At 42.5% G+C, this 144,179-nt stretch overlaps 1 protein-coding gene across 2 annotated transcripts; it reads left to right on the forward strand.

The window, feature by feature from the left end:
- The first annotated feature begins 1,325 nt into the window (after positions 1–1,325).
- Positions 1,326–63,830, forward strand: RNMT (RNA guanine-7 methyltransferase). Of its 2 annotated transcripts, XM_089671064.1 has the most exons (13): positions 1,347–1,476; positions 7,868–8,006; positions 17,884–18,002; positions 23,648–23,776; positions 25,995–26,130; positions 31,765–31,890; positions 36,778–36,890; positions 40,705–40,886; positions 42,575–42,739; positions 47,194–47,311; positions 52,692–52,793; positions 56,394–56,427; positions 63,358–63,830. In XM_089671064.1, exons 3-13 carry the CDS (start codon positions 17,973–17,975, stop codon positions 63,393–63,395), a joined length of 1,173 nt encoding a protein of 390 aa, XP_089527190.1. In that variant the 5' UTR covers positions 1,347–1,476; positions 7,868–8,006; positions 17,884–17,972; the 3' UTR covers positions 63,396–63,830. The 2 variants fall into 2 exon arrangements, with proteins under 2 accessions (XP_089527188.1, XP_089527190.1); XM_089671062.1 differs by lacking the exon at positions 7,868–8,006 and having other exon boundaries at positions 1,326–1,476.
- The last annotated feature ends 80,349 nt before the right edge of the window (positions 63,831–144,179 follow it).

Below are 144,179 nucleotides of genomic sequence, written 5' to 3' on the forward strand. Positions count from 1 at the left end.
ACCTTATAGCACATATACATATATGATTTTGCTTTTGCGGGTAGGGGGCGTGCGCAACCACCGGGTCCCAGCCGGTAATTACCCGCCGGCGCCCAAAGATTACCGAGCATCTCAAGATGGGGAGGATGATTGTTTTGTTTACAAATGACGCCCTCCCAGAACGTGCCCTCCTGCGTGCCCCCGGGGGCGTGCACCTGGCAATCTTCATGATCACGTGATGTGGTAAAGGGCCAATCACAGCGGCCTTTTACCATGTGATCAGCCGTGTCAAATGACACAACAGATCACCGGTAAATGCAATTGCCGGTTATTGGCTGCACTTTCCTCACATAGTCACAGCGTGAGGAAAGTACTGCCGATAACCGGCAATTGACAGAGGAGGGATCAGCATCGATCATCAGGGCACTGATGATCAGTGCCCTGATGATCAGTGCCCAATAGTGCCACCCACCAGTGCTGCCCATCTGTGCCCAGCAGTGCCGGCCACCTGTTGCCATCAGTGCCACCCACCTGTGCCCATCAGTGCCACCCATAATTGCCCATCAGTACCGACACTGTCACCCAGCAGTGCTGCCTATCAGTGCCTATCATTGTTGCATATCAATTCCAGCTCATCAGTGCCACCTATCAGTGCCGCCTATCAGTGCCCATCATTGTTGCATATCAGTACCAGCTCATAAGTGCTGCCCATCAGTGCTGCCTATAAGTGCCCATCAGTCCTGCCTATAAGTGTTCATCAGTGCTGTCTATCAGTGCAGCCTTATCGACGCACATCAGTGAAGGAGAAAAATTACCTGTTTGCAAAATTTTATAATAGAAACAAAGAAAAAACTTTTTTTTTTCAATATGTTTGCTCTTTTTTTGTTTATAGCACAAAAAATAAAACACCCAGCGGTGAGTTCATACCACCAAAAGAAAGCTCTATTTGTGTGAAAAAAATGATAAAAATTTCATATGGGTACAGTGTTGCATGACCGCGCAATTGTCATTCAAAGTGTGACAGCACTGAAAGCTGAAAATTGGCCTAGCCATGAAGGGGGTATATGTGCCTGGTAGGCAAGTGGTTAAAGAGATGGCGCAGAGCAGCAAATACACAGAGTATCCATTAACCCAAGCCATGTATTCTATTACTAGGGAGGTTTACTAATATATAAAAGACACCACATTAATGTAGTGTATAGGTTTTATAACAAAAGCACCGGGTTCATACTAGATGCCACTATTTACTCTAGTTTTGTATTTTTCAATACAATGACAATTGAAACTGTGCTAACCGCAATATCAATGCTGTGCAGTTCCTCCTCCACACCGATGGGGACGCCCGGTGACTGACTGAGGCAGGAGTTTCCAGTCTCGTTGGTGTCTGTTCCGGATACTGGAGAAGCGCAGGAAACAGAAGAGTCGCAGGCTGCTTTGTTATTGGCGTGAGCGGAGTGATCCGGCCGGCTTGTGTGGTGTGACCGGCCTGTGTACAGGGTAAGGGGGATTATTGGTGGAGGGTAACCTGGAGGGGAGTGTAGGGAGCAGCAGCCGGGGCTTCATGAATCCTAGCAGTCAGGCTTCCTGGGAACGCGTTCGCTTTTTTTCATTGCACTGAATTTCGGGATTTCTCTGTAATGAGGCAGAGTTCTGGCAGGTTTTATCTCCTCGTCTGGGCCTGTGCTGCGCTCTTGTAGGTTGCATCCCCAGTTTAGGGCCCATTCACAGCAGGGGCAGTAGGACTGTGTCAGGCGGCTATTCCATTAGAAGACATGGCAGAATGTGTTATCTCCTACCTGTCTGTGTTGTGGGGGTGTGTGCTGCAAGAACGTGCACCAGGCTTAATTATAGTGCAGTGCAACGCAGTCCGCTACCTCGCACCATGCTGCAGCCTAGAGAACTAGGGTTGCTTCCTCATCCCTTTAAAACCAAACACACGTTACCCACTTTTCCTCCTAAGGATTTACCCCCTTTCCTGACCAGGCCATTTTTTTGCCTTATGGCGCTGCGTTCCTTTAACTGATGACCATTGCGCAGTCATGCATCGCTGCACCCAAATGAAATTGATGTCCTTTTTTTTTTCTCCCACGAATTGAGCTTTCTTTTGGTGGAATTTGATCGCCTATGTTTTTATTTTTTGCGCTATTAATAAAAAAATTTAAATTTTTTATGGGAAAAAACAATGTTTGACTTTTTGCTATTAACCTCTTCACGCCAGCCGAATGCAAATGTGTGGCCTCCTGGCGTCTGGGCCTAGATGCCGAGCATTTGCGTTCTATTAAAAAAGAACATGTACTGAGAGCGCGCGCTCTCCCGGGGCACACGTACGGTACTCACGGAAAGGTCCGATCTCCTCTTTCGATCGGGTCTTTTCTCACTGTCACGGCGGTCACATGACCCTAACCCCCGCCTCCTGGCTTCTGAAACCCCTAAGGGACCAGAAGGTGCCAGCGCGAAGGGGTTAAACCTGTTCAGTATAAAAATCTAATTTACTCATTCTGCTATGTGTCTTTGCTAAAAAAAAAAATCCCAATACATGTAAATTAAATGGTTTACATGAAAGTTATAGCGCTTACAATTGGCAGTATAGGTACTGGAATTTTTATTTTTACTAGTAATGGCGTCGATCAGCGACTTATGACGCTGGAAGGAACTGACTTGGTGTCACTTACATCCCTATTGACCAATACAGTGATCAGTGCTAAAAAAAAAAGCACTGACACTGTACTAATGGCACTGCGCAGGAAAGGGTTAATGTGAGGGGCGATCAAAGGGTTAACTGTGTGCTGGAAGTGTTTTACATAGGGGGCTGTGTCAGTTTGCTTCACTCTAAGCACACTGCTTTGGATGGCTGTGCTGTGCACAGCCAACCAAAGTAGTGTGCCCGAGCTGACACAGAAGAGGACTTCTAGTAAACAAAACAGCTCTCCTCCCCATTGGATATACTGGGCACTAGCGAGTAATTACCGGCTGGGACCCGGTGATTGGCAGCACAGTTAGGTCACGCACGCAGCTCGCTTGTGCCTCCTACCCAGAAATGCTATATGGTGGATGGGAAGTGGTTAATTACACAGGTTCTGGAGCTGATTAAGGTGGTCATTAAATTCACAGGCGTGTGGAAAGTTTTGAAACTACTTGTCCAGGGACTAAATCGGTGTCCCAATCTACTTGTCCCTCATGACAATCTATTTTCCAGATAAAAAAAAAGGAAATTTTTAACCAAAACCGTATTTAAATTGGAGGGTTTTTTTTCTTTCTTTCAGCAATTATTTAAAAACAAAAGGCTTTATAGCGACTTAAACGTGTAATATTTTTTAACATTCCGCTGTTTCTCCTTCTCCCCTCCCTGTTTGTCTCCAGCACCGCACTCGGGGCCTAGCAGGGAGAAGAGATACCTTGCAGTGTAATGAGCACTGATTGACTGCTCCTCAGGAAAGGGGAGTGAATGAATTCTCCTTTTATCCCTTTTTCTGCCAGAGCCGTTTTTGTGTTTTGCACAAGATTAAAAATAATAATTTTAGGCCTGAAGATTACATAAACCCCACAAACATTATATATTTTCTGAGATCGGAGACCCTAGAGAATAAAATAGTGGTGGTTCAAATTTTTTATGTTGCTAAATATTACTGCAACTTTTCAGTAAAAAATATAAGTATGTTTTAGGGCACAATAAAAACAAATTACCCTATTTTTTTGTAAAAGATGAGGTTGCACAGAGTATATAGATATCCAACTTGTCAAACCTTAAATTTGCGTGTACCCGTGAAATGGCGAGGAACTTCAGTACCCTATATTTTAGGCAACACTTTTAAAGCACCTTATAGGTCATCAGTTTAGCATTACGAAGGAGATCTGGTGCTAAAATTATTGCTCTCATCCTAGCATGCGTGGAGATATGTAACATGTGTTTTGCAATTGACATCATGCGTAGGCGCCCAAGCATGTGCTTTTATGTTTGTGCATATATGTGGGGCTCAATTTTTTATTTTTTTGTCATGGGGGGGGGGGGGGGGATGTTATGTACTTGGGTGTCAGATTCTCTTTGAGACATCCAGGGTCTAAAACACCCTGAATGTCTCCCCTGTACTACACTGAATATAATGCAGTGCACATCGCACTGCATTACATTCTTTCATGGCCTCGATGGCCGGGAATCTCTCAACGGGGACTCGGGAGTGACATCATAACGTCACTTTTGGGTCAGGACAAGTAGGGGAGTGGACGTGTCTGCTCTCTTCCCTCTCCTCTAGCCGACGGCGGTGAGCTGGTCCCGGGCCCGCAGATGGGCAAGCGAAGCCTGGGAGACGGGGCAGGGGGCGGTTCACACGTGGGGGCGCGGCGGAGAGGCTGGCACTTTGTGGAAGCAATTGGCGGAAGTGCTGCCGTCCGAATGCTTGCACCTGACAGGTGAGCCCTGCTTCTTGCCTGCAGCAGGGCTAAAGGTAAACAAACAAAAACTGCATTTCCGAAATCCTGAACTACATGCGTTGGGCGATATGAATGCAACATCCCTGCACTTAGTGCCTTGTGTGCATTAACTTGCCCACAGATCCTGTGTAATTTAACCCCTTGACGCCGACCGTACGCTGATATGTACCCTCTCGGTGGCTGGGCCTTGACTTATTTGAGTACCATTGGAAAACACATATGCGCTGAGCGCACGCCCTCTGTGCTCCCAGCGCATATGTTGGGGTATCATTATTATACAGGATTTATATAGAGCCAACAGTTTGCTCAGAGCTTTACAATATAATGGGAAACAATACAGCAACAATACAGTTCAATACAAGAGGGTTAGGAGGGCCCTGCTCCTTGGAGTTTACAATCTAAGATGGAAAGGTTCCGTTCTCCCCTTGCAATCGGGACCTTTTTCGATCATGTGTACGCCGTGACTGTGAATCACGGCGGTCACATGACCCTTAAACCCTGCCCTGTCTCCCAGCATCTGAAACCCCTTAAAGGGCTGGGAGGCACCGACGTGAAGAGGTGTTTGGTTTTAAAGGGATGAGGTGGCAACCCTATAAAGAACGTAAATGGAAACTTGATGATAAAAAAAAAAAACTGGCAGGATTGTTGATGCAGAAGAGACTAGCTTTGTATTTTCTGCATTAAAGTTACCAGCCCCAGTCAATGATTCATGGCTGGAACCTGCTGATTGGCTGCATCCAGTCACAGCCCAGAGCCCTGTGTTGACAGTCAACAAAGGGTTCTGTACAGACGGATCGATCTCACAAGCATGGATGAGAAACAAAGATCTTAGCAATAGCAGAACATAATACACACACACACACACTTAACCCTCTGATCAGTCTAGATATTGACCCCTTCCCAGCCAGTGTAATTAATACAGTCAGTGGCAGTGTATATTATCACTGATCATTGTATTAGTGGCAATTAGTCAGCTCCCCCCAGCATCAGTTGGTGTCAGATTGCACGCTGCACTATCACAGTCCCGTTATTAGTTGCTGATCAACTGACTAGTAGTATATAATAAAAAAAAAAAATTCCAGTGTATATACCATCGTTTGTAGATGCTAAAACTTTCATGCAAACCAATTAATATAAACTTATTAGGATTTTTTTTTTTTTTTCAAAGACGTAGCAGAATACATTTTGGCCAAAATTTATGAAGGAATTTGATTTAAAAATTTTTACTGGGTATGTTTTAAAGCAGAAATGTAAAAAATACTGTTTTTATTTATTTTTTTAATTTTTAGTCTCTTTTCCTTTTTATAATCCAAAAAAATAAAAACCTCAGCGGTGATCAAATGCCACCAAAAGTAAGCTCTATTTGTGTGAAAAAATGTCACATGGATGCAGCAAGACATTCAGCTAAAAAACAGCTCAACAAGGTACTGTCCTATGCATATGGCGGAAAAACCGCAGCTCAATTTTTCATGCGTTTACAAAATGCAAGATGTGGATGTAGCCTAAGAGTACATATTCACCTCGGTTCCCCTGTTAAACTACATTACTACTGTGATTTTATATTCAAAGCGGAAGAAAAAAACAACACAGCGGCATAACTGTTAAGGTGGAAGTTCAGTCAAGCTCTAAGTGCAAGCTATAGATGATGTGATTTTCTCCCCATCACCACAGTCGGTGTTGTCGGGGGAATCCCTCCCACAATGGTATTGTGTTCTGCTGGCACCCTTCCCTGCTCGCCAAACACAATAATCAGTGCTTGCAGCTTTAGCTTCTGGCATTGATTTCATGTAAAAAATCTGACAGGCTGGTTGTACTGAAGTCAACTGGTGAATCAAATTCCAGATAACAAACCTGCTCATACATGGATCGCATCTCAGCTGATGCTTGCTCAACCGTCTGAGATTAAATCCATATACGGCCGGCTTAAGACTAAACCTACTCCCACTCTCATTCTAAGCTTCTTCTATCTAACCCTGTACAGAAAAGATCTGTATGCTTACCCAGGGCTTGACAAATGTGCTTTGAATCTAGGAGCCAGCTAAAAAAGTTAGGCAGATTTTTATTTATTTATTTTTTTTACTAACTGCTTTATTTTAGATGACAGATGGCAGATCTTGAATTTGCGCATGGAGAGGACTGGAGGTGGGCATGCTATGGGATGGCTTGTTGGGTTTGAGATTCTGTCTCTGCTCACCTCCAGAGCCACGTGTGGGGACTAGCGATGAGGAAGAGGGGTGGGCCACAGTATGCATGGATTGGCTGGTGTCGAAGGAGAGGGCAGTATGGGGGAGCCTTTCTGCACAGCGGAGGTGGGTTTTCTGGGAGAGGGAGCGAAAGGTGCACGTGGGTGCCAGTGTGTGGAGGAAGAAAGAAACTTTGGCTTTGCTGTGGGTAAGCAGCAGAGCTGGATTTTTTTTGTTTTGCTTTTGGATGTTTGAGCTGGATCGGCTGTTTGGCGCCTGGAGCTGCATGTCTGGGGTGTCTGGCAATGGGAATTGCTCGCGCCTGGTTCTGGCGTTGAGTGGGCTGGTGGAAGTCTCAACTCCCGCCAACCCCCTTTGCCTCCTGCTCAATGTGTGCTCCAGGTGAGCTGTGGGGGGAAGAAGGCCAGCTTGGCGGCAATGTGAATTGGGCACGGTGGGCAGCAGAAGAACAAACAGAGCTCCCCTAGAGAGAAGCAGTTCCTCCTTAGACCCTGCTCAGGCATTGGGGGAGCGTATAGCGGCCACCGGTAGCGACCAGCCTGGCCACCCCCTGCGATGTCACTCACACCAGCCTTGACAGCCGGACATTGGACTCCAGCCCAGCCTACTGCCTGCTTCCAGGGAAACTATGGAGACCAGCAGACTGGAGAGAGAGAGAAGGATCAGTTGCCTGGCTCCTGGAGCTGCATTTCTGGGGTGTAGGGCAGTGGGAGTTGCTGGCAGTGAATGTGCTGACCAGTGCCCAGGCGCTAGGCCATGATTTCTGGTTACCATGGTGACCTGGCACCTGGGATTTGTCGAGACCAGTGCTTACGTATTCTGAACTTCCACTTTAAATGATCCTTCTCCACTGCTTGGTTACTCCCCAAAGATTCTTTCTACTACATTGCCATCTAAATTAATTTCTTCTATGTAGTCACTTGACCGCACAGCTCTAGCCCCTTTCTATGATATTGTTGCGGCTGCTGGGAGTGAACTTGCTGCCAGCCAGCAGTGTCAGTCATGGACGTCTCTGTGCTATGAGATTCAGCAATGTTGTCCACACACATAGGATGTGGATAAGCTGGTGCATTGAGGTTGTGTGACACAAATGTATTTAGATGGGGATTTAGTTGAAAATGTTTGGAAAGTATCTCGTCAATGGGGAAGTAGCATTTATTGGGTATGTTGTTCTGCAGCATTTCTATTTTATAGCAGAACGAAAATCTGCAAACGTTCCCTCATCAGTGCTGATATTCTTGCTTGGTCTTCTTCAGGGTTCAGCATATTCTTCCTCCTTCATTGGCTGGCTCGGGATGATGTAACTCTCATATAGGCACAGCACCGAGGCATGTGAAATGTGTACAATGAGCTGTGCATGTGCAGTTCAGTGTAGACTCTAAAGAAGTTTGCAAGGTAAGAAGCTTTTGTTGCAGAAGAGACATTGGGGCATTGTGATTTTCGCTAAACATTTACTGTTGGTGAAACAAACACTAATTTAACACTTGCATCTGGAAGATTTTTGTGGTGAAGGGTAGGTTTACAGCTTTTAAAAATTGACTCCTATAGTATGTCTCTTCTGCAATTTAAGAAAAAAAATACTGGCTGTAGTATTATACAGGATTTATATAGCGCCAACAGTTTGCTCTGCGCTTTACAATACACCCTGTTCCAAGTTATTATGCAAACTCTATTTAAGTGTCACAAAGATTAAATATTTTGTTTTTCAGTTTAACTCATGGATGACATTGTGTCTCAGGGCTCTTTTGATCACTGAAAAAAATCTCGGACACCTGTGATAATTAGATTGGCAGGTGAGCCCAATTTAAGGAAAAACTACTAAAGGAGGGTGTTCCACATTATTAAGCAGAGCACCATTTTCAAGCAATGTGGGGAAGAAAGAGGATCTCTCTGCTGCCGAAAAGAGTGAAATAGTTCAATGCCTTGGACGAGGTATGAAAACATTAGATATTTCACGAAAACGTAAGCGTGATCATCGCACTATTAAGAGATTTATGGCTGATTCAGAGCACAGACGGGTTCGTGCAGATAAAGGCACATTGAGGAAGATTTCTGCCAGATCCATGCATCGGATCAAGAGAGCAGCTGCTAAAATACCATTACATAGCAGCAAACAGATATTTGAAGCTGCTGGTGCCTCTGGAATCCCACGGACATCAAGGTGTAGAGTCCTCCAGAGTCTTGCAACTGTGCATAAACCTTCTATTCAGCCACCACTAACCAATGCTCACAAGCAGAAATGGCTGCATTGGGAAGAAAAATACATGAAGACTAATTTTCAAACAGTCCTGTTCACTGAGGAGTGCTGTGCAACCCTAGATGGTCCAGATGGATGGAGTAGTGGATGGTTGGTGGATGGCCACCCTGTTCCAACAAGGCTGCGACGTCAGCAAGGCGGTGGTGGAGTCATGTTTTGGGCCAGAATCATGGGAACAGAGCTGGTCGGCCCCTTTAGGGGCCCCGAAGGTGTAAAGATGACCTCTGCAAAGTATGTGGGGTTTGACCACTTTCTTCCCTGGTACAGAAGGAAGAACTATGCTTTTCGTAATAAAATCATCTTCATGCATGACAATGCACCATCTCATGCTGCAAAGAATACCTCTGCATCAATGGCTGTTATGGTGATAAAAGGAGAGAGTCATGGTGTGGCCTCCATCCTACCCTGACCTCAATCCTATTGAGAACCTTTGGAGCATCCTCAAGCAAAAGATCTGAGGGTGGGAGGCAGTTTACATCCAAAGAGCAGCTCTGGGAGACTATTATGATATCTTGCAAACAAATTCAAGCAGAGACTGTCCAAAAACTCACAAGTTCAATGGATGCAAGACTTGTGAAGCTGCTATCAAATAAGGGGTCCTATGTTAAAATGTAACGTGACCTGTTAAAATGTTTAAAAAGTTAAAATGTTAAAAGTTTGAAATAGCTTTTGATTTCAGTAAATATGCTGCAAACACAACAAATGACAATTTTCAGTTCTTTACAACCTATAAAGTGTTTTGAAACTTACTGTGCGTAATAATTTGGAACAGGGCATTGGAAGTGTTTTTGTTTAAAAAAAAAATACTGTTAGAAGGTTTGTTCAATAAAATTTGAATTGTACTCTTAATAGTTAACATGAGAATTATGCTGACTGTTATTTACATCAACTATTTAGGTAAATGAGAAAAATATCATTTGCATAATAATTTGGAACAGGGTGTATAACGGGAGACAATACAGCAACAATACAGTTCAATACAAGAGGGAAAAGGAGGGTTCTGCTCCTTGGAGCTTACAATCTAGGAGGGAGGGGCTAGTGGTACAAAAGGTACTAACTGTGGGGGATGGACTGGTTGGCAGAGTAGAAGATTCATTTATTAGCTGAGGGCAGGATTGGCTTCCCTGAAGAGACAGGTTTTCAGAGATTGCCTAAAAGTGAGCAGAGTAGGCGATAGTCTGATAAATTGGGGTAGAGCGTTCCAGAGGATGGGGGAAGCTCTGGAAAAGTCCTGGAGACAAGCATGGGATGAGGAGACAAGGGAGCTAGAAAGCAGGAGGTGTTGCGAGGAGCGGAGAGTACAGTTTGGGTGATATTTAGAGACAAGATCATTGATGTAATTTGGGGCAGAGTTATAAATGGCTTTATACGTTATTGTTAATGTTTTGGTGGTTTCCGAGGTTAGGAAGGGGCGTATCTTGGAGATGTTGCGGAGGTGAAGTCTACAAGATTTGGACAGTGATTGGATTTGGGGGTGAAAAGACAGATGGGAGTCTAGGATTACACCTAGTACCCTGGCATGAGGGGGTGGGACTGATGATTGTGTTATTGATCTTGATGGAGAAGTCAGGGGAGGAGGCACGGGTGGAGGGAATACTAAGAGCTCAGTTTTGGAAAGATTGAGTTTGAGGAAGTGGTGTGAGATCCATGCCGATATGTCACTTAGTAGGTTAGTAATGTAAGAGGAGACTGAAGGGGTGAGGTGAGGGGTAGAAAGATAGATTTTTGTGTCATCAGCATAGAGATGGTACTTAAAACCATGGGAGTTTATCAAGTGACCAAGGGAGGAGGTGTAGAAGAGTAGCGGTCCAAGGACAGAACCTTGAGGGACCCCTACAGAAAGAGGGAGTCAAGAGGAGGAGGCAGTGTTATAGGTAACGCTGAAGGAGTGCTGCGATAGGTAGGAGAACCAAGAGAGCAGAGTCTCTGAGGCCAAGAGTGGAGTTTGAGGAGGAAGGGATGGTCAACCGTATCAAAAGCTGCAGAGAGGTCGAGTAGTAAGAGTACAGAGTAGTGGCCATTGGTTTTAGCTGTTAGTAGATCATTAGTGGGTTTTTTTAGGGCAGTTTCAGTGGAGTGTAGAGAGCAATAGCCAGACTGTAAAGGGTCAAGAAGGTTGTTGTTGGTGAGGTAGGAGCTCAGGCGATTGTAGACTAAGCGTTCTAGGAGTTTAGAGGTAAATGGCAGCAGGGAGATGAGTCTTAACTTGTTCATGTTGGTGGGGTCCAGGGAGGACTTTTTAAGTATAGGAGTGATGTGCGCATGCTTTAGAGGGGAAGGCACCAGTAGAGAGGGAAAGATTGAAGATGTGAGTGAGGGAGCATAGGATGGAAGAGGGTGTAGTAGTTGTGGGGACAGGATCCAGAGGGCAGGTGGTGAGATGGGCTTCTGAGAAAACCTTAGTGACCTCTTCAGTAGTAGCAAGGTCAAAAGAGTAAAGTGTTGAGGTTTAGTATAAGATATGCTAAGTGGGATGGATGTCTGTGCAGCGGCGATGCCCCTACGAATTGCGTCAATCTTGTTTTTGAAATGATTTGCAATCTCGTTAGCAGTGAGTGAGGTACTGGGTAGAGGTGAAGGTGGAGAAAGTAGAGCGTTAAAAGTAGAGAGGAGACGATGAGGACTGGATGACAAGGTATTAATAAGAGTAACAAAGTAGGCTTGTTTGGCAGCATGAAGAGAGGAATTGTATGTTACGAAAGCAGATTTATATAGGGTGAATGCTTGCTGGGATTTGGTTTTATGCCAAAATTGCTCCAGCGCACGACTGTCGTTTAAGCTTTTTGGTGTGGTCAGTCTGCCAAGGTTGTAACGGTCGGGGCCTGATGCTTGGTGTTAGAGGAGCAAGTGAGTCTAATGTGGATGAAAGCGAACTGTTGTAGTCAGCAGTGGCCAGGGCAGGACAGGGGAGAGATTCTGTCATAGAGTTGATCAGTTGCAAAGTGGAAAGGAACAGGATTCAAGTTGTGAAGGTTTCTGCGAGTAATTGTTCGTCGCTTGGAGGGATAGGTGTTTGAAGATGAGGACACTGTGAAGGTGATGAGATTGTGATCAGAGAGAGGAAAGGGGGTGTTTGTGAGGTTGTAGGGAGTGTAATGATGGGAGAAAACAAGGTCTAATGTATTCCCATCAGAGTGAGTGGAGAACTGTATACATTGTGCTAATGCAAAAGATGAGGTTAGGTTGAAGAATTGGGATGTAGCCGGGTTGTTGACATTAATAGGGATGTTAAAATCTTCGAGAATGATAGGTAGTTCAGAGGAGAGAAAGTAGGGTTGCCAGGTGGAGAAATCATCAAGAAAGCGGGACACTGGTCCAGGAGGCCGATAGATCACTGCAATCCCCAGAGAAATGGGAGAAAACAGCCGGATGCAGTGAGTCTCAAAAGAGAAGGATAGAGAGGGAGGGTTAGGGAGGACTTGAAAGATGCTCAGTGGCGATAGAAGCAAACCAACTCCACCACCTTTCTGACCACTGGGTCTGTCAGGGATCGCACGTCTCGCCGCGGCGCACAGGTCTGATCGTGCACAGATTGCCTAGGCGCACCAATGTGCAGGCACTAGGACCTGGGCGCCCACGGCGGCAATTGCGGCCGCGCACTCGGCGCGCATGCCTGGCACCAATGACTGTGCAGGGCGCGCTATTTAAACTAGCCAGGCGGTGATCAGATTGCCGCAAGGTCTAGTTTCTGTCATCTGTTTTCTGAAGTGAGTTCCTAGTTGCCAAACCTGCATGTCCTGATTCCTGTTGTCTATCTCCTGCTCTGATCCCAGGCTCATCCCTGACTACTCCTCTGCCTACCCCTATGTTATTGGACCTCCTGTTGCTGAACCTTGGCTCGTGACCTGTTTACTCTTCGCCTACTGCTCTGTACCAATCTGCCTCCACAGTTACCGACCCGGCTTGTCTGACCACGCTTTACCCCTGACTGTCATCCATCCATCCTGCACGGGTCCTGGACCTGTCAGCCCTTCACATCAGGCTCACCCCTGGCACATACCCTCAGCGGGACCCCTCTACCACAGTTGGGTGCATTCAGGGACCGCGACCTGGTCTCAGTCTTGCACCAAGTCTATCCCCACCATCAGGGGCTCTGGTGAAAAGGCAGACTGGGACTTAGACTCCGAGTCCTGGGGAATCTCGTTCTGTGGGTCCCTAGAGATCCCCCTGGGCGGTGCATGACTGGGTCTGGGTGAGTGGGTCCAAATGAGGCCTCCATAGGAAAGTACTGTGGAAGAAGCAGAATCTGTTGCTTGGAGCCAGGTTTCTGTAATTGCTAGTAGGTTAAAGGAGCGGGAGACAAAAGGTCATGGACAGAGGTGAGCTTATTACAGACAGAGCGGGCATTCCAGAGCGCACATGAAAAAGGGAGGGTGGTTTTTAGGAGCACTATGACTGATGTTAAATTGAGGGGATTGCGGCTATTCCCGGAAGAAAGAGGATGCCTGGTGTGGGGGTGAAATACTGGAGGACCAGGGTTTGGGGGGAGATCCCCAGAGGTTAGGAGAAGAAGGGTAAGGAAAGTATCATGGGAGCGAGATGTCCACTAGTGCACATGCTTTCCAGTCCTGGTGTTTGGGTCAGCAGGAGAGTGAAGTATCAGCAGGAGGTGATTAGAGCAGTAGTAGGGAGATGGTAGCAGTGAGGTTGAGATGTACAAGTTTTGGGGGTGGAGCAGAGGGGGTAAAGATGTGAGATTTTGGGAACGCAGGATAGTAATATGAAAAGGAGTAGAGGGGACATATTAAAAGGTACACTGAGTGGAACTCAGACTTGTAAGAGATGTTTCCCAGGGTTTTTGCTTGCAGTTTGTCCAGCATGCAGTAGAGTTTCTTGTTGTATCTTCCTGCTGCTTGTTATCTTGCTTTAGTTAAACGGCTGTTTAACTGTGTCTTAGCACTCCTTCAACGCAGCACTCACGCAAAAGCAGCACCCCATCTGTGACTGTGCCCCCCATCCGTGATTCCCCCCATGAGCTGGTCTAATGCAGGCCATAGATGGGTCGTAAATCGGCCGATTTTTCGTCCGAAAATAAAATCGGCCGATTTTCAGATTGTTAGTGGGCTAATTGTTCGGCCGTTTTTCGGTATTTTGTCAGATTTTTTTATCGGTAAAGTTGGAAAAAAATCGGCCGATTTTCACGGCAATGATGGGCAAATCGGCCGATCTTTTTACCGATAAAAAAAATTTGCGCATGAGGAGGAGGAGGAGGATTGCAACAATGTATCTATTGTTTCCGAATAAAAAATCTGTATCCTAAATGGATACAAATACATTGTTGCAACCGCTAAAAATGTCAAGGAACTGTCAAAGAAATAGCGGAGCTCTCTGCAGGGTCACTTTTTGCCGCCTGTAGACGGGATGAAAATCGTCCGTGTTTTTTTTTCTTCACCGTTGCTGGTAACGTCGGCCCCTTGAACGACCGATTTTTTGTTTTTTTAAAGAAAAATGGTCAGATTTTCGACCCATCTATGGCCTGCATAAATTTATAGGGAGATGGTCAAATGAGCACTCTTCTCCGCCCCAATCAGGAACTGATAAGGATCGCATGAATAGGGGGGGATGTTTCTCAAACAGACCAGACACAGACTACAGTCATAAAAAAAAGAGTGCAACTGGAGGTGAGAACTAATCGGCATAGACAAAAATATATATACACTATTCTGAAATTAACAGACGTCTATGCGTTGTAGTTAAGAGTGGAGAGGAGATGGCAGCATTTACCTGTGAAAAGCAGAGAAGGCATGAATTAGACTGCTGTGTTTAACTGCGTCTTAGCACTCCATCGCCGCACTCACGCAAAAGTAGTAGGGATGAGTTTAAACCCCTGTCCGATTTTTGTCTGTGTCCCTGCTGAGAAAATTCACCCTCTGTTCTGGTGATTTGGTAAAATTTCCTGATTTCACCAGGTGTTTTTGTCTTGAGGATGGAGAAGAAAAAATATCTTGCTAATAGGACACAGTAAAGAACATAAAAAAACTTGACAGGGACAAAAGACAAGTTGATGCATCACTGTATTAAAGCAGAACTCCATGAAAAATTTATTTTTGTCCCATGCAGTGGGGCTGTGCCCACACTGCATGGCTTAACTGCTCGTTTTGTCTAGGGGCACACTGAGACTATATTTACCCAATCCTTCAATGCTCCGAAAAACCACACTCCTCACGTCCACCGATGAACAGTTCTGCCGTCCTCACGTCCAAAGCTGGTCTACGGGTGTGATGACATCAGGAATTTAATATGTGATGTAGCACTTCTGACAGATAAGAACATGTATAAATGTGTAGATAAATTAAACCATAAAAAGCATCAATCCATCAAATTATACCATGCTCTAATACTGACAAATCACTGAACAAAGGGAGGAGTTGAGCGTCCCTAGTGGTTGGAGGAGATAAACCAAAAGTGGAGATATTTTATTTACACGTAGCATAATAAACTGGAGGTTAGAGTTCTGAGATCACTAAGATGTCATAGTCTGCGACACAAATGTGAATCACTGATATGTTATATGATAGTTCACACACTTTCTTGAATTGAATGAACTTTTTGAATTTATATTTTTTATCACTATTTAGTGTGTACTTATGAGTTTTATTCACCATATATGGATTGTCAGCATTATATCATGGTACAATTTGATCGATTGATGCTTTTTATGGTTTAATTCATCTACACATTTATACATGTTTTTTTTTTTTTATCTGTCAGCAACGCTACATCACATATTATTGGTCATATTTTTTGTGGGAACGCAGATTGGTGGTAGCAGCAGCAATGTAAAGTGACAGTCACCATTTTTGAATATTAATTTTATAGATTTTCTAACAACATCATTCATTTAGTTAAACATTACAATTTGAGTGTAGTTGGTGCAGGAGTACTCTCACTATATTTTATGACATCAGGAATAGTTTATTCACAAGACCGCTAGCTTGCGGAGGGGCAGGAGCTGCAGGGAACAGTCTTGTGCTCAGAAGATCTGCAGATTAGGAAAGTATATCTCTGCTCTGAATTCCCCTAGACAAAATGAGCCATTAACCCATGCAGTGCAGCCACAGCCCCACTGCATGGGAGAAAAAATTATTTGCCCATAATTGCGTTTTTTTTTTTTTTTTAAATTTGAGAGCACTACCTAAATTTGAAGTGTACGCTTTGCACAGCCCCTGCAAAGAGCCATAAAGAGCAATTGTGCTGCAGTGCTCATGTACTGATAGGGAGAGAACAGAGTGACAGATGCTCATCATTCTGTTGCTTTTCCTTTGACTGTCCAGTCACTAACTAGGGCAGAGACAAGACCTCTAAGTTTTACCCAGCTGTAGCCAAGAAAAGTTTGTGTGTGTGTTTTTTTTTATTTTGCCCTATAATGCAGGACTGTACTTTCTGGGAAGGCTGTGTAAGTCTCAGAATACAAATCACTTGATTACTGAAACGGTTACCATTTCACGTGTGTAGTTTCAGTGTTTAGTGGTTTGCCAGGAGTTCAGCTTTAACCATTCCTTAATTTATCAAAAACTTTATAGATTTTCAAAAGCAAAAAATATATATATTTTTTTAAAGGTTCATGCAAACCAAAGGAACAGGTGTGCTTTAAGCCCTCTTTCAGCTTTTGTTTGTCAAAAGAAAAACCATTACTATGGCTTCTAGGTATGGAGAAGCATATGACAGCGCTAGGTCAGTTACCTGCACTGTCACATGGGGAAAGTCCATAGCCTTGCATGAGCTACAACTAGAGCAATTCACAGCTTACACAGGATGGTTTATCTTGCTTTCAGAGTCTAAATAAAACAGTAAAAGGATGAATAAAAGATAAATATTTGCTTTTGAAAATGAAGAAGAGATTTAAGTTGCCTAAACAAATCTGGTTTATTTACTTCTACTAAGCAATCTACTATATGAAAGTAGCCATACTTTAGAAATCTGTTAAAAAGTACTTAAAGGAGAAGTACAACCAAAGCTCTTTTGGCAGTACTTCTCCTGTGGATCACAGGAGTGCAGTTCGTTCTGCACTCCTGTGACCCATTTTCAGCCGACAGTGGGCTGAAGTCCACTGTTGGTTGACATCACTTAGCCGATTCAGACTGGGGAAAGATGCCAACTTCAAAGTTTGGATCCAGCCCAGAGTCTGGAGTGGCAGCGAGCTGCTGAGAGCTTTAGCCAATGGCTCCCTCCCCCTCCACAGCCCAGCGCTTCAGTGAGTGCTGGGGGGAGCAGAGTAGAGATCGGTGACTGACAGTCACCGCTCTCTGCTCAGAGCAGTTGAGAGAACTCGGTGATCAGCTTTCATATGAGTTCTCGCCCTTAGAGCTGGCAGGGGACCGATGCAGCATTGGACCAATGCAGCATCCAAATAGGTAGGCATAATTGGGGGGGAAATATGTCCACACTTTTTTTTTTTTTTTTTTCTAACTGTGACCTTATCCCATTTTATTAAAATTCACATCAGCATGCATCTTTGCATGCTGATGTGAAATCACTGTACAATGATTTTTGTTTTAAAAAACTAAGGCATTAGAGCGTAAGCCCAGCTACACCAATGGCCCCTGGGAAGACAACTTCTCTAGCATTGTCAGGGGGATCCTATATCTAAGGTGTGAGATCTTGCAGTATTTTCATACTGTGCATGCATGTTCTGGGTCATAATGTAGTGCGTACGGCACTAATCTAATTTGCTGAATTAAAAAAAAAAAAGTTTTCTCCCCAAACTCTCAGAAGGATTTTTTTTTTTTTTTCTTGTATAACAGGTATCTTGTGCATGCAGACATGCATTTTCAAAGTGGCGGTGTGGGAGAAGGGACTCCCAGCTGTAATACATAGTATTAGATTTTATTGCCCTCTTCTGGTTGGTGGGGCAGTGTCTCTTTAATTGTGTTGTAGATCATGTTAAAGGGCTTAATAAACTAAGTATTGTTAACTGCCTCAGGATGCCATTTATATTGCTAATTTTGAAACATTCAGTCCATTGACCCAATGGTTTGTCTAATTTAATTTTTTTTTTTTTTCTTTCAATTGCAGAAAGAAGTGGAATATTTCTGGGGTGATAGTTCATACAGAGTATGTGAATCCTTATGGAATAAAAGACAAAGACGACCTTATCCGTTACAATGGACAGAACAAATCAAAACTCTGAAATTGTATGTCATTTATATATATTTAATTTGTATAATTTGCAAGCATGGGAGAGGTACAAACGTTGAACCCCACCTTTTTCTTACCTGTCGAATATGTTCATCTCTAAAATCACATCTCCAGGATTCTACATTCCTGCGTGAAGACCCTCTACATTTATGTTTGTTCTTTTTAAGGCATTGTACACTTTCAAATGTTTTAACTAGGCATTAGCGTAGCTTTATTCCCTGTGTTTGTATGCCTTACCTTGTAATGATGGGCTTAAATGTTGTGGCTGCAATTTGTGATGTCATGGCTGTTCAATCCCCCCCATGTCCATGTATTCATTCACCTACAGTGAAGGAAATAAGTATTTGATCCCCTGCTGATTTTGAATGTTTGCCGACTCACAAAGAAATTATCAGTCTAAAAATCGAATGGTAGGTGTATTGTAACAGACAGAATAGCAACAAAAAAATTGAAAAGAAATGCATGTCTATGTCTATAAATTATGCACGGATTTGCATGTTCATGAGGGAAATAAGTATTGTCTTTCATACTGGTAACAAGCTGAGATTAGTAGCAGTCTCTTAAAGGGAGTGCTGCTAATCTTTTTTTGTTGTATAAAAACACCTATCCACAGGAGCAATCAATCAGATTCCAAACTCCACCATGGCAGAGAGCTGTCAAAGGATGTCAGGGACAAGATTGTAGACCTGCACAAGGCTAGACTGGGCTATCAAAATATTGCCAAGCAGCTTGGTGAGATGGTGACAAGTTGGTGCAATCATTTTGCAAATGAAAGAAACCCAAAACTGTCAGTCTCTCTAGGTCTGGTGCACCATGCAAGATCTCACCTTGTGGAGTGTCAGTGATCATGAGAACAGTGAGGAATCATCCCAGAAGTACACGTGAGGATCTTGTCAATGATCTCCAGGCAGCTGGGACCAGTCACCAAAAAAACAATTGGTAACACACTACGCCGACAAGGATTGAAATCCTGCAGTGCCCGCAAGGTCCCTCTGCTCAAGAAAGCACATGTCCAGGCTCGTCTGAAGTTTGCCACTGAACATCTGAATGATGCAGAGGAGGACTGGTTGAAAGTTTTTTGTGGTCAGATGAGTCGAAAATTGAGCTCTTTGGCCTCAACTCACCATGTTTGGAGGAGGAATGCTGCCTATGACCCCAAGAACACCATCTCAACTGTCAAACATGGTGGTGGAAACATTCTGCTTTTGGGGGTGTTTTTCTGCCAAGGAGACAGGACAACTGCACCGCATCAAAGGGACGATGGATGGGGCAATGTACTGACAAATCTTGGGTGAGAGAACCTTCTTCCCTCAGCCAGAGCATTGAAAATGGGTCGTGGATGGGTGTTCCAGCATGACAATGACCCAAAACACACAGCCAAGGTAACAAAGAAGTGGCTCAAGAAGAAGCACATTAAGGTCCTGGAGTGGCCTAGCCAGTCTCCAGACCTTAATCCAATAGAAAATCTGTGAAGGGAGCTGAAATTTGGAATTGCCAAACGTCAGCCACCAAATCGTAATGACTTGGAGAGGATCTGCCAAGAGGTGTGGGCCAAAATCCCTCCTGAGATGTGTGCAAACCTGGTGGCCAACTACAGGAAACGTCTGACCTCTGTGTGATTGCCAACCAAGGATTTGCCACCAAGTACTAAGTCATGTTTTGTGAAGGGGATCAAATCCTTATTTCCCTCATGAACATGCAAATCAGTGCATAATTTTAGTCATGCATTTATTTTGAATTTTTTTTTTTTTTTGCTATTCTGTCTGTTACATAACACCTACCATTCGATTTTTAGACTGATCATTTCTTTGTGAGTGGGCAAACATTCAAAATCAGCAGGAGATCAAATACTTATTTCCTTCACTGTAGCTTGTCCATATTTGCCAAAGGGACAAAACAACTTCCTGTTTTGGGTCACAGAGTGTTCAACACATGCGTTGTCATCTACTCTGCATCCCGTCACAGATGTGGGAGTGCTAATGTGATGAAAACACATCTTTTTGTAGCATATTGAAAATGCTCTGTTTGTCTGTGTCAGATCTAATTACTATTTAGCGCTCACCTGCGTCATTGCTAGACCCAGGGTTTGTGGTATATGTAGTTTCTTCAGTTCAGTGTCAGTTAGACTACAGAGGCCATGCATTAACCTGCTTTTTTTTAATTGAACTGAACAAAAACTGATTAGCATGAAGGCAGCCTTACTGTACATTGGTGACCAGTTTGCTATAGAGGTCCAAACGTATATAATATTTTGAAATGCATAATCACCCAGTTCATAAAGGTGTTTATCTAACAAGAAATAAATGGCAGTACCTTCCATTTTGCTTTTATTTAACCAAATACTTTGAAGGCCAGAGGAGAGGTCTGGGGTCTCATAGACCCCAGATCTATCCATAAAGAGGACTTGTCACAACCCATGATATCACAAGTGATGCCACTTCACTACCTCGCTATAGCTGAGTGATGGCTACAGTGCTGTAGTCCAGTTTTGGGAGGGCATCATATGATGTCCTCCCAGAACGTGTCCCCCAGCCATGCACACCCGGTGTGGTTTGTGATCGCTGTGTCACAGCTGACCACTATGTAAATACACTTGCTGGTACTGCCGGCAATCTGCAACTGTCAAAGCAAACATCTTCACAGATAATCAGGGCACTGATTATCATTGCAGCCCCAACAGTGCTGCCCATCAGTGCTACATATCAGTGCAACCTCATCAATGCACATCGGTGAAGGTAAAAAATTACCTGTTTTTATAATCGAAATAAAGAAACCAAAATGTGTTTTTGTTTTGTTTTTCCATTTATAGTGCAAAAAATAAAATTCCCAATGGTGATTAAATACCACCAAAAGAGAGCTCTGTTTGTATTTTATAATACCCAATTTTTTTTTTTTTAAATGTTTGTGTTCAAATTAATTAAAGTGGAGCCTTCGTCAGAATGGACCCAAGCCCACTGTCGGGTGACGTCACGGGGCCGGTCCAGGCTCTGAAAAGCTGCAACCGTATGAACACTGGAGGGGCAGAGCAGAGAGCTGGAGACTGAGAGTCAGGGCCTTTTGTTCTGCTAAGAGCGGAGGGTGAGAACTGAGTGATTGCAGTGTTTTATTGCTCAGTTCTCTGCGCAGAGCCGGCATCGGATAACTTCAGGCTGGCTCCTTTTGCAGATAAAGGGAAATATAGGTATATATGTAAATCATTAAAAAGGTGCTTATACGGGTTACAATCCAGTAATACTGCCTCACTCTGCCTTGCACATGCTCAGTTGCTCTTTATTTTTTAGCACTGTGCTGAAAATTAGAGGCTGATCTGCTGACAGCCTAAAGATTTACTGCTGCTCAGGGGCTCTGGGCTGTTCATGAAAATAGCAGCCTCCAACAAGAAGAAATAGGAACAATGCTGGAGGCAATTTACAGCATATACTAATTTTGACAGCATAATTGTTAATGCTAACAAACTTTTTTTATTAGGTTGTTCTGGGTGAAGTTCCTCTATTAAATGTATTCCAACAATTTTATGTTTGAAAAACCGCTGCGCAAATACCATGTGACGTAAAAAATTATTGCAACACCCACCATTTTACTCTCTAGGGCCCCTGTTTGAAAGAAACTATATATTGTTTAGCAGTTCTGAGTAGTTTTCTAGCCAAAATGTATTTGTTTTCTGTTTGTTTTTTTCCACACATATGACAGGAATGTCAGAATTGACCTTTTTTCAAGGTCAGAATTAACCTTTTTAAATAAATCTTCATTGCACTCATGGGCTTTTTTTTTTTTCCTATGGTCAATTGTTTTAACAAAAGGTATTTGATGCAATGGTAGTTCCAACAGCTGATACAGAGACACTTGTTGCAGGTCTATAACTCAGGAAGCATTAAAGCCACAGCATTGGCATGAGAGCCAGGCAACTAACTTTTGATGATCATCTTTACCAATCCTCCTTTTTCTGCTATCTCAATTTCCTCTGAAAGGTCATCTTTATTTATTCGCAGGGCTGTAAAAAACATACAGCATTGTTGACGAATTTCAGCCTATTTCAATTCTTGTTACATTTGACCTTTTTAAATGTGGTTTTGCTGATCTTTGAGCTAAGAGCTGTTTACACTTGTCTGAAGGACATTTATCTAATGCTATGAATACAGAAATGTGCATTATATTGGTATAGGACTGGAGCTGTCATTCTTTTAATGCTCTTAATTACCTGGTGTGCTGGAAGCAGAATTTAGAAAACCTCGCAAACATTCTTTGTGTTCTGTGCAATACTTGTCTAAAAACTGCATAGACGACCCATCCCTGAAGTGTGTGTGTGTGTGTGTGTGTGTGTGTGTGTGTGTCTTTTTGTCTTTCATTCTCCACCAATTTACCTCTGAGTGACTGATTGCAGGCTGGTTCCTGACCATATAATCTCTTGGAAAATACAGGAGCCATGGGCTTCATAATAGCCTGGAATGCTCTGATACTCATGGACATATGCAGGAGAAGCTTCTTAAAGTGCATCTCCAGGCAAAAATATTTTCTACTTAATGTACATTCCTAAAACATCTACAGTTTGTGTCCAATTCAGTTCCTTTACTTTCCAACAGTTCTTACCTATTGATCCTGACAGTATTACAGCTTTGACCTAACTTTCTGCAAAGGGCTGACAACACTGCATTGCCACTGGTCAAGCACCAGTGTTGTCACCCTCTTCCCCAGTGTCACTTCTAAGGACTGCAGTATTGCACAGGGACACAAGCCCTTCCTTTGATGAGCAGGCATTGGCACTGTGACCAAGTGCTGACAATGCCTTACACCTGCTGAGCACATCCAGCTTTCTTTTTTTTTTTTTTCCCTCTGGTAAATGGGAGTGAGTTGTAACACACCCATTCCTGCAAGGGCTTTTGGGTAATGTATTCCAAAATTGGAGGAGGATGTTCACTAGAAATGCGTGCTCACAGGCTTTGTTGCATGAGAAACAAATTACTGTACAAGGTGAATTTTGAGGAAATGCATGTAAATCCATACACTACACTGACTTTTTATATACAGTGTGCTACTTTGACTTACTTTAAAGTAGAATTCCAGTCAAATGCTAACTACTTACACCTGCTTCCACTCCCATTCTATGCCTACTCGAACTACCCTGTAAAAGAAAGATGTCCATGCTTGCTTATTCTGCAGGCACTTGGGTCCAGCCACATAATCTCTCCATTGGTCGGCTTCAGTGAAGAGGAAAAATTGCCAACAATGGCTGCAGAGCTTGGGCAATGACATCAAGCCTTCTATGGGGCATCTGTTGTTGGCTGTTCCTCCTCTACACTGAAGCTGGTGCTAGAAGCCGATAATGTGACTGGACTGGAGTGCCCTCAGAATAGGCAAGTATACAGCTCTTTCCTTTACAGAGTTGTTGGAGTAGGCTTAGAATGGGGATGGGAGTAGGTTTAAGTATAGTTAGTATTGACTAGAATTCTACTTTAATGTCACCATGATTTTTAGTGAAAAGTTATAATGTGTAATGTGTGTATATATTGAACCATTGTAAAAATGATTTAAATTTTGCTATAATTTCTGCTTTCCCAGTATCTAACTTTTCATATAGAATATCAATAGGGGCAATTAAAATGACCCTAGTGCATCAAAATTTAAGCTTGTTTTCTTTTGGCAGCTGCCCTCAGGTCATCCATCTGATGATTCGGTTGGAAACCAATTGGCTTCAAGTACGTTTAGCTCTTCACTCAAGAGGAAGTCTGATGCATTGCAATCTGATGCTTTGGAATCGCCAGCTAAAAAAGTGGTATGCAGTCTCACTGTTTGTGTGTTTGTTTTTTTTCCCCCAAAACGTTAACATTTTAGACCATTGCGAAAAGGTTTTAAACTTTAGTGTCAAAAAGAAGGTAATATGTGTATGAAATGGCTCTAGCACATTTTAGTGAGTAGGCCAAAGTGAAAGGATTACCACTGCCTATAGGGAACTTCAAGGCAAGCCTTTTGCATTATGTCTACAAACCAGTAGCAAGTCGATATCCTTTCCTTTCCTGTGGTTATGAAACATTTTTGAACTTTTTGAGGAAATCTGGAGATTATCCTATAAAGCTGAAATCCAGGCACAATTACATTAATTTTAAGTATATTCTTCAATAGCCACAAAGGATATAATTCTACTTTTTTTGTTTGCACCAAATGCCTTTGCAAGTCACTTATTGCCTTGTAAAAGTAGCAGTGACATAATCACTTTTCTGTACAGAGAGCACAGCTATTGGTGGGACCCCGTGGCTCCACCCATCACAGGATGCCTGCAGAAAACCCTGCATAAAGAGAGCCTTATCCACTGGTCTTTATTACAGAAGGCTTCTGCACAAAGGCCAAGTCTTGCACTTGATTACCACACAGAATACACATGACTCTTTAAATATTGATTAATACAGAACTCTTTTGCAGACCTCTGTGCCATTTTAAAAGTCTTCTAATTATTCATTATTATACAGGATTTACGCAGCGCTTTACAACATAAGGGGAGACAATACAATTACAATACAAATGAATATAGGAGGATTCAGAGGGCCCTGCTTGTTAGAGTTTATAATCTAATCTACAATTCTAATTTGCAAGTAGAGATTTTAAAGCTCGCTCCCATGAAATGTCTTACCTTTTTAGTAATGTGTTTTATTACAGGTATTTTATAATGTGCGGAAAATTTAAACAGCATTTTACATATTATACATTCACATCAGTTACTGCCCTTTAATAAGCCTACAATCTAAATCTCCCTCCATGCAGATAGTGTCCTGGCTGAGATTTGAGGACTCAAGTGCTGCAAGAAACCAATAGGTCATAGTGCACCCCCTACCCCCCCATGAGTGACTTGGACACTGTGTGTGTGTGTGTGTATCTCCTGACTGTTTCTGTGTATTTGCAACCCCTGTGCATGTGATCCTAATGCATATAATACAGAATTATGAGCATTACTGACCAATACATGGAGATATTTTCTTTATAACTGTGAATCTGGACAGTGCCCATTAGGTCTAGTTCACATGACCTTTAGCTTGTATAAGAGCAGTGTCAACACTAAGCTTTCTCTAAGCTTTTGCAAAGCATTTGTGAATCTTTCTGCAAACATAGAGCAGCCTTCGTAAAGTCGCTAAACCACCCTATATCTCCAGTTTGGTAATGTAAAATATAGATCCCCTTTTTATTCTTTAAAAAAAAAAAAACTAATTCATAGTTCGCTCAACATACAAACAATAAAGGGGTTCTCAAAAAGTTTAAGTTCTAAAGGCAGAACATACTATACTTTACTGAGCCCCATCTCGATCCAGCGACGTGCATAAGTGCAGCAGCTCTCTTGGGTCTCACTCCTTATAGGCTCACACAGCAGTGAGAGCCATTGGCTCCTGCTGCTGTCAATCGCAGCCAGTAAGCCATTGAGAGTGGGGGATGGGGCCAAGCTGTGTGTGTATGGACAATGTTGGGAGCAAGTCTTCTGGAATGCCCCGACAGCAAGAGAATTGCTATTGGGGGCACTTGGCAGGGGGGAGGAGCCAGGACCACTGGTGGGGGGACCCAAAAAAGAGGTTCAGGGCTGCTCTGTGCAAAACGGGTTATATTTATCTGCTCTGTGAAATGCTGTTTGATTTTAAAAGGTTGTAATAAAAATAAATAAAAACAAACAAAGTCTTCCCAGTAGCAGTATGCATTTCTATACATTTGCAAGTGCATAATGACATAATCCTGTTGAAAATTTACATGTTAGTTTGGCAGACGCCATTTTTTTGTTTTCTGTTATTTTGAAAATGTAAATGATGGAAATAAAATCTAACTTTTGTTGACATGTTATAAGAATGTCTAATCTGCAATTTGATACCTTTTTGGAGATTTTTCCATCTTTCCTTGGCTTCTTTATGCACATTAATACAAATTTTTAGCTGGGGTGCCCAAACTTTCGATCCCCACTGTATGTATGTGTAATATATATAAAATAACTTTTTTTTTCTTTAATTTTTGGCACATAGTGCACAGAAGAAGGACATTCCTCAGCTGTTGCTGCACATTACAATGAACTCCAGGAGTGTGGATTACAGCAGAGAAGTCTGTCTCGCATCTTCTACCTGAGAAACTTCAATAACTGGATGAAGAGTGCACTCATAAGTGAGTTATACATAATTGCGTGGTGGTGTGTTGTTGTTTTTTTTTTTTTTTGTTTTTGTTTTTTGTTTTTTGTTTTTTTTTTTGCAATTACAATTGAGTTTACTCAGCTATAATAGATTTTAAAAATGTTGAACTCAAGGATTTGAGTATTATAGTGTATGTGGAGCCAAAACATATTTTTTAGATAGAGGCAGGTAGAAGTAAAACATTTTTTGTGTGTTTTTATTATTTATTTATTTTTTCTGTGTCCCATTTGGAAATTTTTTTGTTCCAGAGATAAAATAGTGAGTGAAAATCTCAACAAAGTAAGAATATTAGACAGTTGTCACTGCAAAAGGTGTCTCTATTGTCAATTTATCCTCAGGTCTTGTTCTGTTGGTACTCTTCTACGAAAAAAGAACTACAATTTAAGTCCACCATTCACACTGTTTAGTCTGTGCTTAAATTTCCTCTTTTAGCCACATCCAGGGAGGTTGGCAACTCTCCCATGGACCTTAAGGTGATTTGTAAAGTTTCATTTATTTGATATATTCTTTTAAAATAACAGGTTTATACTTACCTGCACTGTGCAATGAAACTCAAACATCCACTTCTCGGGTTCCCTCCCTCCTCGGTGTGCCACCATAAGAAGCCTGCTCAATCCTGAGCTCTGCTGCCTGTGTCCATTGACAGACAGTGAGGTTTGGCCTTACTCTCTCTCGTCGCAGGGTTTGACAGAGCAGCTGGCACCAATGGTTCTCACTGCTCTCGGCAAACCTGAGAAAGTGGGAAGAGGAGAGACCTGCTGCAGATGTACACAGCACTGGATTGAGTGAGAGCCTAAACCTTTTTTACCTCAAAAGGAATGCATTTTGTAAAAAATGTTTAGGCTTTACAACCATTTTCAGCTTCCAATAAACTTTTCAACTGATCACAGTAACATCAAGCTGCTTGGAGATGGTCTTCTAGCCTTTATCTTTTGATGTGCCAGTCTGTCATTTTTTTTTTCATCTTCTACTCGGAAAACTCTCTCCTTTTGCTGTCTCTGGTCCATGCTCAGTTTGGTGCATGCAATGATACAAAACGGCATATTGTATCTATTTAAATACACTGACTGGTTACAATTGAAGCAGGGGTGATTTTAATTGCAGAAAACAGTCCAAAATGCCCCTATAATCGATAGATAAAATATATATTTTAAAAAAACTGTCAGTTTCGGTTTTTGCATCTTCCATTTTAATTTTCGGTACATAATTTTTCATTTTGGTGCAACACTAATAAAATTTAATATATATATTTACACAGGTCCATATATATTTGGACACAGGCACAATTTTTCATACTTTTGGCTCTGTATGCCAGGAGAATAAATTAAAACAAAACAATCCAAATGAATCAAGTGCAGACTTTCAGCTTTAATTCAAGGGGTTGACCATAAATATCAAGTACAGTACATATTTTAGGAACTGCAACCATTTTTATACACGGTCCCTCCATTTTTCAGAGGCTCAAATTTAATTGGTAAAATTAATATAATTATAAATAATGTTCATTTGTAATATTGTGATGAGAATCCTTTACTAGCAATGACTTCCTGAAGTCTGGAACTCATGGACATTACCAAAGACTGGGTTTCCTCCTTTCTTATGCTTTGCCAGGCTCTAACTGCAGCTGTCTTCAGTTCTTTGTTTGTGGGTCTTTGTGCCTTTTTTAGTTTTGCCTTTAAGTGAAATGCATGCTCAATTGGGTTGAGATCAGGTGATTGACTTGGCCATTGCAGAATACTCCAGTTATTTTCCTTCAAAAGCTCCTGGGTTGCTTTTGCAGTGTGTTTTGGATCATTGTCCATCTTTACTGTGAAGTGCCGTCCAATCAACTTTGCTACATTTGGCTGAATCTCAGCTGACAGTATATCTCTAACCACTGCAGAATTCATGCGGCTGCTTCTGTCACCTCAATAAACACCAATGACCCAGAGCCACTGGAAGCCATGCATTCACATGCCATCACACTGCCTCCACCATGTTTTACAGATGACGTGTGCTTTGGATCATGAGTTGTTCCAAGTCTTCTCCACACTTTTTTTTTTTTTTCCTGTCATATTGGTCTAAATTAATCTTAGTTTCATCCATCCAAAGAATGCTTTTCCTGAACTGGTCTGGCTTTTTTAGATGTTTTTTGGCAAATTCTAATCTGGCTTTTCTATTCTTCAGGCTTATGAATGGTTTGCACCTTGTGGTGAACCCCCTGTATTTGCTCTCATGAAGTCTTCTCTTGATTGTAGACTTTGACGATGATACGCCCACTTCCTGGAGAGTTTCCTTCACTTGTCTGTATGTTGTGAGTGGGTTTTTCTTTACCATAGAGAGGATCCTGCGATCATCCACCAATGTTGTCTTCTGTGGACGTCCAATCCTTTTTATGTTGAGCTCGCCAGTGGGTTCTTCTTTCCTTAGAATGTACCAAACGATTGATTTGGCCACTCTTAATGTTGCTGCTATCTCTCTGATGGATTTGCTTTTGTGTTTGAAGCCTCACAATGGCCTGTTTCACTTGCATGGACAGCTCCTTTTTGAACGCATGATGTAGGTTCACAGCAATGGATTCCAAATGCAAATACAACACTTAGAATCAACTCCAGACCTTGTACCTGCTTAATTGATGAAGAAATAACTAAGGAGTAGCCCACACCTGGCTGTGAAACCGCTTTTGATTCAGTTGTCCAATTACTTTTTGTCCCTTGAAAAAGGGGGGGTGGCTACTCTTAAGAGCTGTAATTCATAAAACTTTCCTCCAATTTGGATGTACATACCCTCAAATTAAACCTGAGAGGGTGCACGTTCAGCTCATATCTATTATATAACTATTGCACTTGAATATGTTTTGGTAAATACCTGAGAAAACTTAAATTGTGCCTGTGTCCAAATATATAGACCTAAGTGTGTGTGTATATATCCTGACGCCTGCCTTTACACGCGCATGAAATTTAATGGCATCCCAGTCTTCAGTATTGACTTCACGCACCCTATAACAGCTTCAACTCTTCTGAGAAGGCTGTCCACAAGGTTTAGGAGTGTATCTATAGGAATGTTGGACCATTCTTCCAGAAGCGCATTTGTGAGGTCAGGCACTGATGTTGGACGAGAAGGCCTGGCTCGCAGTCTCTGCTCTAATTCATCTCAAAGGTGTTCTATCTGGTTAAGGTCAGGACTCTGTGCAGGCCAGTCACGTTCCTCCACCCCAAACACACTTGTCTGTCTTTATGGACCTTGCTTTGTGCATGGGTGCCCAGTCATGTTGAAACAGGAAGGGGCGTTGTCCAATATGTCTTGGTATGCTGACGCCTTGAGTTCCCTTCACTGGAACTAATGAGCCAAGCCCAACCCTTGAAAAACAACTCCACACCATATCCCCCCCCTCCACCAAACCTTTACACTTGGCATAATGCAGTCAGACAAGTACCGTTTTTCCCTGGCAACCGCCAAACCCGGACATGTCCATCAGATTGCCAGACAGAGGAGCATGATTTATCACTCCAGAGAACACATCTCCACTGCTCTTGAGTCCAGTGGTGGCGTGTCTTACACCACTTCATCAAACGCTTTGCATTGCATTTGGTGATGTAAGGCTTGGCTACCTTGAAGCTCTCTACGCACTGTTGTGCTAATCTGAAGGCCAGAAGAAGTTTGGAGGTTTTTAGCTATTGACTGCAGACAGTTGGCGAATTCTGCGCACTGTGCACTTCAGCATCTGCTGACCCTTCTGGGGCCTACCACTTTGTGATTGAGTTGCTGTTGTTCCCAGTTGCTTCTACGTTGTTATAATACCACTGACAGTTGACCGTGGAATATTTGGTAGCAAGGAAATTTCACGAGTAGACTTATTGCACAGGTGGTAACCTATCACAGTACCATGCTTGAGTTCACTGAGCTCCTGAGAGCAGCCCATTCTTTTTCACAAATATTTGTAGAAGCAGTCTGCATGCCTAGGTGCTTGATTTTATACACTTTTGTGGCCATGAAGGTGACTGGAACACCTGAATCCAATGATGGGGAGGGGGGGTGTGATGGGGGGAGAGATTTTTTTTTTTAATTTCCAACCCCCCCACTTCCTCACATTTCATGTTTGTAGCACAAGGGGTTGGGATAAATCTGTCGCAGTGCACAAGAATTGCATCACTAAATTTTAACAAAAGCAATTACATGAGGATTCCCCATCTAGGCATCCCCTATCATTCGCCTAGCTGTTAGACAGCACTTTAAGAACACATCAGATCTCAATTGGGAAAAATATCATGCTGGATATCTATTATGATATGGACTGGGTAATGTGTTATGAACGTAAGGATACCCCATCGTTTGGTGGAAATGAAGATTATCACCCTACAGAGGACTGAATTCAAAGACACCCCAAAAATCAAATTGAAAAATTGCAGCAGGCTAGTCCATTTTTTATTTTTTTTTGCTGAAATTTCAGTACAGCAACACAAAATGGTACTCAGTAGTTTGTATGGCCCCCACATTCTTGTATGCATGCCTGACAACATTGGGGCTTACTCCTAATGCAACAACGGATGGTGTCCTGGGGTATTTCCTCCAAGATCTGGACCAAGGCATCACTGAGCTCCTGGACAGTCTGAGGTGCAACCTGGTAGCGTCGGGTGGATCGAAACATGATATCCATCCCAGAGGTGTTCTGTTGGATTTAGTTCAGGCGAGTGTGGGGGTGCCATTCAATGGTATCAATTCCTTCATCCTCCAGGAACTGCCTGCATACACTCGCCACATGAGGTAATTTTGTACGGCTCTGGCAGTGCTTATCCTGTTCCTCCTTGCACAAAGGAGAAGCTACCGGTCCAGCTGATGGGTTAAGGATCTTCTATGGCCCTGTCCAGCTCTTCTAGAGTAACTGCCTGTCTCCTGGAATCTCCTCCATGCTCTTGAGACTGTGCTGGGAGACGCAGCAAACCTGGCAATGGCACGTATTGATGTGCTGTCCTGGAGGCTTTGGACTGCCTGAGCAACCTCTGTAGGGTCCAGGTATCTCCTTTATGCTACCAGTAGTGACACTGACCCTAGCCAAATGCAAAACTAGTGAAAAAACAGTCAAAGATGAGTAGTGGAAAAATGTGAGTGGCCTCCACCTATGAAATTATTCCTGTTTTTGGGGGTTGTCTCATTGTAGTCGTGTGTTACTGGACAACCTTATTTATAATTTTTTATATATTTTTAATTATGAAAATGCAGTTCAGAGTGACCTCCAACATTTGGTCAATGGAATAGTACAAAGAGAAGTCAGTTGGCTTGCATGGGTTAAAATGAGGATGACACCAGTAATGTTCCTTCTGACTTTGCATAACAAAAGGCTAAGCTTGTGGCTTTGTGAGAACATGAGAAATGTATTCTGTAATGTGCATGTGTGCAATATTAGGAAGTTCCTTACTGTATTTTTAGTACAGTGAGCAGCCTGCGGTACCAGATTTGTGATGGTGATTTACCAGTGTCATGCTCCTTGGCAAGTGACTGAGAAGGATTACATGTAAAATGGTACTTTGTTATTCACCTGTGTCTGTAATTGGCTGGAATTCCTCATCAGGATTTGCATTTCCGTATATTATATTATACTATAATTTTTTTTTTTTGTAACATTTGACAGATGAGTTTTTAGGAAGAGTGCGGGAGAAAAAAACCAGGAACATTGCAGTGTTGGATCTCGGCTGTGGGAAAGGAGGAGATTTGTTAAAGTGGAGGAAAGGCAAAATAGATAAACTTGTCTGTACAGGTAAGTTTTTTTTTTTTTTTCCCCAACCATTTTAAATGTGTTTAAGTTTTTTTTGATTTAGGTTTCTTTTTTACGTTTGGTACAGCGAGTTATCTGATGAGGTGTTCTTGGCTTATTCCTTTTTAATTAAATTTGAACTCCAGCCTTGCCTTCATTTTTTCACAGTTGTACAGACTCCTCTCCTGTACCAAAATTGCTTAGTTTAAATTTCACTGCATTAAAGTCAGACCCTGCCTTGTATGTTGGATGATGGACATCCAGCATCGCTTATCCCTTTTTCCTTCCTAGCTTTACTGTTCTTGGCCCACCTTTTTTCATTCATTGAATTTCCGTTTTGTAAGATGAGCATGAAGACACTACCTAGGGTGTTTTGCTTGCCAATACTATCTATGAAAGCACACTTCTCCAGATTAACACTCACCCATCAAGGCGTTTTGATATATGTATAAGCCTTTTCAAGAGCCCCAGCCTACTGCTTGCTTCAGAGTTTGGAGCTCTAAATTGAAGTGCCGAAGTAGGGTACTGTGATGTTTTCAAGCTATTTACAGCACTCTTCCAGCTTCTCCCACAAGCCTGCATTGCATAGAGAAGCACGGAGACATAGTTATCACGTCACTGGTTCTAAAGTAAGGTACATTTCCTTTAAATAAAACCTATTTATTTTTATTAAGTTCATCAAGTTTGTAAAATAATTGTACATCTTTTTGCAGGTATAAAAAGTGCATTTGTTTTTTTTGTTTTACATTTCAGCCTGTAAGGCATTGCACCCATGAACAACAGATCAGGGTTGCAATGCTTGGATCCTGCAGACTCTCAGTACCCTGTCTTGCCCATACATTGTACGAGCAGGCAGTTACTAAATGTCCGTAAGGATCAATGAACTACCTAGAGCTTTCACCAGTGCCCTGGTAGTTCATTGAGAACTACAAGCTGTCAGTCGCTAACGCTGAAGGCAGTTTTTAGTTCTTCCATTCATAGAATTAATGACAGTGAGTTCTGGGATAATCTCCCTAGTGACAGGGAGGTAGTGGATCGGGAAGAGACTGCAGGAGTGGAAACATGTAACATGTTTTCCAAAGGTGAACTTCTCCTTTTAAAGTAGTGGGGGGAGAGGAGGAACCAGGAAAGAGATGTTAGCTTAAACCTCTTCGTTAAAGTGGATCTGAATTTAAAAAGTGAGCATCTGTTATAATATGGGAATATCTAGAAATGTCAAAGCGGAGTGCCACCCAAAAGTGATCACTGTATTGGTGTCACTGGGTATGTCAGTGACACCTAGTCGGCTCCCCCCATTGTCAGAATGCCCTCCTCAGTCCCTCTATAACTCGCTGATCACCACCATTACTAGTATTAAAAATCCAGTATATATACCGCCATTTGTAGACACTATAACTTTAACGTAAACCAATTAATTTACACGTATTGGGATATAGCACAAATAATAAACTGCACAGGCAATCAAATAGCACCAAAAGAAAGCTCTATTTGTGGGGAAAAAGGACATAAAATGTCATTGTGGTGCAGTGTTGCATGACCGCACAATTGTAAAAGTAATGCAGTGCCGTATTGCAAAAAAAATGGCCTGCTCAGGAAGGGGGGGGTAAATCCTCTGGAGGGCAAGTGGTTAATTGGATATGTTTTATAGCAGAAAGTTAAAAAATGTGTGGGTTGTTGGGGTTTTTGTTTTTTTTTTTTCCCTTCTCTGCCTTTTCATTTTATATAATAAACCCAGTGGTGATCAAATGCCACCAAAAGAAAGCTCTATTTGTTTGAAAAATATGATATACATTTTATTTTGGTACAGCATTGCATGAGTGGACAATTGCCAGTTAACGTAGTGCTGTGCTAAATAGCAAAAAATGGCCTGATCACGAAGGGGATAAAACCTTTCAGAGCTCAAGTGGTTTAAAGTTTTACCAAGTGTATCTTCAGGCCCCTGCTGAATTGGGGCGCTTCAAATCTTTCTGGTCCGTCGACCTGTTTATCTATGGAGGATCAATGGAGGCACCCTTGGATAGCAGTATTGACATAATGTGGAGAGGGTAGTGCACTAGCAATTTTACATGGGCTTGACTAACAAATTAAGTGACTGATAGTCGCAGCGTACTTTTCATTTGATGTAATAGCAATACCAATGATAGGTATTTTGACAATCCAACATAAACTTGAAAAATGTATATTCCCTGTTGTGATTACTGCTTATGTGCAGGCCATCTCTTTTAACAGCTGCCTCCTGTGGTTTTTGAATTTCTAAGGACGAATCAATCCTATGATACCTTGCTGTCTGCAAGCAGCGATTCATGTACTGATTCAGCAACTTTTTTTGTTTAGAAGTCAGGCTCTGTGTAATGTTTGACACCACATCCCTACTTACAGGGTATAGTTAATGTGTCTCAGATTTTGAGGAAGTAAATGTATGGGATTCTTCAAAACCTAATTATTCAGATTAAGTTGAGAAATGAAATGCAATGTGGAAATTTAATATATTATTTAAAAAGTTCAATATAGATCCTTTTAAGGCTGAGCTCCAGCTAACACTTTAATGGACCAAGTTGTCCATTAAGAGATGGCAGAGGGTTAAGATAACTCATTTAACATTGATGCATAAAATGGTCACCTTTTAGGCCTTGTTCACATGGGCTGGGCGTACTATAGCGTACACCCTTTCAAGGGCTGTTTACACCCACACAGGGATGCACAGGCATTCCATGCATTACTGTCCAGGCAGGCCCATTCATGTAATTTGGGACCACGTGGCTGCATGGTCACAGCCGCTGTTCTCAACCTGACAGCCATGCTAGTGCATGGCCCCAGACAGTGTGCAGTTGGAGCCATGCACCCCTCGTGGCTGTCAGATGGAAGTAGCATCTGTGTCTGTGCAGCTGCTGCATCCCAATTGACATGAATAGGACTGGCTGGACATTGATGCACGGAACACCTGATTGATTATAGTTAACGTTCGGCTTTAAATTGCTGTAAACCATGGCTGTCTGCTGATTTCAGCAGAGGGTTTGTGTAAGCTAGTTTAGGATTTATTGCCTTAACCTTGAGGATGGAAAGCAACTTTATTTCAGCACATCTGTAAGCACCGCTGGAGAAAGTGCTGTCACTATTCTTAGTTTATACAGCTGTGCTATAATTTGTAAATTTAGTAGAACCTTTTTCTCTAGGTTTTGCATACGCATTTGTAACTACAGTATGCTGTAAGTTGTGCTGGTAGACTTAGTGCTTTCTTGGCATTTTCACTTCTTTTCCAATTCTTTTGTGACATGAATAACGTAAAAGCTAAACCTAGTCATTATAGCATGCAATACACAGTAAATGTTTTACTACTCCTTTTTTTTAACCACTTGCCTACCGGGCACTTATACCCCCTTATTTACCAGGCCAATTTTCAGCTTTCAGCGCTGCCGCACTTTGATTGACAATTGCGCGGTCATGCAACATTGTACCCATATGAAATTTTGATAATTTTTTTCTCACAAATAGAGCTTTCTTTTGGTGGTATTTAATCGCCACTGGGCGCTTTACTTTTTGCGCTATAAATAAAAAATTGCAAAAAAATTTGAAAAAAAAACAAACTTTTCTTTGTTTCTATTATAACATTTTTTCAAACGGGTAATTTTTCTCCTTCACTGATGTGCGTTGATGAGGCGGCACTGATGGGCACTGATAGGCAGCACTAAAGGGCACTGATAGGCAGTACTAATGAGGTGGCACGGATAGGCGGCACTAATATGCAGCACTGATAGGCGGCACTGATAGGTGACACTGATGATGGGTACTGATAGACGGCACTGACTGGCATCACTGCTGGGCACTGACTGGCGGCACTGACTGGCACAACCGCTGGGCACTGACTGGTGGCACTGACTGGCAGCACTGCTGGGCAGCACTGGTGGGTGGCACTGGTGGGCAGCACTGGTGGGTGGGCACAGGTGGGTGGCACTTCTGGGCACAGGTGGGTGGCACTTCTGGGCACAGGTGGGTGGCACTTCTGGGCACAGGTGGGTGGCACTTCTGGGCACAGGTGGGTGGCACTTCTGGGCACAGGCGTGTGACACTGCAGAGTGGCACAGGTGGGTGCACCGCTGGGCAAAGGTGGGTGATCTGCTGGGCACAGGTGGGCGGAGCTAGTGGGCGCACTGCTGGGCACAGGTGGGCGCAACTTGCGGGTGGCTGCTGGGCACCGATCATCAGGGCACCGATCATCAGGGCACTGATGATCGGTGCCGATCCCCGCTCTGACAACTGCCGGTTCTCGGCAGTGCTTTCCTCATGCTCTGACAGCGTGAGGAAAGTGCAGCCGAGAACCGGCACTTGCATTTCTCTGTGATCAGCGTGTCATTGGACACCGCTGATCAGGTGGTAAAAGGCCGCTGTGATTGGCCTTTTACCACATCACGTGATCAGCTGTGTCCGTAGGACACAGCGATCACGGAGATCGCCGGGTGCGCGCCCCCTGGGGCGCGCAGGAGAGCGCGTTCTGGGAGGACATCATATGACGTCCACTCAGAACTGGCCGGCCGCAGTGCAGCCGTCATTCGGCTATCTGCGGTCGGCAACAAGTTAATTTTCTTGGTTTAATTTGTTTTTTTGTTTTTTTTCTTGCTTGCCTTTTGTCAATTTTTAGAAGTTGTTATAGTGATTAAAATTTGCAGATAAAATACAGCACTTTCTTTATGAAAAGCCCCTGTTATTTTCAGTGACCCCCAGGAATTATTTAATTATGTATAGACCTGCAATAAGTGGCAGTCATTGTTGTGAGGCCTAATGTTCTTCTAGTACTAATTAACTAGAGCAATAGAGCTGTTCTAGCTTATAATTAGCCTGGGACGTTTGTTGCTTTTGCCAGGGTTCATTATATTTTCTTGCTACTTTTTACAGATATAGCAGACGTTTCTGTCCAGCAGTGTGAACAGCGGTATGTTGAAATGAAAGAACGAGCCCGCCATGAGCATATTTTTGAAGCTGAGTTTGTGACTGCAGATTCTACAAAGGTCCGTTTTTTTTCTTTTTTTTTTTTCCTGTGATTGCTGATAAGTCAGAGGTTATAGCAGTGGAAACTAACAAATTATTTAAGAGATTTATAAATGGGCTTTAAACGTATTAAAAACAAATATTCCCCAAATTGTAATGAATTTGATCTTTAACCCATAAACTAGTTTTTCCCCAAATGCATATGTACAGTCACCTGAAATTAAACTGTAGTGTCTAATCCAGGGGTGGGCAAATTTTTTGACTTGAGGGCCGCAATGGGTTCATATATTGGACCCGGGGGCCGGACCAAGAGTAGATGAATGATGTGTATGTGTCATCCATAGTAAGTATAGTAATATTCCCCCATAGTAAGCATAGTAATTAATCCCCCATATAGTAATTCATCCCCCCATATAGTAATTCATCCCCCCATATAGTAATTCATCCCCCCATATAGTAATTCATCCCCCCTATAGTAATTCATCCCCCCATATAGTAATTCATCCCCCCATATAGTAATTCATCCCCCATATAGTAATTCATCCCCCATATTAATTCATCCCCCATATTAAGTCCCCAAGTCCCCCCTGTGTCAATTCACTTACCTTTGCGTTCCTTTCGCCGTATTCCCGCTTCGTTCCGGTGTAGCATGAAAATCTGTCTCCTATGATGATCTGTCCCCCTCGACGTATCTGCGCATGTGCCAGTTTCAGGCATTAGCAGCCGATCGGCGATCTCCGGCACATGCGCAGATACGTCGAGGGGGACAGATCCTCACAGGAGACAGATTTTCATGCTGCACCGGTCTTCAGGGCGGACTGTGAGAGGAGCCTAGCTCCGCGGGCCAGATTAAAAGGTCCGCCGGGCCGTAGTTTGCCCATTGCTGGTCTAATCAATGCATACAAAGTGTTTTTAATTACACTTTTACTATCATGTCAGTAGTCTCATTCCAACTCTGGCTATACATATATTAAACAAAACCTGGAATACCATGTGGCTGCCAGGAATAGGGCAAAGCATGTTTAATCAGGACAGGTTGGCTGCAGGGGATTCCAGCGGGTCACTTATCCCTGGCATTATACTGTACTGTAACAATAGGTCTATATGTACGTGTATGGAAAGGTATATTGAATTTTCTGACTAAAGTTTCACTTTAAGCAGAAAAAAAAAAAAACTTGATGTGTCTAACCTTTCCTTTATCCAAAATTAAAGTCCTGCTATATCACTTCAGTCTGGTCCCTTTTGCAGGTACAGCTATGTTACACATTACAAATAAGTGTCTATACCACAGGTGTCAAACTGGCAACTCTCCAGCTGTTGCTGCACTACAGGTCCCATGTGGTATTGCAAGGCTGATAGTTACAAGCATGACTCCCACAGGTGGGGGCATGAAGGGATTTGTAGTTCCTTAACAGCTGGAGAACCATCAGTTTGACGCCCCTGCTCTATACTGTTTACAATCCAGTAATACAGTCTCACCCTGCTCTGCACATGCTCAGTTACTGTGCCAAAAATGTAGAGGCTTATCTGCTGTCAGCCTAACTACTTTGTGGGCTCTGGGCTTCAGCAAAATGACAGCCTCTGTCAAGAAGAACAGGAACAATGCTGGAAGCAATGTACAGCACACACAAATTTTGGTAGCATAATTAATCATGTAGAATGAATTTTCCCTGCTAAAGAACATATCAAGTTGTTATGGGTAAAGTTCTGCTTTTTAAGCCAGCTATCAATTGTCTCCTTTTTTGTAAATTACTTGGTTTTCTCCTTTTTACCATGGAAAATCTGAAATAATCCATTTTTGGGTAACCCTGGCTAAAAAAGGTATACAGCCTCAACTCAACAAATTGTCCACACCACATTGGTTTTCAGTAGAAGGGCTCCCTGATGCTTGGCGATCAGTGAATGCATCAAAGAATGCCATTACATTAGTGGTGGTTTTAGTGCTCCCTTACATTTGGGTACAGAAAGAATTCCAAATACATTAGTGGTCAGTGAAAACAATACTGTCCTTGCAGACAGCTAACATGAATATTGCTGTCAGTGGTTACTTACCTGAAAAAATTAAAAGAAGCTTCACTGGCCCCATGCCGCTGGCTGTGCGGTCGTGCTAGAGCTATGCAGGCACTGTTAGGCAAGACCTCAGTCTGCCACTACGCACTGCTCACAAAACCCTAGCAACCTCTTTATGAAACACAAGTTACAGCTGCTGTAAGGTATAAGTGTAAGGGCTGGTTCACACCAGATGCAGTCCAGTGTTTTATTCTGTATCAAAAACACATGGACAGTGTTTTAACATGAATTCCAGTGTCCCTAGTTCACACAGTGCAGTCAACAGAAGTAGAATGTTGCTTTTTTTTTCTTTCTGTATGGAATGCATCTGGAAAGTGGCAAAAGGCAACAAAATGCATCAGAACGCAGATGTCCTTTTTAGATGAAGGGGAAAAAAAGGAGAAAAGAAAAAAAATGCACCGCATACGTCAAAAACTGCATGCATAAACTTGTCTGGAACGCAGAAGTGGTAGTGTGAACTGGCCCTTAGCATTTGGGTGTGTAATGTCTAAAGTCATGGAAATGCAAGTAACCAGTTGACATAGGGCCTGCATAGACTTGCCTCTTACGAATTTAATATGTAGTATTAAGTCTTCAAACTAAACATTTTATAGTTTTTAGTTAGAGTGGGAAAGATACAATGTCTACAAGGTTTTTATAGCTGTTTTTGATACCATTGGTGAGTTTTTCCCTTTTCTGTCCCTGTGATGCCTATACAAAAATTAGGTGTAAAATTGTCACAAGGACAGAAAAGCACTAACCACAATAAAAAACCTGATTAGCAGGTTTCCTATCCCTTGATGGGCTAACAGTAGGTGTGGGGGGTTCCAAAAAGGGACACAAAGATAGCAATAAAATGCCAGCAGATAATTTAACCCTCCCTGCTCTCTCCAAAACCTAAAAGTTGGGCTTTCAGTAGACTACAAACCCTTTATCTGCTACCCCAAAATAGATTTTTTTGACAGAAAAAATATATGGCACAAAACACTGTGCCCTACACCTGAGTAACATTAAGACCTGTTTTTGGAGCCCCACTCTGTGTCCTGTACAGTTTTTAGAGTATTCAAAGTTGTATGAGTAAGGCAAAGCGGAGACTGGAGCAATCTTGGTTTGGGCTGTACTAATAGGTCAAAAGACCGAATCATAGTCCGGAGCTGGTGGTTATGTTCTCAGAAGAAACATTTTCCAGTTCCTGTCATCTCCCGCACCCCATTTATTATGCTTATTCGCTTTAGTTAATCTATTAGTTGATTTGAAAATGTTATACTTTTTAGGGACATGTCACAGTGAATCTTACCTTTCCAGCAAAAGCAGCCTTAGCTGTAATTGCTTTCTTTAATTAAACTCCTGCCTGTGGAATAAAGCTTATTTGTACTCCATGCTATCTCTGAAGCAAATAAGAATCTACCTAGTAGAAAATATTCATTGCTTGGCCTCATGTCTCAAGCATATTTAAAGTTCTGCATATTGTCTGTAAAAAGCAACATAGTTTTGTTCCCTGAGACTTATGTCAGAACCCTGGAAGTTCCATGTACAAAACCCAAGAAGTAGAATGGTGATCCAGTACAATGCTCTTACTCCTTGGCTTTTGTGAGTATGTTCTCACTTGTTTTTATACTCCAATAAAGTTACTGTAATGCAAAGAAAAAAAAAAGCCATATAGTTTGTATTTCTTAAGATTTGTGTAGAACCCTACAAGAAGTGGGGTTTAGGGATAGTGGGTAGACCTGACAAACGGGGAGAATTCTGAAAGTTAATGTACTGTAACTCTTTTTTTAATTTTAGGAGCTATTGTCTACAAAGTTGAAAGATCCAAATATGACTTTTGACATCTGCAGCTGTCAATTTGTTTACCATTACTCATTTGAGACATATGAGCAGGCTGACATGATGCTCAGAAATGCTTGCGAACAACTTTGCCCTGGAGGCTATTTCATCGGCACAACTCCAGATGGCTTTGAGCTGGTGTAAGTGTTTTAAGATCCCTTTTTATTGCTATGTAAAATGCTCAGAAAAATGAGCCGTCTATCCCATCATGCTGCCAAACACTGGTAAACAGCCAGCCTCTTGTGATATGTTTGACAGAAATGTTTTTAGAACATTTTGTAGCTGAATTATTAACACGTACTACTACACCAATTCCAAAAAAGTTAGGACACTGTAAAATCTACATAAAAACAGAATGCAATGGATTTGGAAATCTCATAAACCCATATTTTATTCATAATAGAAAACATATCTAATGTTTTAACTGAGAAAATGCACCATTTTAAGAAAAAATAAGGCAATTTTAAATTTGATTGCAACATCACATCTCAAAGTTGAAACAGGACAACAAAAAGCTGATAAAGTGGTACTAACATGAAAGAGCTGGAAGAACATTTTGCAATTTAGTTGCAGAAGTAAAGAGGGGCAGAGCTTCACCAATCTGAAAAGCTACGTCTAAACATTGTCAAACAATTTCAGAATAATGTACCTTAATGTAAAATTGCAAAGACCACGAAAAACTTCTGTAGTCTGACAAATCAAAATTTGACCTTTTTGGTAATCATGGGTGCCGGATCCTCCATACTAAAAAAGGAGACTGACCTTCCAGTTATCAGTGCTCAATTCAAAGGCCTGCATCTCTGATGGTATGGGAGTGCTTTAGTGATTATGCAATGGGCAACTTGCACATCTGGAAAGGCACCATCAATGCTGAAAAATATATCCCGGTTTTAGAACAGCATATGCTCCCTTCCAGATGACCTTTTTACCATTTGAAAATATTTGGCGCATCTTGTGCAAGAATGGGACAATTTCTCTCCCAGAATTCCAGCAACTGGTCTCTTCAGTTTCCAGATGTTAAGAGTGGTGTTAGAAGTAGAGGAGATACTACATATGGCCCTGTCCCATCTTTTCTGAGACATCTTGCTGCCATCAATTTCAAAATTGCTTTATTTTTCTTAAAATGGTACATTTTCTCAGTTTAAATATTTGATATGTTTTCTAGTGTAAATATATTATGGGTTTATGAGATTTGCAAATCATTCTGTTTTTACATAAATTAACACCACTTCCCCACTTTTTCTAAATTGAGTTTTAGGTGTAACACTTAAGATCACAATTGATTTGGGAACTTTGGAAAGATTACAGATACTGTACATTTTAGTCAATGCATTTACAAGTGTCATTTTGCATTTTTAATTCGTGGCCCCACTTTTATATTGCCCTACTAACACTGTCCAGAGTAGGCCCTGTTTATATTTTTATGGTGGGCGCCAAACCCCAGAGATCTTTCATGTTGTTTCAGGTAGATCTTTGCCTCTCATAGGTTGCCTATCGCTGCTCTAGAAGGCCTGCTGTGAATCTGTTTATTTTTAGATCTTCGCAATGCAGCGATACTTTCTATATATTGTATTTTACCATGTTGTTCCTGGTGTTGGAACAGACCAGTCATCTAAAGGTTCTATGGTTTTAAACTGCAGTAAACACATTGAGGGGAGAAAGTGTTTATACCGTGCTTTGCCCCACCCAAAGCTAAAAAAAATAAATAAATTAGAATTATTCTCTTAATCCATTCAAATAAACCTCTTTTTCTGATTCTGTCTGTGTTATATTGTCTGTGGTGTGTGTCTTTTGGTTGCTAATTTTTTTTTCTATCAACTCTTTACAGTAAACGTCTTGAAGCTTCTGAAACAAATTCTTTTGGAAATGATGTGTATGGTGTCACATTTCAGGAAAAGGGAAGCTATCCTCTCTTTGGGTGCAAATATGACTTTAGACTGGAAGGTGTGGTTAATGTGCCAGAATTTTTGGTGTATTTTCCAATTCTTGTAGAGTAAGTGTTTTGTTTTTGTTTGTGTTTTTTTTCCCCCAGTAATTTGGTAAAATTGTTTCATATGTCCTGTATATAACTTGCCTACTTTTATCCATACTAAGTGAAATTTTCCGCTTTTATCTTGTGTTCTTGCTTACCCTTGCATCCATTAAAACAAAAAAGTTTGTTTTGAGGGGTACCAGTTTTTCTGATAAATCGGAATTTCAACAGTGGGTACCTTCAGTTTGGAAACATTCTGTTCACAGCTTCTCATTTTGCAACACCTGCTCAAGCTCATCACTAGAGTGAGCTGAAGGAAAGCTTGCTTGACTTTGATCTAGGATAAATGAGCAGACCATTTCTGTTCCTTCCCTTTTGAGCTCCATCTAGTTAATTAAAAAAAATGCAAATGAAGAGCTTTGCCTAGCAGTTTTGTGTAGATCTTGAAGTTAAGATGAAAATATTACCTACTTCTGTCTTGCTCACTTGTGCATGCCAGTATCTTCTATTAATTGATTTGAACAAATATTTATTTTAATGTTTCACTTCTCTGCATAAGTGGAATGGACAGGAAGTTGGAAGTGCTTTGTGCTGGAATTGTTGGGCAGAGGTAAATCTCGTTAAGTTAAATACAAAAGCAAACCTTTTATCATATTGCAGCTTACCAATTCTTAATTGTGATGAGAGAGAGAGAGATCAGTCCCTAACTCGCATTCATAAATACTATGGTCAATTTAGACAGGATCCAATTAACCTACCAGCATGTCTTTGGAGTGTGGGAGGAAACCGGAGAACCCGAAGGAAACCCGCACAGGGAGAACATGCAAACGCCAGGCAGGAGGTGCCGTGGCTGGGATTCAAACCAACGACCCTAGTACTGCCAGGCGGAAGTGCTAACCATTTAGCCACTGTGCTGCCCATATGGTGATCTGGCCAGTTCAACAAAACAAGCTCTCATGCAAATGTAGTAGTTAGGAATGTTGAGACAAACTATTTACTGCTGATGTGGTTTCTTTAAAATGATTGTTTTTTAATTTAATGTTGTAAATCCTTTTGTCTCAAAAGTGGGAAAAAAAAGTTGCTGTAACTGCTGTGTGAGCTGGTGTTTTGTTAGTGTATTTAAATCTGCTAGTACGTCTAACACTGCTATCCCAGACTTTTGATGCTGCTGTCAAAGTGTGCCCGCCTGTGCTCCTTCAACCAGAGTGGGGGCACTCTGATACAGGAGATATTACTTGCCAGATCACTAGGTGAACACAGAGGGAGAAGGCCTAAAAAAATTAAAAAAAATAAAGCATCCACCACATAACATTTGGTTAGCTGAAATAAATTACATTTTTGAGTTTAATACCACTTTAAGGCAAACATTAGTGTACAGTTTGCATCCTGGGTATGGGGACTTTGGGGAAACCTGGGTTGGAGATGGTTTGTACCAGCACCTGTTATTACTAATTGTAATTTTATCGAAGTATTTGTGGAAATAGTTTCACTTTTTCCAATATGCTGACTAGCCTTATTAGAAATTTTTTTTTTTCCCCCTCAATCTATTTTTTTCTCAACCAGTATTTATAACAATGCAACCCTAGGCTAGAGACATAATTTTAAAAAAATACTGTAGGTTCAACTAGTCTTTTGATCTGGATGTTGGATGAGTGGTTAAACACCTTTTTAACATTCGAGAAAAAGTCCATTTAAATGTGACTACTGCTAACCACCTCTGACATAAATCTAAATGCAGCAGCCTTCCAGACCCTTTCTGTACAGCTAAAGCCTGGGCCGTTAAGTCAATTAAAGCTCCGACACCTTTGGGTAGTGATTTGAGATTTGCAGTAACTCGGGTTACATTTTAAGTTGCACTTGAAGCTAAACAGAGTAAACTGTCTGATTTCAACACAGTTCAGAGTACAGTTACTACTTAGTTTCTAATCGGCATTAGTAACGGACTCGTTGCTGTCATCTGTTGTTTGGAATTGTTTAACCAGTTGCTTATCTTGACTGTGAGGTACAGCCAAATGTCATTCAGGAACATTGAAAGCTCAGAACTTTCTGCCCTGTCACAGCCAATGTAGTTTGTGTATTTGGTACCAGCAGACTGCAAGGTGGATAGAGGAACCTCCCCAGGTTGGCCATTGTCTTCTGACAGAGGGGGTTCCTCTGCTGTCAGAATATCCTGATCAGGGCTGCAAATACGTTTTCAAGGCGTATTCATGATTTTGCATTTCTGGGTAAGGCATGCGCGCAGCCTTACCCGGACAGTCAGATGCCGGACTGTCGAAGATGTGAATCACCGGGTCCCAGCCAGCGATTCATGGCCAGGACTCGGTGATCGGCGGAGCAGCTGACAGGGGAGAGATCTGTGAGTGTAAACACAGATCTCTCCTGTCAGCAGGGATGTCCTGCTTTTTATCAGGCTTCCCCTAGTGAAACAACATAAGGAATATGATTAATGTGCTCTATTACAGTTAAACCTTTGCCCCAGTTGTTAACCCCTTCCTACCCAGTGTCATTAGTACACTTGGTGTCACTGGAAATAACAGCGGCAGTTATACAGTGACCAGTGCTAATAAAAAGCACTAAGTCAGTTTCCACCCAGTGTCAGCATCAAAATGCCCAATGCAGGCTTGCTATGAAAGGATTGCTGACATTACTAGTACAAGTAAATAAAATTTGTGTGTGTGTATGTAAATGTGTGTGTGTGTGTGTGTGTGTGTGTGTGTATGTATATGTGTGTGTATATGTATGTGTGTATATATATATATATATATATACCATTTATAGACGCTATAACGTTCATGCAAACCAGCTAATATATACTTACTGGGGTTTTGTTTTGTTTTTTCCCTGCCTGTCACGCAGCAGAATACATTTTGGGCGTAATTTATGAAGACATTTCATTTTTTTTTCTTGGATGTGTTTTATAGCAAAAAGTAAATATTGGTGTGTGTGTGTGTGTGTGTGCAAAAAAAATGAAAAACCCAGTGATGATCAAATACCACCAGAAAAGCTTTCTGTGAAAAAAAAATTAATTTTGTGGTGTTGCATGACTGCGCAGTTGTTAAAAGTAGTGCAGCACCGTATAGCAAAAATGGCCTGGTCATGAAGGGGGGGGGGGAGGTTAAATCTTCCTGAGAGAAAGTGGTTAAAGATATAAAAAATGCTTTGTTTCATAAGTTTTACAGTTTGTTTTTTTTTCTTATGATTTGGTAAGGGGATTACAGCCCCATCAGACTTGACTCTTAACTCCATCTGTCACCCTAGGGAGATTCACTCTTTTGTGTGTGTGTGTGTGTGTGTGTGTGTGTGTGTGTGTGTGTGTGTGTGTGGTGTTTTTTTTTTTTTCTTTTATCTGGTGGCATCTGTCACCGGGACTGAATTTGAGAGAAAATGCAACATTGGGTTGTCTCAAAACAAATCTATTAATCTAAGGAACTGAAATTATTCTCTCTTGAAGAGGAGATTAAGGGGGGACATGAATAATATATGTAGAAATACATCAGTTGCTCATATAGTGAACTCTGTGTAGAGTTATTCACCTTGAGGTCATCACAGAGGACAAGGGGGCACTCTTTACATCTGGTGGAAAATAAATTTAATCTCCAAACACGGAAAGGTTTCTTCACAGTGAGCTGTGAAAATGTGGAATCGACTCCCTCAAGATTTGGGTCTGACCAGCTCAGTGGATTTCTTTAAAAAAGGCCTGGATTCTTTCTTAGATACACAGAATATAACTGGATATAACATTTAGAGGTAAAGTTGATCCAGGGAATATCCGATTGCCTCTTGGGATCAGGAAGGAATTTTTCTCCCTGCATGAGAAATTTGGTTCATGCTTTGCTGGGTTTTTTGTCTTTCTCTGGATCAACTGTGGGTATAGGGTTATAGCTTTTTTTTTTTTTTTCAGTTGAACTTTTGTCTTTTTTCAGTCAGGCTAACTAGGTAACTTTTCAAAGCCAATTCTGATCTCAGTTGTGATATCAAGCACTGTTTGTTCTTTTGAGAATTGGAAGCCTTTTTACAATGAGACTTGTACTGGGAGAAATGAGCTAAAGCTGCCAGTTTTCTTAAAATACTAGTTACCTGGCTGTCAGACTAATTAAAAGGTGTCAAGTCCTAGATCAAATGTGCAGATTGGAATGTCAGTCAAATCAAAGCTTTTGATGTGTAAAGTACTGAAGTAGTTAAGCCAGGCAACACGTATTTTTTCAGGAGTTTCGGCAATGGTATCCAATATTTCTCAGTATGGGTTTTCTAAAAGCATCTTTGCATTGCGAATGGTAAAGAATGCAATGAAAATGACCAAGAAATAACTTTTTAAATTGTAATTCCAGTACTGGCCATGAGGTGCCACTGTGTCTTTTCTAAGTGCTTTATTTGGAAAAATAAATTAAAATAGATGGAGAAAAGGAGAATAAGCAAGCGGCAGTGGATCTGATGTGAGAGTGTGGGTGGAATTAACACATCTATTTGTTTTGCAGAATGGCCAGGAAGTATAAAATGAAACTAATTTACAAGAGCACCTTTAAGGAATTTTTTGAAGAGAAGGTTAAAAATGACGAACAGAAAACTCTGCTGAAAAAAATGCAGGCTTTGGAGGTAATTTTGTTAAGCCTTGTTAATGACATAGAAGACTGTCGCCCAACTTTGTATGCTATTATATTAAGGCACTATAATGAAAACTGATTGTGCCTTTAAATGAAAGCCACGGGAAGCTGTGTTTGGAGCAAATGAGGCTTCTTTTATTTTTGCTAGTCTAGGAAATCTTATTTTTTTTCATTGGGACATGGCTGACACTTTAGGTGTTTTTTGAGTTCTAGATGCTTTGTTTTTGTTATTTTTGTTTTTTTAACATATCCCTGTTCTAAAGTTTCAATGCTGATTGTATTAAAGGATATGTAAACACAGTGCATTTTAGGAAAAAACATTTACTAACCATAATCAAGTGTAGCTGCGTGAAAGATAAAACGTTCTGTACTTTTTTTTTTTTTTGTTTAGGTTTTATCCTGTGATCACACACCTGCATAGTCCTCCCTCAGTTCTCTTCCCCTCTAGAGGAGGAATGTTCCACTAGTAAATAGACAGGCAGCGTCTGCTGTCACATTCAGCAGGGAGGTACATTCCCTGTCTGTGTGCATAGCAATCCCATATCTCTGTTCCTGATTTGCACAGCCTGCAGCTCTCCCACAGCTACAATCACTGCTGGCCAGCTCCTCTCCTGCTCTGCATCTCCTAGGAGGTATAGAAGGGATGAAAACTAACCATGCTAGGACACATCTGCCTCCATGCCTGGATTTGGTCAGTTTGAAACGGGCATTCTGGGAACTTGCAGGATGATTAGGTATTTTGCAGCAACCTGCTCAATGAAGAGAAAAAAAAAAAATTACAGGCAACACTAACTAGTCAGTAGGTATAGTTGAATAGCATATATAGATTTTTCATTTTAGGGTTTACAAACCCTTTTACATGTTGGGCTGGCAGTGGATGGATGGTGTCAATGTTCCAGTTGTAGGATTAAACCTTTTTGAGTGCTTTTGATCCTAGCCAGAATATAAAGTGGAGCTAAAGCAAATAATACTTTCCTCTGCTCCAACAGTCTGATGCCTGTGAGGTCCTTCTTTAGCACTAGCATAGTCTCACCGGCTTTTTCCAGGAATCCGGTTTCAGCTTCCTTGATTGGCCAGCGCAGAATTACATCATTCCTGCACATGTGCAGGAGTCGGTCAACCCAGGACACTGACACTGTCAGGGTGCACAGCTCTATTTTACATTCTGGGGAGGATTGCGAACAAGCAGATAAGTGTATTTTATTGCAGAAGTGACATTGGGTGTTCAAATTTTCTATATTTTTTTTATTTTTATTTTCAAAATTTTCTCAACATATTCAAGCTATAGTTATGAAATGGATATGGGCTGAAGGTGCACACTCTCAGGTTTAATTTGAGGGCATGTACATCCAAATTGGAGGAAAAGTTTAGGAATTACAGCTTTTAAGAGTAGCCACCCCCCTTTTTTCCAGGAACCAAAAGTGATTGGACACTTGAATCAAAAGGTTTCATGGCCAGATGTGGACTACTTCATTGTTTCTTCATCAATTAAGCAGGTTAAAGGTCTGGAGTTGATTCTAAGTGTTGCATTTGCAATCTATTGCTGTCAACCTACATTATGCGTTCAAAGGAACTGTCAATGTAAGTGAAACGGGCCATTGTAAGGATTCAAAAACAAAACAAATCCATCAGAGAGCAGCAACATTAGGAACAGACACATAAAGAACTGAAGACAGCTGCAGTTAACCTCCCTGGCGGTATGATTATTTCAGATTTTTGGTGCTGAAAGCGGTACCATTATTTTGCATGGAAATATGTAGTTTTTTTATTGTAGGCTGTAATTTTTAGGAATAACTCACTGAAATCTGTCCGAACAAGAGTCTATTAAACATCCCGGGGATGATAAAATTTGAAACCCGAAATCATAAATTATAATTTAATAAATAATCATAAAAAATAATAATATAATAATAATACATTTAATTCAATAATATAATCAAACCGAAAACACTGAAATTTGAAATAGAGCGCCAAGTTCGTACATTGCTGAGCAAAGTCGCAAAATCGTTTTCAGTGTCTGATGACGAATTTCCCCCACGAATCATTATCACTCAATTCTGCAAGTGGTTCTGATTTACTATCGCTGTTCTCTAGCTGGTCTAAAACCGCTTTTGACCTAAAGGGACATTTTTTGGACGCCATGGATTTTTCTAAGTTTCCAGGCAGAAAGACAGACAAAATGTAGGCAGGGCACAGGACAAAGCACTAGGGACAATATGTATGTGAAATGGGTTGAAACAGCAATGTTTTACTGTGAAAAATGTGTTTTGAAAAAAATGACATTTTTTAAAATTTTCAAATTTCCCGCCGCCGCCCGTACGTCCCGACGTCACGGGGACCGGAACACAGAAGCCGGATGCCGGCATCAGCCGGAGGAGATGGCCGGGGACGCTTCAGGGGACACATCGTGGGAGCGAAGGACAAGGTAAGTGCTGCAGGGACTCCCTATGCAGGGCCGCATGGTAAGCCCGAGTGTAGCTCGGGGTTACCGCTTTTGGTACTAAAACTCTACCCCGAGCTACACTCGGGAATACCGCCAGGGAGGCTAATGCCTGGCAAAGCATCAGAAAGGAGGAAACCCAGTCTTTGGTAATGTCCATGGGTTCCAGACTTCAGGCAGTCATTGTTAGTTAAGGATTCTCAGCAAAATATTAAAAATGAGCATTTTATTTATGATATTAATTTGTCCAATTGCTTTTGGTCCTTTGGAAAAAGGGGGGGATGGCTACTCCTAAGATTTGTAATTCCTAAACCCTTCCTCCAAGTTGGACATAAATACCCTCAAATTAAACCTGAGAGTGTGCACTTTCAGCCCATAACCTTTTCATAACTATAGCTTGAACATGTTTTGGTAAATACCTACAAATCTAAAATTGTGCCTGTGTCAAATACATATGGACATAACTGTGTGTGTATATGTAATATAGGGAACATTCTCAATATATTTCCTCGTGATACATAAAATCAGATCCAAATTTGCTACTGTGTTATAAACCTGTGTATGAAATACACTAAAATATGATAAAAAAAATATTTTGAATGTGAACCAGCTGCATTGCACTCAATGATCTCTCATATAAGTCCTCAAACCTCCAAAAAATCGAAAATAGGGCTGTGCTAGTCACACAAATGTCATCCTCAATCCCAAAAATAGTGAGTTTCATAAAACCACACTGGTTATGAAAAATATTCCTAATATGCTTTTGTGCATATACACCAACACATATAAATAAATCTTAGTATATGTGGATGAGTGTCTAAATCATTAACATAAAAGTGAAATGTCCAAACATTTTAACAAAATAGCAGCAGTACTCCAGAATAGGACTACCACTCAATATTACACCTCCGTGTAACGTATGCAGCATCAGCTCCGGTACTCCACCCCCACCAGGTGAACTCTCATCTTTTTACCCTCCCTGAGCTACACTCGGGCTTACCATGCGGCGTTGCTCAGGGATTCCCTGCAGTGCTTACCTTGTCCTTCGCTCCCGCGATGTGTCCCCTGCAGCATCCTCGGCCATCTCCTCTGGCTGATGCCGGCTTCCATGTTCCTGTCCCTGTGACGTACGGGCGCCAGAACCGACGGCGAATTTGAAAGTTTTAAATGTCATTTTTTAAACGATTATTACATTGCTGTTTCAAAGCATTTCACATACATTTTGTCCCTACTGCTTTGTACTGTGCCCTGCCTGCGTTTTGACTGTTTCTGCCTGGAAACTGGGAAAAGTCCATGGCGTCCAAAAAGCGTCCCTTTATGTCAAAATTGGTTTTAGACCAGCTAGAGAACAGCGATCGTAAATCAGAACCACTTGCAGAATTGAGTGATAATGATTTGTGGGGAAATTCGTCATCAGACACTGAAAACGATTCTGCAACTTTGCTCAGCAATGTGCGAACTTGGCGCTATATTTCAAATTTCAGTGTTTTTGGTTTGATTATATTATTGAATTAAATTTATTATATTTTTTATGATTATTAAATTATGATTTCGTGTTTAAGTTTTATTATATCCGGAATGTTTACTAGACTCTTGTTCGGACAGATTTTCGTGAGTTATTCTTAAAAATGACAGGCCTACAATAGAAAAACTACATATTTCCATGCAAAATAATTTTTGGTACCGCTTTCAGTACCAAAAATCTGAAATAATCATACCGCCAGGGAGGTTAATGATATGCTCTCCCACGGTCTATCCCTGTTTTTGCTCCTACCAACGGAACCGAATCCTGCTCTCCATTCAGAGCTCCAGCTTCAAACCGGAATCTCCTCCAACAAGCCATAACATGTAAAGAATACTGCATATAGTGTCTTCTCCTTTAAAATACTTTGTCACAAACCACAATGTCACTACATCCAGAGCATGTGACTTCAGAGGGGGGCGGGGAGTTTAAATTATTTCATGTAAGGTATATTCCGGACAACAGAAAAAAGTACTTTTATTGAATGTCAGCTGATTAGGAAAGCCCAGCCACTGCCCACAGGGAAACCGTTTATGTAATAGGTACACATGTCTTCAGGTGAAAGTTGCCATCATAGAGAATTGTTTGGTTGTTAATACGACTTTTTTTTTTTTTTTCCTGGTGGTATCCCTCCTTCAATTAGCTCAGTGACAATGTACTGTAATGCTAAAGAACTTTAAAAAGCTAAAATGAAGGACTGTTTATTGATTATTGAAAGTGGAAGATAATGTGAAATAGTTTGCTTTAACTATAACTGGCAAAATCCTTTTGTTTTTTGAGGGTTTTTTTCCCCTAATGGACATAATTTTTTAAAATTCCCATATAAAATAAAGTAAAAGCATGGAATGCTTAAATCAGTTGTAGCTGACTTTTCCTGCTCTCATGCGTGCATTTTATTTTTTTTTGTGTAAGGCATTCACTGTGTTATAATTATACTCCTTTTGGTCACAGCCAGGAAAATTGCTTGACTTAATAGCATCTCTAGAGATTTTAAAAATATATACTCTTGAGTACACATTACAGAATAGTCTTATTTTGGTGTGGAAGAATTGATGTATGACGTGGTAAAATGAAAAGGATCAGACACAAGCTGCTGTTTTTGATTGCATGGTCTTATGAAGTAAGTGCTGGAGCGTGATAGTTATAATATAGTGCTGCATAATATTGTGGCTTTTAGGAGATACTCATTTTGCTCATGGATTATGTATTTGTCATAACAACTTGAATAAAAAAAACATTTACCTCTCATTGTCAGATTGTTGGATAAAATCTAGTTATTTTGTAATGGTTTCTACTATACAGCCCTGATGGGATATACAGTAGAAGTTTTAAATGCATTTTGTATTCTATTTTTGTAAGGTAGTCAGTTTGCTGTGTCATTAACTATACGACATTTTAAAATCCTTTTAGCAATATCCACCAGCATCAAGTGCAAGTTTAGTCTCTAACCATGAAGAAGATTATGAGCATGCCAAGAGAATTAAGGAGAGTGGGAAAGCCAAGATGCCCTTGGTAAGTGTTTTAGTCAATTTATATGTGCTGTTGCTAAAAAAAAAAAAAAAAAAAAAAAAAAAATACATGGTTGTGTTTTTATTAGCCCACAGTAGAGGTGTTATGTCCTGATGTTCCTTGAACAACCATTTATTTAGCCATGCTTTAAATATCTGGTACGATATTGTCAAAGTGTGTGTGTACACAGTGGATATAAAGTGTCTACACACCCCTGTTAAAATGTCAGTTGTCTTCTCATTTTGACTCAAAATATCACCAGTGTTTTTGGTCTAGACACATACAGTGGATATAAAAAGTATATATACCCCTGTTAAAATGTCTGGTTTCTGTGATGTAAAAAGACAGATATAAATAATTTCAGAAGTTTTTCTACCTTTTTAATGTAACCTTTAAATTGTACAACTCAGTTGAACAACAAACTGATATCTTTTAGGTAGAAGGAAGTAAAATAAAAAAAACTAAAATAATATATGGTTGCTTAAGTGTGCACACCCTTAAACTAATCCTTTTGTTGAAGCACCTTTTTGATTACAGCACTCTGTCTTTTTGGGTATGCGTCTATCAGCATGGCACATCTTGACTTGACAATATTTGCCCACTCTTCCTTACAAAAACACTCCAAATCTGTCATTGTGAGGACATCTCCTGTACACAGCCCTCTTCAGATCACCTCAGATTTTCGATTGGATTCAGGTGTGGACTCTGGCTGGGCCATTCCAAAACTTTAATCTTCTGGTGAAGCCTTTCCTTTGTTTATTTGGATGTATGCTTTGGGTCATTGTCATGCTGAAAGATTAAGTTCTTCATGTTCAGCTTTCTAGCAGAAGCCTGAAGGTTTTGTGCCAATATTGACTGGTTTTTGGAACTGTTAATAATTCCCTCTACCTTGACTAAGGCCACAGTTCCAGCTGAAGAAAAACAGCCCAAAGCATAATGCTGCCACCACCATGCTTCACTGTGGGTATGGTGTTCTTTTGGTGATGTGCAGTGTTGTTTCTGCGCAAAACATATCTTTTGGAATTATGGCCAAAAAGTTCAACCTTGGTTTCATCAGACCAGAACACATTTTCCCACATGCTTTTGGGAGATTTCAGATGTCTTTTTGCAAAATTTAGCCAGGCTTGGATGTAAGAAAAGGCTTTTGTCTTGCCACTCTACCCCATATTCCAGACATATGAAGAATATGTGATATTGTTGTCACATGTACCACACAGCTAGTACTTGCCAAATATTCCTGCAGCTCCATTGATGTCGCTGTAGGCCTCTTGGCAGCCTCCCAAACCAGTTTTCTTCTTGTATTTTCATCAATTTTGGAGGGAAGTCCTGTTCTTGGTAACAAGGTTGTTGCGCCATATTTTCTCCACTTATCGGTCTTCAGTGTTCCATGGTATATTTAATGCCTTGGAAATTCTTTTCTACCCTTCTCCTTACTGATACCTTTTAACTGTGAGATCCCTCTGATGCTTTGGAAGCTCTCTGCAGGCCATGGCTTTTGCTGTAGGATGCAACTAAAAGTGTCAGGAAAAGACTTAGAACAGCTGAATTTTATTTGGGGTTAATCAGAGTCCCTTTAAATGATGGCAAGTGTGTACCGACTCCTATTTAACATGATTTTGAATGTGATTGCTTAATTCTGCACACAGCTACATACCCAGTTATAAGAGGGTGTGCACACTTATGCAACTACCTTATTTTAGTTCACAGAAACCTGACATTTTAACAGGGGTGTGTAGACTTCTTGCCTCCCGTGTGTGTGTCTGTGTGTGTCTGTGTGTGTGTATCAATTTCAAGTCCTGAAATTTCAAGTGATTAGCCAGGTCTTAAGAGTTACTTGCCACCAGTTGCCCCACCCATACCATACCCTGGCACGCCCCCTAAACACTCCCTCTCATGAAATGACAGTTAAATGTTTTATGCAGATCCACTCCCAGGTGAGTCTGTCCCCAGTAAAATCCCCCAAGAGGGGGGCAGTGGGACAGGAGACAGGATAGGTGGCGGGCAGCATCGCAGGATATGTGGCTGGCAGTGTCACAGGAGGAAGGCAAAGGGATAAATGTGGGGGGGGGGAGGCAGTGGTACAGCTCTCACCTGTCCAGCAGTGACTCCTCCACCTGGTGCCAGGAGGGGTAGCTGAGCCTTGGGTCCACCTGGTTGTTGTGGTCAGTGGGGATCAGCGCCATGCTGTAGGGGGGGCTGTCCGCTGTCACACAGGTGGTGGGACTTGGTGACCCTGGTCTCCCAGTGGGGAGTGCCGCTGCAGTTGAAGGCGGCATCGACAGACATTGGTGTGTGGCTGGCCATCCTATGAGCACTCGTCCTCTGCTCCATGGTCTGTCGGATGTGGGGAGGGGCCTGTGTGATGGAGGACAGGCCCGTGGTGTCCTCTGTGGGGCTGTGCAAGACTCTCCTCCGCCTGGACTTTGTGCACAGGAAGGGATGGGAGAGACTCTGGAGGTCTTGGAAGACTGGGCTCCACACTGGCCCCCATGTTATTTTGAGGCCCGTGTGTGGAATATAATATATATACAATCACCTCTATGTATAAAATTAAGCACCTAAATATGTAGACTTTCTACAAACATTTGTGAAAGAACGGGCTGATTTCAGGAGCTCGGTGAAATAAAGCGTGATACCGTGATAGGCTGCCACCTGTGTAAGAAGTCCATCCATGAAATTTCCATGCTAACAAATCCGCGGTCAACTGTTAGAGGTATTAACAGTCAGGACAAGTCTGATCATTGGAGGACATCAAACTGAGTTCTCGGCTAGAGAGCTGACCATGCTGTGTTCTCCTGGGACTGGCAGGAGCACTGGGGATTTCACACAAAGATGCAATACAAAGAGAACAAGACACTCTTTAACACAAGTACATGGTACAGCTGGCACATAGCAGGAGTATGGAATGTTGGGGTTACATATTCTGTATTTGTGGTTCCTAAGTGGGAGTTGGGTGATTTTGCTGTGCTTTTTGTTTTATTCATGCTTCAATTTTCATTGTTTTTGATGGCCCAAATTCGTACATATTTTTTAACACTTCGTGTCGAAGGTGCGATTTGTGTGAATTGGCAAATAACATGTTATTTCTGAGGAAATAAATGGTTTTTTTCTTACCCAAAATAGAAAAAAATAGAAAAATTCTCTTTTACGCTGAATCGTGTCACCTACCATCTTTCTAGTTTATGGGGGGGGGGGGGGGGGGAACAAAACAAAACGTACAATCATTTATTTTACAGTTGTGCATTATGAATTATCACGTAACCCGCCAGCCTCTCCTCTGATCTAAGCTCACTGCAGCTGGGTTGAAGTAAACATTGAAGTGTCAAGCAGATATTCGCAGATATATTCACTCTTTCTAGGAGCCTTGGTCTCAATCAGATCTATCTTATCAGTGAGATGAGAGGATCAGCCAGCAGCAAATTATATAAGAATCTAAAACCAAAAATATGCATAAAATCTAAATTTTAATAACACAAGATTGCACAGATTTATTTGAACTTTCTCACATGTATATTCTTTAAAGAATTATGCCATATTTTGGGAGCTTTATATTTATCTATTTTCTCTTTTTTTTTTTTTTCTTTTTTTTTTTTTTACTTTCAGGGAACGCTAAGTAAATCTGAATGGGAAGCTACAAGTAAGTACTACTAAATACTGTACATGGCATAAACTGATCGTGATGCATGTCCTACATATGTAGGATGAACTAACTAAAGGAAAAACTAACTTCCTTTATTACACACTATGCTTATCTTGTGTTTTTCCGACCCCCTGAACCAGGACATGTTTCCTTTTTACTAGTTGCAACACACAGGTTCACATAAACACGACACAAACCTGTGCAATTTTCAAAAATAGTTACTAGCAAACGTACGAATAAACAGAGGTTGCTAAATGTACAAGACTGCAGGTACAGAGGTGTAAACCACACTGAATGTTTAGTTTGGCTTCACCTCCTCTCAGGCTTTGCTATTGGTCAGTAAACCCACCTGTCATACTTAAGTAGGAGGGCAAGAGGGGATGAGGCCAAGTTTAAGCTAGGTGCAAATCTTTTACCAAATGCCAAAGTGCCTTTTTTCTTTGAATCTAAAGTAGTTTTTCACTGCAGGTAACTAATTTTGCTATCATAGACTTAGACATGCCGTAGATGGTTTCATTTAATGGGTCCTCCGCGCTCCATGGCTCAGAACAAAACTTAAAGTGGTTATAAAACTTATTTTTTTATTTCTCCAATAGCAGACATGTTATACTTGCCTGTTCTGTGCAGTTTCATGGAGCAGCCCCGAACCTCCTCTTCTGGGGTCGTCTTCGCAGTGCGCCACCGTAGGAAGCCACTTCCTATTGGCGTGCACCAGGGGGCTTGCTCCTGAGCCTCGCCCTTCATCCCCCCCCCCCCACTATGAAACAACCAGGTATGTGCAATTCCTATCGCCCAATGCCTGGGACATGCAGTTCTGGACGTTGGGCAGGAGTTTTTTATTACGATTTTAGCCTGAGCGGACACCTGCTGACTTTAAAGTGGGCAGAGGCGAGTACACACTCGTCCTGAGCTCTGGAGGGTGGAGCACATTAGGGACACCTGGATTTAGCCTCTCCTCCATAGGATGATCCTCTGACCCAGGCCAGCTGGAGCTTCAGGAGGATTAACTGAAAGCTGCATATGTGAGCCGCTGGGAGATCAGATTAACTCCCAGAGTGGTTTGGATGCAGCCAGGGGTAGGAGGCAGGTGAGCTGGTCCAAGCTCTCTCCACAATACCCTGCAAATGCTGTGACCGGCAGTAGCAGCACTCCTGCAGTGCTGTGATACTACTAGTTGGAGCCCCAAAGCCCATATATGTCTGGGTGGAAAAGGGCTCAGACACTAGCATAGCAACAGACGCTGGATCTGGGGAAACAGTCCCATTAGCAGGAACCCTCTCTTCCTCCTTTGCCATGTATCTTATGCTACCAGGACTGGTATGGAGGAGAGACTATAGCCCCTGCTGCCCCATCTTCAAAGCAAGACTTCCGGCTATACTTAGTAGCACACAGTGCAAATACTGCACAGCCCAATGTCGCTGCTTCTACTACTCCCTCTGCACCAGAACTTTGTGGTCCTTTTTTGTTTAAAGCCTCTTTCATACTGCCTGCATTCCTCTTGCTTAGCAGGGGATCTGTCCACTGATCCCCCCTCTAAGCAGTGTGGAACAGGTGAGTGACATGTCCTGCATAAGCAGAGTGGACACAGCCCATTCTCTATGGATGGTTGGATGTAAACAGACCACTTGTATGTTTACACTCAAATGCCATCCAATCTGATCCACCCAGACGGAGGGGAACGGTTCCCCATCTGTTTTAAGCGCATCATATTGCATGTAGGCGGGTGTCACATGTTTGTTTTACACACAACTTCATAGAGGAGAATGGAGGGTTTCGATCAGGTCCACCTGAAAACACACAGGAAAACCCAATCAGATTGCTGTGTGGCAGTTGCCTAATAGTTCCTGTGTTCCTCTTGGCATTTGTAAAACTTGCTTTTTTTAATTTATTTTTAATTCCCTTTTTGTATCTCCTTTTTCCTGCTTGCTGTGTTTTTTGGAACTTTTTGCAAATGTAATGAATACAATATAGACATTGTACAAAAAAATAAAATATAGGCCCAGGCAGCACACGGAAAGCAATGGGCCAATGGGGAGAGATCTACCCTGCTCAGCCCTGCATTTTTCTTGCCCTTTTTAGATGACGGGATCAGTGGAATCAGGTATCCATCGGCTGAGGGCAGCTGTCTTTTTATGTGATACCTTTTTATTGCTGTCTGTTTTCTCTAAGCACAGATTATCAGGAAGAGTTGCCGGTCCCCATAGGACCTCCTTAGCTGGCCAGGGTTTTTATTTTTTTATTTTTTTTTCTCCTGTCAGGGTCACCGTGTTTCACCCTCTGGACAGTTAATACACGCTGTGCCTCTGTGGTTTCCCAGGACAAACTGTTAGGAGTCCAGTGCTTATTTTTCAGGGCTGTATGTGAGAAGGATGGATCTGGTGGAGGCAAGGCCATGCCCCCACAGTGCACAAGGATCCCTCAGGGAAGGGGTCATTTTGCTCTAGTAACTGCGTGAGCATCTCAAGATGGTGGCGCTGTCGCAGAAATCCTATTACACTGTGATGCACAAACTGTGGCACCGAACAAGGCCATTTATCAGCTATAGGTCATACGCAGCAAAGTGGGTGTTCCAGGGTCAAGGTGGGGGCGGGCAGGTTGTCGCAAGGGATAACGTATGGATGGGGGAGACTATGAGAAGTAATCATGGGTGATTAAAGTGTATAAAAACAAATAAAAATATAAAAGGTCTAAACAAGACCTATCAGTGATCACACAGCAAAAGTGACCCCAATCCACATGGGGATATAGTAAATTGATATGTGTCCCATCAGGGTACTTGGGGGTCACAAACACTGATGTGAATCCCTACTAAGGGATCAAAACAACACACTATGTGAAACACACATCACATATAGGGTGATTAGAAAGTCCATAAATTGGTGTAGTGATCTTCCTGTTCATGCACGGTGTGGATGTCAGAACACCCTCAATGTGATCCACAAAGGAATGGCTGCAATGGCCTCTCACCTCTACTTTATGACCCTGCAGGGCCACAAAGGAAAAAAACTCCTCTGGATCCTCAGAGTAACCACTCTATTAATCAGATGGTGCCAACAGGTAATCACTAATCACCATTCCACTGGACCGGTCTGCAGGCAGCTTAGCACTCTCATAGATGTCATAAATCATATGCCCATAGAACAGAGAGAACAAAATCTCCATAGTGTATTACTGTTTATTGACATATAAAGAAAATAAGCCAGAAGTGCACTTGCATAAATGTAGCTTGCATGAAGTGGAGCCCAGCATATATCAAGGTAGAATCCAATGAGCACATTATACAGTTTGTATCAAGGTAGAATCCAATATGCAAGGTGTACTGCATGAAGAAAAAGCGCTGATAGGTTTACAAAGATGGCGCCACACCGGAAGTGCGTCACACGTAAGTGCTGTCGACGTGTTGCGTCACGTGACCTCGTGACTTCATCAGGACATCGTGATTGGTTGACCGCACTTCCTTATAAAGGCCAGGAGCCGCACAAATCAGGATTATTGGGCGGCGCTCCAGCGGCCATTTTCCTATAGCCCATTGACTGGTATGTTCAATAGTATTATTCATACAATGTCCTCAAAGGGTCAATTGATAAGACTTAGGAGAAATTGCAGTGCTGTAAAAGAATTTTGCGAACAGGCTCAGACTATGGAAGAAAGATTTATTGTAAAAGGATATTCGAGAGAAACTATTAAGGATAAGATTAAGGAAGTGGGTAATACAGATAGGTAGAAACAACTTTCTTATGGATAGACCTAAAAAAGAGAATTTTGCTAATCAAATGGCTATTTGTTTGGATTTTACTAGTAACTATAAACAAATTGAAAAAGTGTTCAGGAAACATTGGCCTATCCTTATGGTGGATCCCATCCTCTCAAAATTGTTACCTTTGGGCTCCAAGATTTGTTTATAGGAAGGCCCCTACTTTAAGATCTAAGCTTGTTCACAATGTGCTGGACCCTCCTACTAATAAATTTAAACCTTTTTTTTGATCAGAAGGGATTCTTCCCTTGCAGGACCTGTTACGTATGCAAGGCGACCAAAAGACAGAATTTGAAAAGATGTTCGTTTACAGCCACAAGTAATGAAAGAGTCTTTAAGATTAAAGACTTTATATCATGTAGAACGGAGGGGGTTGTCTATGTACTTGAGTGTAGTTGTGGCCTGCAGTATGTAGGTAGGACTAAACAACCCCTGTGGGTTAGGCTGAAGAAACGTCCGTAATATAAAAGGCTTTCCAAAACATAGTGTTTATAGACACTTCTTACACTATCACAATAAAGATCCCTCTAGCTTGAAATTCTGGGGTGCGGTAAGATTTCAGAAACAGACTAAGATCTCACTTTGTGGCTCCCTCTCCACTGAGTCTAAATTGTTTTTTTTGATGGATACGCATACACCTATGGGGCTCAACATTGAGTTAAACTTGAAATTGTTTTATTAGTGATTGTTAATGATTTATTTGTTTATACTACTAGTGTGTAATATGGTGAGTGTTTACGCATGAATAAAAAGGTTTTTTTATTAAAGTGTGTGTATGTGTATATATGTGTGTATGTAGATAGAGATAGAGATGTATTTTTTAGCATATTTTATTTTTTTTATTTATATTCCTAATCTTGTATTTCCTTTTTTATTTTAGCATATTTTATTTTATTTTTTTTTTAAATTCCTAATCTTGTATTTCCTTTTTTTATTTTATTTCCCTTTTTTTTAATTGCTCGAATATTTATTTATATTTTTATGTTTTATATGATCTCTCTCTTTTATTACATTATCATGGGAGGTGATCTTATATCATGGGTTTTTATAGTGCCCTAGTGTTCACTCAGTTTTTTATTCTATTTTTTATGGCTATGTGCCTATATATCAGAATGTTTTTTCTTATTTAATAAAGGAGTTAATCAGTTTTGTTTTTATTATTTGTGTTTAGGGCTATGTGTGCCAGAAATATATGTTCCACTTTATATATCCATATAGATGGCTATTATGGGTATGGACATAGCTTTTCTATTGTCTTTTTTTTGCATGTGGTGCAGGAGCGCCGCTTAAATAGCTTTTTACCAGTGCGACTCCTTGTTCTAGTATTATTCACACAATGTCCTCAGTCAATGGGCTATAGGAAAATGGCCGCTGGAGCACCGCCCAATACTCCTGATTGGTGCGGCTCCCGGCCTTTATAAGGAAGTGTGGTCAACCAATCACGATGTCCTGATGAAGTCACGAGGTCACGTGCACAACGCATCAACAGCACTTACGTGTGACGCACTTCTGGCATGGCGCCATCTTTGTACACCTATCAGCACTTTTTCTTCATGCAGTACACCTTGCATATTGGATTCTACCTTGATATATGCTGGGCTCCACTTCATGCAAGCTACATTTATGTGAGTGCACTTCTGGCTTATTTTCTTTAAATGTCATTAAACAGTAATACACTATGGAGATTTTGTTCTCTCTGTTCTATGGGCATATGATTTATGACATCTATGAGAGTGCTAAGCTGCCTGCAGACCGGTCCAGTGGAATGGTGATTAGTGATTACCTGTTGGCACCATCTGATTAATAGGGTGGTTACTCTGAGGATCACAGTTTACTATATCCCCATGTGGATTGGGGTCACTTGCTGTGTGATCACTGATAGGTCTGGTTTAGACCTTTTTTATATTTGTATTTGTTTTTATACACTTTATCACCCATGATTGTTTTTATATTAGCGCTGCATCATTATATGTATATGTGATTTAGACCTTATGGTATAGGATGGGATGTTAGCTGCTTTCTAATCATCTATATATATATATATATATAATTTTTTTTTTTTTTATTCGTTTACATAAGAGCGTAGGAGGATCTTTTCTCTTTTTTAGACTGAAGTGCTGCTAGTAATGGAGTATGCTGTGCATGACAGCATGAGGGCGGAACGTAAGGTGTCAGTGTGTGGAATAGGGACAGCAGATGCGCTTAGGCTATCAATGCTCAGCAGGACAGTCCCCTTTTCTGATGAGTACTCAGTCGGTGCTTATCACACTGAGAAGTTTTTTTCCCCTCCTTGGTAATCACTCAGTGCGGTACTAGAGATGGGTAGGGAGGTGTAAAAATCTGTTCTTTTATTCAGAACAAGTACATTGTCATGAGGGTCAAGTAGTTTGGGACTCCGATTTTAGTCCCTTGGACAAGGTTTTTTTTTTTTTTTTCTCCCTCCCAACTCCTAAACATATATCGTCGTCCTGTGCAAAACAATATATATATATATATTTTTTTTAAATGTTTATTTTATGAAACCATGATGCCATGAGAGTGTTTGTTTTATTTTACTCTTGGTTAATACCTGGGAGGAGAGGAGGCATAGAAGATTGGACGGTACTAGTTATTTTAAAAGGGTCACAGCAAGCTTTTACCCTTATGAGATTTATAGGTCATTAACATTAGGTGAGAGCACTAGTGTGAGAGTGATCAGAGTTTGGTCCCTTTCAGATGGGGCGGACCTGCCAGTGGATGAGTTTGTTCAGTATGGGATCTTGCTGCTTATCCCTGTCGAGCAAATGGATGGCAGGTCTGTCTGCTCTGCTGCTGCAGAGCAGACAGACACAGCCTGCTTTTTCCTATGGGGTGGTCGGATGGAAACAGACCGGATCGTCTGTCCGTTTCCACCCAACTGTCATCTGATTCACCGGACCTCAAAAATGTAGCAGAATACATTTTGGCCTAAATTTAGTCAGAAAATGTTTTATAACCAATCCTAAGCAAAAAGGTTTTTGTTTTTTTTTCCCCAAAATTTGCATGACTGAGCAATTGTCAGTGTGATGGTGCTGGATATTGGCCTGGACTGGAAGGGGGTGAAAGTGTCCAGACTTGATGTGGTTAATACACACATTTGTTTACGGTCTTTAAAATTTGAATTGTTTTGTGATACATTTTTTTTTTTTCCCCAGGTATATATTTATTATTCGCATTTGAAAAACAGGCTTGAATGACATTGCTGGGGACAATCTGTCAACTTGTCATATTTTAGTTTCTTCAAGTGTTGTGTGCGTTCTTAGTATATATTTTTTTTTAAGTTTTTTTTTGTGCATGGAATTCATACATGCTGAAAATATTTACTTCAAATTCATGTGCCAGTTGCAAGTGCCCGTCTGTGACAGGCTTTTTGTTTGTGTAAATAAGACCAGAAAGTATTTTTTGTATAAATATTTTAATCTTTGTATGCTTTGTATGCATACTGTTGGGAGAATATTTCCAGACATAGGATTAGAAATATTTTTTAAATTTTAATTATTTGTGTTTAAAAAGGAAAATTACTTTTTCTGAGACTAAAAAGGACTTTGCCTGTCACAGCAACAACAGTTAAATTAAATTGAAGAGGAAAGATAATGCTATTGTGTATCTAAATAAACATCTGAAACAAGCCTTTTGTGTCTACCATTATTATGCTTCAAATGTATAATTTTAAATAATCAAAATCCTCTTTATACCCTACATGTTGGTGTTCTCATAATGAGCCGTAAAAATGTCTGTGCCCAACTGCTTATAGAATTGCTAGTTTATGACAGACGTGGTAAATATAGAAGCAGTTATCCAACAACATACATTTTGTTTCCAGCACTCATTAGTATGATAAGCAGAAACCAGAGAATCCATGGTTTCCATATACTCTTTGTATTCTAGAACATGAATGAACATTACAAAATGTATATGCAAAAACCTCCATGTAATCTATTAGTGATTAGCAACATTTTATATAAACAGCTATGTGCCTAGTTACATTTGAAGTGTATGTAACTTCTCTTTGCTCTGTTTTGGTCTGTTAACCTTTTTTAATGGTATATTTCTTTTTTAATGGTATAAGTGCCAAAACTACCCGTTGATCTTGCCAGAAATCTAGTAAGGTGACAAACGAGGAGTTTTTCTGTTTTTTTTTTTTTTGCTTACACCACATGTCCTAGGAACAGAACACCGCTGATGCACAGATACAGTATGGTGAGTGAGCTTTGTCTGCTTAGGACAGGAAGTGTTACTGGCAGGATGCTCAAGTGAAAATACAGCAAAAAAAAGCACCTGAAAAGTGAAAACTAATGTAGCTACCACATCTATGGATTGGTGAGTTGCAACAACTTGCACATTTGATTTGCAGTTGGGCTACAGTAAAATGCAAAGTGAAGAAAAAATTAATGTATCTAATTTAAAGAAAAAATGTAATCTATTTTGTTAGAAAACCCTATGAGACTCCTGCTTAAATGGTGACCAGTCAAATACTTTCAATAAGAAATTTAGAACCACAAATACAGTTTTTAATACAAATAATTTAGGCAGGTAAATTACAACCTAATGTTGACTGAAGCCTTGAAAGGTGAGCAGGTGAACATGAAAAAAAATAAAACAATGGTAAAGGCACATAGTACAGAAAATACAGCAAACCAGGCAATGTGTAAGCTATATGCAGTTTTATACATGGAGGAGCTATAAATAAACAATGGGCAGAATGCTGACTACTGGAGAGGTAGGAATATTAACTTCCTGTCTTAGGGCTCGTGCACACGTATGTCAATACCATGTGTATATGCAGCATTTATTCATTATTTCTAAAGCCTCATAAAAACCCTTCAATGCCTGCCATGAATATTACAGTGGTACCACACAGTAGTGTTCACACAAGATCAGTAGCGTTGTGTCTTGTGTTATAAATTAAGCATTAGGTTGCTTTCATGGGGCATCCATGCTTGTCAATTGTTTATTGATTTCAATCATGATACTCTATAACAGGGGTGCTCAGCCCTTTGAAGAGCGAGGGCCCCTTAAGTGATTTGGTTACCAGTCGCAGCCCACAATGAAATGAAATGGTCAAGAATTTCCCTTTTTTTTTTTTTTTTAATACCACAATGAACATTTTTCCTCTTACAGCCGCTAAATGCGGGTGGGAGGGAAAGGAGGAGCAGCCAGATTTCAGTGGTTGCAGGAGGAGAATAGAGAGGATCAGTTCCTGAATATGCTGCCTCTGTCACCCCTGCTGTCCATGTGATGGTCTGGGATGGTGGGTTGTCAAGCCCAGATCAAGATCAACGGGTTGACAACCCTGGGCATGCACTTACCTGGCTTTAGGTTCGGAGCCACATCAGAGTGCTCTGTGGGTAGGGTTGAGCACCCCTGCTCTACAACCACACCTTAACAGCACCTAGAACATTTATGATGTGTTGGTAAAGCATTTATGAAGTGTTAGCTGGGCATTTGGGGAGAGACTGTGAAGGCCGAAGTATCCCAGAATGCGCTGGGAAGTGGATTACTTAGGACAGAGCAGCTCCAGTCACTTCCTATTTGTACAGAGCAGCCGTGTGGTAACATTTACTTCTGTGTGCGGGCAAAAGCATCAACCAGCCAGCAATAGTGCCAGGTAGGAGCAGATGCACTGAGCCTTATTGTCATTGGCAAAACTTTGTCAGCAAAAGACCCCATCAGCAAGTTTCGGTACACAGAAGGGTCAGTGTGGGCAGGGGTCATGAAGACTGACAATGTATCAGTGTAGCAGAGAGGTGAAACAGCACCCGAAATTATAAGACTGTTTAGGCATCACAATAGATCAGAATAGTTCATACAAAAAAACAGATCTGGCAACAATTCACTCAGCAGTTAAATATCAGACTGGATAAAAAAAAAAAACCCTGTTCTCCAGGGTGCAGGAGAGCAATAGTGAGTGTGATTACATGGCTGCTGTCTTTCATTTTTTTGTTTAAATACCCTGTTTAATACCATATTGAAAAATGTAAGAACAGGTTCATAGCAATATAGTGTTTTTTTGTGTTCCACCACATTAAGCAGTAGGATCTGGTAGGTTACATATGTTTTGTCAGCCATTACACTTGAAATGTAATATAACAAGGAACCTGAGGGGGAGATTGGGAGGGGAAAAAAAGGACAGTAGGAGCGGGATGGGAAATAGAAGCAAAAACAAGTTTGAACAGTAAATAGAGTAAACTCTTTATACCAGTTAGAAAGTTAATGATATATATATACTCTGTAGTTATGGGCTATCAGAATTGTACATTTTGGGTTGCGTGACCATAGGGACCAGAAATATTTGGGTTAGGAAAGGTTGAAGGCCAATCTTTTTTTCCATTTCACATTGGAAGTTCAGATCATTAATCATCATAGTCAGATGGTGAGGTAAGAGAATTCCATACTTTGGTGATGTTGTTTTTGGCTGCAAATAATGTGGATTATTATGGTACGTGAGTCAGGAGGAAATTTTTCAACTCCAATATGTAGGAGTGCTAATGTGGGATTGGGGCAAATTATTTTCCCAGCTAGTTCAGAGATTAGGTTAAAAACACTAGTCCAATAGGATCTGAGAGATTTACAAGACCATAATGCATGGAATATGGCTCCTAGGTCACCACACTGTCGCCAACATAGTGGTGAATGAGTAGGATATATTTTTGATAATCTGACAGGAGTTGGATACCATTGGTGTAGATTTATAGTTACGATTCCCAATGTGTACTACAGTGTGAAGATTTGTAGGTGAGGGAAAAGGTGTTTTTCGCCATGTTTGGTCAGTAAAGGTGTTGGATAAAATATTCCCAATTTTTTAGGGCTTTTTGTATACTGAATTTTAAGTTAAGTAGGAGTAAAATGTGGCAATCCCTTTTATCTGGGTATTTGGGGTTATTGAGAAAAGGAAGAGCAAGATTCGGGAGAGATGTAGTTGGAGATAAATTAGTAGATACCGTATTTTTATTTTTTTTCCGCTCCATAAGACGTACCTAGGTTTTAGAGGTGAAAAACAAGAAGAAAAAATATTCTGAACCAATGGACTGCAGACATACTGTAGTACGGGGGATGACCAAGAGACTGTGGACCTTTTGGGCAGTGAGGGGGAGCGGGTACCTGAATTTGACAAGTACCCGTCCCCACTTCCGCGGAGATGTCCTCCCTTTAGTGTGGGCACTGGCTGTCAGCCGCATGCCCGAGAATCGCTGCGCTTCGGAAAATTGCCCGGCGTCTTCTGGGACCTGTCATGTGTCCCAGAAGACGCCAGGCCATTCACAAAGCGCAGTGCTTCTCACGCATGCACAGTGGGCGCCTGGCTGTCACAGCCAGGTGCCCACACTAAAGATTCCGGCACGGGAAGACTGTACAGCGGCGGAAATACCAGACTGGCCGCTCCATATTATTGCCATAAGATGCAATGACATTTCCCCCCTTTTTTGGTAGCTGAAATCAGTAGAGAAAGGGCCCCAATATTGCGGACCACCCTATCCAAAATGCCACAGCTCAGTCACAAGAGTGACCTTTGCGACCCTGGTAGTTCTGCCACTAATGTCAGATTTTTATTTAATTTTTTACAATTCTATGTTTTTTATTTTGACTTTTTTTTATGTATGTATGCGAGAAGGAAGAACAAGAATAAAAGAAGGAAAGAGAGGAATAAAAGGAAGGAGGGGAACAGGAGACAGAAAGGAGGGAGGGAAACAGGCAACAGAGAGATAAAGAATGAGAGAAACAGGAAGGAGGGAAGGAAAAGAAGCAAAGAGAAAAAGAGAAACAGGAGAAGGGAAACAGGAGGAAGAGAAAAATAAAATGAGAGAAACAGGACACAGAGGAGGGAAAAAAAAGAGAAACATGAGAAGAGAAACTGAGTAAAGAGGGAAAGGGAAACAGGAGAAAAGGAAAAAAAATGGGAGAAACAGACTGAGAGAAATAGGAAGGCGGGAAAGAAAGGGGGGAAAAAGAAACCAGAAACTGAGAAAAAAAGGAGAGAGAAAAGGAACTGGAGACAGAGAAGGGAAAAAATGAGACTGAGGGAGAGAGAAGGAAAGAAAGGAGGGAAACAGGAGATGGAGAGAGTTGAGAGAAACAGAGAGAGAAGGAAAGAAAAAGGAGAAACAGACAGAAAAAAATTTAAACAGGCGATAGAGGAGGGAAGGAAAGAAAAACAGGAGACCGACAAAGAGGGGAAGGCAAAACAGGAGATAAAGGGAGAAATAGAAAGAGAGAAAAAATAGAAACTGGAGACAGAGGAAGGAGGGAAAGAAACGGAAAGAAACAAGGAGTGAGACAGAGTAGAGAAAGGGAGGGGAAGGGAAACAGGAGACAGAGGGAGAGAGGAAAAACATGAGAGAAACAGAAGTCAGAGAAAGGAAGAAGGGAAGGAAACAAGGAAGGAGGGAGAGAAAGAAGAGAAACGATAGGGGAAAAATGAGAGAAATAGGCAATAGTGAGGAGTGAAATGAGGAAGGAAGGAGACCAGAGGGAGAGAGAAAAAGAGGAGAGAAAGGAGGAGATGGAGGGAGAGAAGATATGAGAGAGAGCGAAATAAAGAGAGAAACGGAGAAAGAAAGGAGGGAAAGAAGGAATATGAGAGAGGGACATGGGAGAAGAGAAGGGAAAGAAGGAAGGATGGTGACAGAGAAGGAAGGAGGGAAATGAGGCAGAAGGAAAGAGAAACGGGAGAAAGGGGGAAAGGAGGGAGAGAGAGAAGGAAGGAAAAGAAACAGGAAGACACCTTGTAACAGCGTATACCCAGGGATGGATGTGGTTCAACCATTTTGGTTTCAATCTCCATCTTGGCCAAGGGGTTAACTGTCCTGACATTTCTCCCTTATCCTTCCCCCACCTCTCACTGAAAGCAGACATCTGGCCTGTGTGTGTGTGTACACTGTTTATGGGTCACTGGCTGGCCAAGGCATCTCTAGTTAGGGGCCGAGCTGTCTGTGAAAGCTGTATCCTTTCTCACCTCGGAAGAGATAGGACCAGCTTTCCCAAGAGAGCTGGTCTCACTGGCCAAAGTACCTGTGTAATTTCACGCCTCATGAAGGGATAGCAGAGCCTTCCCAGGAGTTGAAAGGGGAAAAATTGATTTGAGAAGTGTTCATCTAATTCTGTCACCTATGCTGAGCTAGGTTTATTAGCTCAGAGTCCCTATGTCTCATATCTTGGAATACGAGAGACTTTCATAAAAACCGGACACCTTGTTAGATGGCCAGTGAGCAGGCGAACAGTTTGATGTGTCAACTGCTTATCTCGGACCATCAGGGAAACCGAAACATAGAACTTGTGAACCGTGCAATATATAATTTCATAATTCATATCTAATCCTCAGACTTGTCTGCATAATATACCCGCGGGTGGACTGTTGCTTGTGCAGATGGAACGTTATGGACCAGAATATGAATTATGAAAGATGTGGGCTCCAGTTTAGGGTTCCGCCTGACGATCCCTCCCTAAACAAGGGATTGGTCTTTTACTTCAGAACCACCCCCTGGTGCGAAACTTTAAAGCAGGCTGTCAAGCATGAGAGTAGTAAGTTGAAGAATTCTCCCATCTTTAGCATCGTAACATAGGGAGATCAAAAAGCATCCTTCTGCTCAGAAACGTGATCTGCTTACATCTAAGGCTTAATGGCAAGTAACGTAACCCTTTAACTTCTCCCTGTTATCTCTTTGCTGTGCTCTTTTCTATGTGTGTGTGTGTGTGTAAAATAATATATATATATATATATATATATATATATATATATATATATATATATATAATCTACCCTGTAAATATTTTTATTGCACCTGTTTGACCCTTTTAGTAATAAATCTTTCTGAAAGTGTTGAACTGTTTCTATAGCTCTTAATTGCAATTTACGAATCCCTGCGTTTAAAGAAATGCTACTGTTTGTTTTAACCCTCTGTATAACAGGCCTGTATTATGACCAGGTTATGCAGTCGATTATATCAACCATCATAGTGTTATAGCTGAACGCTGAGTTTCCTCTTTCTCTGATCAAAAAGGAAGTGGTGGCAGTGTGAAGGGGTTAATTGTGTAATTAACCTGACCCAGTAACTATCGATTCAGGCTGCTGGCACATCGATCTGTATCCATTAGCTGGAAAATCGTTGTGCAGGGTGCAGCTGGGTGTGGCATTGTTACGCACGTCACAACGCAGTTGTAGATTGGTTAGCCCTTCGGTCACGAGTTTGAGAAGGTCTGGGGTCTGACGCCGCGATCGTGACACACCCATCCAGCACCTCCTGCGCTAGAGGACTCTGATCAGAGGAGGGCAGATTAAGTATAATTTAATTGTTCATCCAACACTAATCAACGGTTATGCAGCTCTAACACGAAGCTCCGATATTGACTGTAGTAGAGAACAAAAGAAAAAAGCGCACCAACCTATGCGCATTACCTCAGTAAACAGTTCATGTATTTATTGATCAATTATACTCACAAGAGTAGCAGTAAAAAAGGCATATAACATCCAAAAGCAACACAGGGTTAGAAGACATGTACGAGTTCCAAACGGAAGGGAGATAAACTCTTGGTCAAGCTGATGCATTTCGAAGGGGGATCCCTTCTTCCTCAGAGCTTGTTACGAAGAGATTAGTTACCCCTAAGTATAGTGTTGCTCTATGGCCGGGCCTGCCCTCATGAGTAGGACGGCCTTGTAAGGGTGGGGGGGAGGTATTTTTTTGGGGGACTGAACGTCTCACAAAAATTCATGCAGTAATCAAGGCGGGATAAAACCAAGGCATGGATAAGTTGTTTTGTGGTGTCATTGGTGAGAAAGGGGTGGATTTTGGAAATGTTCCAGAGGTTGAGGTGGCAGGATTTAGCCAGTGATTGGAGGTGGGGCCCAAAGGAGAGATCAGAGTCTAGGATTATGCCGCTGGCATGAGGGGAATAACCAATTGTTGTGCTGTTGATCTTAATGGTAAAGTCATGAGTGGAGAATCGGGGGGGGGGGGAGGAAATATTACAAGCTCGGTTTTGGAAAGATTAAGATTGTGGTATAACATCCATGCTGATATGTCACTTAATAGATTTGTGATACGTAAGGAGATTGAGGGGGTGAGCTGGGGAGTGGAGAGATAGATCTGGGTGTCATCAGCATAGAGGTGGTATTGGAAGCCATGGGAGGTTATCAGTTGGCCCAGGGAGGAGGTGTAGAGAGAGAAAAGGAGAGGCCCAAGAACAGAACCTTGGGGTACCCCAACAGGAAGAAGAGCGGAGGAGGAGGAGGAGTATGTGAGAAGTGTGCTGAGAAAGGTAAGAGGAGAACCAGGCGAGAGCAGAGTCATGGAGGTCGATGGAGTGGAGTTTACTGAGGAGCGGGTGGTTGACTGTGTCAAAGGCAGCGGAAAGGTCATGGAGTATGAGTATGGAGTAATGAACATTGGTTTTAGCAGTTAGTAGGTCGTTAGTGTTGGTTTGATGTTTTTTTATTAAATGTGCACAGTATTTTATCGTGATATAAATCGCTGGTAATCACATACAGTTGTGTTCAAAATAATAGCAGTCAGACATCACTAACCTGATTAATCATTGTTTTTGGTAGAAATTATATTTCTACATGGCAAATAATTTACTAGCAGGTGTAGTAGAGTAATAGAAATCCAACAGTCATGACATACAGTTGCAAGAAAAAGTATGTGAACCCCTTGGGATTACGTGGAGTTTTGCATGTATTGGGCATAAAATGTGCTCTGAACGTCATCTAAGTCACAACAATAGAAGAACACAGTCTGCTGAACATAATACTACACAAACATTAGATGTTGCCATGGTTTAATTGCACATAACATGTAAACATTCACAGTGCAGGGAGGAAAAAGTATGTGAACCTTTGGAATTAATAACTGGTTGACCCTCCTTTGGCAGCAATAACCTCAACCAAACGTTTCCTGTAGTTGCAGATCAGACCTGCACAACGATCTGGAGTAATTTTGGACCACTCCTCTTCACAAAACTGTTTCAGTGTAGCAATATTCTTGGGATGTCTGGTGTGAATCGCTCTCTTAAGGTCATGCCACAGCATTTCTATCGGGTTGAGGTCAGGATTCTGACTGGGCCACTCCAGAAGGCGTATTCTGTGCTGTTGTAGCCATTGTTTTGTTGAATTACTTGTATGCTTTGGGTCATTGTCCTGTTGCCTCACCCATCCTCTGCGGAGCTTCAGTTGGCGGACAGATGGTCGTACGTTTTCCTGCAAAATGTCTTGATAAACTCTGGAATTCATTTTCCCATCAATGACAACAACTAGTCCAGGCCCTGAGGCAGCAAAGCAGCCCCAAACCATGATGCTCCCTCCGCCATGTTTTACAGTGGGGATGAGGTTTTGATGTTGGTGTGCTGTGCCTTTTTTTCTCCACACATAGTGTTGTGTGTTCTTCCCAAACAACTCAATCTTGGTTTCATCTGTCCACAGTATATTTTGCCAGTAGTGCTGTGGAACATCCAGGTGCTCTTTTGCAAACTTCAAACGTGCTGCAATATTTTTTTTGGACAGTAATGGCTTCCTCTGTGGTATCTTCCCATGTACTCCATTCTTGTTTAATGTTTTCCTTATTGTAGATGTGTCAACAAAAATGTTAGCATGTGCCAGAGATTTCTGTAGGTCTTTAGCTGACACTCTGGGATTCTCCTTTACCTCATGCAGCATTCTGTGCTGTGCTCTTGCAGTCATTTTTGCAGGACGACCACGCCTAGGGAGAGTAGCAACAGTGCTAAACTTTCTCCATTTGTAGACAGTCTGTCTTGCCATGGACACATGAACATCAAGGCTTTTGGAGATACTTTTGTAACCCTTTCTAGCTTCATGCAAGTCAACAATTCTTGATCGTAGGTCTTCTGAGAGCTCTTTTCTGCGAGGCATGGTTCACATCAGACAGTGCTTCTTGAAACCAGTAAACCCAAAACAGGTGTGTGTTTTTTAAGGGCAGGACAGCTGTCAGCAACACATCCAATATCATCACACTGATTGGAGTCAAGGTTGGCTCACTCCTGGCTCCAATTAGCTCTGGGAGAAGTCATTAAGCTAGGGCCTCACATACTTTTTCCTCCCTGCACTGTGAATGTTTACATGTTATGTGCAATTAAACCATGGCAACATCTAATGTTTGTGTAGTATTATGTTCAGCAGACTGTGTTCTTCTATTGTTGTGACTTAGATGACGTTCAGAGCACATTTTATGCCCAATTCATGCAAAACTCCACGTAATCCCAAGGGGTTCACATACTTTTTCTTGCAACTGTACATGCTGCTGATTCTGTGTAATTGAATCACTATTTGAAAGGGGCATGTTCAAAATAATAGCAGTGTGGAGTTCTATTAGTGAGGTCATTTATTCTTTGAAAAACAGATGGCAATTATTGCCCTTTATTTAAGGAAGGAAGGCAGCAAATGTTGTACATGCTGGTTACAGTGCATTTCTCTCCTAATTCTGAGGAAAATGGGTCGTTCCAGACACTGTTCAAATAACTTTTTAATCAAGGTACGCTTTTCTTCTGGAGAGGGGAAAACATATAAAGAAGTGCAGAAAATGATAGGCTGCTCAGCTAAAATGATCGCAAATGCTTTAAAATGGCGTGGAAGAAAGTGAAACACTACCATTCGAATGGCTGAGTCCTTGCCATTTTGGCTATTCTTCTATCCAACAATCAGCTCCAGGAAGATCAAAGAAGGTGTAAAGTTCCCTGTGAGTACTGTTACAATTAGAAGATGCCTATGTGAAGCCAAGCTATCTGCAAGAAGCCCCCGCAAAGTCCCACTGTTGAAAAAAACACGTGCTGAAGAGGTTACAATTTGCCAAAGAGCACATTGACTGGCCTAAAGAGAAATGGCGCAACATTTTGTGGACTGATGAAAGATTGTGAGCGGAGACAGTTTGTCAGACGACCCCCAAACACTGAATTCAAGCCACAGTACACTGTGAAGACAGTGAAGCATGGTTGTGCAAGCATCGTGATATGGGGATGTTTCTCATACTACGGTGTTGGGCCTATTTATCGCATACCAGGGATCATGGATCAGTTTTAATACATCCGAATATTTGAAGAGGTCATGCTGCCTTATGCTGAAGAGGAAATGCCCTTGAAATGGGTGTTTCAACAAGACGACCCCAACAACACCAGTAAACGTGCAATATCTTGGTTCCAGACCAACAAGATTGACGTTATGGAGTGGCCAGCCCAATCCCCGGATCTTAATCCAATAGAAAACTTGTGGGGTGACATCAAAAATGCAGTTCCTGAGGCAAAACCAAGAAATAGAGAAGAACTGTGGAATGTAGTCCAATAATCCTGGGCTGGAATACCTGTTCACAGGTGCCAGAAGTTGGTTGACTCCATGCAACACAGATGTACAGCAGTTCTCAGAAACAGTGCTTATACAACTAAATATTAAGTGATTCAAAGGAAAGCAAAATCTTCAAACGTTTTTCAGTTTATATAGTGAATATTTGAGTTTGTAAAGAAGAATACAAACACTGCTATTTTTTTGAACAGTCTAATATTCACTTTTCTTCAATTTGTTTAGAGGAACAACACAAATTTTGATATATTTTTTTCATGTTTTGATTTGGAATAGAATGTGTAGTGTTCCCAATGCATTTGTGTGTATGGAAATAAACGCTTTTAGAAGTATATTGAGCTTTATTCACTATTTTCAACACACTATTATTTTGAACACAACTGTATATACTATTGGGTATAGAGTTACATTTCAAGTGAGCAACAGGGCACTTATAGATATATAATTGATTTATTACTGATGTGTGGGATCACACAACAGTAACTGCTAGCAGCTCATCTAATATCAGTTTGGTTTAGTGGCAGAGCAGAAGTGCTATTTATATCTTTAGTATTTTCAAGATTTGTTAATTTGTACACACCAAAAAAGTACTTTGCCTAACAAATTAATTCAAGACCATGTTGCAAAAATGAATACACCCCATTGAAAGTCTTAGAAGCAAAGCTAAATTTTAGACCACAAAATCCAAATTAACAAGAATTCAACTACAGGTGCGTTTAATAATTCATTAAACAGGTGTCCAGTAGACAGTTGCTTATAAAAGGATATTACTTAACAAAGAAAAGCCCTTTCCATTTAATTCTGTCAGCAATGGCACCACATGGAAGAGAAATGTTACAAGGCCTGAGAAAGAAAATCATTTCTTTACATAAGAAAGGTAAAGGCTACAAGAAGATCAGCAAAGCTTTACTTATCAGTCAGAATACTGTAGCAAAAATGATGAAAACATTTAACAAAAATGGAACTGCAACCATCTCACAGAGATGTCCAGGCCATCCATGGAGGTTAACACCTCGGCAGTGTCTTCTGATGAGAGGGGTAAAAAAAAAAAATCGCCATGCAAGTTGACTGCAGTTAGCTAAAGCAGCATAAATGCCAAACTGGGGTGATTGTTTCCTGTGACACAATACGGTGTACACTGCAGAGGAAAGGCATGCATGGGTGTTGTGTGCGAAGGAAGCCTCCCCTAAAGCCCATGCACAAAAAAAGCCCTCCCAGAATTTGCCAGGGCCCATGTTGAAAAAGAAGACTACTGCGACTCTGTACTCTGGGGTGATGAGACCCAGAGAAATGTTTTGGAACTGTTGGCTTGAAAACTGTATGACGTTGCAATGGAAAGTTAAGGAACAGGAGAGAAATTCAAATTAAGCAATATTTGGTGTGAGTACCCTTTGCCCTCAAAACATCATCAATTCTCCTATGAGTGAGACAAAATATAAAGTAATCAAGTGAAAAACAATTATATATTAAAGGTGTGAACACCCAAAATAATCAGCAATGCAGAGTGGCCAGGAAACACACACACGTTGCTAATTAGTTTCAGCTGATTTGGTGTTAATGAAATTAACAACCGGTGCACTAGATGGGCAACAATGAGACTACACCCAAAACAGGAATGGTTTTACATGGTGGAGGCCACTGACATTTTTTCCCTACACATCTTTTCTGTTTTTCAATAGTTTTGCATTTGGCTAGGGTCAGTGTCGCTACTGTAGCATGAGGCGATACCTGGACCCTACAGAGGTTGCACAGGCAGTCCAACTCCTCAAGGATGGCACATCAATATGTGCCATTGCCAGAAGGTTTGCTGACCTCCAGCAGGCTACTGGTTTACAGAACTATAAATATAAAACAGAATAAGGGAGCACTAAAAACCGAAGGCAGCCAATGCACCGAAAAGGCAACCAAAACAACCTCCAAGGTAATCAAAATCAATAAAGGTGCAGTGCTAAAACCTAAAAATGGATCAATAGGATGCAATCATGTATATAACCGTATGAATGCACAAATCACATATAAGTGGTAAATAAAGTGACAAAGTGCAAATATAATACTAATAAATAATATACACATCAAGGTGCTAATAAGATGACAATCGTGAGCACTTGGTAGTGCTGAATGTCTAAATTCAAATGCATAATCATGGGAATGTCCATAAAGTGCTAATCGTGAAGATCCATCCAAAAGATCCATTTTTAGGTTTTAGCGCTGCACCTTTATTGATTTTGATTAGGCTACTGGTTTGAATGTCTCTGACCAAACAACTGGCCCTTACCTTTTAGACAAAAAAATAAATGCACATTTTTTTCCAGGTAAAAAAATGTGCATTTATTATTTTCGTCTACAGCAGCCTGGAAAGCATTGCTCCAGCGTTCAGTAGATCGCTGATGCCATGTAGGTCTCCTGCAGACCTGTCAGAACATCTGCTTGCCGTTTTGGATATCTGCTTCTTTGTGCAAGGAGGAAGAGGATGAGCACTGCCAGAGCCCTACAAAATTACCTCCAGCAGGCCACTGATGTGAATGTCTCTGACCAAACAATCAGAAACAGACTTCATGAGGGTGGCCTTGAGGGCCCAATGTCCTCTTGTGGGCCTTGTGCTCACTGCCCAGCACCATAGAGCTTGATTGCCATTTGCCATTGAACACCAGAATTGGCAGGTCTGCCACTGGTGCCCTGTGTTTTTCACAGCTGAGAGCAGGTTCACCAAGAGCACACGTGACAGATGTGAAAGGGTCTGGAGAAGCCATGGAGAACATTATGCTGCTTGTAATATCGTTCAGCATGACCGTTTTGGTGGTGGGTCAGTTATGGCCTGGGGAGGCATATCCATGAAGGGATGCACAGACCTCTACAAGCTAGACAATGGCATCCTGACTGTCATTAGGTATCGGGATGAAATCATTGGACCTATTGTCACTGCTGCAGTGGGTCCCGGGTTCCTCCTGGTGCACAACAATGCCCGGCCTCATGTGGCGAGAATATGCAGGCAGTTCCTGAAGGATGAAGGAAGTGATATCATTGAATGGCCCCCACACTCGCCTGACCTAAATCCATGTTTTGGTCCATCTGACGCTGCCAGGTTGCACTTCAGACTGTCCAGGAGCTCAGTGATGCCCTTGTCCAGATCTGGGAGGAAATACCCCAGGACACCATCCATTGTCTCATTAGGAGCATACGCTGATCTTGTCAAGCATGCATACAAGCACGTGGGGGCCATACAAACTACTGTGTACCATTTTGAGTTGCTGCAATGAAATTTCAGCAAAATGGACTAGCCTGCTGCATAATTTTTTCACTTTGATTTTTGTGGTGTCTTTGAATTCAGTCCTCTGAAGGTTGATAATTTTCATTTCCATCAAAGATGGGACATCCTCACGTTCCTAACGCATTATCCAGTCCATATCAGTATAGATATCCAGCGTGATATTTTTCCCATTGAGATCTGATGTATTTTCAAAGTGTTCCTTTAATTTTTTTGAGCAGTCAATGTGTGTGTGTGTGTGTGTGTGTATGTATGTGTATATATATATATATATGTGTGTGTGTGTGTATGTTTGTGTGTGTGTGTATATATATATATATATATATATATATATATATCTCATACAGTATCTCACAGAAATGAGTACACCCCACACATTTTCACACTTTGCTACAATGTAAAGTAGTGAGTGTACAGCTTGTATAACAGTGTAAATTAAATTTGCTTTCCCCTCAAATTAACTCAACACACCCAGAGCCATTAATGTCTAAACCGCTGACAACAAAAGTGAGTACACCCCTAAGTGAAAATGTCCACATTGGGCCCAAAGTGTCAATATTATGTGTGGCCACCATTATTTTTCAGCACTGCCTTAACCCTCTGGTGTTCACCAGAGCTTCACAGGTTGCCACTGGAGTCTTCTTCCACTCCTCCATGACGACATCACAGAGCTGGTGGATGTTAGAGACCTTGCGCTCCTCCACATTCTGTTTGAGGATGCCCCACATGTTCTCAATAGGGTTTAGGTCTGTAGACATGCTTGGCCAGTCCATCCCCTTTACCCTCAGGTTCTTATCGTGCTCTGCTTCAGTATGTCACAGTACATGTTGGCATTCATGGTTCCCTCAATGAACTGTAGCTCCCCAGTGCCGGCAGCACTCATGCAGCCCCAGAGTATGACACTCCTACCACCATGCTTGACTGTAGGCAAGATACACTTGTCTTTGTACTCCTCACCTGATTGTCACCACACACGCTTGACACCATCTGAACCAAAGAAGTTTATCTTGATCTCATCAGACCACAGTACATGGTTCCAGTAATCCATGTCCTTAGTCTACTTGTCTACAGCAAACTGTTAGCAGGCTTTCTTGGGAGACAGCCATGTAGACCAATTTGATGCAGTGTATGGTCTGAGCACTGACAGGCTGCCCCACCCCTTCAACCTCTGCAGCAATACTGGCAGCGCTCATACGTCTATTTCCCAAAGACAACCTCTGGATAGGACGCTGAGCATGTGCATGCAACCTCTTTGGTTGACCATGGTGAGGCCTGTTCTGAGTGGAACCTGTCCTGTTAAACCACTGTATGGTCTTGGCCACCGTGCTGCAGCTCAGTTTCAGGGTCTTAGCAATCTTCTTAGCAATAGTCTAGGCCATCTTTATATAGAGCAACAATTCTTTTTTTCAGATCCTCAGAGAGTTCTTTGCCATGAGGTGCCATGTTGAACTTCCAGTGACCAGTATGAGATAGTGAGAGCGTTAGCACCAAATTTAACACACCTGCTCCCCATTCACACCTGAGACCTTGTAACACTAACGAGTCACATGACCTCGGGGAGGGAAAATGGCTAATTGGGCCCAATTTGGACATTTTCACTTAGGGGTGTACTCACTTTTGTTGCCAGCTGTTTAGACATTAATGGCTGTGTGTTGAGTTCTTTTGAGGGGACAGAAAATTTACACTGTTATACAAGCTGTACACTCACTACTTTACATTGTAGCAAAGTGTTATTTCTTCAGTGTTGTCACATGAAAAGATATAATAGAATATTTACAAAAATGTGAGGGGTGGACTCACTTCTGTGTGATATTGTATCTGTATGTATATATATGTGTGTGTGTATATATATATATATATACATACACGCACACATAGATGCGCCAGTTAGAAATTGGTGCCCTGATGAGCTAGATGTAAGTTCACAGTGTGAGACAATATAAAGCCGTATGATACCATATGAAACAAATTGCCAGATAAAGCTTATGTAAGCTATATAATGTGGGTAGCCCATAGTGCTACACAACACACTGCTGGAAGTGCTGCTTCGTTCTAGCATGGGTGTGTTGTGTGGCTGTAGGAGACAAAAAGAGGGGAGGGGGAGAGAAGTGCAACAACCATAGTGTGAAATGCAAAGTGTGATCTTAATAGAAAGTGTAAAAAAGCACTCCAAAAGTTTAAAAAGGAGCTCATCATGACATTTTGGTAGCCTCTGGGACAGAGATTCCACATGCAGCCAGGATGCTTTGCCTTAGCCATCAGCAAGGGAGCACAGGTGGAATGGAAGCAAGGAAACGCTGTCGCTGCAGAGCCAAAGCCATGGATGGAACACAGGGCCCACGATATGACGCCACCTTATGTTGCTGGAGAATGCTGGAGTTAGAACAGGAATGCGATTCAAAGCAAGCTTGCTTCTTCTTCAGCCTGTCTAAAAATGGGCTACCCACCAGCATTTATATGATCATGAAGAGGCAGGTCCCAGGGAGATGACACACACCCTCTCAAATACTGAGTGCCACAGCTCTCAGCGGGGAGAGCAGCATAACACTCAGATCTGCCAGAAATGAAAACAATCAACAGAAGCTAAAAACAAAAAATAAAAAAAAACCCAATAAAATAAATTGTGTAATGTATAAAAACACTTTTACCACAACCTGGCTTTTTAGGTATGGGGGGGGGGGGGCGATGAAGAAGAGGGGTGTGCGTTGGCACAGAAGTCACCCATCACTGCCAAAAGCAAACAGAATGATAAAATCTTTTTTTTTTCACTATAGCAATGAGTGAAATCATATCACAAACTAGCCTGTGTGAACCGAAGCCCTGCAGCCAAGTGTATGTAGCCAACCTCTCACAGCTACCCTTACAAGTGACCAGTGAGAGATCCAGAACGTCCATCGCCTTTAAACAATACATCTTCTATTGAAGGCAACTCTGGGCCATCCTGCACTGACAGGTACGAAGGGGTGAATAATCTCAGAGTAGCTGGCAATTAGACCTGTCAGTGCAGGAAGGGTGAGTGCCCCATACCGACACAGATGCCAGTACCGACAGATCACGGAGGAGCGCAAACCACGTAGGGCCGACGATCGCTACCACGATGCCCCGCAGATTGAACGGCGCAACAACCACCCCCATTAGCACAAAGAGAGTAGGCCGCCATCGGCCCGACTGGGTGAGCCGCCGCAACAACCACCCCCACTAGCACAAAGAGAGTAGGCTGCCATCGGCCCGACTGGGTGAGCCGCCACTGCCACATCTGCCCCCCATCGTGCTCCACTCAACCGCGCCCTGCCACCGCACAGCCCTGTTCCATCCAACGGAGGAGCACACCGATGCCCAGCCCATCCCGGTCATCGGCCCACACCATCTTCAGACACCGGCCTACACCACCTCCTGAAGCTTGGCCCTCTGCACCTCCTGACGCCGAGCCCTCTGCACCTCCTGACGCCGAGCCCTCTGCACCTCCTGACGCCGAGCCTTCTGCACCTTCTGACGCCAAGCCCTCTGCACCTTCTTACGCCGAGCCCTCTGCACCTCCCGATGCTGGGCACTCTGCACCTCCTGACGCCAGGCCCATTGCTTCCCGTAGCAGTGCCCTTTACGCCTCCCGACGCTGGGCCTCCAACACCCCTGATGCCGAGCCTGCAACACCTCCAATCATCGCGACCCACGGCTCATCCAGCCGTCGCACCACCGTGCCCACCGACGCCGAGCCACAACACCCGCGGACGCCAGCCTTCAGAACCCACAGACTGCTATCACCCAGCTGCGGCCCCAGCCGCCCACCACTCCCACCCCCTCCTGCTATTGGACACTAATGAACTGATGAACTCTGACATGGCATAACGAACTCTCCCCATCCTCACGCCTGGACTGATACCTCCCTCCTCTCCGCCCTGAACAGCACTCTGCTCACCCTAGCATGCCACCTGCTCTCCTCCTCGTTCTCCTCTCCTCCATTTCCAAACTTGCCTCCATCTACCCCCCTACTCCCCCAAAACAGCTCTTCATCGCACCCTCACTTCTTCCTTCCCCCCTCTACGGCTCTCACCACCTCCTCCTAATACTCCACTCCCCTGCTGACCCCCTCGCCACCACTCACAGACCCACACGCTCCTGCACTTCCCGCTCCCATGCCACCTTCCTCACCCTCCTCCTTCTCCTAACCGCCGGAGACATCTCCCCGAATCCTGGCCCCCCATCCCCCCACTCCACCTCCCAGCACCCCTGTACCCCCACCAGCCACTGAAACCCCCTCAACCTCTTATCTGTCTCCCTCCTCCCCGCTCCCATCCCCCCTCTCTCGGTTGCACTCCTCAATGCCCGCTCGGTTTGCAACAAACTCACTGCCATCCACGACCTCTTTGTCTCCCACTTCCTCAACCTCCTAGCAGTCACCGAAACCTGGATCCAAACCACTGACTCCACCTCCCCTGCAGCACTCTCCTCCGGAGGCCTCGTCTGGACCCACTCACCCAGACCGAGCGGCCACAGAGGCGGTGGAGTCGGTATGCTCCTGCCGCCGCAGAGCACCTTCCAGGTCCTCCCCATTCCCCCTCTCTATCCTTCGCCTCATTCGAGGCCCATTGCATCCTGCTCTTCTCTCCCACCCCCCTAAGGATTGCGGTAATCTATCGGCCTCCTGGATCCGCTTCCCCCTTCCTAGACGACTTTGCCGCCTGGCTTCCCTTCTTCCTCTCCTCCGAACTACCGACAATCATCCTAGGTGACTTCAATATTCCCATCAACGCCAATAGCCCGGCTACATCCCAACTCCTCCTCCTGACTTCCTCCTTTGCGCTCACACAGCACACTCAGTCCTCCGCCCACACCAATGGAAACACCCTGGACCTTGTTTTCTCCCACCTCTGCTCCCCCCACGACTTCACTAACACCCCCTTTCCCCTCTCTGACCTCCACCTCACTTTCTCCTCCTCCCTTAACTCCCCCCCCTCCCGAAAGCGTCTAACCTCCACAATCTGAACCCAACCCATCTCCACCCGGCAGCCAACCGTCTGTACGACAGTATCCTCCCTCTATCCTGCCCCGACCTAGCCACTACCGCGTACAACGGCTCACTGACTGCTGCCCTTGACTCCCTGGCACCACTGACCACGCACAGCACCAGACCCGACCGCTTCAACCCTGGCAAAACGACTGTACGAAAAATCTCAAACGACGCAGTCGCGCGCTGGAGCGCTTATGGCGCAAATCCAGATCCCCTCACGCGTTCTCCCTCTACAAAGCCGCCTACCTCACCTACACCACCTCCCTCCATGCTGCCAAGCAAGCCTATTTCGTTACCCTTATCAACACCCTCTCCACCTGCCCTCGCCGGCTCTTCTCCACCTTCAAATCCCTGCTCTCCCCCCCCCCACCTCCACTCAGTACCTCACTCACCGCCCACGAGATTGCCAGTCATTTCCTTAACAAGATTGACGCAATCTGTAAGGACATATTCAACTCACAATATACCTCTCCACCCAGCCTCCCGCCCTCCTCCAACCCCGCAACCCTCCCCTCCCCTGACCTCATAGCCGCACTACCCCCCCCCATACCCAATGCCCCGCACACCATCCCCTCCCCAACACTCCGCTCCTTCAGCCCACCCACCCCTGAGGAGGTCTCTAAGGTCTTCGCTGAAGCCTCACCACCTGCCCCCTGGACCCTATCCCCTCCCAGCTCCTCCAGTCACCACCCCCCTCAATCATACGCTCCCTCACCCACATCTTCAATCTCTCCCTCTCTATTGGCACTTTCCCCTCCCCTCTAAAACACGCACACATCACCCCCATACTCAAAAAACCCTCCCTCGACCCCACTGACCTTAACAACCTTAGACCCATCTCCCTGCTGCCCTTCACTTCTAAGCTCCTTGAGCACCTGGCCTACAATCGCCTAAGCGCCCACCTCACTGACAACAATCTCCTTGACCCCCTACAGTTTGGCTTCCGTCCCCTACACTCCACCGAAACTGCCTTACTTAAAATCACCAACGACCTGCTAACTGCCAAAGCTAATGGCCACTATTCTGTCCTCCTGCTCCTTGACCTCTCCGCGGCCTTCGACACCGTTGACCACCCTCTCCTCCTTGCTAAACTGCACTCCCTTGGCATCAGGGACGCTGCTCTCTCCTGGATCTCCTCCTACCTTTCCCAACACTCCTTCAGCGTCACCTATAACAATGCCACCTCCCCCTCTCTCCCCCTCTCTGTTGGAGTCCCCCAGGGCTCTGTCTTCGGACCCCTCCTCTTCTCCATCTACACCTCCTACCTTGGCAAACTAATACACTCTCACGGTTTCAACTACCACCTCTACGCCGACGACACACAAATCTACCTCTCCACCCCCCACCTCACCCCCTCACTCTCCACCCGCATCGCCCACCTCCTAAACGACATATCAGACTGGATGTCGCTCCACTTCCTTAAACTTAACCTGTCCAAAACTGAGCTCCTGGTCTTCCTCCCACCCCGCGCCCCCCCATCCTCTCCATCACTACTAACCACGCCACCATCATTCCCACCCCACTTGCCAAGGTCCTGGGTGTCACCCTGGACTCCCACCTCTCCTTTCTACCCCACGTCCAAGTGCTCTCAAGATCATGCAGGCTCCACCTCCGCAACATCTCCAGGATACGTACATTCCTCACCCCAGACACTACCAAACTACTCATGCACTCTCTCGTCATCTCACGCCTGGACTACTGCAACTCCCTCCTCACCGGCCTACTCAAACGAACGCTAACCCCACTCCAGTCAATCATGAACTCGGCGGCGAGACTCATCCACCTCACTATCCGTTCCACATTCGCAACTCCCCTCTGCCAATCACTTCACTGGCTCCCGATTGCCGAACGCATCAAATTCAAACTACTAACCCTGACCTACAAAGCCATCCACAATGCTGCCCCAACCTACTTAACCGACCTGATACCCAAATACTACCCTACCCGTGCCCTTCGTTCCTCTCAGGTTCTCCTACTCTCTAGCTCCCTGATCTCCTCCTCCCACGCCCGACTGCAAGACTTCTCCAGGACCTCCCCCATCCTCTGGAATTCCCTACCCCAATCTATCAGACTGTCACCCACCCTCACCACCTTCAGGCGCACCCTGAAGACCCACCTCTTCAGGGAGGCCTACCCCTCCCTCACCTAACATCTGACCTCCACTCCTCCCACCACCTTATCCCCCACAGCCACTTCCTCCTGTACCACTTTCCCCTCCCTCCTAGATTGTAAGCTCGAAAGAGCAGGGACCTCGAACCCCTCGTATATCGCACTGTCTCTGTCTTGTCTCATGTCTTGTCCCCTGCCTTTGTACAGCGCTAAGCAAACCCTTTGGTGCTATATAAATACTGTATAATAATAAATGTAGAAACTGGGCAACCAGCACACTATACTACTCAGAGAGATGTCGATAACGGGCTTGTACCTGTCAATGCCCCATTTCTGACAGGGAATAGATGACTCAATAACAATGATATTAGTGGGGTGGAGTAGGTAAATGCATACAGCAAATCAAAATTACATGTAAAATAATGAAAATATAAAGGAAATAATGGAAACATAAGTGCAGTATGGGAATGGGTATTGATCAATACATATTAACAAAGTATAAATCACAAAAATGCATTGTTGTTTATACACCTTTATATAAATATATTTAAAATAATGTTAAATGAAAATAAAAATTTTAAATTATTGACTGCTAAAACTCATGAGAAATATAATCGGTAAACCTCAAATGAGGAAATACTTGGAGGGTTGACAAGTCCCACAGTTGTATAAAACAAACCTATCTCTCCATAGTACCTCTTTAATGAAGAAATAGATATTGAAAAGGAGGAAAATGTATAGGATGAAAGGACTGCAGTGAACAATAAAAACTACTGTGTAATTCAAGGGATCAACCCACTAGGGTGTGATATTAGCTTTAAACTGAAAACAGCAATGCCTATCTCATAAATGTGCACCAGATTCCAGAAGGACTTCTAGGCATATTTTGATCTTCATCATCCCCCAACCAGCTTCGTTCAAATGAATCTGGTACCGTCTTCCAATTGTTTACATGTGTCTTTCCTTCCCTTGTCAACGTGGGGTCTCCTGAAAAGGGATCACTGGTTCAGAACCCGTGGATGCTATTTCCAGGTCTGTTACTGGATCATTAACCACTTGACCTCTAGAGGATTTACCCTCCTTAATGACCAGGCCTCTTTTTGCTACTCGGCGCTGCACTAATTCAACTGATAATTGCGCGGTCATGCAATGCTACACCCAAACTAAATTTACGTCCTTTTTTTCACACAAATAGAGCTTTCTTTCAGTGGTATTTGATCACCTGTGCACTTTTTATTTTTCATGCTATAAACAAAAAAAGGCCAAAAATTTTGAAGAAAAACAGTATTTTTTACTTTCAGCTATAAAAAATATATAGTAAACTCAAAGTTGGTTATAAATTTAGGCCAAAATGTATTCTGCTACATGTTTTTGGTAAAAAAAATCCCAATAAGTGTATATTGATTGCTTTGTGTGAAAGTTATAGCGTCTACAAACTATGGTATAGATACTGCAATTTACGCCATTTTTTTGCTATACAGCGCTGCGCTAGTTTAACGGACAATTGCGCGGTCATGCAATATGGTACATAAATAATATTTACATCCTTTTTTTTCCCACAAATTGAGCTTTCTTTCGGTGGTATTTGATTGCCTGTGCAGTTTTTATTTTTTGCGCTATAAAAAAAAAGGCTGACAACTTTGAGGAAAAAAAACAATATTTTGGACTTTTTGCTATAAAACATGTCCAGTAAAAAAAAAAAATTTAAAAATCAAATTTAGTCATAAATTTCTGCCAAAATGCATTCTGCGACATGTCTTTGCTAAAAAAAAAAAACCCAATACGTGTAAACTAATTGGTTTACGTGAAAGATATAGCGTTTACAAATGGCTGGAAAGATACTGGGATTTTTAGTTTTTTTTTATACTAATAATGGCGGCGATCAGCGACTTATGGCAGCGATCAGAGACTTATGGCGGCGATCAGCGACTTATGGCGGGACTGCGGCGGACATTCTGACACTGGGGGGCTCACTGACATCCCCAGTGACACCAATACAGTGATCAGTGCAAAAAAACCCCCACTGACACTGTACTAATGGCACTGGGGAGGAAGGGGTTAAGTTTACTTTGCAGGGAAGGGTTATCTGTGTGAGGGGGAGTGTTTTACTAGGGGGCGGGGTGTGTACTGCAGGGGACACGGCTGATTGGGAGAGTGAAACTCTTCTGTCCAGATCAGCTTGTCCTCGAGCTGTCAGGGAAGTGTCAGAAAGCGCAGCTACTGCAGCTATGCTCTCTGTCACTGATTGCCGCTGATCGCCGGGAGATAGCCGGTAAGGACCGGCTGTGACCCGGCGACTGACATCCGCGGCTGTGATTGGCGGGACAGGTAGGGCGGCGACGCGCCTCACGCGCGCCCCCTACCTGTTTACAAAACACACGTTTTAAAACATGGTTTTGCCTGCCTGTGCCGCCCTGCCACCGTATTTCTACAGTGGCAGGGCGGCAAGTGGTTAATGTGCCTTGGGGTACCCGTTTCTGAGGTCATGTTTAACAATGGTCCACTTCGTTGTGTCTATCTGGGACCCCAAAGTAGATATCTTTTGCTCCATTTCCAATGAAGTGGTACCCCCGTCCATTCTGTGATGTTCCCTGCCACTTGCATCAGGTTGTTGTGGCTCCGAGGGCCCTGGCTTGTATTTTCTTCCTCTTTGTGGGTCTGATGAGTTCTGATCCATAAGAGTCTCCGTGCCTGTTTTGGAGATGGATGAAGCTGTGGAGGTGGACGGTTGTTTTTTCTGATTGTTTATTCTGACATGTTTGTGCAAAGAGTACTGATTGTGGGTGGACGATTTATGACATATGTTTGATCAATTATTTGTCAAGAGGGCAAGTGGCATCCTCCCCTAGAATGGCCATCTCTTCCTCGTACCAGATGACCCAAGGGCTCTTGCCATTTGTGCTTTGAAGCTCTGGTCCATCTCCTCTCAGGATTGCTTGGCCCCTATCTGTGCCTACCACTTCCATTGTATGCAGACTCTCATCTGCCATCTCGAGTGCTTTCGTCCTGCCGCTGCCAACCAGTTGTCAAGACGGCAAGAGAGCACACAGAGACAGATTGCACGGAACCCGGCTTTTATTGGGGAGGTTTTTGCTGCACAGACAACAGTTCCTTTAGTCCCCAGATCCACACCAGACACAGCAGCACAGTACAGTTCTCTGGAAGACAATATGGAACAACAGGGGTATGGTAATCCACAGGGTTAATTCACACAGGAGGCTCCAGGCAGGGAAGGGTTAAGTCCAGGCAGGTTCACGTTGAGCAAGGGGTTAAGTCCAGGGAGGTGATAGATCCAGCCAGGCAGATTCACGGGGACAGCAGAAGATTCCTCCACAGTGCAGGGATTCCAGGCAGCACAGACAGTCCTGGAGATGAGGAGGAGGATGGGGGATGGTCGGATGAGAGAAGCTGGCACTCAGTGCAGCCTTCTCTCACACACGCAGCCAGGAGAACACAAGGGGGGGTTTCCTGCTCACCCTTAAGTATAGAGCTGTGTGCCTTGTTGGTAACTGGATAATTCCTGTTGGGTTACCATGGCAACGGGCCCTGTCTCCCAGGTCTCCAGACCGGCCCAGGGAACCCAGGAATTTGTGCATGAGGGGGAAGGGAGGATGGGGCCTATTTGTGGATTCCTTCAGCAGGGGGTCAGACTGCAAGCAAGGGGTGTGAGGGGCTGCTGAGGGCTGCCTGTGTCAGGGACATGGAGGACTAGAAGTCCCAGCATGGATGGGACAGAAGAGTGAGGGGCTGGCAGGCAGCAAACCTGAAGGATGGGGAAGGAAGGACCAGCTCCCTGACATTATTATTTATGTTTTCTTTAACATGCTGTCACGCTAGCAGTACAGTGTCACCATAGTGACATTGTACTACTTGTGGGGGGTGATGAAGATTTTTTTTTTTTACGTTGATTGCTTTTACACCCATAAAGGCTGTAATCATTTCTCCTTCTCTCTGACTGCATTCTTGCAGCCATTGAGAAATATTGTGAGAGCTGTGATTGGTCACAGCTTGTCACATGGTATGTTCTGAATAGCCTTGTACCATGTGACCTCTGTGATCATGCACAGATTTCACAAGTAGTAATCAATGATGTCAGAAGTGACGGCAACCCGCTCCTGCACTGCTCCTGTCCAGCCGTTTATGTAAGGACGGGAAGTGGTTAAGCACTGGAGAGTACTGAACTGGCCAACAATGAGTCCAGATCTCAATCCCACAGAGCACCTGTGGAGAGATCTCAAAACTGCAGTTGGGAAAAGGTACTCTTCCAATCTGAGAGACCTGGAGCAGTTGGTGAAAGAAGAGTGGTCCAAAATTCCAGTAGAGATGTGTAATAAACTCATTGATGGTTACAGGAAGCAATTGATTTTAGTTGTTTTATCCAAGGGGTGTGCTACCAAATATTAAATTGAGAATGTGCCAATAATTTTGTCCCGCTCATTTTGGGGTTTTGCATGGAATGTGTCAGATTTGGCATTTTGTTTCTCCACTTTTATCCATCATAGCAATACAAACAAAAGAAACATGAGAATTGTGAAACATTTGTAATTGCAACAATTTTCTGGGCAAAGTGGTGCATTATCTGACAGAGATGCAGGGGTGCCAAAGTTTTTGGCCGTGACTTTATATATATATATATATATATATATATATATCTATTCATACACACACACATTATTTCATAACTTGTCTTTTATCATGTGCTGATGCTTTAAAACTATATTTAGATATACAGCTACCTCTATACAAAAATACAAGTGAGGGCAGACTGCTATGACATTTTAGAGACCCACAGTAACCATTAATATTGTTTGTTGCACAGATATAAGTCAGGGCTGGCAGAACAGAAATAGTATACGCTGACCATCAAAACTATTACATAAGACTTTAAACAACTGTGTGTCTATGTTTAGCTGGTTCTAAATAGTACATAGGGTTCTGTGATTCTGAGGCTTAATGAAAAGAGAGGTTGACGGTGTGACTGCATATTCGTTGCCTTTGAGTCAATAATGTTTTTTTCTGAAAGAGAGCTGGAGAGTTGCCATAGATACACAACAGGGACTGTCTACAATTAGACAACCGGAAGCCAAGAAAGACAAGCGACCTATGTAATGCTCTGTTTAGTTTGTTTACATATAGAATGTGCGTAGTATATTAGTAGCTATACAGTAGTTGACCTGAGAGAAGGCAATTTTTTGTCTCGCCTGCACTCAGTGTTTGTGAATAGTCATTTAAGTTCTTCTTTCTGGACTACACATACAGACAGCTGTTACAAACATGAAAGTAATGTAAATATAATGAAGTAAGCATACATCTATATTGTTGCTTCATTTCCAATAAGGGTTTAACATTTGAGAAATCCAGTGAATTAAAGTAGAACTTAAAGAGATTCTTCACCCTAGAAACAAAACATTAAAAGTCAGCAGATACAAATACTGTAGCTTCTGACTTTTAATAATTGGACCCTTACCTGTCCAGGGATCCAGTGCAGTCCTAACCCAAGCTGGTTCTTCAGGTCTCCAGTGATGGCATGTTTACTTTGGGAAGTTGGCTGTGACTTCCCAAAGGTCCCCCCTCCCTTCTGGGACCTGGGGAGGGGGGCAACCTTTGCTCAAATTGCCACACAATCACCTTTGATCAGAAGTGTTAACTGGTACCTGTCAAAATCAGGTAACTGCTACCCCCCAAAAAATAAAGTGCCAAAACTTAAAGAGGAGGGGTGGGGGGAGGAGGCAGACATGCAGAACTTCCCCTTTTAGGGGAAGTTCCCTGTTAAGAGATTTTTATTTTCATTTTGGTTAGAGTAAGGGAAGGCTATAAACCCAGTTTTTTCTTTGCCATCTGTGTCCCATCTGTTCACTTCTTGTCTGATAGCCATAATAGGAGATGAGAGGAAATCCTTCCAATGTAAAGAAATCCCTGGTTAACACTAGTGTCCCGATTGGAAGATTTCCTCTCGATTTCCTCTCTATTACCGTTCTGATGTCAACCCAGATTCTGTGATTTATTTTAATTTCACTATTGATGATAACGGTAAACAGGACAACTGGAGAGGGTGAATCTTTTCTAATCCCTCTCCACCCTATCCAAAAATAAAAAAAATGTAGCTTTTAGTTATATGCTAAAAAAAAGTTACTTCTTTAGCATTACATAACTTTTTTTTTTTGTTTAGATTATTTATTTATTTTTTGTGTGAAGCTCTCTCAGCACAGCATTTGATTGACAGCAGTGTAAGCCAATGGCAACTCCAACCCAGCATTGGAGTCAAGGAAGCCTTTTCCTCCAAAGACATGGAAAGCTCTCACAACAGATGCCAGCCTGTTGAGCTGGGATGCAGTTCATGTTGCCCTCTAAGTGCAGGAATAAATCCACCTTCCCGTCAACATTCTAGAGCTCAGAGCAATTGGGGTTTCCCTTCAAAACTGGTCCCCTCAATTGCAAGGCAACCAAGGAGAATGCAGTTCAGCAAAGCCACAGTCTTGGCCTACATCAGCCACCAAAAAAACATAATCATCTCTTGGGCAGAACTGCAAATTCTGGCACTTTCAGCTGTCCATATCCCAGATGTAGAAAATCAACAGGCGGACTTTCTCAGCCATCAGTGTCTTGAGGAGCGGGCTCTCTATCTGGGGATGCTCTAAGCCCTTTGCCACAGGTAGGGGGTACCAGACGTGGATCTTCTGGAGTCCAGATTGAAACAACAAGCAGGACTGGTTTGTTGCCAGGTTCAGGGACTCTTGCGCATTTGCAGTAGATGTTCTGGTTTACACTGGTGCAGTTAAAATGGTTATAAAGGCTCAAGGTTTCTTACCTTCATGCATTCTATGCATGAAAGTAAAAAACCTTCTGTGTGCAGCAGTGTCCCCAGCCCCTTCAATACTTATCTTGATCCATTGATGTACACAACAGCTTAGGCTCTCTCTGCCTCCTCATTGGCTGAGACAGCAAGCAGGAGCCATTGGCTCCTGCTGCTGTCAATCACAGCCAGTCAGCCAATGAGGAGAGAGGGGGTGGGGCCATGTCGCTGCTCCATGTTACATAGTTACATAGTTAGTCTGGCTGAAAAAAGACAAAAGTCCATCCAGTTCAACCATTAAAAAAACAAAAAAGTCATAATCCTACACCTACAGTTGATTCAGAGGAAGGCAAAAAAAAACAGCAAAACATGATGCAATTTGCTCCTGCAGGGGAAAACATTCCTTCCTGATCCCCCGAGAAGCAATTGGATATTCCCTGGATCAACTTTACCTATAAATGTTAGTATCCAGTTATATTCTATGTATCCAAGAAAGAATCCAGGCCTTTTTTAAAGCAATCCACTGAGCTGGCCAGAACCAACTGTTGAGGGAGTCTATTCCACATTTTCTTACTGTGAAGAAACCTTTCTATATTTGGAGATTACATTTCTTTTCCTCCAGATATAAAGAGTGCTCCCTTGTCCTATGTGATGACCTCAGGGTGAATAGCTCTACACCAAGTTCACTATATAAACCACTGATGTATTTATACATGTTGATCATATCCCCCCTTAATCTCCTCTTTTCAAGAGATAATAAATTCAGTTCCTCTAATCTTTCCTCATAGCTGAGCTCCTCCATGCCTCTTATCAGTTTGGTTGCCCTTCTCTGTACTTTCTCCAGTTCCCCAATGTTCTTTTTGTGAATTGGTGCCCAAAATTGAACTGCATATTCCAGATGAGGTCTTACTAATGATTTGTACAGGGGTAATATGATATCTCTCTCTCTGGAGTCTATACCTCTTAATACAAGAGAGGATTTTGCTCGCTTTAGAAACCACAGCTTGGCATTGCATGCCATTATTAAGCTTGTGATCTACCAGAACTCCAAGATCCTTCTCCACCATTGATTCCCCCAGTTGTACTCCCTCTAGTATGTATGATGCATGCATATTCTTAGCCCCCAAGTGCATGCTCTTACATTTATCAACATTAAACCTCATTTGCCACATAGTTGCCTAATTAAACAGTGCATTGAGGTCGGCTAGTAAATTGGAGACATCCTGTAAGGATGTTATTTCACTGCACAGCTTGGTGTCATCTGCAAAGACTGAAATGGGATTTTTAATCCCAGACCCTATATCATTTATAAATATATTAAAAAGTAAGGGTCCGAACACTGAACCTTGGGGTACACCACTAACAATCCTAGACCATTCAGAGTATGAATCATTAACCACTACTTTCTGAATACGATCTTTTAGCCAGTTTTCTATCCATTTACACACAGATTTTTCCAAGCCTGTAGACTTTACCTTACACATTAGTCATGTGTGGGGAACTGTGTCAAACACTTTTGCAAAATCCAAGTATACCACGTCCACTGCCACTCCACTGTCCAAGGTTTTGCTCACCTCCTCATAAAAAGAAATCAGATTTGTTTGACAACTTCTGTCTTTCATGAATCCATGCTATCTCTTACTTAAAATATTTTTTCCAGCAAGAACTCATCTATGTGGTCTTTTATTAAACTCTCCAATATCTTCCCAACCATAAAAGTTAAACAAACAGGTCTATAATTACTCGGTAAAGATTTTGACCCCTTTTTAAATATTGGCACGACATTGGCCTTACGCCAATCCAGCGGTAATATGCCAGTCATTAAACAGTCCCTAAAAATTAGAAACAATGGCTTTGAAATGACAGAGCTCAATTTTTTAAGGACCCGTGGGTGTATGCCATCCAGTCCAGGTGCTTTATTCACCTTTATTCTGTCTAAATATTTTTGGATCATATCAATTGTGAGCCAATGTGGATCATCTGGAGCTGTGTCAATACCATGCCCATTATGGACAAGAGCTCCCCCATGCTCCTTTGTATAAACAGAGCTGAAGAAGGTATTTAATAAATGTGCCTTCTCTTTGTACCCAGTCACGCACTCTAGATTATTTTGTAAAGGGCCTACATGCTTGGTCCGGACCTTTTTAGTATTAATATATTTGAAGAATTTTTGTGGGGTTGGTCCTGCTATCTTTTGCAATCTGTTGTTCATTTTCAATTTTTGTGGCCTTTATTTCCTTTTTACATATTCTGTTATATTCTTTGTAATGTTTAAACGATGATTGCGTTCCTTCATTTTTATATTTAATAAAAGCTCATTTTTCATTATTTATAGCTGTTTTAACTTTGGCTGTAAGCCACATACATTTGATTTTTAGCCTTTTAAACTTGTTGCCCATGGGAATATATTTTGCAGTGTGTTCACATACAGTCTTTTTTGAAGAACTCCCATTTCTGTGTTGTGTTCATTGATACCAATATTCCCTCCCAGTCTAAGTCTTGGAGAGCAGCTCTCAGGCTTGGAAAATTAGCTCTCTTAAAATCGAGCGGTTTTATTTTTCCCGTATGTGCTCACTGTTTACAGCTAACAATAAATGAAATCATGTTATGGTCACTGCTACCCAGATGTTCTTTTATATGGCCATTCATAATAAGCTCTGCATGGTTTGAGATTACTGGGCCCAGCAGAGCATCATTCCTAGTTGGGGCCTCTATGAACTGTACCATAAAATTGTCCTGTAGTAGGTTTAAAAATGTTTGTCCTTTAACTGCTCCTGCAGTACCATTACTCCAGTCAATATCCGGGTAGTTAAAATCCCCCATTATTATCACTGTCCCAGCTCTTGCACCCCTTTCGATCTGTGCAAGGAGTCTCCACCTCCTCATTAACATTGGGAGGCCTATAACAAACTCCAATGATTACCATTTTAGTACGCACCCCCAATGTGGGAATAGACACATGGAGCAGCGGGTGCCCCCATATCAAGCTGCACCCAACAGAAAGGAGGAGCTAGGAGAGCCTGCCGGGGACCCAAGAAGAGGAGGATCCAGGCTGCTCTGTGCAACACCACTGCACACAGCTGGTAAGTATAGATATGTTTGTTATTTAAAAAAAAAATGAACCTTTAGTATTGCTTTAAGCTTGTTATGCCTTTCTGCTCCAGATTCTCCCTTGTCTCCTCTGCAAGATTGAGATGTAGTGCACTCTGGGTATTCTTATCACACCAAAGTGGCCCAGGAGTATATGGTACTCAGACATAGACTTCTGCAGACTCCCATGGACTCATGCAGATCTTTTGTCTTGCAAAGTCCATTGCACCTGTTTTGCCTGGCACAAGGCAGTTTAACTCTAGGAAATGGGATGTATTTTGTCCTTCCTCCAATAAGGTCTGGATCAGAATTTAGCTTTGGGTGCAATCAAAGGGTAAATATTGGCCCTAGCTGTTTTGTTTAAGACCTTTGGCTCCTCACTCCATAATTAAGTCCTTTGTACAGGGTGTAGCACACTGTCAGAGCCTGGGTCCAAACCTGGGCCTTTTGCGGTGAGTGGCAATGTTTCTTCTTGCTGAGCCACCTGGAATGCTGGACAGCTCCCTTGACAATTATTTGGATGATCCTACCTTGACCTTGTTTATCATGAACCTTGAACCCCTTGCTCTTCCCATGAACTTCCTGATATAAGCCATGTCTCTGCACTTGCTGTTTGCCATATTATTGTGCTCTCCAGCAAGTATTGTGCTCCTTATTGTCTCTGCTGTTATCCGTATTTTGCTATCACTCATTATTGACCCTTGGCTTTTTCTCAACTACGCTTCTGCCTGATCCCAACCTGCGACTGCTCCTTACCGACCTTGGCTTGTTTACTGACCACGCTTCCGTTTGATCCTTACCTGCTTATACGCTATTGTACCTCCGCTTGCTCACTGCCTGGTGGGGTGATCCCGAGGACCGCGACCTGGTGCTAACCCGCAGCCAAATCCATCTCCACCAACATGAGCTCTGGTGAATACCGTTTGCTACTTAGACTCCACACCTCGGGTGATCCCGGGTGACCTGCCTGTGTACCTATCCTGCTGGTTTCAGGTAAGCCTATCCACTGCTATAGCAACTGGTCTTTGAGCCTGACCCCTGATCGCGACACACACATCTCTCCCCCTGTACATTCCCCTGTGTCTTCATGGGACCTTAATCTGGTTCTCTCATCTCCTTAGAAACTGTCATATGAACCTATTAGGGAGGTTCCTTTGACTGACCTCAGTCACAAGGTGGTCTTTCTCATTGCTATCACTCTGTGCAGAGGGTCTCTGAGTCCCTTATCTTGTATGAACCCCTCATATTGTTGAAGAAGGAAAAGGTTGTCTTGATGCCTGAGGTCTTCGTCCTTCCTGAGATGGTCTGTTCCTCCCACCTCAACCAGAACATCATCCTTTCTTATGTGCTTCTTCAAAACATCTTAAGGAAGTTTTTCTTTACTGTCTTGAAATGGTACACAATGCGAATTTCTACTTCTCAGCAGCTGCCTCTTTTAGAAAACTGTATTCCCTCTTTGCACCTCCCGAGGGTTCCTACAGGGACTTCCCTACTTCTCATTGCTAGCTGAATCAGACAAGTTGAGAAGAACTACATGTCCAAAGGCCCATGGTCTTAATTAAAGTTGGACGGCTTTTGGATATCCCACGGTACTGACAAAAGATCCCGTGTCCTGAAATGTAGAACAATAGGATTTTTGACTGACCAGTTAAATACATTTCTTGAAGCACAGTAGCGGATACGGGTAATTCCCCCGTTCTTATGATCTCCCTATGGTTTGCAACAAACCTGAGGCTAGCTGTAAGTAGGAGAGGCTATAAAGGGGATGTCACAGCAGCTTTTGAAAGTAGCTGCATATAATCTATGGTAATAACAAGAGATCCTGTGTCTTGTACTGTACTATAAGAAACAGGTTTTACTGATAAGTCAATAATTTTTAGCTTCATAGAAACAAATCATCAAACAGTAGCCACAAGTAAAGGTATCAAAAGAAATCAATGGAATAAACTGGTAATTTGTGTAAAGAAACATACAATGAATTATCCCAGAGACCTAAAAAAAATTAAGAAATCAAGATAACAAAGTCAATAAAGGTACCTAAAAAATGAACAATAGATTTCACTATACAAATCCATTACTAAATGTGTTGATAAAAATATCTTCATCTTCATAGGCAATATACAGTATTCACTGGACCTCTCTTATTCACAAAATCTCGCCTCCTATTTTTTGGCCTGTGGTCAATCACCATAAATGTAAGTTGCGCAACTGCATGACCGCGTTCCTCAAAGTGTTTGACAGTCAGCAGCTGTACAAGTCTGTCCCTGTTTACATATTTGTTCCTTGCTATCTTGTCCTTTTTGCTTTCTATGTCATTTTGCTCACATATAAAAGTTCAAAAAGACAGTTCAAAATATAAACAACAAATGCATCTTAACAGGTGTAATAACCTTGTATCAGGAATCAGTAGCAGAGATGGCCAGACCTGCGTGGCTACACTTAGAAACTGAGACCAGAGCATATATATTTAGAGAAGAATGTATTAATAATAAACAAAAAACATCCAAGCACCAGCAAGCATAAAGATATAAGTGAACCAACAACCCAGAGACAAAACTCCTAACTAAATGACATAACAGAATCCTAAATATCAAACTCACTATATTCAATATATACAAATGAGGAACACAGGAAAGCAAGGTAAAACTGTAGGTGCAGAGAACATATACAGTGGGTATAGAAAAGAATCACCCTCCCTTAAAATAATCACATTTTGTTGCTTTGCTGTCTGAAAAGAAGACAGACACAGTTTTTGTTTTATCCATCTGTATTTATTCATATAACGTATAACATCCAAGTGAAAGATATAACACTAACCTGTCGGAAAAATAAAAAAAAAATGAAAAACAGAATCGAGTTGGAAAACAGATCTCCCTATTGTGTCAGTATTTTGATGAAGCACTTTTTGCCTTTAGTTGAGATATGTCTCTACTAACATTGCACATCTAAGCTTCGCAATATTTGCCCTTTGCAATATTTTCTTCTTTGCAAAACTGCTCAAGTTCAGTTAAATTTGATGGTGACTGTTTGTGGACTGCCGTCTTCAAGTCATTGCATAGTTTTTCAATGGGGTGTAAGTTTGGACTCTGACTAGGCTATGCAAGGACATTCACCTTTTTCTCCTTCAACCACTGTGTGGTCATTTTTGCTGTGTGCTTTGGGCCATTGTCATGTTGGAAGGTAAACCTTCTTCCCATGACAACTTTCTGGCAGGGGGCAGCAGATCCTCCTTTTTCCTTCTATCCTGACAAGTGCTCCAGTCTCTGCTGAAGAGGAACATGCCCATAACAGGATATTACCACCTCCATGCTTTACTGTAGGAATGGTGTTATTTGGTAAGCTGTATTGGATTTCCAACAGACATATCGTTTAGTGTTGAGGCCAGATAATTACATTTTAGTCTCACCTGATCTTAACACTTTTTTCCATGTGTTTTCCACTCAGAATCTTAAAGGTATGTTTTGGCAAAGATTAATTTTGATTGCATGTGGCCTTTCTTGAGGAGTGGCTTTTTTCTTGCAACCCTCCCATACAAGCCATATTTGTGGAGAATTTGTGATATTGTTGTCACATGCACACAATGACCACTCTTTGTCATAAATTCCTGCAACTTGCTGTAGGCCTCTTCTAGCCTCTCTGGCCAGTTTCCTCCTAGATTTTTCATCCAGTTTGGAGTGATGTTCTGAGATAGGGAGGGTGTCAAATACCACTTCTTTATAATTGACTTCACTGTGCTTCTAGGTATTGATAAAGCCTTTGAACTTTTTTTGTATCCATCTCCTGACTTGTGCCTATCCACAACTTTGTCCCGGAGATCTTTTGACAGTGTCTTGCCACCCATAGTTAATTGTTTTCTTCATTTGCACTATGAGGGACTGAGATGCTCCAGGAAAGATCTTTTCATGCTGAGCTAATCGAAATGACCACAGCTAATAACAGTTGAAAGGCAAGTGGCTTTGTGTTCCATTGAGAAGGTGATTAGTTACACCTGATTGAGTTTACAAGTCATTTATAAGAGGGGGGTGATCCTTTTTCCAACTCAGTGATTCTGTTTTTGAATTTTTTTTTTCTGACAATTTGGTGTTATATCTTTCATTTGGATGTTATAAGTTACACTGAGTAAATACAGCTGAATAAAACAAAAACTGTGCCTGTCTTTATTTCAGGCTACATAGGAACAATATGTGATTATTTTAAAAGGGGTGATTCTTTTCTATACCCACTGTAGAAAGGGGAAACTGAAATATGGATCAGGAACAAGGGCAAGTAGGAACAAGTCAGTAGGGTTTAGGGTAAGGCAGAGAGCACGATTAAAGAGCAGGATCAAGATCATGACTAGCAGTATCTAGCAGCAAACAAAACAAAGCAAAACAGAACACTGGAGCAAGGTGTATCAGCAGAAGAGCGACCATACCCTCCCAGCAGCCAACATCAGGTGCAGACTGACTACATTACTGGGATCTGCTGGCTGCTGGGAGACACCCTTTGGTGGACACTGGAACTTCAACCTCCTGCACTAGGACGCACAATGCCACCAATAGGTGATCCAGGTCCTGACTCGTATCTTAATGATATAGCCATTGTAATGGTGATTAAAGTACAACTAAAGGCAAAATGTTTTTTTTTTTTAGTTGTGGATTGAGTGCAGGAGTATAAAAATGCTTGTAAATTTCTATGCTGTCTGTACCCCCGTTAAGGAGATTCACCCTCTCGGTTTGTCCTGTTTACCATAATCATTGAAAATGAAAGTAAAAGAAGTCCCAAATTTTGGGCTTGCTCCAGAAAATTAATAGAGGGGAAATCTTCCAATGGGGACACTTCCTCTCACTTCCTTTTTGGCTATGGGATAGGAAGTGAAATGACACCTCCTCAATGAGACACAGATGAAAAAAAAATCTGACGGGTTATTGTAGCAATTGTGCACACTGAGATGGACACAGTCATCCATCTTGTCAAGAATCTTGCATTTTGTATCATCTCTCTCTCCCAAATCAGGCTTCCTCCTCCAATTTCCACCCTCCCTCAGGAATGTGGTCTGTGTTAAAAAGGCAACAGGCCCCATTGGGAGAGCTACAGGGCTATAAAATTGCAGCCGAGCTGGGGCCTAGATGTCTGTTAACTTCTCAATCTGGGATATCGTAAAGCCATAAACCAAGTCCTTCACTGAGCTCAAAGGCATTCCAGGGAGTTGTAAAAACAGACTTACATTTAAAAACTCACTTTTCCATATAATTTTATATCTTCAAATAGGACATAATTACATAAACAGGGAGCACATATTCGAACGGCTCACTTTAGGACAAGTTGCTTGGTATATTACACCCCCTAGCTGGCATATACAGGAGAGCAGAAAATTATATCTCCTTAACCATCCAAGCAGGTATTTCATATGTAAACGTTCAGCAGAAGATGCTGTGTATTAATCTACTCGTGGATAGAATGTTCTATGTATCCAGGGTAAGTTATGAACCATAATATAAACTAAGAGGGATTTTTGGTCATAGCTTGGGTCTCCGCCTGCCACACCCGCCAAAATGAGGCGATTGGTTCTCTGCTTCAGGGAGACACCCTGCTGAGTTTCTAGATAAAGGCTGTGATGCTTGAAGGTAAGCTAAGCTGAGCTAAAGTTGAAGAATTCTCCCTTTTTTAATATTGGAACCCACTTGGGAGATGGCCCTTTTGCTCTGAAACCTGATCTGCTTAACCCAGGCTGAAGGCAAGTACTTTATCTATCTAAATTCCTTTCTGTTATCTCTTTGCTGTGCTATTGTTCTCTGTATATTTACAGTATATATATATACACTACATATATTGGCTGCATCTTTTTCTGTAAATATTTTTATTGCACCCTTTTGACCTTTTAGTAATAAATCTTACTTTCTGAAAGTGTTGAACTGTTTCTAAAGCTCTTTAATGCGAACTAAGAATCCCTGCCTCAGAAAAGCGCTACTGTGTGTGTGTTTTAAACTTCGGTATATCTCTGCCTGCGGTGACAGTGGTATACCGACGATTATTCCAACATTATAGTGTTATTGCTGATATTGCCGAGTTTTCTCTTTCTCTGTACAATAAGGAGGTGATGGCAGTGTGAAGGGTTAATTGCGTAATTAACCTGACCCAGTAACAATCGCTCTCAAGCTGTAGGTAAACAGGCTGTGGGCCATTAGCTGGAAAATCTGTGTGCAGGGTGCAGCTGGGCGTGGAATTGTTACGCACATGACAGTGGCTAGTCCTTCGGGCACGAGTTTGGTGAGAAGGCTGGGGTCTGACGCCGTGATCGTCTTAAGCTTTAAAATGGACCCCCCCACACGCACACACAAATTTTGCCTATATTTCTACTTTAACCACTTCAATTCAGGGCACTTTTATCCCCTTCCTGCCCAGGTCAATTTTCAGTTTTCAGGTCTACCACACTTGTGTGGTCATGCAACACTGTAACTAAATGATATTTTTATAATTTTTTTCGCACACATAGAGCTTTCTTTTGGTGGTATTTAATCCCCACTGTTTTTTTGTTATTTTCTGCTAAATAAATGAAAAAAGATAGAAAAGTTTGAAAAAGAAATACGATTTTCTTCATTAGAAAATTTTGCAAATAATCTTTCTTCATAAATGTAGGTCAAAACATAGTCTGCCACATTTCTTTGGTAAAAACAACCCAAATCAGTGTATATTATTTAGTCTGTAGCAAAGTTATAGCGTCCACAAACTATGGTATATATCTGGAAATCGATCAGTTCTGATGTACTGACTGCCTATCTCATTTCATGAGGCCCAAAAACACCAGGACAGTACAAATAACCCCCAAATTACCCTTTTTTGGAAAGTAGACAGTTTGAGGTATTTAGTATGAGGCATGGCGGGATTTTTGAAGTTGTCATTTTTTGCCACAATTGTTTGGAAAATTAAGAAATTTAAAAAATTGTTTTTTCAACAATTTTTTTTAATGTACTGTCACAAGTGCAGTACATCATAATCATATCAATGGTGTGGTGGTTATCAGGGACACTGATAACGGTATGTTAAAAAAAAAAAGAAAAGGGTCCAGGAGCACCAGCGAGGGACCAGAGAAGAAGAGGATCGGTGCTGCTCTGTTGAAATCCACTGTACAGAGCAGTTAAGTATGACATGTTTATTTTTTATTGCTTTTAATATCACGTAAAGTAGTAATAGTAGGTTTAGGCATATACTGCAGACTGAAGGGCTTAGTTTGATAAGGCTTAGTTTGGTATGTATGCCATTAAATGCCAACATGTTGTCCATACTTTCACATTATGGCATAAACGTCCTGGGGGCCAATTAAAAAAATTAGAGTTTAATGAGATGGAATATAAACTGCCTTCAAGAGGGTATCCTCGTCTGCTGCTAAAGAAGGAACCCTTTAAATAACAAATCATCCACTGCCACTGAAGCTAGGTTCACACCTATACAGGTTGCGCTTGAGCCGTTTCTGCATTGCGTTTTGTGTTGCGTTTTTGCACTTGTGTTAAAATTTTTCTTGTTGCTAGGCCGATTTAAAATTCATCAAAAATGCTGCAAAAATAAAGCAAAAACGCAGTACATGGTTTTCTGCAGTGTTTCCATTGAAGTCTAGAGAACCAAAAATGCTACTTTTTGCGTTCAAAAAAGTCCCTGAACCTTTCCAAAAAATGCACCGTGTGCAAACGCACAGATGTGAACATGTCCCATAGGAAATCATGTTAAATGGACTGTACTGCATTTCTGCAAAACACAAAACGCTGCAGAAAACGCTTGGGTGTGAACCTAGGGTAATTGCTGCTTTCCATTTCTTCTCCAATACCATCTGTATTCACAGAAAATCTATGCCAATATTAAGGAACACCATTGCATTCTTAAGGCTGTATTAAACTCAAAACTTTACATGTATTATATTGCAACTTACCAATCATTAGATGTGGTGACTGCATAAATGTTCTTTTATTTGGCTTTTTCCCCTCTGTTTTCACCTGGTGATCTGTTCAGTAACACACCTCCTGTATTAGTGACAGAGGAGTCTGACATTGCAGTAAATCGTGGGGGCAATGCTCCGCAAGCTCTTCCTTTTTTCCTGAAAAAATATGTACATTTATAATTTTTTTTTAAAAAGGTGAATTTAGCCTTTAAGTTGTATGGGAGAGGAATAATATAAAAATCTGTGTACTTCCATTTCAATACCTTCAACCGCAGCTAAGATATGCTGCTGCCAGAAGCTGGTATTTAATTAGCAGTGAAAGCAAGTTCTGAGCTGCGTGAGGTTTTCTGTTTAAATTCCATTGCTGTTTTAAGTGTATAGTTTATTACAAAGGAGAGAGTTCAATACAAGGAGTAGCAGAGCAAGATAAAGCTTTAAAACTACTCTAAAATAATATTGTGTGGGGGCTTTGTTTGCTGTGAGAGGGCTGCGTGAGGCTATCTCAGGAAATTATAGTGGCACAATATGAGCATAGTTAAAACAAAGACATAGCACACCCCAGGGAATAAATACATTGTAGCATAGTCTAACTATCTCTATTTAGGTAGAAGTAACCATGTCTTCCTAGATTGGTAATGTGGTTCAGTATATAGATTATCTATAAATGTATAAAAGGCTAACACAAGGATATACCTCACTTATAAAGGGGAGATCTCAAAGTATTGGGAAAGGTCACCGACTCACCATCAATTTAAGCTATGGGGTCTTCCAAAGCTGGGGTCATGTCAGAAAAACGTGTGCTGTGGACCAAGGGAGGCCACCTAGAAAAGGGCTTAAAGGACAACCATCTGCGGTGTAACCAAACCAAACAACTTTATTGAGATCAAGATTAAGTAAAATTTGGCCTAAGCCTGGTCCCTCTGTGGCTACGTATCTCTATACATTACACCTTTGATGCTGTTGCTGTCTTATACCGATCGGGCCACCATTCTCAGACTATAGTCACCACATCACTCTTTGAGTGTTAGTTGATTGGGTAGCATGTAAAAGTCAGTTTACCGCTTGTCAGCACCCACTGACTGTCAGTCTTGAGATCGTTGGCCTGATATGTTATACTCTATATGAGACCGAATTAATGCAATGCAGCGTATGTGAGTGGATGTGCACTGCCCGGGCCTGTATGTTAAGGTGATAACATTATCTAACCTTATTTTAATGGTGATTGAAGGATTGTTGGCCACTTTTACTTAAACTCGATCCCATTAAAGTTGTTTGGTTACACTGTGGTTGGTTCTCCTTTAAGCCTCTTTCTAGGTGGCCTCTTTTTTTCTCAGTATACATTATGCTCTGTGTCTGCGTTCCCTGAACTACCCTTCAAAGGCAAATATTGCTGTGCAATATGTGAGGTAAGTTTTTTTTCTTTTAAACCCAAGGTCCTGGATCTAAAGAGTCAATTTACAATATTGCAGGGTATTAACAACTTGGAGAGGAGTAAAGTATAAGGGAGAGTGGAGAAGATGGGGGTCAGAAGTAGGTAACTGGGTTACAGTTAGAAGGTGAGGTAGAGGGAAAAGGATTAGAGAGGCTAGTCCTTAATTGATACATCCCAATAAATATGCCCAGCTGCATGATATTGGGGATATCAGTTCAGGAAGAAAAAGTGCTAAAGCAGACTACCTTCTCTAGCTTCCAGGCGAATGACTACTCCAGTAAAGATAGGACAAGGTGAATAGGCAAAGAGAGGCAAATACTGGTGGGAGGAGACTCGATGGATATAAGAGCAGACAGGGTAATCTATTACAAAGGTTTTAATCGCCGAACAGTTTGCTGTTTACCGGGTGCTTGGGTTTGACACATTGTGGATTGGGTTGTGAAATTGTTGGGTGGGGCTGGGGAAGACCAAGCTGTGATGGTACACATTGGCACAAATTTCAAACTTAGAGGAAGATGAAGCATCCTAAAAAAAGATTTTAGAGAATTAGGACCTCCAAGGTAATAGCTTAAAAAATACTATCTGTGTCATGAGCCACACCAGAGAGGCAATGGGAGATTAGAAAGTTGAACAAGTGACTGGTGTAAGAAAGAGGGTTTTAGGTTCATGGAGAACTGGGCTGACTTTTGGTTACTGGCTCTACTGTAAAGATGGATAGCATCTAAATAAGGGTGCTCAGCTATGTTGAGGAAAAATGGTTAGAAGGCTGGAGGAGCTTTTTACTAGGATCTGTGGGAAAGGATTAGAAAAGAATATGCCATATGAAGAGTAAGGCTCTATGGGAGAAAGAGATATAGAAGGGGTGGAATAGTGAGGAGTGTGGTTCAAACTAGATGGCAGAGAAAGTGATTCCACTACTCTTTTTATATTGGACCTAGGGGATGCAAATTATAGCAATGAGTAAAAATATAATATGAAATGCTATTTAAATATTACATACAAAATTAAAAAGTATATTAACAAATGCAAGAAGCCTGGCAAACAAAATGGATGATCTACAACTTCTGGTATTTGAAGAGCACTTTGACTTTGTGCGAATAACGGAAACATGGTTGGACAGCTCACAAGACTAAGAAGCCTCTAGATTGTGTGTGACTTGCCCGTTGAGAAATGGGAGATGGCGCTGGAAACGGTGCACAAAATACTCATTGAATTCATCTCAACGCCTGTCCCAGTTACAGTATATATATGTCCCAAACGTAGCAGGGATCATGGCACTCTGATACACATATTATGGTGGTGCCTGAAATTGCACAGATACTGGGAGGCCATTCCTAATACCATTAATAAAGCATTCCAAACTACCCTTACTTTGAACCTTAAGTGTTGTATCCTAGGTATAGCTGATGAGGTGTGGTGGTAGACCAGTTTGACAGGGAGGCAGTCTCTAGAGCACTATATCAGGCATGTAAAGTTTTACTACTTCATTGGAAAAGCATTTCTCCTCCTACTCTTAACCACTTGCCCTCCTGAGGATTTACCCCCCTTCCTAACCAGGTCATTTTTTGTGATACGGCGCTGCATTATTTTAACTGACAATTACACAGTCATGCAATGCTGCACCCAAATTAAATTTACATCCCCTTTTCCCCACAAATAGAGCTTTGTTTTGGTGGTATTTGATTGCCTGTGCGTTTTTTATTTTTTGCTCTATAAACAAAAAAAGACGAACAATTTTGAGAAAAGAAAACAATATTTTTTACTTTTTGCTATTAAATATGTCCAGTAAAAATTTTTTAAAAATCAAATTTCATCATAAATTTAGGCCAAATGTATTCTGCTACATGTCTTTGCTAAAAACAAATGCCACTACGTGTAAATTAATTGGTTTACGTAAAAGTTATAGCGCTTACAAATGGCTGTATAAATACTGGAATTTTATTTACATTTTTTTTTTACTAGTAATGGCTGCGATCAGCGACTTACAGCAAGACTGGGGGACTGCAGCAGGCATTCTGACACTGGGGGGAACTGACTTGACAACAATACAGTGATCAGTGCTAAAAAAAAAAGCACTGACACTGTACTAATGGCACTGGGTAGGAAGGGGTTAACATGTGGGGTGATCAAAGGGTTGACTGTGTGCTGTTTCACTGTGTACTGTGTGTGTGCTTTCCACTGTAAGCAGTGTGCAGGAGCTGACAGGGGAGAGATCTGTGTTGTTTATACTCTGTTGTTGTAGTTACATCTGTGTTTATACAGGGAAGTCAGGACGGCAGACCGGAAGTACGTCGATGCGTTTCGCCCCACCCAGTTGAGAACGCCCTGTAGGTGGGGCGAAATGCATCAATGTACTTCCGGTCTGCCGTCCTATGTAATTTCCGGTGAGTGGAACGCACGCCGAGCGGTGCGTTCCAAGCGGCCATTTTTGGAGCTGTATCCTGTCATCGCTTGCTAAAACCAGGCTGTGAGGTCTCTGGTATGAGATATGGAATCAGTGGAACTCATTTAAGCCTATGGAGGCAATCAAATAGATGCTTTTACTCATCTTAACAAATGTGAGTGGTCTGGCAATTTTTATCAAATATTGCACTGTTTATTAGCAGTATTACACTGTTATATACTTCTTTCCCTTGCACTGCTGTGGAGTTTGGTGAGAGGAGAAGGCAGGAGTGAGTGGAAGAAAATACCCTATATCATATAAGGTGGGAAGGAGCCCTGAAAGCTTATAAAGGGGGTCTAAGAGCCCATAACATCCTAAAAGGTGCAGTACTCACCATCATCTGGTGAGTGCGGTTGATGTTGATTTTTCACTGGTGATTGGTGGAAGCATTATTTTGTTTGGATATTTGTTTTTCACAACTTAATGGGGAGAAAGGACTTTTCTTCTATTTTAATTTGGACACTATAATATGAATGATATACTTATTTTAATATTTTTTTGATAGGTCACTTTAATGAATTAATTTGAATATCTCATATTTTTATTAATTTAATTTAATTTAATCACTGTATTTAAGGCATTGTTTGAATCAGGGTGTTGATTTGCGCTGTTTTCTTTGTTTTTCTAAGAGAGAGAATCATATATACATACACACACTTATTGAACTCTCTTGCTCTCTCATTGGGGAGGGGGGCGCAACATTTTTGTGTTGCCTAGGGCAGCACAAAATCTAAATACACTACTGCAACAGTGATCTGCTGATCGTAGGTGCAATGCTTTCCAGGCTCCTAAAACAAAAAATAGTATAAGGCACATTTGTTTTAACCTGCAAAAAAATTACATTTATTCTTTTTTTAGTTAAAGTTTTAACAAACGTTTCTGAATCGTTAAGACCTTAATTTCAGTGTTTGCTAATGATACCAAATTATGCAAGGAAATAACTTCTACACAGTATGTAGTATCATTACAGGAAGATCTTAATAAAATAGGGGGTTAAGCAGCTACCTGGCAGATAAGGTTCAGTATTGTGAAATGTAAAAGTATGCATTTTGATGTAAAAAATACACAAAAATACATTGGGAGAATCAAAGATGGAAAATGATCTGTAGGTGCTTGTAAATCAAAGACTTAGCAATAGCATGCAAAGTCAAGCTGCAGCTAACAAAGTTAGCTAAATACTATTGTGCAATAAAAGGGCATACTTTCAAGAGATAATTTTATAATTCTGTTAGGAACCATGAACAATGATGGCTAATAATTCTCTGTCCCCATATCATAATTGCATTCTGCAATTAGAAAAGTAGCCACAAGGATGCACAGGGGTAGGGTAGGACAATGAGACAGGAGAGCACCTGCTCCAGTCTCAGATGCATCAACCTCATGTTATGCTTTTGATGAATTATGAATTATCAATAATTTATTCAATGGTGCTCCCCAAAAAAATGTTCTGCCAGGTAATGCCTGGACAATTAATTCAGTCAGCTAAAGGTGCTTTCAAATATAAACACTAATTATAAAATAATTTAACTGACTTAATTAATAATTCTGAGTAATTTAGAGCCAACCAAAATCCATTAAAAACACAGATTAGATCAGTGGAAAATATGGACTAGGGGTTATGAAATAAATTATTATTCATTTACAATAAGTCACATACAAACATAATGGAATAGTTTGACTGTGATGCACATGGCCAGATAATTTGCATAAATGTTACAAAAACATATGCATATTACACAACATTACATATAAATATGAATAAACATCAATAATTAATTTCTTCTCATAGACAAAATAACCATTAATATCTAACTATCAGACAATAGTCTGTGTTTTTATGGATTTTCCCCTGCAGAAGGAATAAACATCAAAATACGCAAAATCGTAATATGGCCCAAGAACAAAATAAGAATAATTTTAATACCAAAACTAAACTATATAAAGGTGGGTGGTTATTTTGTCCTAGGAAGACAATGAAATTACCAGAAATTTTTAGTTTTTAGTATTATCGCCATTTTGCCTCTGATTGTCACTCTAAGATAAGTCCTAACTATTTTAAGTTCCATTGAAATTGAAGTAACTCATTTGTTATAAGGAAACATTAATATTCCACTAGAACAAATTGGACTTTGTGACAACGGTATAAATGTCTTGGTGGGTAAATCATATAGAATATTAACTAAAAAGATTTGTAATATATATATATATATTTAGATTAAAATTATTCTTATGCACAATTAGGACAGAAAGACACACTATATATGTAGATATACATATATCCCTATCACCATATAAACCCAATAATTCATCTACTTCACTACTGACTGGTTAGAGATCTGGCATCATACATACACTATTTTGGTAATACGATAGTTTTCACCACACTAAATATAATAGGATTACACATAACAATCAGTGATAGTATTCAGTATTCCTTTCCTACAATGTATTTTTTCTTCTAAGTTTAAGACAACTGTCATTTCAGCTGGAGCAAAAATAAAAAATAAAATATGATTTCTCTCAAAGAAATTCTGACACTCGAGAATGAAGGGTAACCTAGGATCAAGATGTGCCAGTATTGGGGCTGCAGCAAAAGTGGCCTTGAGGGATTCAAAGGCTTTAATGGAATCCGGAGACCAATTCCGTGGGTTGCCCGCCTTTCTGGTCTTATCAGACAGTGATTTGACCAGCGAAGAGAAATTCTGAATACATTTCCAATAATAATTGGCAAAGCCAAGAAAATGTTGTAGAGGACGTAGACCTATGGGCCGAGGCCACAGTAAGACTGCAGATAGTTTCTCTGGGTCCATCGAAAACCCTGCAGCAGATATGACATAACCCAAAAAGTTTACCTGTTCATGATGAAACTTTTCCAACTCTCTCAACCTCTGTAGCACATGGGAGATGTCTGTGTTGTGGTTCTCTAGGGAGTTTGAATATATGAGAATATCATCGAGGTAAACCACCACACATTACGGCAGCATATCTTAGAGGACATTGTTAATAAATTCCTGAAAAACTGCAGGAGTGTTGCAGAGACCAAAGGCATCATGAGGTATTCTTAGTGTCTGCTCCTAGTACTAAATGCAGATTTCCATTCATCGCCCTCTTCAGTCCTCATGAGATTGTATGCCTTTCTTAAACAGAGCTTAGTGAAGACTATTGCTCCCTTGAGGTAGTCAAATAATTGCGTTATCAGTGGGATCAGAAAATTTGCAGATGAACCCCTGAGATAGTGAATTCTCAACATACTCCTCCATAGTCTTATCCTCTGAGACAGACAGAGGGTAAACCCAGCCATGAGAAAGAATGGCATCAGGTTGAAGATCAGTTGTGCCGTCATAGGGCTGATGTGGTGGCAAAATACTGGCCTGACCTTTGTCAAAGACATCAGAGAATTCCCGGTACTCCTCTAGCAAAGAGGAAACTGAAGACATGCACAAGACCCTACTCACTTTCTGAAAACAAGTATTAGTGCATTGTGGCGACCATGACAGAACCTTGGCTGTATGCTAGTCAAATGAAGGATTGTGCTTCTGTAACCATGGATAACCAACGACAACTGGGAATGAGGTGTGGAAATGACTTGATATTGTATTATCTTATGGTGAAGAGCCCTTACAGCCATGGTCAATGGAGCGGTTTCATGGGTCACATAGGCAGGCTGTAGAGGTCTTCCATCAATAGCCTCAATGGCAAGTGGGGATGCACTAGGCTGCAGCGGTATCGAGTACCTCAACATGAAGGCACTATCTATGAACAAGCCTGCAGCCTCAGAATCAATTAGTGCCTGGGTGTTGATGGAAAACTCAGACCAGGAAAGGGGCACCAAAACTAGAGACTTATCTTAGGAATAGCTGGGGACACAAAGACGCCACCTAAGGTCTGTCCCCTATAGGATCTCAGGTGCGGGCATTTCCTGCATGGATTGGACAAGATTTCAATACATTACCTGCTTGGCCACAGTAAAGGCACAATCTCTCCCTTCTCCTAAAGGCCCTCTCTTCGACAGAGATATGTGTGAAGCCCAACTGCAGGGACTCTACTTCACTGGAGGACTCGGGCCCAGGAGGCATGGGAGGTGAGGGAGGTATGGGTGGGAATGCAAAGCTTGGAGCCAAATGCACAGGAGGTTTCCACAAGCGTTCCTTAAAGGAAGTTCTCTCTTGAAGTCTGGTATCAATGAGAATGGCAAACAAGATCAACTAATCAAGATTCTTAGGTATATCTTGAACTGCAATCTCATCTTTAATGTTATCAGAGAGGCCATGGGAAAAAGCAGCCATGAGAGCCTCATTGTTCCAAACAACCTCTGATGCCAGAGTACTGAATTCAATAGTCAACATTTCCCGTACTCTATTTAATGGACATGAGGCTCTGGGCAGCAGAAGTGGAGTGAGTGGGAATATCAAAAACCCTTTTAAAGAAGGCCACAAACTCAGGGTAATTCTGGACAACAAGTTTTTTGTGTCTCCAATAGAGGGTTTGCCCAAGCCAAGGCTTTGTCAGAAAGCAAAGAAATAATGAAGCCTACTTTGCTTCTGTTTGCAGGGAATGCCTAGGCAGCATCTCAAAAATATATTCCAACCTGGTTGAGAAACCCTCTGCAGTGAGCTTGATTACCCTCAAACCACTGGGGAAGCAGAGCAGAACCAGTCATACCTCTTACAGTGGTAATATCAGAGACGGGTGCTTGAACCGAGATAGGAGCAGCAGCAGGGATGGCATGCAAAACTGATTGTACTGGAGCAGCCAGCATAGGAGTATCCAGATGGGCAGTTTGGATTGGGAGCGTTTGCAATGCTATGGCAAACTGATTCAAGCCATGGTCCTGCTTGTCCAGTCTGGAATAAAATGTTGCGACTAGATGGATTGCCTGCATCTTCTGAATTCATGGCCCTTGCATAATGTCAGGAACCATGAATTAGGCAGAGACAGAAAGTGCAGTTAAATCCACACCTTTAATGAAATAGCAAATATAACATAGATCAGGATCATAGTCAAAACAGAAGCCAGGGTTTGGATGCCAGAGCAGGTTATCAGATGAGCCAGAGTCAGGAATCCAGAAGTCAGCATAGTCAGGAGCCAAAATCAGGAACAGGAATTGGAAGAGAAGTCAGCCAGACTGAATTGTACACAGGAACACAGGCAGGAACACACTGGAGATCATAGACTACACAAGGGCAAGGAGGTAATGAGCTAAGCTGCTAAAAGAGCAAAAAAAGCTGGCTGTAGGCTGGACTAATGAGGCAGCAGGTAATGGTATCCAGGTGAATCACTGTGGAGACTATGAGTAGCTGGTAATTAGCTGACAGCTGAGCAGCTTCTGAGAACTGAATGAAAAGAGCTGCTCGTTAAGTTGCCCTGAAAAGTTCTACCCCTTTACAAAACACTGGTTCAAACTCATCTTGAATTTGCAGTTCAGTTTTCATCACCAATCCTTGTGAAAGATGTTGAATAAAAAGAGTTTAGCGAAGGGCAGACAAATGAATAAGGGGGAAGAAGGACCTCAGGTATGAGGATCAATTACATAGATTACAGTTATTGCTCTGGAGAAGAGCGCTTAGGAGGGGATTTGATCACAATGAACAAATAAATCAAAGGTGACTTCATTTTGGTGCACGCTGACCAATCAGGGTTTATACCAACTAGGTCGACTGCAATCTACATACTGTATGTAGGCCTTTCTTGAATCAGCAGCTACCCTCATATAATATGGGAGGCAGAGCCATTGGATGCAGCCAAAGCCTTTGATAGTGTGGAGTGGCCTTATATCTGGAAGGTTTTGGATCTTTTTAGTGTGGGGGCTGGGTGAAGTTATTGTACTCTGCACCCCAGGCCCCAATGTTGATTAGTGGGTCCCAGTCAGCTCCTTTCTTCCTTCTCCGGGGCATGTGTCAAGAATGGCCTCTCTCCCCTCTCCTCTTCGCTTTGTCGATTTGAGCCACTTATTGTGACTATTCGTCAATTAGCTTCCATTGTTGGATTTTGAAGGGGAGACAGGGAGGACAAAATAGTCCTATATGCTGACGATGCGTTACTGTTTTTGGGGGATGCATATTAATTTCTGTCTTTTCTGTCCACTATTACTAGGTTTAGGTCCATTTCTGGATTTGTGATATATTGGGACAAATCAGTTTTACTTCCCTTGGACTCTCAAAATATAGTGTTTTCTTACTGCACTAGGCAGATTAAAGTGCCTGCATTTAAATATCTGGGAGTCTGGGTTCACCCCAAGATAGAGGATTATTTACATTCCAATTTACAACCCCTATACTCCTGATACCAGATGGAAACGGAATCAATATTGCCACCATTGTTCTACATCTACAGTACACTTATAGGAGAAAGGGTGTTTGGGAGGGTTATAGAGGCTACAGGACTTTGAGAGTTGGTATGCTAGAGGCATTCAATTCCTTCATCAATTTTATGAAAGTGACCATTTGAAATAATTCCAAGAATTACAAAAGGAAATTGGTATCCCCGTTCAGAGGTTTTCTTAGTTTCTCCAGCTTCGGATGCCCTTTCAGTACAATTTAGGTAGACTACCCTTAGACAGGTGTCCGCTCTGCTTATAGATCACCTAGCATCTACTAATAACAAGAGGGGACTCTTTATACAATTAATTGTTGAACAATTCCCTTGGAAATATTCAACTCCATGGTAGGATAGGGTGGGCTAAGGATATTGATTCCCTGTGTGAGAAAATTTGGCAGGATATTCTGGACCGGGGTTCCTCTAGTGGGTCTCTCACTGTCACAATGGTTCCTTTATTATTATACATGGAGCACACCGAACGCCATATCGGTTATATCAATGGCATCGTAGAGAGGGCTTGGACTGCCCTAGATGTGGAGGTTCCCCAGCAGACCTCCTTCATATGATCATAAAAGACAGGTCAGCGCTGTTAAATAAATGTGCAGGAAATGCTAATATATAAAATTAATAATATATCTTAATTTATATAAAGTGCAAATCATGCAAATACTCCCATAACATTACATCATAGATGCGATAAATATAAAGTGCAAAAGAATATATAAGACCACAGATGAGTATATTTTAATTCACATAAAGTGCAAATCATGCAAATACTGCCACAACATTACGCCATAGTTGCAATAAATATAAGGTGCAAAAGAACATACAAGACCACAAATGAGTGGTTATAGTGGCAAGTATGTGAAAAAGTCCAAGCAATGAACTTGAAGATCGTAGCAGATCTCAGCTAAAGGTGCTCAGTTCCTCTAAATCAGGAGTGACAGATGATGTGACTGGAAATAAGTGAATTGCGCACTCACCAGATGTGCGCTATAAACACACATTTGAGATCACTTTTGTCTCATCCGGTCAGCCAGATCAATCACTCCCAGGTATGGTCAGGTTCCTGCTCCTGTTCCCTTCAAGGTCCCTGAATTGGTAAGCCTCAGGTCACTTCTAAAACGGGCTCCTGATTTTGCCTTGCACAAAACTGGTGATGTCATCACTTGAGTCAAATACTGACAACGTCTTCATAACATTTTGTTCCAGCCACTGCCAGTGCTTTAAAATCTCATATCGGCTAGCGCCACAAGCAATGGACCAGTAGACCTGGGAGTCAGGGGTTTGGTGAAGATTTCTGAATGGAGCGACTTTAGCAGTTGAATCTAAAACTGAGTTCTCACAAGAAGACCTGTGAGCCCCCCTCCATCCTACCCATAGCCCCGCCACCTCTGCAGCACAAAGTACGGGTTGGAGGTCTCGGTCACCCACAGCTTCCAGATGTTCATCAGCAGAACCACCTCTGGTCTCAGCCACCTCCTTCATATGTTCTGGAAATTCCCCAAGTTTAGAGATGAGCGAAGTATTCAAAAATTCGATTCGACTGATTCGGCGAATTCGTGGAAAATATTCGATTCGAATCGAATATATTCGCTGTGAATTTAACTTAAAAAAGGGTGTTTCTAGGCTTCAGAGAGACTTAATATTAGTGCAGAACACTGAACCTTTAATTTAAATGCCCTTGGAGTCTGCTGGGGAAGAGAAATAATACTGTCAGTCCGTATGACATGCAGATGAGTGCCGTCGATCTTAGAATCACCGCACACTTCACTCATTTGGCCAGTCACGGGGCCAAAACCAGTGCTTGGAGCCACAGTGTGGCGGTGGAGGCAGCAGCAATGGGAGGCCATACAGCAACCTATGACAAAATGGAAACCAGCAGGAGTGTGAGGAGACCTCAAAGTGGCACATGGCAGAGTGGGAGCAATGGGAGGCGGTACAGGGACCCATGTCACACTGTGGACCCAGCAGCAGCGTGACGAGGCGGTACGGGGGCCCATGGCAGATTTGGGGCCTGGCAGCACCTATGGGAGGCCTGTAATCTGCCAGCAACCTATGACAAAATGGAAACCAGCAGGAGTGTGAGGAGACCTGAAAGTGGCACATGGCAGAGTGTGGCGATGGAGACAGCAGCAATGGGAGGCCGTACAGGGACCCATGAGAGACTCTGGACCTGGCAGCAGCATGAGGAGGCGGTATAGGGGCCCATGGCAGATTAGGGGCCTGGCAGCAGCTATGGGAGGCCCGTAATCTGCCAGCACCCTATGTCAAAAAAATTGAACACACCAGCAGTGTGAGGAGACCTGAAAGTGGCACATGGCAGAGTGTGGCGATGGAGACAGCAGCAATGGGAGGCCGTACAGGGACCCATGAGAGACTCTGGACTTCGCAGCAGCATGAGGAGGCGGTATAGGGGCCCATGGCAGATTAGGGGCCTGGCAGCAGCTATGGGAGGCCCGTAATCTGCCAGCACCCTATGACAAAAAATTGAACACACCAGCAGTGTGAGGAGACCTGAAAGTGGCACATGGCAGAGTGTGGCGATGGAGACAGCAGCAATGGGAGGCCGTACAGGGACCCATGAGACACTCTGGACCTGGCAGCAGCATGAGGAGGCGCTATAGGGGCCCATGGCAGATTAGGGGCCTGGCAGCAGCTATGGGAGGCCCGTAATCTGCCAGCACCCTATGACAAAAAATTGAACACACCAGCAGTGTGAGGAGACCTGAAAGTGGCACATGGCATGAGACACTGTGGACCTGGCAGCAGCATGAGGAGGCGGTACAGGGGCCCATGGCAGATTAGGGGCCTGGCAGCAGCTATGGGAGGCCCGTAATCTGCCAGCACCCTATGTCAAAAAATGGAACACACCAGCAGTGTGTGAGGAGACCTGAAAGTGGCACATGGCAGAGTGTGGCGATGGAGACAGCAGCAATGGGAGGCTGTACAGGGACCCATGAGAGACTCTGGACTTCGCAGCAGCATGAGGAGGCGGTATAGGGGCCCATGGCAGATTAGGGGCCTGGCAGCAGCTATGGGAGGCCCGTAATCTGCCAGCACCCTATGACAAAAAATGGAACACACCAGCAGTGTGAGGAGACCTGAAAGTGGCACATGGCAGAGTGTGGCGATGGAGACAGCAGCAATGGGAGGCCGTACAGGGACCCATGAGACACTCTGGACCTGGCAGCAGCATGAGGAGGCGCTATAGGGGCCCATGGCAGATTAGGGGCCTGGCAGCAGCTATGGGAGGCCCGTAATCTGCCAGCACCCTATGTCAAAAAATGGAACACACCAGCAGTGTGTGAGGAGACCTGAAAGTGGCACATGGCAGAGTGTGGCGATGGAGACAGCAGCAATGGGAGGCTGTACAGGGACCCATGAGAGACTCTGGACTTCGCAGCAGCATGAGGAGGCGGTATAGGGGCCCATGGCAGATTAGGGGCCTGGCAGCAGCTATGCGAGGCCCGTAATCTGCCAGCACCCTATGACAAAAAATGGAACACACCAGCAGTGTGAGGAGACCTGAAAGTGGCACATGGCAGAGTGTGGCGATGGAGACAGCAGCAATGGGAGGCCGTACAGGGACCCATGAGACACTCTGGACCTGGCAGCAGCATGAGGAGGCGCTATAGGGGCCCATGGCAGATTAGGGGCCTGGCAGCAGCTATGGGAGGCCCGTAATCTGCCAGCACCCTATGACAAAAAATGGAACACACCAGCAGTGTGAGGAGACCTGAAAGTGGCACATGGCAGAGTGTGGCGATGGAGACAGCAGCAATGGAAGGCCGTACAGGGACCCATGAGACACTCTGGACCTGGCAGCAGCATGAGGAGGCGCTATAGGGGCCCATGGCAGATTAGGGGCCTGGCAGCAGCTATGGGAGGCCCGTAATCTGCCAGCACCCTATGTCAAAAAATGGAACACACCAGCAGTGTGTGAGGAGACCTGAAAGTGGCACATGGCAGAGTGTGGCGATGGAGACAGCAGCAATGGGAGGCCGTACAGGGACCCATGAGAGACTCTGGACTTCGCAGCAGCATGAGGAGGCAGTATAGGGGCCCATGGCAGATTAGGGGCCTGGCAGCAGCTATGGGAGGCCCGTAATCTGCCAGCACCCTATGTCAAAAAAATTTAACACACCAGCAGTGTGTGAGGAGACCTGAAAGTGGCACATGGCAGAGTGTGGCGATGGAGACAGCAGCAATGGGAGGCCGTACAGGGACCCATGAGAGACTCTGGACTTGGCAGCAGCATGAGGAGGCGGTATAGGGGCCCATGGCAGATTAGGGGCCTGGCAGCAGCTATGGGAGGCCCGTAATCTGCCAGCACCCTATGACAAAAAATGGAACACACCAGCAGTGTGAGGAGACCTGAAAGTGGCACATGGCATGAGACACTGTGGACCTGGCAGCAGCATGAGGAGGCGGTACAGGGGCCCATGGCAGATTAGGGGCCTGGCAGCAGCTATGGGAGGCCCGTAATCTGCCAGCACCCTATGACAAAAAATGGAACACACCAGCAGTGTGTGAGGAGACCTGAAAGTGGCACATGGCAGAGTGTGGCGATGGAGACAACCCACCGACTGCTTTGCTCGCTGCCAAGCTGCCACCCTCTTCTCCTGATGATGCGGAAGCAATAGCCTGATGACGATGAGGCTGCCAAGTGCGATCAGCCTCATCATCATCAATTAGGGTCTCCGCCTCACTACTAGCCCCCTCGGCTGCGTGTGGGTCAAGAGACAGACCTGTCTCTAGACCGGCTACCGAGCCACTCTCCTCGCCACTACTTCTTCGCCTGGCTGCTGAAGAGGCGGATGTCTCCCCCCGTTCCTGACCGCCCTCTGTTAGCTCTTCCTCACTGTACAGTGGGGCTGAGCCCACAGCATGCGATACTTCGCTTGGTGAGGGAACACCAAAGGACAGGGGCAGGTAGAGGACACGTGATTTCAGTGGGCTTGGTCCCGGGCCATGCCAACTAACGGTTGTGTCTAACGTACCCACCGACCGTTGGCTGTAGGTGTCAGAGGTGACCTGGGAAGAGGAAGACGACCGAGCCAACAAATCGATGACGGCAGGGTTGTCGGTGGAGACATGACCGCTGGATGACACCGGGAGCACTGGCCTCTGGCTGCGAATAGTGCTGCCTCGACCCCTTCCTCTGCTGCCACGTCTGCTCGCTCCTAAAACATTGCCTCCTCTGCCACTCTTCTGCATGTTGTCTGACATACTCTTTAATTCAACGATTCTGTGTCCCTGAGTAACAATTCTGTGTCCCTGAGTAACAATTCTGTGTCTGTCCCTGAGTAACAATTCTGTGGCCCTGAGTAACAATTCTGTGTCCCTGAGTAACAATTCTGTGTCTGTCCCTCAGTAACAATTCTGTGGCCCTGAGTAACAATTCTGTGTCCCTGAGTAACAATTCTGTGTCTGTCCCTGAGTAACAATTCTGTGTCTGTCCCTGAGTAACAATTCTGTGTCCCTGAGTAACAATTCTGTGTCCCTGAGTAACAATTCTGTGTCTGTCCCTGAGTAACAATTCTGTGGCCCTGAGTAACAATTCTGTGTCCCTCAGTAACAATTCTGTGTCTGTCCCTGAGTAACAATTCTGTGGCCCTAAGTAACGGTTCTGTGGCCCTCAGTAACAATTCTGTGTCCCTGAGTAACAATTCTGTGGCCCTAAGTAACGGTTCTGTGGCCCTCAGTAACAATTCTGTGTCCCTCAGTAACAATTCTGTGTCCGTCCCTGAGTAACAATTCTGTGTCTGTCCCTGAGTAACAATTCTGTGGCCCTGAGTAACAATTCTGTGTCCCTCAGTAACAATTCTGTGTCTGTCCCTGAGTAACAAATCTGTGGCCCTAAGTAACGGTTCTGTGGCCCTCAGTAACAATTCTGTGTCCCTGAGTAACAATTCTGTGGCCCTAAGTAACGGTTCTGTGGCCCTCAGTAACAATTCTGTGTCCCTCAGTAACAATTCTGTGTCTGTCCCTGAGTAACAATTCTGTGGCCCTCAGTAACGATTCTGTGTCCCTGAGTAACAATTCTGTGGCCCTAAGTAACGGTTCTGTGGCCCTCAGTAACAATTCTGTGTCCCTCAGTAACAATTCTGTGTCTGTCCCTGAGTAACAATTCTGTGGCCCTAAGTAACGATTCTGTGTCGTGAGTAACAATTCTGTGGCCCTAAGTAACAGTTCTGTCGCCCTCAGTAACAATTCTGTGTCCCTGAGTAAAGTTTCTGTGGCCCTAAGTAACGGTTCTGTGGCCCTCAGTAACAATTCTGTGGCCCTCAGTAACAACTCTGTGTCTGTCCCTGAGTAACAATTCTGTGGCCCTAACTAACGTTTCTGTGGCTCTAAGTAACAGTTCTGTGGCCCTCAGTAACAATTCTGTGTCCCTGAGTAACGTTTCTGTGGCCCTTAGTAACGGTTCTGTGGCCCTCAGTAACAATTCTGTGGCCCTCAGTAACAATTCTGTGTCTGTCCCTGAGTAACAATTCTGTGGCCCTAAGTAACGGTTCTGTGGCCCTCAGTAACAATTCTGTGTCCCTGAGTAACGTTTCTGTGGCCCTAAGTAACGGTTCTATGGCCCTCAGTAACAATTCTGTGTCCCTCAGTAACAATTCTGTGTCTGTCCGAGTAACAATTCTGTGGCCCTAAGTAACGGTTCTGTGGCCCTCAGTAACAATTCTGTGTCCCTGAGTAACAATTCTGTGGCCCTAAGTAACGGTTCTGTGGCCCTCAGTAACAATTCTGTGTCCCTCAGTAACAATTCTGTGTCTGTCCCTGAGTAACAATTCTGTGTCTGTCCCTGAGTAACAATTCTGTGGCCCTAAGTAACGGTTCTGTGGCCCTCAGTAACAATTCTGTGTCCCTGAGTAACGTTTCTGTGGCCCTAAGTAACGGTTCTGTGGCCCTCAGTAACAATTCTGCTGCCCTCAGTAACAATTCTGTGTCTGTCCCTGAGTAACAATTCTGTGGCCCTAACTAACGTTTCTGTGGCCCTAAGTAACAGTTCTGTGGCCCTCAGTAACAATTCTGTGTCCCTGAGTAACGTTTCTGTGGCCCTAAGTAACGGTTCTGTGGCCCTCAGTAACAATTCTGTGGCCCTCAGTAACAATTCTGTGTCTGTCCCTGAGTAACAATTCTGTGGCCCTAAGTAACGGTTCTGTGGCCCTCAGTAACAATTCTGTGTCCCTGAGTAACGTTTCTGTGGCCCTAAGTAACGGTTCTATGGCCCTCAGTAACAATTCTGTGTCCCTCAGTAACAATTCTGTGTCTGTCCCCGAGTAACAATTCTGTTGCCCTAAGTAACGGTTCTGTGGCCCTCAGTAACAATTCTGTGTCCCTCAGTAACAATTCTGTGGCCCTAAGTAACGGTTCTGTGGCCCTCAGTAACAATTCTGTGTCCCTCAGTAACAATTCTGTGTCTGTCCCTGAGTAACAATTCTGTGTCTGTCCCTGAGTAACAATTCTGTGGCCCTAAGTAACGGTTCTGTGGCCCTCAGTAACAATTCTCTGTCCCTGAGTAACGTTTCTGTGGCCCTAAGTAATGGTTCTGTGGCCCTCAGTAACAATTCTGTGGCCCTCAGTAACAATTCTGTGTCTGTCCCTGAGTAACAATTCTGTGGCCCTAAGTAACGATTCTGTGTCCCTGAGTAACAATTCTGTGGCCCTAAGTAACGGTTCTGTGACCCTCAGTAACAATTCTGTGTCCCTCAGTAACAATTCTGTGTCTGTCCCTGAGTAACAATTCTGTGGCTCTAAGTAACAGTTCTGTGGCCCTCAGTAACAATTCTGTGTCCCTGAGTAACGTTTCTGTGGCCCTAAGTAACGGTTCTGTGGCCCTCAGTAACACTTCTGTGGCCCTCAGTAACAATTCTGTGTCTGTCCCTGAGTAACAATTCTGTGGCCCTAAGTATCGGTTCTGTGGCCCTCAGTAACAATTCTGTGGCCCTCAGTAACAATTCTGTGTCTGTCCCTGAGTAACAATTCTGTGGTCCTAAGTAACGGTTCTGTGGCCCTCAGTAACAATTCTGTGTCCCTGAGTAACGTTTCTGTGGCCCTAAGTAACGGTTCTGTGGCCCTCAGTAACAATTCTGTGGCCCTCAGTAACAATTCTGTGTCTGTCCCTGAGTAACAATTCTGTGGCCCTAAGTAACGGTTCTGTGGCCCTCAGTAACAATTCTGTGTCCCTGAGTAACAATTCTGTGGCCCTAAGTAACGGTTCTGTGGCCCTCAGTAACAATTCTGTGTCCCTCAGTAACAATTCTGTGTCTGTCCCTGAGTAACAATTCTGTGGCCCTAAGTAACAGTTCTGTGGCCCTCAGTAACAATTCTGTGTCCCTGAGTAACGTTTCTGTGGCCCTAAGTAACGGTTCTGTGGCCCTCAGTAACAATTCTGTGGCCCTCAGTAACAATTCTGTGTCTGTCCCTGAGTAACAATTCTGTGGCCCTAAGTAACAGTTCTGTGGCCCTCAGTAACAATTCTGTGTCCCTGAGTAAAGTTTCTGTGGCCCTAAGTAACGGTTCTGTGGCCCTCAGTAACAATTCTGTGGCCCTCAGTAACAATTCTGTGTCTTTCCCTGAGTAACAATTCTGTGGCCCTAACTAACGTTTCTGTGACCCTAAGTAACAGTTCTGTGGCCCTCAGTAACAATTCTGTGTCCCTGAGTAACGTTTCTGTGGCCCTAAGTAACGGTTCTGTGGCCCTCAGTAACAATTCTGTGGCCCTCAGTAACAATTCTGTGTCTGTCCCTGAGTAACAATTCTGTGGCCCTAAGTAACGGTTCTGTGGCCCTCAGTAACAATTCTGTGTCCCTGAGTAACAATTCTGTGGCCCTAAGTAACGGTTCTGTGGCCCTCAGTAACAATTCTGTGTCCCTCAGTAACAATTCTGTGTCTGTCCGAGTAACAATTCTGTGGCCCTAAGTAACGGTTCCGTGGCCCTCAGTAACAATTCTGTGTCCCTGAGTAACAATTCTGTGGCCCTAAGTAACGGTTCTGTGGCCCTCAGTAACAATTCTGTGTCCCTGAGTAACAATTCTGTTGCCCTAAGTAACGGTTCTGTGGCCCTCAGTAACAATTCTGTGGCCCTCAGTAACAATTCTGTCCCTGAGTAACAATTCTGTGGCCCTAACTAACGTTTCTGTGGCCCTAAGTAACAGTTCTGTGGCCCTCAGTAACAATTCTGTGTCCCTGAGTAACGTTTCTGTGGCCCTAAGTAGCGGTTCTGTGGCCCTCAGTAACAATTCTGTGGCCCTCAGTAACAATTCTGTGTCTGTCCCTGAGTAACAATTCTGTGGCCGTAAGTAACGGTTCTGTGGCCCTCAGTAACAATTCTGTGTCCCTGAGTAACGTTTCTGTGGCCCTAAGTAACGGTTCTATGGCCCTCAGTAACAATTCTGTGGCCCTCAGTAACAATTCTGTGTCTGTCCCTGAGTAACAATTCTGTGGCCCTAAGTAACGGTTCTGTGGCCCTCAGTAACAATTCTGTGTCCCTGAGTAACAATTCTGTGGCCCTAAGTAACGGTTCTGTGGCCCTCAGTAACAATTCTGTGGCCCTCAGTAACAATTCTGTGTCTGTCCCTGAGTAACAATTCTGTGGCCCTAAGTAACGGTTCTGTGGCCCTCAGTAACAATTCTGTGTCCCTGAGTAACAATTCTGTGGCCCTAAGTAACGGTTCTGTGGCCCTCAGTAACAATTCTGTGGCCCTCAGTAACAATTCTGTGTCTGTCCCTGAGTAACAATTCTGTGGCCCTAACTAACGTTTCTGTGGCCCTAACTAACAGTTCTGTGGCCCTCAGTAACAATTCTGTGTCCCAGAGTAACGTTTCTGTGGCCCTAAGTACCGTTTCTGTGGCCCTCAGTAACAATTCTGTGTCTGTCCCTGAGTAACAATTCTGTGGCCCTAACTAACGTTTCTGTGGCCCTAAGTTACAGTTCTGTGGCCCTCAGTAACAATTCTGTGTCCCTGAGTAACGTTTCTGTGGCCCTCAGTAACAATTCTGTGGCCCTCAGTAACAATTCTGTGTCTGTCCCTGAGTAACAATTCTGTGGCCCTAACTAACGTTTCTGTGTCCCTAAGTAACGATTCTGTGGCCCTCAGTAACAATTCTGTGTCCCTGAGTAATGTTTCTCTGTCCCTAAGTAACGTTTCTCTGTCCCTAAGTAACGTTTCTGTGGCCCTAACTCTGTCCCTAATACAGAGCGGTCTGCCTCTCTTGAATGACTGGAGGCAAATGGAGAATTCTAAAATGGCCGCCATTTATAGCTCGACCATTACACAGTGCTGGCTGGCTGGCTGCTGATTGGCTAATGCGATCACATGTCATTAATGAATGCATTATGGGTCAGCGCGCCTTGTCTGCGCGCCTTCCCAGACATCCCCGCTCCGTCGCCGCACATGTCGCCGCCATTTTAGGAAAAATTTCGATTCACACATCCGAAGTATGATATTTTTCGGATTCGGCGCGAATCGAAAATTTTCCAATATTCGAAACGAATTCCACTTCGCCTACTTCGATTCGCTCATCTCTACCCAAGTTAGTATGATATTGGCATGATATAATTGCTATAAGTAATCAAGCATTCCAGATTCCAGTTACGCAATGATTCCTTAACATGCACAAATGGATTTTTAGATGAGGATTTATTTACTCCTCAAGCCCAGACCTCTCTCTCTAGGCTATTTATTTTGGCTCGCAAATGCATTTTGTTAAAATGGATCTCTTCATTACTCCCAACCTTTGAGATTTGGAGAGAGAAGGTCACTCTCAAATTGTTTAAAGTGGTTCTAAAGGCTCAAGGTTTTTTACCTTCTATGCATAAAGGTAAAAAACCTTCTGCAGTGGCCCCTACCCCCAGCCCACCCATCCTTACCTGAGCCCCCTCCGGTCCAGCGATGTTCTCGACAGCCTCTGCTGTCTGGGGACTCTTCCTTTTCATTGGCTGAGACAGCAATGGGAACCCATTGGCTCCCGCTGCTGTCAATCACAGACAGTGAGCCAATGAGGAAGGAGTGGAGGGTGGGGTCGAGCCACGGTTCTATGTGTCTTATGGATGCATAGAGCAGCAACTCGGGGAGAAGCATGCCGAGTTGCTCCCATGGTGAGCAGCTTTCTCTGGGGGCATTGCTTGAGGAGGAGGAGCCAGGGAAGGAGGGAACCCAAAAGAAGTAGTAGGTGAGTATAGACATGTTTGTTAATTTAGAAAAACAAAAAAACAAGCTTTAGTGTCACTTTAAGCAGCGACAAATCCTGTTGCAATGACGTACCTCTTTTAAATTGAATAAGATGTGGGATCCATGGTTACAAGTTCTGGGATTATCCCTTCTGTCACTGTTGTTTCTACAAAATTTTAAGTGCTAATTTCATAGGTGATGTGGGTGTCAGGTGTCTGGCAACCATTGGTGGTGACCGAAAAGTCGTGCCAAAGGCACTTGATGCGGTGGAGTCCTTTATGAGTTGTACTTACACGTGGCATAAGACATAGTAGTGTTACCACTTTTTAGTTTTTTCTTTATAGCAGTACAATGTGTATTATTTTCTATGCTCTTATGCATTCATAAACATAGAAATCTTTCACAGATGCCATAAAACGTTTGAGGCTGTGATAAAGCTCTCCCTAGGTTGTAATATTTGCATACAGTGCTAGACGCATTGAGTACTGGTACTGCACAAATGTATGCCTGCTAACGTATATCACTCTCTGCTTAATGTTTTGTGATCTTTTCTTTTCATTTTTCTTTTTGGATTTTTGTAAACTTGCAAAAAATATGAATAAAAAACTCTTTTTGTGGAAAAAAAAAGGTGACTTCATTAACTGTGATAAACTGTTTTCTCTAAGGTCCCTGAAGAGGACACAATTTGATATTAGCAGAAAGAAGGTTTAACTTTAGCTCGAGGAAAGGGTTCTTAACTGTTAGAGCAGAAAAATGTGGAACTCTCTCCCCCAGGAAGTGGTACTAGCAGAGAGAGTCAAAAAACTTTTACATGTCTTCCTCAGAAAGCAGAATATACAGGGCTATGGGCATCACGCATGCAAATACAGTACACACAAAGGTTGAACTGGATGGACCTGTGCATCTTTTTAGTCTTCCAAATTATGTAACCTGTGGAATGTGATCAGTCTGTTGCAAAGTCCATTAACTTTATGGTGATTGATCACATAAATAATAGGAGAGGAGATGGAGAACTGCTTTACAGAAGAGAGAGGCACAAAAGAAGAACCATTTACTGGATACTCTGTACCAGCAAGACTTAAACTCCATTTGTGACTGTTTATTGAATGAAGATATTTTTTACCAATAAGCTTCTGTATATAGGGATGGATCTGAAGAGTGATGCCTATTGTTCATTCGTGATATATTTTTATTGAGTTTGTTATCTTAATTTTTTTTAAGTTTCTAGGGAAGAAATTAATTTGGTAATCATTTATTATCCATCCATAAGGAGTTTGTGCACTGTCCTTTTGCTATATGACTCCCTATATAGATTACCTTTTCACTCCATTGATTATGTTTGATGTTACCTTTACTTCCGTTATCTGTATGTATACATGTGATGATTTGCGTCTATGTAAGGAAATGTTGTTTTCTGCTTGAAAAAAGGCACATGTAAGCCTGAAATGATTTTCTTCTGTAACTAGTGTTCTTTTTTCTTCTGTAACTAGTGTTTTTTTCACAATAAATGTTTACGTGCAGCATTCTTGGACTTTCTGCTCTATATTTGGAGCTAATTGGGATAGGTGTGGTCAATAGACAATTGCATCACTATACAGTCACTTATACAGTATTAGTTTTTTTTTTTATCATTTATACATTTTACCTGACACAGTGTGTATCTGTGGGAAATTGAGTGCCTGATAGACAAGTGAAACCAAGTATCCCTATGTTGAACAATAAGCCTCTGACTGTTCCAAGGGCATTTTTTCTTTTGCAGCAATGATGACCTTTATTCTCAAAAGCTAGAAACTATAGTTAGTCTATAAAGGTCTTACCTGTATTTTCCTGCTTTTTTCAATGGCTAGTATGGCACAAAATGTTATGGGTTTACTTCACCATGGCAACTAGCTGGGTATTCAGTATTATAGTACCTCATATAGACCAACTTATTTTACATATATGAATAATTTATATCTCCAATACCTAACTCCGGCTATATTAAATTTAACTCTGAGACCTCTGACTCATTCCTTCAGGTGATAATTGCCTGCGTCTGAAGTTAGCACTGACATTCTTTTGCTAAAACAATTGGTTCAAGTTTTTTAATTGATTTCAAAATGCTATGTTAATTTAGCCTAATGGAAAATGTCAGTAGTAGGAACTGTCGCTGATAAACACCAGGCATACATTGGCAAAATTGAAATGTTAGATAACTAGCTTTATATTTAATGTAGTTATTTTCTATATGGTCAGAAATGCAAAAACAAAATGCAGATTTTACACTTCTCACTGTACTCACACCACAAACACCATTCAATTAAAGTGCATCCAAAGTCAAAACTGTTTATCTTAATTGTACAGCACAGGACACAAGCTGATTATTTATACACCATGGGTTATAGGTATGTACCTTCAGGTGACTGGACACAACAAACAGCCCAATTGACTAAAGTAAAATCCTCTTCATCCACAGTATGTCACATTTCCTCGGACAGATTATGGCTTTAATACAGCCATCTTCCTCCAGGGCCCAAGACTGCCATACCTCTTCTACTTCAGTTTCTCCAGATTAAGATAACAATATGTCAGTTCTAGAGGACACAGACACAGAAGTGAATTAAAACAATATTTAGGCAGTTTTGGAGGAAGCTGCAGAAGAGTTTATTTCTCCAGATTGTTGCTATAATGAGAATGGAGCTTCATGCAACAAGCTTGTTAATGTTGAAAAACTCATTGCCTCTGTCTACAAAAACATGCATTGTGCAGCTTACTCTCCTCCATCTTGTCATGCCCCCATGGGTACAAAGAGACCTGCAAAATCCTGCAAAACATTTCTTGTTTAAGAACAAATCTGTAGTCTATGATGACTGAATCACAGAAAGGATTTTTACTCTTCCCAAAATTTTTGCTGAACTCTATCCAGTGGAAAAATTGTTTGCAAAGAAATGGGCTGTTCCTGTGGTTTATCAGGCAGCCTCTGTCCTCACTGTCCATTTGAAAGTTGTTTCATCTTTCAAAGATTCTGTAGATAGCAAAATTGAGATGCTCCTGAAAGTTCTCTTTACTCTTGAAGGTCCAATCCTGCAACTGGTTTGCACTGAAATTTCAGTATGTCAAACTGTAGCTAACTAGATTAGGACAATGAAGAACTAACATGACCAAGTATTTCAGGTCATGCTGTTACAGAGCATGTACAGCAATTGCCTCCTACTCTGCATTGTTGTGTGGATGCCCTAGAAAATGTCATGAGACAAATCTCTAAATTGGCTCTAATCTCTATTCACATGCGCAGAATCTTATGTTTGGACAGCTGACGCTGCCTGCAAATGGCACCTCACATGTATGCCCTTCCAAGGAGGAAGTCTATTTGGTGCAGCACTTGACCAATTCACAGGTGGGAAGGCTCTACTTCCAATGTGAAAGTTTCCAATGCCCCCTCCTCAGGAGCCCCTAGCTGTTCTAAATGCTGAGCTCCTAACCAGAGTTCAGCTTCACAGCATAAGCTCAGACCTTCATTTTGGAGCAAGGCTTGACCCACATAGGCCACCAATGTTTACCCTAGGCCCTCTTCACAATGAAGGAGCACCCATACTCCTGGGGAGAGTATCTGATGCAGTTTGCCTCTGTCTGGGTCACAAACAGTCAAGACCTGTAGGTTCAATTGCTGAATTCAAAAGGGTAAAAAACTCTACTCCCTCATTGTTTTCTTCTAACAAAGTAATTAAAACCTGCTCAAGGATAGTTAGATTTACAGAATTTCACTTCCCAGCCTGCAAATATATATATATATGTCCTCGGTTGGGAAGTGGATACTGGGGTTATGGCTGCAGCAAAGTGCCATAACCCTGGTATTATTTTTTTTTGCAGGTGATTCTCTTTTTCCTAAAAGTTGTCTGAGTAGCGAATTCACCGCTAGATCACTTTTAGGAGTTGCGGGACGGCTCCTGCTGCTTTCCGGTGCTTCTCAGGCTTACCTGAAAGATCGGTGAGCCCTAGAATCCATCTGGCTGTCACGGCAGTTGGGCATAGAGATGTGTGCAGGAAAGATGGCCTATACTGATTTCTATGGTCTAGGAGGACTGGAGCGATGTCCGGTTTCAGCCTGATGTAAACAAGGCCTTTTTTTTTAAAAACTATTAGATCAATTTTTTTTTAATCTAATGCTTTACATTGTATAGAAGAGATGTGGGGTCTTATTGACCCCAGATCTCTCCATAAAGAGGACCTGTCACTAGGGATGTTTACATTCCTTGTGATAGGAATAAAAGTGATTACAATTTTTTTTTGTTCAAGGGACAGTGTAAAAATAAAACAAAGTAATAAAATCTATAAATACATAAGTAAATAAAAAATTAAATGTGCCCTAGTCCCCCTTGCTTGCACACAGTGGTGAACACCCACATATATATACGGTGTTCAGACCACACGTGTGTTATCGCTGCGAATGTCAAAACAAGAGCGGTTTCTTGCACTAGACCTCTTCTGTAACTCTAAACTGGTAACCTGTAGAAATTTTTAAAGTGTCACCTATGGATATTTTTAAGTACCGTAGTTTGGTGCCCTTCCACGAGCGTGCACAATATTTACTCAGCATAACATCATCTTTCATATATTACAAAAAAAGTTAGTTATTTATTGTGTTTTTTTTTTTATTCATTAAAGTAATTTTTCTCAAAAAATTGTGTTTGAAAAATCGCTGTGCAAATACCGAGTGACATAAAAAATTACAGTAACTACTACTTTATTCTCTAGGGCCTTTGCTACAAAATATATATATAATGTTTGGGGGTTCTAAGTAGTTTTCTAGCAAAAAAACATTGATTTTTACATATATGAGAGAAATGTCAGAATTGACCTGGAAAGGAAGTGGTCCCATGAAGTTGCTATGCCAGTACCGCCACAAGACAGGTTCTGCTTCAATACGTTTTTATTGAGCACACTGGATAATACATAGGCAACAACCACAAAACAGGTTCAAATGATTCTACTCAAACTTGTTTATTGTTCCAAAGCACAACTAGGTATTCATCCTATTCTGGACGTAAAATCTCTCAACATATTCCAAATTCCAAAATTTTTCATGGAATCCGAAAGGTCAGTAATTGCTTCCCTGAGGCAAGGGAAATATATGGCATCTGTGGACATCCAGAATGACTATCTGTATATTCTCATTTACCCACCTCATCAACGCTTTCTGCAGTTTGCAGTCACTAGGAGTCTGGCTGCCTTGAAGGAAGCAAACCAGATAATCTCATCAATTGAAGCTTACTGTATAGTAATCTCTATGGTCCACATACCAGGAGTGGACAACTAGAAAGCTGGTTACGTCAGCTGTCATTGCCTGGATCAAGGGAAATAAGCTCTTTATTCAGATGTCTTCAACCTGATATACAAAAAATGAGAGATTCTTGATGTGAACATTCTAGCCTCCTTATTCGACAACAAACTACCTATGTTTATTGCCAGAATTGGGGATCCTCTAGTTCCAGCTTCAGATGCTGGTTCAGACTAATTTATTCCTTCCCTCTAGTGTGATATCCTATCTCATCTGTCTAAGAAAATAGAGCAAGAAAGAAAAATGGTGATTCTAATTGCACCAAACTGGCCCAGAAGAATCTGGTGCACAGACATACTCAGACTTCTAGCAGACAATCCCTGGCCTCCTTCCAACAGACCAGATCTGCTATCCCAAGGCCCTCTATTCCATCCTGCTTCTCAGTCTCTGGCTTAAATAGTATTGCTGTTGAAAACCAGGTTTTAAAAGATAGAGAGGTTTCTGAGTCTGTGATTCCTATCTTGCTAAATGCAAGGAAATTATTCTGTTTGTCACATTCTGGCCTTCCTACAAGCAGGTCTTGACCAGAATGTATCCTTATCATGCCTGTTACCCAAAATATTTATTTTTTGTTCCATTGGTGTGTTTACATATGTTTATTGTATAAATCTTAGTCTCTATAATTTATCATGTACTTCTTCCATCTAAAGTACCTAGTTTATCTTGCCAGTCACCTTTCTTCCTTGTTCTAAACTGACCACACAAAGCACAGAAGTTGATCTGTGTTATCATGGTCAGTTTGCATCCTTTGGCTGGCCATTCAGAGGTACAGGACACTGTATAGACATGCGGCATGTCTATATTAGGTAGTTTGTTTAGCTACCATGCCCCCTTCCAATCACAGCTGGCCTCTTGCACACACCCCCTCTCAGTCAAAGCTGGCCTCTTGCACACACCCCCTCTCAGTCACAGCTGGCCTCTTGGACATGCCCCCTACTCAAATACCAGCCTGCATCTTGCCTCAGACTATGGAATTCTCAGCCACTCTCCACAGTGACTCAACTGGATACTATTACCTGCCTCATTAGCCCAGCTACAGCCAGCATTTTTGCTGTTTTAGCAGCTTAGCTCATTTCCTCCTTGCCCTTGCATGGTCTATGATCTCCAGTGTGTTCCTGCCTGTGTTTCTGTGTACAACTCGGTCTTTCTGACTTCTCTTCCAAATCCTGTTCCTGAATTTTGGCTCCTGACTACGCTGATTTCTGGTTTCCTGACCCTGGCTCATCTGACTACCTGCTCTGGCATCCAAACCTTGGCTTCTGTGACTACATTCCTGAACTGTGTTATGTTTGCTATTTCATTAAAGGTGTGATTTTAACTGAACTTTCTGTCTCTGCCTGGTTTATGATTCCTGACAAGAATACAGGTACACTGTGTGTATGCACAGTGTTCTATAATTCTGGCCTCCACTATCAATAAGAAGAGATGCATGGTCACATGATAGAACTTTGTTCCCTTCTAAAAAAGGTAAAAAAGATTGTTTCTGAAACTATGCAAACACAGTTATGGTGACTGCATAGTTATAGCCGTGCGTGTATGTTTTTAACTACTTTAGGTATTCTCAAGTGAAGTCCTAGCTTTTTTCCCTTTTTCCGTTTTTCTCCTGTCTTTGGGACCTGCTTCAAAGTCTACCATCACACGATGGATACGGGATCTGATCACAGGAGCTTACATTCTCAAAGGTAAAACACTTCCTGCACTTTTATGCACCTATTCCACCAGATCAGTGGGAGTTTCCTGGGCATTTGGGCATCAAGCATCTGTGGTCCAGTTGTGTATTTCAAATAAATATTCTTTCTGTGTACTGTACGATTAAGATAAGAGAAATTTCCTCTAACCTGTAAATTTCATGTCTTGGCATACAGTACAGGACATAGCACATCCTCCCTTCCACCCCCTAGTTTACTCTGCATTGCAAAACTGGGGACTCACAGAGTGGGGTTGGGATATAGGGGATATGTCCAAGGGCCCTATCCTCAAAAGCTTTGCCAGGGTCCATTAACCTGAAGATACATTCCTATATCCCATGTTGTATGAAATCTGTCAGTGTCCTGTACTGTACTACAAGATTTGGGATTTAGAGGTAAGCCAAAATTCCTCTTTTTTATTTGTTTTGAATAGAGTGTGAAAGTGTTTAAAGCCTTATTACATTTTAATTGCTGTCATACGTCCCTATGGGGGAGACTCACCTTGTCAATCTGTGGTTATTGGCTATTCATTAACCATTCTAATGTAAACTTTTTCTTTTTTTATTTTTGTACATATTGTTCCTTTTGTAGTATTGCACTGAAAATAAATATTATTACTACTACTGCTACTCAAACTCTAGTCTATGAGAGTCCCCACACTGGAGCATATAAAGCAATAGATAAATTAAGGGCAGGTATGGCTGGAGGAAGCCCATTCCTCCAAGCACAGGGACACATCGGAAGTCCAGCAGAGTAAAATTGCAGTTGAAAGAATCTGACATTTTCCCATGCAATATTTAACAAGCTAAACAAAACACTATACAAAGCAAAATGTACTTCCCAGCAAACGTATCAGCAAAAAAAAAAATTACACTAACAATTTGTGTTAAAAAAAATTTTTTTTTCTGCCAAAAAACAAACTGGTCAAATTTCTTGGTGACCAAAACCATTAAACCTACTTTTATCAAAAGGATTAAAAAATAGTAACAAATAAAGAACATTTATATTATTTCTCAAAAAACACGTTAAAAAGGAACACAGTTGTACACAGCTTTTTAGACCTCTAGAACTAGCTCTCTTTATTTTATTCCCGAAAAAAATTAACTTTTTTATACTTTTATAGTACAATTAGTAAAAAGGAGGCCACAACAGCTAGCCTTAAGTTTGTCATATAAACACAGTCACATAATAACACAAGAGAGATCATATAAAAAGACAAGAAATATGTTTAGTTTTATTGCTGGATCAGGATTCATCAGCTTTAGGGTGGTTGCTTGTCATATACCCAACTTCCACATAGAGGAGTAGAGGCTTGGTATAGTTGGAATAACAATTTTGTGCTACTGATGGAATATCAATCAGGGGATCATTTGCAGATAATCTATTTAGATACCATTGAGTGTACTAAGTCAGGCCACAAACAATGCTGACAGGGGTATCTGTCACGTACCTGATGGGAGACTGAAGTGACAAGGTTGGCCTCGCTTGTGTCACTAACAGTGGCGTATTTTAGTTTTGTGCTGCCCTTGGAAAGACTAAAATCGGGCACCCCCCCACATCTAAATGTGTCCCACCCCTTCCTGTTTAAGATCCACCCCTTCCTCTGGAGGGAGGGAGAGGGAGACGAGAGAGAGAGAGGGAGAGAGTGGGGGAAGAGAGAGAGGGGGGGGAGAAAGGGGGGAAGAGGAGAGAGAGAAAGAGAGGGGGGACAAGAGAGAGAGAGAAGGGGAAGAGAGAGAGAGGGGGAGAGGGGGGGAGAGAGAGGGGGAGGGAGGGAGGGAGAGAGAGAGGGGGGGGGAGAGAGGGGGGAGGATGGGGGGAGAGAGAGAGGGGGGAGAGGGATGGGGGAGAGGGAGGGGAGATAGAGAGAGGTGGGGGGAGGGAGAGGGAGGGGATGAGAGAGAAGGGGAGAGGGAGGGGGAAGAGAGAGAGGTGGGGGAGGGGGGAAGAGAGAGGGAGGGGGAAGAGAAAGGGGGGAGAGAGGGAGGGAGAGGGGGGAAGAGAGAGGGGGGAGAGGGGGGAGAGAGAGAGGGAGAGGAGGGGCAAGAGGGAGAGGGGGGAGAGAGAGGGAGAGGAGGGGGGAGAGGGAGAGGGGGGCGAGAGAGGGAGAGGGGGAGGGAGAGGGGGGAGAGAGAGGGGGGAGAGGAGAGAGAGAGGGGGGGCTGGGGGGGAGAGGGGGGAGAGAGAGGAGGGGGAGAGGAGAGAGAGGAGAGGGAGAGAGTGGGGGGAAGAGAGGAGAGGGAGAGGAGAGAGGAGAGGGAGAGGAGAGAGAGAGAGAGGGGGGGGAAGAGAGATAGGAGAGGGAGAGAGAGGGGGGAGAGAGCGAGAGAGGAGAGGTAGGAGAGGGAGAGAGAGGGGAGAGAGAGCGAGAGGGGAGAGATAGGAGAGGGTGAGAGAGGGGGGGAGGAGAGAGAGTGGGAGAGATAGAGAGAATGAGAGAGTGATGGGGAGATGAGAGAGGAGAGAGAGAGGGAGGGAGATGAGAAAGAGAGAGGGGGGAGGGAGAGGGGAGAGCGAGGGGGGAGAGAGAGGGGGAGAGGGGGGAGAGAGAACATAGAGAGAGAGGGAGAGAACATAGAGGGGGGAAGAGAGCAGAGAGGGAGAGAGAAAACCTAGAGAGAGGGAAAGCGAGAGAGCATAGAGAGATGGAGAGAGAGAGAGAGAGAGAGAGAGAGAAGACAGAGAGAGATGAGAGAGAGAGAGAGAGAGGGGGGAGCATAGAGGGGGAGAGAGTGAGAACACGAGGAAGGGGGGCATAAAGAGAGAGAGAGCATCATGAGAGAAAGAAATATATTGTGTGAGAGAAGAGGGAGAGTACCAAAAAGTACATTAAGAATAGAAAATTTTTTAGTAACATTAGGTTCTCCTAGAATCGTGAGCATGTCACCCTTTTCATTCTGCTGGTTTACATTATCAACCTGATACATGAGATAATTTGCTGAGATAGTAGGTACACGCTCTTTCCCATTCCTTCTCTTTAATTTTCCTGGAAAAAAAATAGTATTATTCACATACATATGTGCTTCGTGCGACAAATTACTAATACTGTTTCATTAGTATGTGATCTTACCTGGTTTTCCTCTTGTTGTGGAAATATTGTGGGGCTCATCTGACCCTATTTGTACACTCTGGACATCTTGCATGTCACCATGACCATCTTTAGCTTTCTCAGCTGACCTGGACTGTCTTCCACTATCCTGCCTGTATGACATTTCCTGAAGCTTATCTTTATTTCCTGTTGGGGCATAAAACATTATTAATATTTGCAATTAAATGTATGCATTAAAGTATGTTATCTAATAGTGATCGGCCGAACGCCCCCCAGAACACGAACAATTTACAGAGCTGTATCTTACCGCATCTGAGTATGTGGTAAGATACCCCTCAGTTACTAAAATACCACATGAATTATATTATTAAGTCTTGCGGTATTTTAGTAGTGAAACTTTCTGTAATGTACATGTGACATGATGTAATGTACATGTGACGTAAATGTACAGATTTGAGTAGATAAGATGCGATCAGTAGCGATATGTAATCGTAACCTTAATGTCATTAAAAAAATATTCAGTCCTTGTCATTGGGGAAATGAGGTACTCAGACAGTGGTCATCAATTAGCATCAATTGGCTTCTGAAAAGCCTGGCTTCCTCTGGAAGTGACACCTTTGTGCTAAATAAGGTTTTGTCACCTTCTGGGAAAAGCGGTTTGGAGGAAGTGACTGCAGACAGGTTGTCTACCTGACATTGGAAGCTCTAAAAGGAATATACATACTTCAAAGAAGTATGTTTCGTCCCTCATAAAAGCTAAAATATTAGTTGCAGAGAGATGAACATACTCCCTTCTGTTTGAGCACTCTGTAGGCTACACCGACACCTAAAAATCATATTTGTGGATTAGGTAGAAGGCCAGGAAAATGCAGGAAATGGTTAGGGGGCGCTGTATCACGACAGTCGAACAGTGTTTGGTACTGTCGCGATCGGACTGATGCGCTGGTGACGGAAATCCAATCCCCGACTTGGTGTTTCAAGCCGGTCTTAGTCCTTTTGAACTTGGGCAGGTCAGCACCCAGAACATCCTGTGGGCAGGTACAGGAACACCCCTGCCATGGTCAATTGGCCGAGGACTAATGTCCCGCCTACGTCCATATACCCATAAATGGGGTACCCGGGCATTGGGACATTGGCGATTCATACGGAGCTGCTTGATCGACCAACAGATTGCTGACTTTTCTGACTTGCTCCAGTCGCAGGGTAAATTCTGGTAAAGTTTTATTCTGTCTTTTATTCCCTTTTTATTTTATAGTGAATAGTAATTTGTGTGTCTTCTTGTATTTTTTGTATTTCTGTAACTTTTTGTATTTTGTACATATTTTATGCACTGCCCACTTTCGGGAAATTAAATCTTAAAATTAATTAGTGACTTCTGTGTATTTAAGCACGTGCTCATATCTTCGGAGAGATTAGATTGGAGAGATTAGATTGGATTAGATTAGATTGTATCGTATTTTAGTGCCTTTAAACGCTCGATCAAGCTCATTGCCAATCTGTATGCAATTGCACTGTGTGTGCAGATTGTTAAAGATAACAGATTGGCCAGATGGAGATCTGTGTGTGTGGGGTGTCCCAGCAGACCGTTCTGCAGATAAACTGTTGGGTGGTGGCAGGCTACCTTTTGTGGTGTGTCTGGTGCGGGGGGGCGTGTGGACAGTGGAAGGGTGATTAACACCGGGGTTCAAGCTGTAGGGTAGCTGGAGGGACTCTAGAAGGGTGAGTAATTACTAAGCTGGTCCTCAACTCTAATCAGTGCACCAGATTGTATGTAAGATTTGTATCTGGCAGTGTGTGGTCGACCAGCTGGATTGGAGTGGAGTCTCCATCTGGTGGTGGCCAAAAGGTAGTGCGGGCTGTGGAAGTGTATCACGGCTGATCTTATATACGGTTTTATATATTCAAAGTTAAGTCCCCTTTATTCCCTCTTACCCCAAGTCACGGCCGCACGCGCACGCCTCAGTTAGCTAGTCACTGTGGGTGTGGCGTGTGGTGGATCCGTGTCACTTTCATTATTGTTTCAGCTGTCAGTGGGGTTCCCCACTGACAGCTGAATGTAAAAGAATTGTTGGCATTGCCCGAAAATTAAAAATATTTTTTTAAAAAACGACATGGGGTCCCCCCTCCCATCTATACCAAGCCCTTCAGGTCTGGTATGGATTTTGGGGGGGGAACCGCCATGCCAAAAGTTTTTTAAAAAAGGCGTGGGGCCCCCCCCAAGATCCATACCAGACCCTTATTCGAGTATGCCACCTGGCAGGTCAGGAAAGGGAGAAATGAGTGAGCGCCCCCCTCCTGAACCATACCAGGCCACATGTCCTCAACATGAGGGGTGCATTGGGGCAGGGACCTCTTCCCCACAACCTTGAGCTGTGGTTGTGGGGGTCTGCGGACTTGACGGAGGTGAGTATAAAGGGAGGAGTCTATTTTTTAGTTCCTATCTGTTCTTAAGTTTGTCCTTGGTTTTAGGTGCATTTTGTTTAACAGTAGCTAAAGTATTTTACCCAGGTATTTTTCCTGGTTGGGTGAAAAAAAAGCTTGGGAGGTGTAATGGCAGGCTGCTGGTGGTAGACAATGTAGTGTAAGCTGGCTAATAGATGAAAAGAATACTGCCAGTAACTGGACATGGATAAGTGAAGAAATTTGCAAGTTGTTCTGCTTTAAATTTAACCATTTGCCTACCAGGCACTTTTACCCCCTTCCTGCCCAGGCCAATTTTCAGCACTATCACACTTTGAATGACAATTGCACGGTCATGCAAAATTGTACCTGTGACGATTGTGCGAAATAGAGACATGGACACTGACAGCCATCTTGTTAGGTTGCGGCCATGTTGTCTCTCCTGTCCTCCCTCCTCCCTTTTGAATGGAATGTGAGGCTGTAAGTGAACGGAGTTCAAAAGTGCCTCTTATTCTAGATGAGCACAGCTGGATGAGCTCCATGGCTGTATACCACTAATTGGTCTGGTCCCAGGGGATCTTCTTTGAAAAGCCACTTTCCTCTGCCGGATCGTAAAACAATAAGTCAGTCATGACCGGTTAGGCCATTAGGGTTAGAGTGTGCCATAAAACGTACATTCCACATGAGTAATTTTTCATACAAATTCATAAACTTCAGCAGGAACTGGGCACCTTAATATGAAGTACATATTCGGATAGGTCATTTTAATATGAGTCAAATGAGACCTTGCATGACTATATCAGTACCTACAAAAGAACATAAAGAAGTCTCTTTTGTCCGGAGTGGCAGGATATGCTAAAGTTTGGTATCTGTGCGTTTGGAATATAATTCTAAATATGAATCTGCCCGTTGCTAGGATGCTACCTGTACCTATTGAAGGTTATTGACCTTAGTATGAAATTGTAAGGGATTTGGTCTTACCCTTCGTTACTGCCTAACACCCATCCCCAAACTGGACGATTGGTCATTTGTTCTCAGGAGACACCCCTTTGAGATGATAGAAAAAGACTGACAGCCTAGAGAAAAATTAGCTCTCCTTTTAACATCGATTAGGAACCACCTAAGACTTGAGAGCCAAAGCAGCCTTTTGTTCAGACGATTAGACTCTGCTCAAACCAAGGACTTTTGCAAGTATTCTGCCTTCTGAACTTCTTTCTTTTATTTCTCTGTTGTTTTATTGCTCTCTTTATATCTTTGCTACATCTTTTTCTGTAAGTATTTTAATGGCACCATTTTGACCTTTTTAGTAATAAATCCTGCTTTCTGAAAAGTGTTGAACTGTCTCTAAAGCTTTCAATGCAAACTAAAGAATCCCTGTCTCTGAAGAGTGCTCCTGTATGTAATAATCCTCTGAATACATCTGTCTGTGGTGACAGTGTGTATTACAGACACTTATACTAATATCATAGTGTTACTGCTAAGATCTGTGAGTTTCCTCCTTCTCTGTAAAAAGATGGTGGTGGCAGTGTGAAGGGTTATTGCATAATTAACCTGACCCAGTAACAATCGCTCTCAGGCTGCTGGCACATAGATTGTGGTCCCACAGGCTGGAAAATCTTTGTGCAGGGCGCAGCTGAGAGTGGCATTGTTACGCAAGTGACAGCGCGGTGTGAGATCAGCTGGTCCGCTGGTCCTTCAGCCATGAGTTGGTGAGAAGGGTTGGGGTCTGATGCTGCGCACCGTCACAGTACCTATATGAAATTTCTATATTTTTTTTTTCACATAAATAGAGCTTTCTTTTGGTGGTATTTAATTGCCACTGGTGTTTTTATTTTTTGCACTATAAACAAAAAGAGTAAAACATTTGAAAAAAAAGTTTTTCTTTGTTGCTATTACAAAATTTTGTAAACAGGTAATTTTTCTTCTTCACTGATGTTCGCTGATGGACACTGATAGGCAGCACTGATGGATACTGATAGGCAGCACTGATGGGCACTGATGAGGCAGTACTGATAGGCGGTACTGATAGGCAGCACTGATGGGCACTGATAGGTTGCACTGATGAGGTGGCACTGGTGGGCATTAACAAGGAGGCACTGATGCTGTTGCACTGATATGCAGCAATGATGGGCACTGATACGCGGTACTGATAGGCAGCATTGATGGGCACTGACAGGCAGCATTGACTGGTGGCACTGACTGACGGGACTGACAGATGGCACTAATAGGCAGCACTGATGGGAACTGCTGGGCGGCACTGATGGGTGGCACTGCTGGGCACTGATGGGTGGCACTGCTGAGCACTGATTGCCACAGATGGGCACTGGTGGGTGGCACTGATGGGTGGCAATGCTGGGCACTGATGATCAGGGCACTGATAATCACATGCGTACATGCGGAACCGATGCTTGAGTTCGCGCACAAGCATGGGAGGGATGGGGGCATTTTAATTTTTTAAATTATTAATTTATTTAATTTTTTTTTTTTTACACTGTTCTTTTACTTTTTTTTTACACTTTTATTGCTCTCACAAGGAACATAAACTTTCTTTAGGGTCTAAGGTCTATAAGACCCCAAATCCCTCCTCTGCACTTAAAAGTGCAGATGTGCCGGCTGGTCGCTCGGGTCTCTCGGTGGTTCGGGAGAGTCCGAGAGAGTGGCTTGTAAAAGCAATCGAGTGTCTGGTTAGCAGCTCCAATTGCTTTTACAAGAGAGCCAACTGCCAGCTTTAAAAAATGGTAGCTGCAGGCATCATCCCAGTACAAGCACTTGAAGTCCAGCGACATACCGGTATGTTTCCGGTCTGCAAGTGGTTAAAATGGAACTTCATCAAAAAGGGGAAGTTTACTTTTCTTTCCCCCCTCCTCTACCACCTTTGGACACGTTTTTTTTTCTGGGGGGGGGGGGGGGCCCTGGTTTTGATGGGTACCCACTCCCACTCACCATTGGCGGATCCACTGGAAGATCTCCTCCCCCCTCCCTGCCCTGCAAGCTTCTGGTATACATCACAGGTTCCAGAAGGCTGCAGGACTATTCACAAAGAGCAGTGCGGTTCATGCATGCACAGGGGGCAGCTGGCTGTTAAGCTGCGAGGAGTCACAGCTGGTTGCCATCAGTTAACATGCCGGCGCCTATTGCCTGAAGAATGGTGAAAAACCAGCTTGGATGAGGATGGCTCTGGATCATTGTATAGGTAAGTGTCTCTTTAGTAACATTCAGTAGCTACAGTACAGCTATTGACTTTTCATATTTTTTCCTAAGGTGAAGATCTGCTTTAAAGCATCAACTCATCTGCTTGTGGTACATATAAGAAGTGAATTAAATACAGCATAGTTTTTATGAATTCTATTGTCAGGTTATTTTACATAACCTTAGCAGATGGCAGCAACACTTGCTATCATAAACCTCTGTGGTAAATAACAGATGATGCTGGTACTCTCTGTATAGATTTAGATTTTGCTGGCAAACACATTATATGAACCTTTGGTGTAAAAATATTTTACTGATGTGATATTTCATTGAAGAATAGCTATTCATACACCCTTTGCTAAACAGGAGTAAAATTGGCACAGTCCTGTTATCAAATGTCTTTTTTTAGTGTATATAGTAACCAGCAGATGGCAGCAATAAATGCAGTCTTGGGAAATGTCTTTCATATTACAGTGAGAAAGAATTATAGTTACAATAAGTGTTTGCAGGTCTATTTAAAAAACTTATGTTTTAACCAATGCATGTTTGGAGATAAAAATAATTAACCATTTGCCCTCCAGAAGATTTACCCCCCTGCCTGACTACACCATTTTTTGTGATACAGTGCTGTGTTACTTTAGCTGACAATTGCGCGGTCATGCAACGCTGCACATAAATGAAATTTATATATATTTTTTCCCACAAATAGAACTTTCTATCAGTGATATTTAATCACCTCTGTGTTTTTTATATAAAGGAAAAAAGACCGGCAATTTTGAAAAAAAATCAAAACTATATTTTTCACTTTTTGCTATAAAACACATCCATTAAAAAAAATTTAAAAATCTAATTTCTTCATACATTTAGGCAAACATGTATTCTGCTACATGTCTTTGCTAAAAAAAAATCCAATACATGTAAATTAATTGGTTCTCGTGAAACTTATAGTGTCCACAAATGACGGTATATATACTGGAATTTTTATTTTATTATACTAGTAATGGCGGCGATCAGCAACTCTGAAGAAGGGGCAAGTCCCCAAAACGCTTTAGCCTATTGGAGGCCTTGTGTTCTCGTGGGGATTACCACATCAGGCGGACCGGACATTGCTGTTCTGTATGATGAGCCTTTTTACCATTGTTGTTTGTGAGTATATCACAATCTGCTACTTTTATCAATAAATATTATTTAGGTAATGCACTTGGGCTGTGCACCCTCTGTTTGTTTTCTTCGATCAGCGACTTATATCAGGACTGTGGAACTACAGCAGGAATTCTGACACTGGGTGGGAACTGACTAACTGCCACTGACTTCCCAATGAGACTAATACAATGATCAGTGCTAATAAAAAGCACTGACACTATACTAATGACACTGGGCAGGAAGGGGTTAACATCTGGGGTGATCAAAGGGTTAACTGTGTGCTGTGTGTTGTTTAACATCATGTATTGTGCGTTTTGCTAGGAAGGGTTTTACTAGGAAGACAGCACCTCCTTGCTGGCAGGATAGAAACCTGTGTTATTTATTTATTATTTATTTCAGGTACTTGTATAGCGCCGTCAATTTACGCAGCGCTTTACATATATATTATACATTTACATCAGTCCCTAACCCTCCAGGGGTGTACAATCTAAGGTCCCTAACTCACATTCATACATACTAGGGCCAATTTAGACAGGATCCAATACCAGCATGTCTTTGGAGTGTGGGAGGAAACCGGAGACCCGGAGGAAACCCACCCAGGCACAGGGAGAACATGCAAACTCAAGGAAGGTGGTGCCGTGGTTGGGATTCGAACCAACGACCCTAGTACTGCCAGGCGGAAGTGCTAACCATTTAGCCACTGTGCTGCCCATAGTACTAACCAGGCCCGCCCCTGCTTAGATTCCGAGATCAGACGAGATCAGGCACATTCAGGGTGGTATTTACACACAGGTCTCTCTCTGTCAGCCTGACACGGTGATCGGCAGCCTGGACCCAGTGATAAACATCCCTAGGCACCACTGGCGGTGTGGGTAGGGCGGCGCGCGTGCCCGCTACCCAGAAATGCAAATCACAGATATATTCTTGATTTTGTGCATCCCTACTGTCCTGTAGCAGTAGTTCTACTATAAGGTGGCGGGAAAACGGTTAATGTTAGTAGAGTCATTCATAAAAATAATAATAATCATAGTAAATTATTATTATTTTACACAAATTAAATATAGCCAGTACAAATTGCTTATATCCACTATAACTACAACAACAATAAAGCTGTTCATAAAAATGTTGATTCATTTAACAACAATAATGTTCGTGAATACATTGGGGGTTATTTACTAAAACCTGAGACTGCATAATCTTGTGCAGCTGTGCATGGTAGCCAATCTGCTTCTAACTTTAGCTTGTTCAGTTAGGCTTTGATAGCAAAACCTGGAAGATGTTTGCCTTCCATACTGAGCTGCACCAGATTTTGCACCATGCAGTTTAACTAAATCATCCCAACTGTTTCTTTGAGCATCCACTCACAGGTATTTGTAAATAACCCCCATTGCATATATATGTAATGTATTCATGATTTGCAGAACAACACAAGCTAAATTACTTTTTAAATTATAAATTGACTATAATAGTTCTGTATTACATTAATTTATTGTTATGTTATTAAATTGATGATTATATTTTTGTTACAGTAGATACAATCTTCGTTTTACAAATAAACATGCATTACATGCCATCTCAAATTCTAGGGATTAACTAAAGTGATAGCACTGCAGTTACTGCCTTGATTTTCATTTTGTTTGAATGAAACCTTAGGAGGATGCTTGAGCTACTGTGTTATGTAAACAGATGTTTCACAGTAGTTGGTAAGCAGACAGAAAAAAAACATGTGGAAAGGAGGCTAAAACAGCTAGCTGGATAGAATGTATTATCTAATATGTCTTAAATGGTAAAAAAAATAGAAAATACACTATATTGCCAAAGTATTGAGATGCCTGCCTTTACGCACATGAACTTTAATGGCATCCCAGTCTTAGTCTGTAGGGTTCAATATTGGATTGGCCCACCCTTTGCAGCTATAACAGCTTCAAGTCTTCTGGGAAGGCTGTCCACAAGGTTTAGGAGTGTGTATATGGGAATGTTTTACCATTTTTCCAGAAGTGCATTTGTGAGGTCCGGCACTGATGTCGGATGAGAAGGCCTGGCTCACAGTCTCTGCTCTAATTCATCCCCAAGGTGTTCTATCAGGTTGAGGTCAGGACTCTGTGCAGGTCAGTCAAGTTCCTCCACCACAAACTCACTCATCCATTTCTTTATGGACCTTGCTTTGTGCACTGGTGTGCAGTCATGTTGGAACAGGAAGGGGCCACCCCCAAACTGTTCCCACAAAGTTGGGAGCTTGAAATTGCCCAAAATGTCTTGGTATGCTGACGCCTTACAAGTTCCCTTCGCTGAAACTAAGGGGCCAAGCCCAACCCCTGAAAAACAACCCCCACACCATAATTCCCCCTCCACCAAACTTTACACTTGGCACAATGCAGTCAGACAAGTACGGTTCTCCAGGCAACCTAGACACATCCATCAGATTGCCAGATAGAGAAGCGTGATTCGCCACTCCAGAGACTACATCTCCTCTGCTCTAGAGTCCAGTGGGGGCGTGTTTTACACCACTGCACTTGGTGATGTAAGGCTTGGATGCAGCTGCTCGGCCATGGGCACCCATTCCATGAAGCCCTCTACACACTGTTGTGCTAATTTGAAGGCCACACAAAGTTTGGAGGTCTTAAGCTATGGACTCTGCAGACAGTTGGCGACTTCTGAGCACTGTGCGCTGACCCCGCTCTCTCATTTTACGTGGCCAACCACTTTGTGGCTGAGTTTCTGTTGTTTCCAGTTGCCTCCACTTTGTTATAATACCACTAACAGTTAACCATGGATTATTTAGTAGCAAAAGAAATTTTGAAAGATAAACTTGCACAGGTGGCAACCTATCACCGTACCACACTTGAATTCACTGAGCTCCTGAGAGTGACCCATTCTTGCACAAATGTTTTAATACTTTTGGGGATATAGTGTATATTTAAAATGATTATTATTTTAGTCCTGCCCATGGTAAATTCACATTTATATACAGTATTGCATGTATAAAAGTGCATTGTTTTCTCTCCTCTATTGTTTCTCATCAGTGTGCAAATTTTTGCTCCATCTTGGACAGTATCAGTGGTTTTCACAGGCACTTTGCCACAATGGGTGTTCAGTCATTCACAGAAGCATACTTTCCATTAGCATTGGTGTTAGATAGGTGAGTAAAGGGCATTGTGCTGACATAGGTAACATTGATACATTTGTCTTTTATCCCAGCTGTGGGTTTCACACCCAGAGTTAAATTCTACTTAGCATTTTAATGCAAATGCTTTAGCCCAGAGAAGGAAGTTAGGTCCAGCCTGTATTTCTGGTAGGAGAACCAGGTAGCTTTTGCTACTAATAGCAGTCTGAACAAAATAATGC

Source organism: Staurois parvus, unplaced genomic scaffold, assembly GCF_062004578.1.
Source record: "Staurois parvus isolate SC_StPar_1 unplaced genomic scaffold, SC_StPar_1.0 ptg000097l, whole genome shotgun sequence".
Classification (NCBI taxonomy): Eukaryota; Metazoa; Chordata; class Amphibia; order Anura; family Ranidae; genus Staurois; species Staurois parvus.

Bases quoted from the DNA above. Each gene is read 5' to 3' on its own strand.
- RNMT (XM_089671062.1), top strand. From the start codon at position 17,973: ATGGACAGAACAAATCAAAACTCTGAAATT. The intron at 47,312-52,691 runs GTAATTTTGTTA...AAATCCTTTTAG, and splicing joins AAAAAATGCAGGCTTTGGAG to CAATATCCACCAGCATCAAG. The intron at 52,794-56,393 runs GTAAGTGTTTTA...TTTTACTTTCAG, and splicing joins GGAAAGCCAAGATGCCCTTG to GGAACGCTAAGTAAATCTGA.